At 49.2% G+C, this 142,896-nt stretch overlaps 2 protein-coding genes across 2 annotated transcripts in view; both read right to left on the bottom strand.

The window, feature by feature from the left end:
* EIF3D (eukaryotic translation initiation factor 3 subunit D) overlaps positions 1–1,641 on the bottom strand; it is a 14,204-nt gene extending 12,563 nt beyond the window's left edge. Inside the window, exon 1 of the mRNA XM_055329118.1 lies at positions 1,488–1,641. The gene's annotated coding sequence lies outside the window, so the exon portion shown is untranslated. The remainder of the gene's footprint in view (positions 1–1,487) is intronic.
* Positions 1,642–30,106: 28,465 nt separating this feature from the next.
* On the bottom strand, positions 30,107–140,139 carry CACNG2 (calcium voltage-gated channel auxiliary subunit gamma 2). The gene is made up of 4 exons (XM_055328878.1): positions 139,929–140,139; positions 43,847–43,930; positions 31,811–31,951; positions 30,107–30,743 (listed from the first exon to the last, which is right to left on the bottom strand). Exons 1-4 carry the CDS (start codon positions 140,137–140,139, stop codon positions 30,208–30,210), a joined length of 972 nt encoding a protein of 323 aa, XP_055184853.1. The 3' UTR covers positions 30,107–30,207.
* Positions 140,140–142,896: the final 2,757 nt, after the last annotated feature.

Raw genomic sequence — 142,896 nt, 5'->3', positions numbered from 1 at the left:
GAGGGAGCGGCTAGTGTCATCCCCACTTTTCAGATAAGAAAACTGAGGCACACACAGAAGCTAAGAAATTGTTCAAATTTGCAATGCTAGCTGATGAAAAAATTGAAAAAAAGCAGTCTGGCTGGAACCCACACTCTGCATAATGCTATAGCTCCTCCCAAGTGAGTAAAAGCCAGGGGCTACAGAACAGATCTTTGCCTGACAGTTCCGATCAAAGACCTGTGCACTTATCATCCATCTGTCGTAATCCTCAGGTTGAGTTCCCAGAGGAAAATTCATTTCGGGAGCCTGGAGAGTAACCACAGGGAACAGGTACAGCGACTGTAGTAAGTTCTCCTCCGTGTCCCATACTGGGGAGGGTCAGGCTTCCTACAGAAGCGACACCGGGAATCAGAGCAACAGGGAACGTTCCTGAGAGCTCCCTCCTCCGATTCTCAGCTTAAGCTATACTAGGGGAAGAGGACTGAGAAGAGGGGTGGCAGTTTCACGACGATTCATGTTAAAATGAGTATTTACTGAGCTCCTACCATGTGTCAGACACTATGCTAAAGAAGTTAACAGCACTAACCACGCCCACACGCCCGTTTTGGAGATTAAGATTTTGCAGCTCGGCCAATTAGGTTGTCCATCTGCCCACTGCTTCAAAATACGGTTGATTTCCAGGGTTGTCTGTCTTAAGCCCAGCATTCTTCCCCTTGTTATAGCTGGGGAGCAGCCGGAGAAGAAACGGGGCTTTAGGCCGTACCTAGTAACACACCAATGATATTTTAAAAATCTGGTTGTTCTGCCACAGTTGACGAAGGAAACAGACCCAAGGCTTGGCATGCATCTTCCAGAGGGTGGGAGGAAGTCCCTTGGCTTCAACGCATGTAAAGTAAAAGTGAGCAGGATGGAACCAGAAGCAGAAACAGCCGGTCAGGTGCGCCGGTGACAGCTGTAGCGGCTACAGGGGAGGGGGAGGCCCCTCCGGGCCTCGGCGGGGGCGCTCGGCGGGCGGGCCACTACAGATCAGAAGCCACCGGCCCCGGGGGGGGGGGGGGCGCCTCAGATCAGACCAGACCTGCGCCGCCACCGCCGTCCATTTCACGGCAAAGGGAAGAACCTTTGGGCTGGGAACCCCTGGGAGCAGGTCGAGCCCTGCTCAGCCTGGAGCCCCCCCATAACCTTCACACAAACTCAGCGAGCCGCAGGCCCCTCTGAAGGCCCGGAGACCCAACGGCGCTAAGAGATACTGTCAAAGTCGCTCAGGCCGTGGCCGCAAAGCGGCGCCTAAGACCGGGGGACCCCACCCTCAAGGCCGTGCCCCGCATCCCCAAGTGTGTCGGGCCCCGGGGTCCCCGAAGGCGGAGTCCTGCCCCGCCCAGCGGAGGAGCAGCGGCGGCCACAGGCGTACGGGGGTCTCTTCCGGGAGGCCTCCCCTCCGAAGGCCGGGCCCAGCGCAAGCCGGCCCCAGAGACCCGCGGAGCCCTACGGAACACTCCTCTCACCTGTAAAGGCCTCTGCCGGCCCCGATGGCGAGAGATGGTCCGGGCCGGAGACCGCGCAGCCGGGTGCCCTCCGAGGAACACGGTAAAGAAGGGAGGAAAGATGCGCGCGCACCGGCCGGCGCCGTAAACACCATCGGCGCTGTCGTAAACTGCCCTTTAGCTTCCTCCGGAGTCGACCGCGGAACGCACGGGTCGTAAAGCGACGGTCCCCGTCGCACGCCCGGAAGTTCGTCACTGTTCTCTGCGAGGTGGCCTTACGGTCTCGGAGGAGCCCAGCCGCGGGAGGTGTGTTTACAGTTACGTCACGGGCGCGTCCGGCGGCGCCCCGAGAGGGCGTCCCGAGTTTTTGAAACGTGGCGGCCGTGCCCTGGAGGCAGGAGGCGGGGAGCGCGAGGGCCGCTCCGCGTCGCTGTGCTTCCCCGACGCTGCGGCGCCCGCCTCGGTGTCCACGGGGACCGGGGCTCCGGCCTTTTCTAGCCGTTCGTGGGGCTCGGACCCGAGGCCCAGAGGGCGGAGGTGCCCCAGGGAGCCCGGGCCGCGAGCGCAGGCGGGCTGCCCGCCGGGGTCAGACTCCGCGCACGACGACGTCCGCCGCCGACGTGTAGGATGCGGCCCCCGGGGCTCGCGTCCGCGGATTGTTGCTCCGCTTCGTCCAGCTGGAGGCCGGGAACCTTGCGTGTTCGGTAGCGGTGGGGACTCTCAGGTGCGCAGTGATGTGCTTGCTGTCCCTTTGCGACTACCGGCCCCTGGAATTTGTCCTGGAATCCTAGTCGGCGATGTCAAAAACACCGAAAGAGAATCCGAGGATGTGATTTTATTCAAGCCGCAGGTCCTTTGCTCTCCGGCCGGCTAGGATTCCTTATCAGTCTTCCAGCCTGACCCCTTTATTGGAAAATAAGTCCCTTAGATCCGATTTCCTGCTCGGCTCTGCCACTCACTAGCTGTGCGGGCTTCACCTCTCCGGGCCTCAGTTTTCTTATCTGCAGACTGGAGATAATAAATAATATTGGGGCCCTATGAGGGTAAAAATAAGTTCGTGTGAAAATGGTAAATGGCACCCACAGGTTATTCCATCTCTCTCAAGCTGTTTACTCATCTGCAAAATGAAAACGTTACTGGGTACACTTGTTTCCATAGATTGTCTCCCAACCTGCTCAGGTTCCGATTTTCCTGATTTTTGCTGATGGCACCCACTTAATGGTGCTCGGTGCAAAGCCTTGTAGTTATCGTTGGTAGTTCCTTTTCCCTTTCCGCCGTATTCCCACATTCGGTCCTTTACCCAGGGCTGCTCTTTGTTCTGCTTTCAAAATACATCTCGAAGGCTGGCACCTCCCCCACCAGCACCAGCGTCCTGCTTGGACTCCCCGTGCCCACTCTTGCTCCTCTAGGTTCCTCCTCCAGTGGTACCCAAAGCGATCTGTTGACAGTCCCCTAGCAGCTTCCTGTTATGCGCTCAGAGTGAAACCTGAGTGTCTTCCTGTGGCCTGTCTGGTCCCTGGCTACCTTTCAACTTTATATCCTCTTTTTTTTTCTTTAAGATTTACTTATTTGATAGAGAGCAAGTGAAGCAGGGGTGAGAGTAGGGAAAGAGGGAGAGAGAATCTCAGGCCGACTCCACACTGAGGGCAGAGCTCCACAGGGGCTCCGTCTCACGACTTGAAATCACAACCTGAGCTGAAACCAAGAGTCAGGTACTTAACCAACTGTACAACCCTGGTGCCCCTATGCCTGCCTTCCTATGTGCTGTAGCCACCATGCTCTTTTTTTCTGTGCCTCAAGTACATCAACTTCATATCTAGCTCAGCAGGGCCTCTGCAGTGGCTGTGCCGTCTGCATGGAACACTCTTTCCCAGATTTAACTGTAGCTGGCTTGTCCCATCATTTACATCTCTGTTCCAAGAGTTATCTCCTCCGTGAACGAGATCCTCTCTGACCACCATTTCTAAGGAGGCTGTTCCTCCCTGCGTCCCTCCTCACCCTCTTACTCTGCTCCATTTCCTTCATAGTTCTCATCATGCTCTGAAATATTTTCTTAAAAGATTTTATTTATTTGAGACAGAGCATGAGCGGGGGAGGGGGGAGGTAGGGGGTGCAGAGGGAGAGAGAGAAGCAGACTCCCCGCTGAGCAGGGAGCCTGATGTGGGGCTCCATCTCAGGACTCTGGGATCATGACCTGAGCTGGAGGCAGATGCTTCACTGACTGAGCCACCCAGGTGCCCCTGAAATATTTTTTGTTTTCTTGTTTAGGTTTTGTCTCTGCCTCTAGAGTATAAACTCCATAAGAATAGAGCCTTTGTCTGTCTTACCTAGAGTAGGGCCAGTAATGCGTATTTATCGAATTGTTGAGTGAATGCATGGGGGTTTTATGAGAATTGAATGAGAAATTTATCACATTAGCCTGGGCACATAAATAAGCACTCAACATTAGTGAAATTAAGATCAATATTAATTGTGTTTTAAAATGTAAGGGGAGATGTATTTTTGCTCAATTGCTTAGAACATGTCTTTCTTCTTCTTCTTCTTCTGCTTTTTTTTTTTTTCCTGTGGGTTCACAGGCCATCTGCTGCAGTCTCTCCCTTGTGTCAGAGTTTAATCATCTTTCCCATATTTTGGCCCAGACGTCTCCCCAGATGGAGAAGGATTTGGAGTGTCCTGTCTCATTCTCAGTAGTGGGCCTATGGCTTTGGGTGGGAGATCTTGCCTTCATTCCTCTTCTCAGCCCATACATACCTCTGCTGCTTCTCTGTCTTTCCCACTGTCCACATGTAGCTGGGATGACCCTCCTTTGCATTAAATCAGAGTGTGCCCGACCTGCCATCTTCCTCCTTCAAAACGGTTTAGTAGCTTACCTCTAGCCTGGGATAAAATCCTGCACTCTGTTCTGTGGCCTGCAAATTTCGAAATGGCAGCTTCTCATTGGCAGTGTTCTCTTTCTGGGTCATACCCAGGTTCATTACTGCCCAGAGACCTTTTTACCTGTGGTCTTCTGGTGCCCAGAATGCATCTCCCCTAGATCTTCATGCACTCATGTCTTCATCAGAGATTTCCTGACCACTCCTCCCAGTAGCCTCATGCTGTGCTCATTTACTTTCTCACTATCACATGTCTGGCACTATTCCAGGGATTTACATTAACTTATTTAATTCTCACCACAGCTGTGTGAGGTCAAGCCTACTATTCCCGTTTTGCAGATGAAGATAGGGAGGAGTTCTCTAGGCCGAACAGTATATTGTGAAACTGGGGTTTTGAACTGAGGAGGCCACGTGGCTCCTGCTTCTTTTTGCTTCTGTGTTGGTGTTTTGCTGGATGACTAACATTTGTCTTGTAAAAAATTATCTTGTTTGTTTTTTTTTCCTCCTTATTAGAAATGGAAGCCTCATAAAAGGTGGGCTCTTACATGCTTTGTTCACTGTTGTATCCTCAGCATCTAGAATTACCACACCATTGGTGCTTGAAGACGTTTGCTGGATATACAAGTGACCTCTGTGGACAGGTCCTTTCCTCTGTGTGTCCACAGCACTTGGTGGAGACCTCCATTGCTGTGCTTACAACATGTCTGGTTCTGGTACCTGTGTCCCCCACCTCTGATAATCCAGACTCTGGATTTGCATTGTTTCATGAGCACAGTGCCTGGTACGCAGAGCATGCCCAGGAAATGCTTAATGAATCCAGGGCCTCTGGATATTGCCTTTAGAGGCTGTAAAATTAAAAACCTTAACATTCTTGCCAGAAAAATGTAGGTTTGAGGGCAGATCCCCATTTCCCAAAAGATTTCACAGTGTCTTCCCATTTTGGAGAGGCACAAACACTGCCTTTGGGCAATTGAGTGACTGATTTTTCATTATTATCAACAATGGCTAACAGCAGTCTTTCAATTTGTGACAAGGTCCTTAACCTCATGACTACAATATCTTTTTCTTTTTTTTTTTTAAAGATTTTATTTATTCACTCATGAGAGACAGAGACAGACAGAGAGAGAGAGAGAGAGAGAGAGAGAGAGAGAGAGAGGCAGAGACACAGGCAGAGGGAGAAGCAGGTTCCATGCGAGGAGTCCAACACAGGACTTGATCCTGGGACTCCAGGATCACACCCTGGGCCGAAGGCAGGTGCCAAACCGCCGAGCTACCCAGGGATCCCCAGGACTACAATATCTTAATAATAATTTTACAATTGGTCCAGTGAGGCTCAGAGAGGTAACATCACTAACACAAGGTCACATAGCTAGTGAAAGGCAAAGCTGGGATTTTATTTACTCATTCAACAGACATTTGTGGAGCACCTTCCATGTGCCCAGGATAGGCTAGGTGTGGGACACAGCAGGGAGCAAAGTGCACGAGGGTCTTGCTCTGAAGGAGGAGAAGGTAGACATTGGACAGATGTACAGAGATGTGAGAAGTAGGTAAAGATGCTGCACCAGATCTCTGTGTTAGAGAATGGTCTGGGGTGTGGCACTTATAAGGGGGGAGTTCAGGGAGGCCCCTCTGGGGAGGTGACTTTTGAGCAGACACTGGAGAGTATGAGGGAGTGAGTTGGGAGATCCTGGAGACCAGCATTCTGGAAGAGGGAACAGGCCCCTTCAATTTCCTTATGTGGCCTTCTGAGGAGGGAAGGACAAATTTTTGTGTGCCAGGGACTTCAAGAGATTTTCTTAGTCATCCATCCAGTCCAGCCTTCACTTTAGACAGGCATCTCCTTGTCACACCTGTCTAGCTGGTTGTGTTACGTCTGCTTGGATGTGCCCAGTGCTGGGGAGCTCATTCTCTGATGACACTTTACCCTCTATGGACTTTTTGGTAAACATTTCCAATTCCTTGTCTATTTCTTGGTGTCACCTCAAGTGCCACTTGGTCCTCATTTCCCCACATTGGGGAATTTTGTCAGAATTCTAACAAAATGGCCACTTCTGGAATCACTCCTCCCCTCTTCTGGGTTCTCTGATTCCTGCTTGGTTTCTTTCTTCTCTCTTTTTATTTTTAAAAGATTTTATTCATTTATGAGAGAGAGAGCATAATCAGGGTGAGGGGCAAAGGAAGAAGTGGGCTCCCTACTGAGCAGGGAGCCCGATGGAGGGCTCAATTCCAGGTTCTGAGATCATGACCTGAGCTGAAGGTAGATGCCTAACTGACCAAGCCAGGTGTCCCTCCTGCTTGGTTTCTACCTACCCTCCTTTTTGGAGACTTAACTTCCCTCTCTACACCCCCCTTCAGATGAACACATTCTCCCTCTTCTGACCTCTCTGTCCAGGCACCCCTCATCTTCTTGGAGCTTGCTGTCTGCCAGGGTGGATGAGCTACTTCTCAGCTGCTGGCTTGGGCATCTTCATTGAGTTTACTGGCCCACATTCTTTCCAGTGCCTGGGTTCTATGACTCTTTCTTCCTCAAGACTTCCCCCAAAGCTATCATCTCTGCATGGAAGTCATCTCTGTTCTTTGACTAGTTTTTAGCTCTTGGTTAAAAGGCACTTCCTGGGGGACACCTTCCCTTCCACTCCCTGTGCTTCCTCCTCTGAACACTTCTAGCAATGGTAATTAAATGATTATGTGCATACATATTTGATCCACATGTCTCTTCCATCACATGGAGCACCCCGAGGGAGTGGCGATAGGGCTTGCATTCCCATTTGTTAGAACAGTGCTTGACATAGAGTAGGTCCCTAATTAGTATTGGTTGACTAAGTTAGTGGATAAGAGGATCAAAAATTGGTCTGTGATCATTCATTCAATGGGTATCATTGAGAGCCCCCCTCTGCAGCAGGGCCCTATATGTGTAATGACTGATAGTAAGATTCTTGTCTTCAAATAGCTGCAGGTCTAGCTGAGTCAGTGACTATAAAGCAATTTCTAAATTGAAAAAAGAGCCACAGGTGACTGCCAGGCCCTTCATAAACATCCTCTCGCTTCATGTCTCTTAAGGTGAGGCATCATTATTTCCGTTTTCTGACCAGACTTTTGTACCATTCTGGAGTGTCCCTTCCAGATAAGGCAAAGGCATTTTCTAACAGGAACCTCTACTACCTTCAAAAGAGAAGTAGCATTTTTGAGTGCTTTATATCATTAATCATCTCTTTGATTCTTTCTGAGAGTTCTCTGAAACAGGCATCAACCCTCCCATTTATGCGGGGCGGGGTGGGGGAGGAGAAGTAGGCTCAGGCCAGTTGGGCCCATGGCCCAGTGAATAAGACTGAGACAGGATTTGAGAGCAATTTTGTGGATTCAAACGCTCCCATCCCTTACAGTGTGGGGTGCGGAGGGGAAGGCCTTTCCTGAGGTTTAGAAGGCTCTTTTTCTCCCTCTCCTCCTCTGTCTCTTGCCTCTGCTATCTCTAATTTACTCAGACCCTTACTATCCTGAATATCAGTGGCAGCTCCAGAATTTCCCCATGGGAGGGGCTCAGTGACAGGAATCTGGTGAAAAGGGGGAACTCTGGGCTTGTCTGGAAGCTGTATTTGTGTAGCAGGTGCCCTGTTTTCACTGAGGCACGTATATTAGAGGAAGGCACTCTGGATCTTGCGAGGGGGCTGCGCCTGACGACATCCTTGGCAAAACTGCTGAGCATTCAGACAGAACAAAAAGGGAGAAGGGGAAGGGACAAAAAAGCAAGCATCAATCTCTTTGAATGCTGCCTACATGTGAGGCATCTCATGTATTTTGATTATTCTAGACTGTGAGGCAAAGAGTTGTTAGGATCTAGGGTATGCTCAAGAACTTGAACATATACTTTACCATCCAAATTGGGGCCCTTTGGGGAGACAAAGGGGTCACTATCAAGAATTATACCAGACAAAAGGTATAAATTGGGACAGCTCCATGCCAACTGGGAGTTTGGTCTCCCTAGGCAGGAGGGAAATAAAATTGCCCTCTGTTCTGGTTATCTATTCCTGTTCAACATATCCTTCCAAAATCTGGCAGCTTAAAACAACAATAATCCTTTCATTATCTCTGTTGGTTTCTATGATTTCAGAATTTGGGAAAGAGTTGGCTGGTAGCCTGGGGTCTTCCAGGCCGTATTAGTTGGATGCGGGTGGAGTTGGAGTAGCTGGAGGCTGGCCAGAACCTTCTCTTTCTCTCTCCATCTAGTCTCAGGGTCTCCTTATGGGGCGAGTCCATGCGGAGAGATGGGGTTTCTCACAGTGTGGTGGCCTCAGGGCAGCCAGACTACTTCCATGGGGGCTGAAGATTTCCAGAGCAAGATTCTGGCTGACAAGCTACAACCTAGTCTCAGAATCAGGCAGCATCAATTCCATCCCTTCTCTTGGTGACCAGTGAGTAACGGACCTGCCCAGAGTCAAGGCACAAGGTTCTAGAAGAGCACGTGGAGAGAGAGATTGTTGTGACCATTTTAGGTGCCTAAAATCTGCCACAGATGTAAGCTGGTCTGGTCTTGCCTTGCCTTGCCCTTTCTCCCCCCCCCCTTTTGGGTAAGATTTATGTATTTATTTTGAGAGAGAAGAGAGATTGTTTGCTCAGTGGGGAGGGGCAGAGGGAGAGAGAGAGTCCCAAGCGGATTCCACACTGAGCCCACCATGGGGCTCGATCTTATGACCCTGAGATTACAACCCAAGCTGAAACCAAGAGTCTGACACCCTGGTGCCTCAAACTGGCCTTTCCTAAGAGTCACCAGTTGGTTGTCAGCAAATGTGTGACCAGAGAGTTTGGGACACATCAAATACCCGAGTTTCTGAGGAGGTCAGGCTGGGAGGAGGGCTGGCTGTGATCATGGTTTACTAAGGGAAACCTGCTCACGGGGAATGGAGGAGTGAATGGAAACACGGGAAGGGGAGAGTCACAGAGCCTGAGGCTGGCCTTGTCTGGGGAGTGGGTTCTTGGCTGCACTGGCTGGCACAGCATCCTCACTTCCTGGGCGAGGCTGTCCTCTCAAGCTGCCTCTGCTGAGAAATGCTTCTTCAGAATAATGCTGTCCCTTGTTCTGACTCCCTCCCGCCCAGCAGCCCTGTGAGACCGTGAATCCTCACAGAGCTTTCATCGCAGGGCAGTATATGCTGGTCAGGCCAACAAAAGCTCCCTGTCCAGCTGATGGTTGTATTTCTCGTGCTCTCTGTTAATAGATGGATCATCTGTTTATATGGCAGCCTTAGGAGATTGGTTACAGGGAGTCTGCCCCTGCCTTGTGTGCAGATAGACCCCAAACTGTTCTGATGGATTCACCAAGGTCTCCTGGTGGTAACCTGTCAGCCTGGTTAGCAAACTGCACCTGCTTGTGTGGCTTCCATGAACCTCCACAGGGATCATTGCCCCATTTTCTAGGTGAGAAAACTGAGATACAGTGAGGCGGTTTGTCTTGCCCAAGGTCAGCCAGCTGGTACAAGTGCAATTAATGGTAATCCAGGTGCACCTGAAACCAAAGCTGTCATTCAGATACAATCCCTAAATCCAAAACTCTGAAAACCAAAAGTTTCCTCATGAGATTGGCACAAGCACTTGGTGACAAACCTGATATGAATTGGACATGATGTTACTTATAACCTTTATCCTATCCCCCCTACTATGACTATTTATACATTTTGTTGCATAAAAATTGAAGGGTTTATGGAGTACCCTTAATACATCCCAGAGCTCTCTGGGCACATTCCATAATATATGATAGACTCTCTATAAAACTTTCATGAAAAATGCAAAGAGCTCTAGGTTAATCAAACACATCGAGTCCCAAGGGTTTCAGATGAAGAATTGGGAATGCATGCCAAACTTTGCTGACTCAGCGACAATGCGAGACCACTGTCCCATTTTACAGATGAGAAAGACTGAGAGTGGGGACCATAGTGGCCCAGGCTGACTCCCATAGAACCACAGCATTTTATCATCTTTTGGAGGGAGTTCTGGGAGGAAGGGAAGCCTTTGAGTCACCAGCTCACTCCATCCTCCGAAGAGCCTTGTTGCCCCAGCAAATTTTTAAAAATAGAAAACCTGGAGGGATTAAAGCCCTAAAGGATGCTTCAAGTCCCCGGAAGAAAGGGAGGCTTGCTGTATGTTCTGATGGTCTGCATTCAAATTTATTTTTTATCTCAGCTGGATGTACACTCACCCATCACAGGATCAGCTCTCAGAATAGAGAGCTACCTGTTGAATCATCCACCCCACTTCCTGCCTCGTGCGGGCATCTCTCCAAGTGCTGAGCCATCCGCTTCTCTGCCGGGGCCTGAGATATATCAGGATTTGCAGCCCTGGTGACAGGAGACAAAATAGACTCCCATTTCCTTCGGAACCATTTAGCTGGTTTAGAGACTGCTTGATTATTTCAGTGGGATGAACAATAACCAGGCCTCTCCTTGGCTCCTTCACTCCACCTTAAACTTGCTCTTCTATTGGAAGTTGGGATGTGGTGTCTCCTGGGGACAAAGGCAAACACTGATTTTGGCTCAGTTTGGCTGTGGAGCTAATGGGTACCCCTCTCTGAACCTCAGGCCCACTTTCTGTGGCACAGACTTTGCTCTTTTTCTCTGTTCGAGCTACCTGCGCTGGCTCCCAGTGGCCTTAGGACTAGAAACTGTGCCTGGCGGGTGCCTGTTGGGGCCAAGTGTCTGCAGGGGATCTCGAAGGAGGTCTCATAGGGTAATACGGTATCATGGCATTGAGAACAGACATCCGTGGAGATAAACTGCCTGAATTTGAATCCAGGTTGTCACTAGCTGCATGGCCATGGGCAGGTCGTGCAACTTTCTGAGTCTCAGCTTCCTTATCAGTAAAATGGGTGGCATCATAGTAGGCAGTAAGAATTAAGTCAGATAATATGTGAAGTACTTAAAGCAGTGCCTGATGTGCAAGAAACTCTTAATCCGTGACAGTTGGATTAGCATGGGCACTGGAAGCCTGTGGGGGTTTTCTTTCTGGGGCAAAATCTTGCAGCATTTCAAAAGCAATCGTTGGTCACTTGTGGGGATCCGGGCCCCGAGTTGGCCACTCAGAGTTCAGAGACAGAACCAGGTATGCTCTCAAGTAGCTCAAAGTCTAGTGGGAAAGCAGGTGTGGCTGATTCAGGGGCTGCAATACCTATAAAGTGCTTAATGAAAGATATTTTGAGTCTATGTTTAGAAAGCAGATTTCACATAAAGATTCAGATTTTTGGCTTCTCTTATGATCTAGCAACACCAGATTGGTTTTTGTGCATGGTGGTAAGAAGCTAGAGCTAACTAGGTACTGCTGTCTGGGCCGGGGTCTCTCTACTTTGCCCCACTCCCCACTCTTCCCTATTGCACCCCACCTGCTCATCTTCATGTTCATGTGTGCCTGCTGCCTGGCCTTTCGGGAATTTGCAGGTAATTTACAATGTGATGCTATGAATGCAGTGGGAGCATAATGAGGGATAATAACTCAGCCGTGGGCAGGGAGGAAAAGCTTCCCAAGGGAGGCAATGTCCCAGCTGCTTCTCTATAATACCTTCAAGTGCTGCTGAGCACCCTTGTCTTTATGGCTCAAGGATGTGAACAGAGGACATGAAGTCCTCTGAGCTGGCAGGGATCCCTGCCATAGAGCATCCAAGGCTCAGCTCAGTGGCTTGTGTGGTCACACAGCCAACTGATGGCATACCCCAGCTGGAACCAGGACTGTCAACCAGAAGCAACTGTGGGCTTTGGGATTCCAAAATTGGTCTTCTGGACTCTTAATCCTGTTTCTGCCACTGACCTGCAGTGTGACCATGGGTAACTCATTTGATCTCCTTAAACCTCGGTTTCCTTGTCTGTAGAATAGGGGTAAGGATTCTGACCTCAAGGGAGCGTTCTGGGACAAGATAATGAGAAAATGGGTAGGGGAGCACTCCTAAGTTCAAAGGGACTCTAGACCTATGATGGGCATCTCAACTGTTGATAAATAGCCACCTTCTTCCAAAAGCTTTGGCACATCTGTTCAACAGACACCTTGAGGCAGACCTGTCCCCTGCCCCCTGCCTTTCCCACTCCCACATGTGGGAGCACACATGGCCCTTTTCCAGACATGGGCCCAGGAAGGGAATGTTTTGGCATTCCCTGACCTTGCCTGTGAACAGGACAGGACTCTGGGTGCAGAGCTCAGGGGCTCCCCTCTCTCAGGAGGCTCCAAGGTCAAAGGAGATGTTGAGATATAAGAATGAAGCTGACTTCCCTGGGAAAAAGAGGAGAAATGTCAATAATTACTTGGTTTTCTCCAAGATATCTACCACTGCATATCAGGGGATACCTTTAATTAATCAATCAATTAATTAATTAGTACGATACATTTATTTATTTATTTGAGAGAGTGAGAGGGAGAGAGAGGGAAAGAGCATGAGCAGGGTGGGCAGGGAAGAGGGAGAGGAAGGGAATCTCAAGCAGACTCCCTGATGAGCATGGATCCCCATGCAGACCCTGAGATCACAACCTGAGCCAAAATCAAGAGTCAGACGCTTAACTGACTGAGCCACCCAGGCACCCCTATTTATTTTTTATCTTTTCTTTTTTTAAGTAGGCTCCATGCCCAATGTGGGGCTTGAACTCATGACCCTAGATAGAGAGTCGTGTGTTCTTCCAACTGAACCAGCAAGATGCTCTCAGGGGCTACCTTTAATGTTTGGTGACTTAAACTATTAAGACAATGTAGCATTGTGGCTGACTACCTCGATTTGGGGATTCCACTGTCCAGAGCTCAGATACTGACTTTCCTCCTTATTAGTTGAGTGTGTCTTTGGACAAGGTTTTAAACTTCTCTCAATCTCAATGTCTTCATCTGCAAAATGGGCCTCTTAAAAGTACCTATTTGGTAGGGCTTTGTGGGAATTAAATGAAAGTATATGGTGAGGGGTGTAGCATAGTGAGAAACTAAAAAAAATGCCAGATATTACTATTATCGGAAATAGTAATAAAACTGTACATCAGGTTTGTACAGTATTTTACCATTTATGGTAACTGGTCGGGCTTTTCTTATCCCCTTTAACCTTCACAACTCTTTGAGGTGGCCAGTGCAGGGGTTATGAGCTCACTGCAACAGATAAAACTGGAGCCTAGAGAGGGCAGCAGTCTACTCGAGGTCACATAGCTTGTGAGTGGTAGAGCCAGTTCAAGTCTTCTTGGATGAAGGATGCACGGTGTCGTTCACAGGGCCAGGCTAGACCACCTGCACATGCAGGTGGGCTGCTCCTTGGGTGCTCTGGTTCTTTACAAAGACCCTTTTAAAGGGAACTAATCCAGAGTGTTGCTTCAAACCCTTGTTGTACCTACTTATACTCTGAGCCTATACCACCTCCAGGTGTGAAGAAACTTCTTGTGCTGGCGCTTCAGGCTGACTTTTCCTTGCCTCTGTCCTGTAGAATGACCTCTGGGGGGGTTCCCAGCAGCCCCCTCCCAGCCTGATCCGTGTACCAGAAGGTCCCTGTGTTCTGAGTTCTGGCCACAGGGTGGTGCTGCTCTCCAAGCCATAAAAAGTCCAGCACCTCACCAGGACTGCTTTTCAATGGCTTAAATGTGGATTAGACACCTACTGTGTGCAAGTCACCATGGTCACTAAGGAGAGGGCTTCAGTTATTCACTATTGTTAAGATACATGAACAACAACAACAACGAAACCAATACCACTGGAACACAGACTCCTTGGTTCCATTTGCTAAATAATCCTGACGTATCTGATGAGGAGAGTCTTTCCACCCACATCTGAGGAGGAAATTGAAGCTCAGAGAGGTCTTGAGGCTTGCATAAATGTACAGAGTAGAGTAACACATGGTGGGCACTCAGTGAATCACAGGTGGTAGGTTGAATGGGGGAGACCAGGCATGTCTCCTCCTCCATACCAGGATCTGTCTGCTAGGACAGGGGCTGTCCTGTTTGCCTTTCTGTCCCCACCTCTCCCTGTCCCACTCACCAAGGGCTTCAGCAGACATCTGTGGCAGGGAGAGGAGAAGCGGGGGGCTCTCTCCATGCTGCAGTGCCCAACAGCATGCCAGCTGCGTCTTCCAGGCCAGGTCTGGAAGTCTCTCCGGTGCACTCAGGCTGAGAGGTGCAGCATCTGGGTTGGAGCCTGTGAAGAGACCGCAAAGAGAGGTAACCACTTTCACCACGAGGCATGGGCAGGGTGTGAGTGACTCACCGTAATTTGGCCCCTCAGTGATGGCTGAATGGTCAGGAATGATTCATTCATTTGTTCACTCATTTCTTCATTCAACAAATGTGTCCTAAGTGCCTGCTATATGCTCAATACGAGGGATACAGAGACGGAAAACACAGCCCCTGTCCTCCTGGGACTTTCAGAGCAGTGGGGAAGACAGAGGCCAAATAGTGAACAATACGGTTTGGTAGTGTTGCCTGGAGATCTCTTCTAAGTTCATGGATGTGAGTGAGTCTACCCAGGGCAAGGGAGCAGGCTACACAGGGGATGGAGCCTCTTGCAGGATCCTGAAGGATGACACAAGTTTGCATGTGAATCAGGCACTTGACAGGATGAGCACTGGGTGTTATGCTATATGTTGGCAAATCAAACTCCAATAAAACGAATACAAAAAAAAAAAAAACCATGCAAAAGGAGCCTGCAGGTGGATGGAGGGGGAAGAGAAGAGTTGGGGATAATGATGTCTGTACAGAGGCAAGAGCTGTCAAAGGTCACCGTGTGTTTGGGGATGGGCGGAGGTGCAACTGGAAAGAGAGCAGGAGCAGGACAGCTGCAGAGGGGCCTTGGAAGTCATTCCAAGGACAGTGGATTGTGTCTTACAGGTGAAAGAAAACATTTCAGAACTTTTAATTATCATGCTAGGAGCCACGCTGAGCTTGAGATCCAGAGTTGAACACTATGGTTCTTGGCCATCAAAGAGCTCAGAAATTCACGGAGAACACGGATAAAGAGAAGACCCTCACTCACACTGAGCGCTATTTGCACTCATGGTGCCAACTGCTTCCTGAGCGTTGACTTGTTACCTACCTTACAAGGTGGGTACTGTTATCATCACCATTTTTGGGATGAGTAACCTGAGGCTTGATGTGCTTAAGCAAGTTGTTGGAGGTCATAGCACTAGGAACAGTGGAGTCAGGACTTGCCTTTTTTTTTGCTTTTTAAGGGCCACCTTCACTAAAGCTCATTCATTAATTTTGTATAGATTTTTTTATGCGTATAGTATGAAATTCAGAAGGTGCCCAGTAAAAGTACTTTTGCTTACAATCCAGCTTCCAGCCCTCCCTCCCCAGAGGTGACCATTCCTAGTAGTTTCTGGTGTTTTCTTTTAGAGATGTTCTGTCCAGACTTAAGTCCCCAAAGTAAGAAAAGACAAGTGCATGTTAATCACACACCTGGGCTTTGGGAGCAGCCTGCTGGGGACTGAATCCAGACTTTTTTGGGTGATCTTGTAGAGTGTTACAACTCAATTATGGTTTGACCAAGGGGCAAGACTTGGAGGGAGGGGAGAACATGGCAAAGGGATGTGTATGAGGGCAGAGAGCTGGACTTGGTGGGAAGGGTGTGGTGACAGGATGGAGGGAAAGGAATGAGGACCAGTGGGGCCCAGAGAGGGACTGGGTGAGGGCCAGGCTGCAGGCTGGGGTGGGGGCAGGGAGGGGGTTGCCACGACAGGCGGCTGTTTAGCAGGGCAGGAGGTGTGCTGAGAGGGAGACAGGTGGCCCGTGGGCTGGGACAGTCCCTGTGTGAGGCCGCATGCTGACTCCTGGAGCAGTTTTGCTCTTCTGGTGCACACCAGAGCTGAGCGGTGGGCTGACTGCAAGGCCATGGACTCAGGAGTTCGGGAGATCCAGCCTGAGTGGCCAGTGGGGAACTCTGGGCGAGCCACTTCCCTCCCCAAGCTTCAGTGCCAGTTAGCACTTCACTGAGGTTCATCCACCCTGTCGTTCCTCGCTGTGGAGGTAAAGGCTGGGTGGGGGTGCTGGAATGGACTCGGGGCCCGGGATCCTTCTCTGGACATTTCCAGGCTGCATCTGAACAAGCATTCACAGCTGCAGAGCTCTCCTAGGCAAGGTGGGAGCCTGTATGTAGATACACTGTTGCACATTAGATCTCATACGTGTATAATCCATGTAATGATATGTAATATATACATTATTTTGTTTGTCACCTTCTGTTTTGAAACCAGTTTTCAAAATAACAAGCCGGTTGTGTGGTGTCCTCCCCTTCTCCATGCTGAGATGGTCTAATCTCTAGCCCATGGGAGCCCCTTCAAGTTGGACACTGAGACTTGAGACCCAGAGACCCAGCCTGCGTCATCTCGGAGAACTTCCTGGCTTTCTGGAAGAACAAAATGTTCTGGACTCATCTTTTACTTTCCCTTCCCAAGTCCTGGAATCTGCCATTTCTCTGAGGAGCCCTGGTTCCCTTGCATGAGAAGTGCTGTTTGGAGGCCACAGTCTGGGTTGGGAAGATGGAGGAAAAGCAGCAAGCTCTGGGCCAGGAGCCCATAGTCAGAGGGGAGCCCTCTCCCCAGGGGTGGGGGATTAGAGGTCCATTTAAGTTCTTTCCAGACTCCTCTGAGGCTGAGAACAAAGACGTGAGAAATATTCACACTGTGTACCCTTGGGCTGTGATGGCACACTGGAAGCCTGTGGACCTGGATTCAAGCCCCAGCTCTGGTGCTGTGTGTCTGAGTGACTCTGGGCACATGATTTACCCTCTCTGAGCCTCTCAGGAGCCTCATCTATGAGATGGGGATAATGCACTCACCGCACGTGAGAGGAAGGTGGCACAAGACAGCACGCTTAGATTTCGTACTTATCTCACTTACAGCAGGTGCTCAGTGAATGTGAATTCCCTTCTTATCCATCCTTGACCATGTGACTTCAGCATCCCAGGAGGCCAGGACTGGATTACTGGATGCTTTGGGACAGGCAAAGGGAGTTGGCTAGGGAGGAGGAAGAAAGTGGGAAATAGAAGTTTGTGGACAAATAAATGGGAGGGGAGGTCAATTCAAAATGGGGAAGTTGGACAGTCAGATCTGTCCAACAAAGGAAGGTTCAGTTTGCTTGGGAAAGGTGGAGAGCCTCCTGCTGCTACAAGTGTGTAAGTCGAGGCTGAGGGACCACTGCCACAGATCTGTTTTTGTGAAGACTCCTGCATTGGCTGGGAGGTTGATTCAGTCACTCAGCAAACTTCTGGAGTCCTCCTCATCCTTGCCCAGCCCTAGGATGGGACAGGGGATGCCAAGGTGAATGGGATATGGTTCCTGGCCCAGGGAGCCCCCAGTCCAGGAGATGAACTGACCTTCTAGGTCCATGGGCTTCTACTCTGCGGTTCTGTGCTTTAAAGTGTCCAAGCCTTGGAGGGAATTGGCTGAGGATTTTCAGTGTGTGCCTTTTGGTATTGATCCACCGGAGCTGGAGCTGGCTGGGGAGCGGCAGGAGGACACCGCAGTGTTATTAGTGCGGAGGACACGCTGTAATCTGTCAGTGTCACCCTGGTCGCAGCTGGTGGGGGAGCCATCCTGCTGTTAACTCCTCCCCTCCCAGCAGCCACCGAGCACACAACTTGTATAGCACCCTCCCCAGCACCTCCATTTGTCCCTATAGGAGAGAGAATTTTTTTCTATTTCTCCCTGGCATGAGCCCTCTGCCCCTGTCATACTGATTTAGTCAGTGTTTCCCACATTTGTACCTTCAGTTATCAGATTTCTCTACCAGCTACAGTCACTAAATCCACATCCATCCATCCATCCATCCATCCATCCATCCATCATCTTAGCATCTACAAAATCTATCCATTTTTTCCATTTATGCACCAATGATTCATCTAAATATCCATTCGATCATCCATCTCTCCACCCATCCATCCAGCTAACAACCATCCACCTATCTATCCATCTATCTACTCACCTTCCATCCATTCAGCCTTACAGTTTAGTTCATTCCAATTCAGTTCAGCCCAACTAAGTTCACTTCAATTCAGTTCACCTTTATTCACTTCATGAGATTATGAGGCCTTGCCACGTGCCAAGTTGTGATAAGTGAGTCATGTCTCTGTTGTCAAGGAGCCTATGAGAAGAAGAATCCTCGTCTTTCATGGCCAGCTTTGCAACTTACCTCTGTTAGCCCTTTACTGCTCTGCTAGGCAGAAGCAATTGACTAAAGGACTATATATGGAAAAAAGTTTAGCCTGGTTTTCAAAAGCTCCACTGGGCAGAGCTAAGGCAAGGAGGGAGGGAAGTGAGTGTGAGGTGAGTTAATGGGACAGGGATTGGGGTTCTGTAGAGGGAGGCACATCTGTTCAGGTGTGAGCTCTCTAGCAGACTGAGTGGGTAGGTACTGGGGATAAAGAGAAAATGAAGGGGAACAAGAGACCACCGTTAGAGAAGTGGGTTAGAATGGAAGTTAGAATGGGAGATCCAATAAACTGCCTGGCTTACTGTCCCAGCTCCACCATATTCCTGCTGTGTGACTTTGGGCCTATATCTTAATCTCTCTGATCTTCATTTCCTCATTTGTAAAATGGGGCTACTAAATAGGATCTATGTCACGAGGCTGCTATTAGCATTAAAATGAATGGGTGACGGGCACTGAAGGAGACACTTGACGGGATGAGCACTGGGTATTATTCTGTATGTTGGTAAATCGAACACCAATAAAAATTAATTTATTAAAAAAATAAAATTAAATTAAAAAAATGTCAAGTGTTTAAATTAATGGTTGGCACAAAGGAAAGGCTGACTAGATTCTAACCATGATTAGTATGACTCTTCACTGAGCACTACCCACATCCAGGCTCTGTGCTAGCAGCTTTCATGTTCAAGGTCTCTTTGGGGTGTCCTGGCTGCTAATCCTATGTAGGGATTATCAAACCCATTTTGCAGATGGGGAGATGAAGGCCCTGGGAGGCTGTCTCTTACTTGCACCACCATCACAGCTGGCAAAGTTAACTGGGCTGCAAATATAGAGGTCTTTGTAACTCTGTTGCCTGGGCTCTCCCACCTCCCCTTTGCTGCTTTCAGAGGATGGCTGCCCTGAGACATGAGGATGCTGGGACTTCCATCTTGAGTTGTTAATTATCATTTCATGTGTGTTTTCTTTCTTCTTCAGAGAGCACAAGATTGAGAAACAAATTTTTCTTCTCTGTAGCAACTGAAGTGTTGACTTTGACAATGAAAGCTACAGAACTTGTGGTGTTTCCCTTCTTGCCTCGCCTGCCAGGAAGCTTTTGCTTTTTGTCATATTGCTTCTTTTTCCTTTACAAGGTTTGGTTTTCTACCTTTAATATTGTCTTTATTTGTGGATCTTTTCTATAAGCTCTTCTGCTCATAGAAAGAGCTGCTGCATAAATAGAGCTTAATTGAATGGAAAAGGGCAGTTTGCAAATCCCAAGTCTGTAATTCAAGTAAAATTATGAGCTTCAGGAAGGGGATGTACCTTACTTATATCTATCCCCCTGGAGTGTTTAGCCCTGGCTCTGGCTTAGTGAAGTTTGTGCAGAAAGCTCAGTGGTGATTTTCCTTGTCATGTGTGGTCAGGGGCACTCCTTTACTTTAGAATAAGATCCAAAGTCCTATTCCATGAGGACTGACCCCTGCCCACATCTCCCTTCTCATCCCATGTCACTTGTCCCTTGTTCATCAGGAATAACCATCTGGGTCATCTTTTCTGTCTACAAACGGGCCAAATTCTTTGCCTCAGGAAAAGGAGCTTTGCACATTTTGTTCCCTCTGCCTGGAACTGTCCCTCCTTTCTCATCTCCTGTTTTTGCCCGCTCACTCTCCTTACCCAGCAAATTTTAGCTGAAAGTATCAGCAAGAATCTCCATGGACTGCTCTAACTGAAGGGGTTGCAGTATCTAACCTTCAAAGGTGGTGCCTGATGGCTCTTCCCCTCTCAGCTGCACACTGTTAATTCCATCAGGGGGTGGACCCGGTTTCTGCTCTCTGTGGAAATGGCCTTGGGATTTGCTGTGACCAACAGAATGTAGGGGAGCCGATTGCTGAGATTTCTGAGGCTGGGCTCTGGGATGACGAGCAGCCTCCCATTTCTGCCGCTTGGAACCCAGCTGCCAGGCTGTGAGAGGCCCAAGACACATAGAGGAGCCACAGGGTGCAAAAATGAGGGGTTTCAGGTTGACAGCTTTTCTGAGCCCCCAGCCAACAATCAGCATCGATTACAGCACATGTGAGAGTCCGTTTGGTTGTTCTAGCCACGTCAAGCCCTTGGATGACTTCACCCCCAGGCATCTCCCTGTGGTGCAGAACTGTGGAAATTTGAGGGATAAGAAAACAGTGATAGTGGTTTTAAGCCATTAAATTTCAGATGACCGAAGGCGGGGTCAACCCCCGTGATGTTTTTAAGCCATTGCCCCAAAGCATTTACTTTGTAACACTCATGAAAATTTGTGATTAGATGATTATTGGATTCTGAACTTGCTCATTTTCCTGCTTCTCCTCTGGAACAGGACTTACAGGAGGCTGGAACCGGGTCTGTCTTGATTATGACCCCTACTCCCACCACCAGGCATTGAGGACAGAACAGCATGTAATGGGAGCTGAATGAATGGGTGGATGGAGGAATGAATGAATGTATCAATTAATCAATCAATCAGAGTGGTCCTGTCATATCCCTGAGAATCAGGCAGGGCCAGCACCAGGAAGGACGTGAGTATGGCTCAAGCCTTAGCTCTCAAGGTCTTTCGCAACTCAGAACTGTGAAGCTTCTTCTGGTACCACCCTTGTACCCTGGACCTCGAGGCCCCTGCCAGGGAGAATTGCCCCCTCCCTTGTCTTTCCCCCTGTGTACAGCCCTTAATTAAGGCACTCTATGTGCGTTTTGTGTGTAGGTGATGCAGGCAGGACCGAGGAGTGGGCCTTTGGACTCTGGACCCAGAGACCCTGATGTCTGAACCTCTGCTCTGCCACATTCTGGTATGTCTTGTACCATGGCTACATTTTTTGAGCGTTAACTCATAGAGGTGCTGTATAAATGGTATTATGTATCAGGCACTGTTTTAATGCCTTTAGTTCATTTAGTCCACATGATGATCTTACCACATAGGTGCTATTAATATTATTTCTCTTTTACAGATGAGGAAACTGAGTCAGAAACTGCAGATTACCTCTGACTCAAGGTTAGGCTGCTAGTAAGTGGCTAGAACCAGGACTGAATCTGGGCAGTGAGACTCCAGAGCCCACCCTCTTAACCCTCATATCTTTCTTTCTTTTTTTTTTTTAAAGATTTTATTTATTTATTCATAATAGACAGGGAGAGAGAGAGGCAGAGACACAGCCAGAGGGAGAAGCAGGCTCCATGCAGGTAGCCTGATGCAGGACTCGATCCTGGGTCTCCAGGATCACACCCTGGGCCAAAGGCAGGTGCTAAACCTCTGAGCCACCCAGGGATCCCCCCCTCATACCTTTCGGCCTCTCTGCACTTCAGTTTCCATATCTGTAAAGAAGGTAGTAATACCTGCTTAACAGGGCTGTGATGATGTATGATTTGATAGTACCAGGTACATTGTAGGCTCTCAGTAAATCCCAGTTTGCTAACCAAGAAGGACATTAAAGGCTTTACTGTGAGGGCACTGGGGAGCCATTGAAGGTTTTTGAGTGAGGGAGTGATACAAACAGTGTTTTAGCTCAAGTGCTCTCCTTTCCCTCTCACTGCACTCAGGACCCACCTCTGGCCATTAACTACATCATGCCTGAGTTTCACCCCCTATGTCTTATCTCCCCTGTAAGAAGAGGTAGAACTATTTAAAGGCCATGAGAGGTCATTCTAGACTTCCTGAACTGAGTAGGGTAGGAAGGGATACTCTCTTCCTCCTCATGACAGGTGTTCTTGCTCAACTCAGAGCCTCAGAGCCTGTCTGTGGTCCTCTTCCTTCTCTGCTTCCAGCACTAGCCACTGAGCCAGGTGCCTGAGCTGTTCTCACCATTTACTTCCTATTCCCTGGGAATCCTTTGCACAGCAGTGTGGGTGGGCTGAAATAAGACTGGTAACTTGGTGGGAGAGGGAGAAAATAAGGGAGAGATCAGGAGAGCCCGTGCAGGAGTGGGAGCCTCAAGGAGAGAGGGGTTGACAGGGACATGGATAGATACTGAGAGGTTGGGGTTAGGGAGGAGGGAGGGAGGCTGGGTTCACTGCTTCAGGGCTGGGTGGGCCTGGTGACGAAAATGGGCCATCTCCCCCTGGACCAGTGTTCCTTCTTTCTAGGCCATGCTTTGAGCATGTATGGGTGCACAACATAAGCACACCCGTGCACACATGCTAGTGGCTGATAGACACACCTCATTCTCACCTGGTGCAGGAGATGCACAAGTAAGTCTATGAGTGCACAGACTAAGTGCAGAGAAATAGGTGCAGAGGGTAGGCATATCTTTGCTGAAGCACCACCTGTTCTGGGCCCCCACCCTGCGTCCTGGAGGAGGTGGAGGTCCCACTCCTCTCCATGCCGTTTGTACAGCTTTATCCTATTTCTTGGCAATCCTCTGTGTCTCTTCTGGCAGGAAAGCTCATATCCTTGTCATGTCAATACACTTGGGACCAAGATCAAGGACTAGGAGAGAGGACGTGGTCAATAAAAGCTGACAGACTGAATGAATATGTTTATGTGAGTGGGTCTAACTCCAGAAGTGTGTGTGCGTGTATGTGCATAAAAATATGTACATGAACACACACACATGCACACACACTGTGAGGGGGGTATGGATGTATCTCGAAGATAGGCAGGAGTGAGCCTATGTGCACACGCCATATCTACTGATTTATTGCAATGGTATGCCAGTAAATGTTTGATAGTCAGCTCTTCATTAAAAAAAAAATCCCTGGTTTATAGCATTTACCCCCTTCTGTGGTGTAAGCACTCCCTCCATGCCCATTTTCAAGGTGGCATTCTGGACACAGGGTTGAAGGGATGCACATGGCTGGCTCATGTAAGCCTGTAGGAGGCAGCCCCAGCACATTGCTGGATTTACACCTGTGCCAGCCCAGGGCAGGGGGAAGGCAGTCGGTCAAGCTCCTCCCGCCTGGAAGAAGTCTTCCCCAAGCTGGCCCGGAGACACTTCTTTCCAGAACCTGTGTACCTGGGGAGCGGATGGATGTTGGCTACCAGCCAGCTTTCTCAGTGGCCTGCTTGGAAGCCAGTCCAAATGGACGCTCCTTGTTAGGCAGGTCTAGACACTCACTGAGACATCAGCCTTCCCTCCCTGTGTCTGCACCCCTCCTGCAGACACTCCCAAAGCCTTTGGAGTTTGGGGAGGACCACACTACTGTGGCCAGGAGGCAACTCTTAAGCTTGGAGTATGAATGGAGGAGGAAGGAGAAAGAATTCTTCAAACCTCCATCAGAAGGGGTGGCTGAGGACTGTGGAGGTTGGAGGTCAGAGGTCAGGAGACTGGGGCCTGGAGCCTGCTTGAAGCAGTTCACTGTGCAGATGTGCACACATTGCTTGCCCTCTCTGGACTCCAGCAGTACCTTTTTACATGAATGGATGGGTCTTTTGCACGAAGGAATCAAAAGAATCCCACACTCAGACAAGAGGGACCCCTGCTTTGGGCATTGGGCTTTCTGGAACCTTACTCCAGCCCTCCTTGGGTCATGCCCCCCTCCATGGCGGGAAGAAGAGACCATAGTCCAAGGGAACATGCTTGCCCTGAGCCTATGCCCCTCTCTCAGACTTCTGTCTGGTGCCTGCTACTCTAGAACTTCTGCCCAAAGGATGCTAAGCCAGCCTCCAGAGTTGGTTACCATCCATCTTGAGGGTGGAGTGACCCAAGGTGTGGCCAAGTGGAGCTGGAGGTGGGTAGGGAAGGGGGCTGGGCTGGGGGCCAGGAGCCAGGGTGGGTTTGCCCCACACCACTTTTTGGGTACAGAATTCAGACAAGGTTGAGATTTCCAAATTCAAACCTAGTATTTTAGGTCAGCATAAAGAAATGTTTGTCAGGAGAGAAGGATGGAACATATTTTAAAGTTTGTTCATTTGATTCGTAGGTGTTAAATATTCAGATTTATGCTATGTGAGCTCCATTTGTACTCCTACCCTGGGGCCTGTGAATATTAGGGGTGAGCACGGAGGAAGAGATGCTTGAGACTGTATGGAAGGGCTTAGTGGTGTGGCCAGAGGGGACTTGGGCAGAGCAGAGACTTCTAAATGTTGGCCAATTCCAGGTAGAGTTTTCTGAGACCTCATGGGTGGGGATGGTCTTCTGTTAGATCTGTGTCACTTGGGTCTCCTCCACATACCATCTCCTTTCTCTTGGGCCCCAGGGAGATATGTACAATGACTAAGCCTCCTCTCCACATATTACATAGTGTCTCCCCTCCCAGAGATCCCATCTTCCAGAGCTTATGAAGAAACCTAGATCCATCCATGTCAGGACTGGGGTCATGACATCTGGGACCCTCCCTAGTCGCTGTCACTGTATGTTACCATGGCTGTTTCTAAGATCACACCCAAGTCACCTTTCTGGCTTTCCAAATGGAAACATGAAAATAATCAGGTCAGTAAAGCCCAGCCATTGTAATAAATGAGAATCTCTGTGCTTTTATTTTTTTGGTCTGTGATCATGGATGTCAGTAGGACAGAATGAAGCTCTTTTCTCTTTTCAGAACTATGTAATTTCATCTTAAACAAACTTTGGTCAGCTTTCCATTTTCCTGTTTGTCATGTGTTCGGTTGTGGGTCTGTACCTGACCTTGCTAGTTAAGGATAATAAATTCAGTAAGGTGGTGATGGGGAAGGTGGTCCCAGGGAAGCAATAGAAGAAGGAGGAAGGAAGGATTTTACAATTTGCCAACAGATGATTTCTTTTTTGTTTGCTTTTTAAATCTTGATTTGATTTGAAATACCTTCTTTCCTCCCCTCCTGCCTGTTCAGTATGACAATTTTTTTGAAAGTTAAAAGGAACTAAATTAAATGTATTTAATGGATTTTTGAGAGGTGTTTACTGCCCTCTTTCAAGTAGCTGATGCTGGCATTTTGACCAGACCAGGGCCAGACATGGGCGGGGTGGTTCTTTAGCTGCCTGCAAATAGGGCCTTTTGCCAATGTCAAGGGTCCAGTTCTCCTGTTGGCATCCTGTTATGGGCTGAATGTTTGTGGCCCCCTGAAATACATATATTGAAGCCCTGACCTCCAGTGTGAGGATATTTGGAAGTGGGGGTCTTTGGGTAATAATGGGTTAGAAGAGGCCGGGAGGGTGGGGCTTCCATGATGGGATTAGTGACCTTACAGGAAAAGCAAGAGAGACCAGAGCTTGGTGCCATGTGAGTCCACAAGAGAAGGTGACCATCTGCAAGCCAGGAGGAGAGTTCTTACCAGGCGCCGAATCTGCCAGCACCTTGACCTTGGACCTCTTAGCCTCCAGAACTGTGAGAAGTAAATGTCTGTTGTGTAAGCCCCCCAGTCTAGGGGGTGTCCTTAGAGCAGGCTGAGCAGGCTAGGACACATCCCATTTTGCCTTTCCTAGTTGTTCAAATTGGGAGAGTTCTGGGGTCCCTGCTAGCCCTTCTCCATTTGTCTCCCAATCCACAGTCCTCACCATCCCCTCCCTCAAGGCCTAGGAAGTCATCACAGTGGGTTAAGGACCATTAAGGATTGGGAGCTTGAGGGCAGCCCTGTGCATGGAGCCCTCTGAGTACACCAGCTGGGTCACATTCATTCCAGGCTGCACACTTTCATGGGGAAAACTGAAACCTGGAGTGTCACTGGGATGTTGAGTGGGGCTGGTTTTTTCTAAAACAGGAAATTCGACGACATCATGCTCATGCTTGAAATCTTCAAGTATCTAGAGACAATTGTGTTAGAAAGGGAAGGCATTCATTCAGTGTTGCTGGATTCAAAGGAAGATGTGGATTGAAATTCGTTTTGTAGAGGAGACTTTGACCAATAAATGCTGCCTAGCCCGGGCTGGGCTGCCTCTAGAGGGGATGAGCTTCCTGTCACTGGAGGTGTGCAAGTATCCTTCAGGGATATTTCAGAGGACACTTACGACCTGGAGAGTGGGGTCACTACTGCAATTGGCTTCTAGGCCTCCCATCCCCCACCTCTGAGGACCTGTGGCTTTAGCATTGTTTTAATTTTTTTTTAAATTTATTTATGATAGTCACAGAGAGAGAAAGAGAGAGAGGCAGAGACACAGACAGAGGGAGAAGCAGGCCCGTGCACCGGGAGCCCGAAGTGGGATTGGATCTCCAGGATTGCGCCCTGGGCCAAAGGCAGGCGCCAAACCGCTGCGCCACCCAGGGATCCCTTTAGCATTGTTTTAAATGGGATGCCAGGATCGGGAAAGCAATTAAAGAAATCCAGTGACGTGAGGACCAAGCTATAAAAAAAAAAATCTTTATTTCATGTACCAGGATTTTTTCTTTTTTTTTCTTTTTTTAAGTTTTCTGCTTTTTAAAATTTTTTTTTTCTGTTAACAGTCTGAAAAAAAAAAAAAAAAGGACCCACCAAGAAAATAAAACGGAGGTTGGTTTCTTGAACTGGTTTGAGCTGGACATGAGCAACCGTCCACCCTGGCAAGCAGTGCCCTCTGCAGTCCTGCTCCCGGCTCCTTCCCCCTAGCCCTTTCTCAGCAGTACTGATTTCACCCCACACCCAGAGGGCCTTCTTCCAGCAGGCCCAGGACCCAAGGCTCGGCCTGGAAAGAAGCGCCCGTTGCCATCCCAAACACCCTGCTGGAACTGGGACCGATTTTCCTCTTGGAACAGCACCTGCTTGCTTGCTCTGTTCTTGGGGCCTCTCCTTCTCTCTGGTCCTTCATCTTTTTGGGTTTGGGTTTGGAAGCTGGTGGGCGAGGGAGAGAGAGATTGTGATTTCTGCCCAGACTGAAGAAGTGCTAGGTCACCCACCACACTAGCCTTGGCCGCCAGTGCTCTGTCCAGAGCCTGTGACCTGCTGGGCCGGCAGATGCTCTGCCTCGTGGCTCAGGCTGAGTTTAGGGTTCCAGCTGCAGCTGACTTGGAAACAGAGCGTGGGCAGCTGGGAATGTGCAAGCCCCCCAAGGCCTTGATAGCCACTCCCCACAACTCCCCAGGGCTCAACTTGAGGAACTTAGGCCAGGCCAGTGTCGAGGAGGCAGAGCAAGACCCACTGATGGGTCTAGCAGGTGCCCTTCCCCTTCAGCAGAGTGGCTGGCAGGCTGGGCTGAAATGCACTCTCGAGAAAGCTGTTGGGTTTCTCTCAGTCTCAACTGACCCTTGTTGCTCTCAGGAGGAGGAGGAGCAACACGGGATGCCCCAGACTTCCGTGGTGTGGTGTCAGCTTTATTTTGGGGGTTGGTCCTCAACCTGTGACCAAACTTTGTCAAGCCATCCCCTCCATCCCTTTGACCTTGACCCCTCCCAGCAAACCTCCGAGGATCCTCTTTTTCTCTGACCCCCAGAGATAGCAGGAAAGGCCTGGTGGCTGATCTCTTCCCTCAGAGAAGCCCTCTTCACTCTCTGTGACTGGGTTCTGGCACTAAGGAAAGGGGATACGAAGTGAAGAGTGACTCTGGGGACCTTTGTGCCTTTTCCCCTCTGTTTGAATGGCAGGATACGTTTGCTCATACATGCGTATATTTGCTCTGACATTGGATGTGGGGGTTAGGGGTTTGGGAGCACAGTGAGGAGGCATATGGGGTGTGTGTGTGTGTGTGTGTGTGTGTGTGTGTGTCTGAGAGGCTGATGATTTAGGAATGTTCTCAATGTCTGGGGGCTGGATGGCTGCTATTTTGGTCATCCCTGGCATCTTCCTCTGGGCAGGTGGCAGATCTTAAAAGTCATTGACACTAAGATTAAGAATAGGCCTTTGGAGCTCATCTAGGTCAATCCACATGCTTGCATAGAAGGAAACTGAGGCCCAGAGAGACCATTGCAGCAAGGGATTCCAGAATCCAGAGCTGGATTTTAGACAGGGGCCCTTTCCATGCATGCAAGTGGTGTGTGTGTGTGGTGTGTGTGTGTGTGTGTGTGTGTGTGTGAGTATGTATGGTGGTTGTTCTTGTCAATGGCTTTGGAGGACGGGAGTCAGCGTTCTCTGAGCCCTGCCTCTGGCTTTGTATGGAGAGGGAAGTGTTTAAACTCAGTGTGTATCCTGGTATTGGAGCTTGGGGCCTGGAGGGCTGTGTCTGTGTGTGTGTGAGTATGTGGAAGTGTGTGTACGATCTCCTTCGTGTAGACCAGGTTCTCCATTGTGATTCTCTCTCTCTCTCTCTTCCATATTAGCAGCACCTTCCTGGTATAAGGAAGAGATCATAGAACCTCCCTGCCGCTCCCCAGGGCCTTCCTCTTCTCCCTCCATCTTGAGCTCAGCCCTGATCTCTCCCAGCAGGTTTTGTTTTATTTATTTTTTTAATGGATTTGTATATTTGTTTTCTGTTTTCTCTTTACAAGTTCCCTGCTAAATTTTAAGTCCCCCACCCCACCCCATTGTTTTGTTTTCACAGTTTAAAGCTGGAAAAGAATTAAAAGAAAAATACTATCTGATTTTCTTGCAAGTAAATCCACTTATATATTTACATTTATTTATAGTCTGTGGTTTTTTTATTAAAAAAATCACCACTTGTTTTTCCTTTTTTTCTTTTGTAAAAAGAAACCTTTTTGCAGTGTCATTGTTGGACCTGCTGAGCCCCAGGGGGGCGTCAGTGAGTCCAAGGACCCCCAAAGGGTCAATGAGCCCCCTTCCCAGGGGGCGGTGGGGGGCTTCTGAGTTTGGGGGTCCACCATCGCCCCAGGGTCATCAGGTGGCCCTGAGGTGAGAGGTGAGGAGGGAGAGCTGCTTTATATCCCCCCGGGGGGGTGAGCATCTCCTGCTCCCAGGGGCAGGAGCTTGGGGTGGTGACCCCAAAAAGCTCACCCTGAGGATTCCAGGGTTTCCGGGCATCTTGCAAGCCAACGGGCAGCCATCCCCTCTCCGTCCCCTCCCTCAAGGCCTAGGAAGTCATCACAGTGGGTTAAGGACCATTAAGGACTGGGAACTTGAGGGCTGGGCAAGCCCCAAGTGCACCCCCCTCCAGGCACCTTTCGGACAGGAGGGACCAAGGACTTGAGTCACCTGGAGGCCTACAATTGCCCCATAAATGCCGGGTGGAGCCGGCTCACAAGCCTTGGAGCTTGCCCAGCGTTCCTGGGGCACCCATCCAGAGGCTCCAGGGACCTGGCAGTGACCGAGGGGCTTACCTGGCCCCGAGGCCCCTGAGTCTCCACCCCCCACTTGCCCAGGGAGGCAGAGCCCGCTTGGGGTTAAAGAGAACAGAAACTCTCCCGCATTAAAACAAAAAGTAACAGAAACTCCTGATAAATGAAGAGAACATTCCGCTTCCTTTCTGCTCTTCGTTTTTTTTTTTTTTTGCTTTAATGTTAGTTAGCTTGGTTCCCTTTTATTTTTTCATTTAAATTGGTTTTTATTAAATGTTAAAATAATGGTACATGGGAAATCATGCATTTTCTTTTAGATTTATTTTCTATTTTTAATTTTTTAACCTCTCTCGCTGTTTTTTTTTAAGTTTATTTTGCGTTCCCTCGGTTAGTGTTTTTTTTTTCCACATCTCCTGTCCTTTTGCTTCTATGTTCCTCTTATATTTTGTTCTTCTTTTTTTTTTTTTAAATTTACTTGTTATGTTTTTCTCTTTTTTTGTTTTTTTGTTTTTGTTTTTTTTTTAATGTTTTTTTTTTTGTTTTTTTTTTGTTTTTGCTTTTGGAAGGTCTCCCCCCCTCCCGCCCCGCCCCTGGATGGTTGGGATCCCGCCCTGTGCCCCGCTTCCCCTGCACCTCTGGGCCCACTGCGCGGGCGGGCGAGGGGGGCACCCCACACGCCCCTCCTGCGGCGCTGCCAGGCTCCGTCCCCATCCATCCCCCATCCCCACCCCGCGGTGGGCTTCATACGGGGGTGGTCCGGCGGTTGGCTGTGTTGGAGTGGAGAGAGTCTTTGTTCTCCTTCTGGATACAGTTGTGGACTTGGAGGAAGCTGTTGTCTCTGTCCGAGTTGTAGGTGGCGGTGGGCGTGGTGGCGGCCTTCAGGGGGTCCCTGCTGAGGGTGTACATGGAGATCTCCGTGGACGGCAGGGTGTTGAAGCCCTTGATGCCCACGGGAGAGGCGTCCCTGGAGTGTGAGGGCTCGGTGGAGCGGGAGCTGGAGCGGCTGCGGCGCTGGTAGCGGTAGCGGTAGCTGGGGATGCGGGTGATGGCCGAGGCCTGGAGGTAGTCCGTGGCACGGGCCGTGGCCCGCAGCTGTTTGTGCCGGTCGATAAACATGTGTACCGCCAGCACCCCGACCATCTCGGCGATGATGAAGGACAGGGCCCCGAAGTAGAAGGACCAGCCGTACGAGTAACTATTCTTTTTGGAGTCGCTCTTGGAGGGGTCTCCGGCATTGGCAGATATGTACACTATGATGCCAATGATGTTACTCAGACCTGCGGGCCCGGCGGGGGAGATCAGAGAGGGGTGGTTAGTGTCCCAGGCAGTGTCGGCCCCGAGCTGGACTTACAGGGGAGGGGACAGCTGGAGTGGGGCCTTCCCCTCTCCAGGGCTGCCAGCGCCAGTGCTGTAAGGGGCTGGTGGCCAGCATCAACTTGATAGTTATTTGATGAGCCACAAGGGGAGGGCTAATGGAAACAAAGGTATGGGGGGGGGGAAGAGAGAGGCCTTGTACCCCCCACTGAATAATAGTAACAATAAATATTGTTTATGGAGCATGTGCTACCTGCCTTCACCGGAGTGCTTTCCAGGGAGTTTGCCAATGAAGCAATGGAGCGCAGAGAGGTTAGGTAACTTGCTCAAGGCAGCACAGAGGTTTGGAGCCAGTATGACAGGGGGTTGAGACTGGCTCCTGGAGCCAGACTGCCTGGAATCCAAAGCCTTTGTCAGGGTAACCTGAGTCAGAGTTTCCAGGTCCGTAAAGTGGGGAGGATGATAGGGCTCGCTTTTGCAGGGCTATAGAGAGGATTACATGATTTAGGACTACCTGTGTGGGGCTGTTGGGGGCCGGGGTGTGGTATGTGCTACTTAAACATTCATCATTCTTATTAAATGGCTCATGCTACAGCCGTGTGCTTTTTCTGGCATCTGAAGTGATACAACTTGTCCCATAAGGGGCTGAGGTATGTGGTTTTAGGTCCCTGCCTGCTCCCACCGGGGTGGGACAGTGAGGGGACAGGGCAGGGAGTCTAGGCCGGTATCCTGAGAGGGACCTGGGATTTGGGCCCTTTTCTAAAAGGTGGGAAGAAGGTGGTCCACTGGGCTGAGAGACGGGGTCCGGCAATGTTTCTAGAGGACGCAGTGGGGGCTTGGCTGTTGCTATGGGGCAGGAGCCCCAGCACAACCTGCCTTCTCTGTGATGTGACCTGTTGCAAGTCCTGGAGGTTCCTCTTCTCCCTCCCTCCTCTCTCTGCCAGTTCTTCCCAGCGGCCCAGCTCCCTAACCTCAGCTTCCTCCTCGCGGTGAGCCTGGGCTCTAGCCTGCCCAGCTCAGAGCCCATTACCTGCAGACACGAAGAAGATGCCGGCACTCAGGATGATGTTGTGTCGAGTCTTGTAGAACTCGCTGGCTGCGATGCAGAGTCCACCCATGAAAAGCAGAATCACACTCAGGATCGGGAAGATGCTTGAGGCCCTCACGGCCCCTGCGGGACACCGAGAGTCAGAGAGAGAGAGAATTGCACAGCTGTGAGGCAGAGGGACGCACAGAGGAGGAGGCAGTGGCCCACGGAGCCAGGGTTTCATGGACACAGGGCCAGAGCTAAGTTCGCTTAGGGAGGGAGGGAGCCAGTGCCCAGCTCGTAGCCCTTTAGGGGCTCCTCTTTGCCTACAGGCCAAACTCCAGTGCCTCATGAAGTCTTTAGGGTCTCTGTGTGACTTGGCCTCTGCTACCTCCAGCCCCACGGCTCCTGGTCCCCTCCCTGTGTTCCCTCATGTCTAGCCGCAGCATATGTCACATGTCATGTCATTAATGCTTCTGGCTTTTGACATACCTACCCTTCTTGCTAGAATGCTTTTCCTATTCTTTCTGACTCAGCAAACTTCTCTTCAACCATCAAGACTCAACTCAAACTCGCCTCTTCTGTCAAGCCTTCCCTGACTTCCCTGGGCAAAGTTATCTGTCCCTTCCTGTGTGGTTTGGGACACCTGGGGCACACGGAGAGGCAGTGTGTCATCATGGTAAAGGAGCCACATGGCTCTGAATCTGGCTTTTGCATGTATTAGCTGTGTAGGGTTGGGCAAGGTGTCTCTCTGTAACTCAGTTTCCTCATCTATAAAATGGGAATGGTAATAGCACCTGCCTCCTACGATGGCTGTGAGGATTAAATGAGTCGATTCTGATAATGCACTTGGATAAGTCTCTGAGGACATGTAGCGAACGCTGGGTAAGGGATAGTATAGGAAAAACTTGTTCTGTGTATGCTTCCACAAGCCATGGGGCCCCATGAAGGCGGAAACTGTGGCTTTTTTTAGGGGGAGGGTCTCTCTTTTTATTCTGTCCCCACCACCTCGGTCAGGTCAGTGCTGGAGACACAGTAGGCCCCCAATGCAAGGTCATTGAGTGAATAAACAAGGTGAGGAGGTCCAGAAAGAGGAAGAAGCAGACATGCCCAGAAAAGAAAAAGTGAAAAACAAAACTCCCTAAAAACGCCTTCAGGGTAAGGTGAGAAGAAAGGACCGACAAACAGGCACAAGAAAAGAACACCCTAAGGAACATTTTACTCCCACATATGGGAGGACAGGAGGACAGAGGGATGCAGATGGCTGAGGGCGGGGGGAGCAGCCAGGCTGGCAGGAGGCATCTGTGGGGGACAGTGTCCAGATGGGGACCCAGAGGTGTGGGGTCTCCATGAAGTGTCTCTGGAGGGTAAAACAGTCTTTCTCTCCAGATTCAAATAGGCGGTGAGTGACCTCAGGGCTCTGAGTCCTGGGAGCTGTGGGCCAGGCTGGAGGCAGAGCATCTGGAGGCTCACGGGAGGGAAAGGAGGTTTCCTTTACATGTTTGGGTTGTTTAAGTGGCTTCTGAGGAAGTTGGGTCCTGGTTAGAGGGCGGGTTGGCAGGATGGGGCAGGGTAGGGGTGCGTCTTGGAGAGGAAGGTGCCAGGAGTAGAGCCTCCCTGGCTCCCTGCCCCTTTTGGTGGCAGTGTGGCCACGAAAATCTGTGGAGAAAAGAGGTTTTTTTTCAATACAGAATTGGAGGACTTTTTCCAAGAGGATTTTAGGCAGTTTGCTGTGATGTGTGATATAAAACTCCTCCTCTCTCTTCCCCGTGGATCTTCAGGAGATCCACACAGCTTACTGATGCTGTTGGGTGAATGGGTTATTTTAGGGGGACTTGAAGAAGAATGAACCAGCACTAGGGGCCAAAGGATGAGGCCCATGGGGAGTGGGGGGTGGGTAGCAGCTGGGTTACTGGGCAGTTGGACTTCCTCTCCCGCGGGTGGGGTTGGGCCGTCTCCCTCCCAGGTCTGAGTGGATACTCTCCCCCAACAAGCCATTTTAAGGTAACAGTTGTGTCGCCAGCCCGATCCCCCAGCCCCCACACCCCTACACACGCATACATAATGCCTGGACATGCACACCTGAGTGCTGCCTGAATCCTTATCTTCATAAGCACAGGGGGATGGGGGAGCTTATTAGAAGACTCACGAGAAAGTAAAGAATCTTTGATAAGCACCTACTCTGTATCAAATCTTGAATGAGTACCTAATATACATTCTCTAATTTAATCCTCCTAAGAGCCCCATGGGCTGTTTTTTAGCCCCAGTTTATAGACAAGAGACCTGAAGTTTAGAGAGGCAAAGTAACTTGCCCAAGGCAGCCCAGCTAATGAGTCAGGATTCAAGTTCAGATCAGCCCAACTTTTGGACCACCCTATACTCTCCCTACAGGGCTCCTAAGGAGCCTGGGAAGGGTGCTGCAGAGTCCAGGGATCTGGGTTTGGGGTCCCAGCTGTGCCGCTCACTTGGGCAGAGACCTCAGCTTCTCTGGCTTTCCCGTGTGTAAAGCGGGTGTGGACCTTTAGATGATTTCTTATGCTTCTGCCCTCTCCATGTGGATATGATTTCTGACCAGCTGGAACTGGAGGGTGACAGCAAAATGGAGGCAAGAGAGGTTGGTGTGACCTCTGAGGGGCAGCAGCGGTGGTTCAGTTGAGCAGAGGGGAGGAGGAAGGTCTCCAGTCTTTTCCCTCTCAGAAAGCAGGTGCTTCCTGCCCACTGTATACCTGTATTTGGCAAACCCAGCCTGCACCCTCTGAACAAATGCCTCACAGGCAGCCAGGGCTTGATGGTGTCAGCTCCGTCTGCTGCAAGAGCCCCGGATGTCCCAACTCAGCCTTCCAGCCAGCAGAGAGAGGGAGCTGGGATGCTGTGTGTGTGTGTGTGTGTGTGTATGTGTGTGCGCCTGCCCATGTGTGCAAAGACAAGATGGAAGGGGGCAGGAGAGAGAGGTCTGTTATGTTGCAGCCAACAGAGAGTAATGTGGAGGAAATGGGACCACTTCGGAAGGTCCTGAAGCAGCTAATGATAAGCTCTAGAGCATGGCAGCCAGCAGGCAGTACAAAACAGAGGCCTCTCCGGCAGAGCCAACCCAAACACCAGCCTCTTGGAAGAGGTTTGCCCAGTACGAAGGAGACAGGGGACAGACAGCCAGTAGACAGCACCATGCCTAGGAAGGCTAATGTTTTTAGGACCCAGATTCAGGCTGGGCAGGAATTGGCTTCAGAGCAAGCAGGGACACCTACGTTGGAGAAGTTTCTTGAAGGAGGTCTTTCTGGCTGGGGGTGGGGGTGGGTGGGTGGAGAATTTGGGAATTTACTGCACCTGAGTACTTATCCTGGCTTTGTCACTCACTCACAACGTGGCTGTGGGCAAGGGTCTCTACCTCTCTGGGTCTGTTTTTGCGTCCTGTAGAATGGGAAAAGTAACCCTAATAGCCAGCTCATGGGAATGTAAGGCTCTGCGGCTCGAAGGGCAGTCGGTGAGCCATCCAGGGAAGCGTCACGGGAAGCTTGTTAGAACTGCAGATTCTCAGGCCTCCCTCTGCAGCTGCTGAGTTAGAATCTACATTCTCCTGAAAGTGCTTAGCACCAGCAAATGCATGGGAAAGTTTGAGAAGCCCTGTTGTCAAGATTGAATTGTATAATTTCTTTACTGATTCTACCCTGGAAAGTGATAAAAGGTACGATTTTTATTACTTCTATTGTCCACCCCCTCCCCTTTATCCAGATGCTGCTTCCCCACGAATCGTCTTGTTGATTCCCACTGAAGCTGGTATGGTTTTAGCACTAAAATCTGTCATGAGGAGCAGAAGGTATCTGATTTATTCAATGAACAAATATTTATTGATCTCCTATGAGTGAGCATATGGGACTACGCAGTACCTACCAACATTTATGGAGCTCTTCCTATGTGCCAGGCCCCATCCTGGCACACGGATAAACCCATTTAGACTTCATACGAACCCCATGAAGCCATTGCTTTGGCTTCAAGGAGATTACAAATACCTAAAGCAGGTATTGGCAGACTTTTTCTGTAGAGGGACAGCTAGTAAATATTTCTGGCTTTGCTGGCCATATGTTCTCTATTTCAACTACCCAGCTTAGCTGTTGGAGCATGAAAACAGCCTTAGGCAATATGTAAACAAGTGAGTGTGGTTCTTTTCCAATAAAACTTTATTTACAAAAACAGTTGCCGGGCCAGATTTGGCCTACTGGCTGCAGTTTGGCCATTCCTGGTTGAGAATGTAATATGCTGGACTGGGGAAAGGCTGCATGGTTAGAGTTGGGAAATGCTTTGTTTTTGACTAGCTGTGAGTCTAGTGAATTAATAGAGACCAAGTGCCTGCCGCTGTGCCAGGTTCCATGCTGGGCATGGGTTCACCCAGTGAGGAAGTGGAGAAATTGGGCCGTGAACCCAGGCCGTCTGCCTCGAGGGTCCGTGTGTCTAACCACTGTATTCCCCTGCTTTCAGTCCTGCCTGCACTTCCCACCCCTCAGACCATCCTCTGAGCTCATGTGGGGGGCGAAGAGGGCTGCCCTGAGGGAGTGATGTTGGAGCTGGCATCTGATGCATAAGGAGAAGCTAATGGGGCCGAAGAGAGGCAGGGTGTGGAGTGTTCCAGGGAGAGGCAGCAGCATGAGTAGGCTGGAGGAAGAATCCTTGCTCACAGTACTGGAAGACCCTCAGTCACTAAGAGCCACTGGAGAGCCTGGGGGGGCTCTAAAGGAAATGAGGCAGGCCAAGGCCAGGCCGGAGTTGGGGGGCTCACAGGGTAGATGTGCAGGCTTGGGGCCCAGAGGTAGGGTCTGGGCTAGTTGTAAATGGGGTTTGTAGACACAGAGGTGAGCACAGGAGAGCCTGCCTGTGGAAGAGTAAGAGGACTAGCTAGCTGTAGGGTTGGGGGAGCCCCAGTGTTTAGTGATGGCTCAGGAGGAGCTTGTGCAAATCATGCAGCAGTGTGCCTGGTTTCTATTTCCTTGTCTGGATTAGATGATCTGTAGGGTCCTGTCTGCCTTTGATGGTCCTGTGCACCCCAGAACCTCCCATCAGGGTCCCCTCGGCCAGGCCAGTACACCGTCTTAACCTATTCCTGTACCATTTGTGCTTTTGATCAAAATGTTTGTCATTACCGAGTATATGGAGGGTGGGCTCCCTATTTCCTGGGCATGGTGCTCAACTATTTTTTTTAAGGTTTTATTTATTTATTTATGAGAGACACAGAGAGAGGCAGAGACACAGGCAGAGAGAGAAGAAGGCTCCCTGCGGGGAGCCTGATGCAGGACTCAATCCCAGGACCTCGGGAATCATGCCCTGAGCTAAAGGCAGATGCTCAACCACTGAGCCACCCAGGTGCCCTGGCGCTCAACTCTTTATGTCTATTATCCCACTTGGGATTTGGTCCCTTCTCACAGGATGGGATCACCCAGGAGTGGCTCAGGAGTTGCTTCTAGGGTCTTCCTTGCTCCCATCCACACTGTGCTGGATGGGGTGGCCAGGACCACAAATGTAGGTGTGAGCATGAGTGTATGAATGTGAGGGGAGGGGGGAGAGACAGTGGAGGAAGGAGAGAGAGGAGGTGTTCCTGGAGGGGAACAGACTTGGGGAAAGAGGAAGAGGGGAGAGAGATGAGTTGAGAGTGGTGGTTAAGAGTCTGGGCTCCACAGGTGGCCTCCCTGGGGTCCCATCCCAGCCATGCCCCATTGGCAGTATAGCCTATGTGCCTCCCCTTTCTCATCTGTGTAATGGGGACACCAACAGTACCTGCCTCACAGGATGTTGTGAAGGGCAACGCAGATAATGTATAAAGTAGTCAAGTGTACAGTATATAGTGATGTAGGAAAAGAATTCCGGAAGCTCTGTGAGCTTCCTTGGGGATTGCCATCTGCACAGGTGCCAGATGTTGTCCCAGTCTCCATTGTCTCCAAGACTGGTGATCAGTGGCACCAACTCAGGGAGAGGCAGCCTACGTGCTTCTCTTGGCTGTGCTGCCTGCCCTCCTGAGTCTCGGTTGTCCCCCTGCCATAGGGAGATCATGAGCACAACCAGCTCATAGCCTGCGATGAGGAGTAATGAATCAACACATATTAAGCAATTACAACAGCACCTGGGACATGCCTGGGATGTGCCAAGTACCAGGAAATGTTAGTTCTTGTGGCAGAAGGAACTGTTGCAGTTTCTCATGGGCCCGGGGTTACCTAGACTGTGTTTATCACAGTGCAGGTTGTGAGTCAGGATGAGGTGATGAAGTCAGCGTGCTGGGTGCAACCAGCACTTAAAGAAATGAACCAGGACAGAATTGAAAGTGTCAACGTGTGCGGCGTGTGCGAGGTCAGCACCGTTTTGAGAAATGTTTGCTCTGGTTGCATGATTGTGAGTGAGTGTGTGTGGCAGCTTAGGATGTGTCCAAATCACACCATGACCACTGGGGAATACCAACTCCTATTTCCTGGACACACAGACACACACCCTGCAGGGACCCGCAGACACGAGGCAACACACAGCCACTTTCATATTCAGACAGACATTCCAACGTATGGACACACAGGCACCAAAAGACACAGAACACAGCATAGACTCACAAAGGCAGACACACGGACACATGCTGACAGTCAAAGGAAGTCACATCCAGGTCACCACTGTCTCTGTTCTTCACCTGCTCTCAAGCTTTGCTAAGGAGGGATAAGGATGAGGAAGCACCTGAGCGGACACACAGGTGGCCCCTCAGAGCTCGCTGGGAAAAGTTCTGGTCATCTTTTGTTTCTGGGTAAGCTAGCGATGGGTGGGTGAGGGCCACACTGGCCACACCTTCCTGGGGCCCAGATGTCAGGAGGCCCAGGGTGGTGACCAGGGCTTGTCACTAGAAAGCCCCTGGACTCTATGGTTCAGAAGAAGCTATGGAACTCCTCAAATATGCATGGGGTTTGCGGGGTAAGAGCATTCATCCACTCATTCTTTCATTCATTCACTCATCCCATCAGATATTGATTGGGTGCCTTCATCTGCCAGGGCCCCCAAGAGGCGCTGGACAATGCCCAAAGCTTGGCCTGATGGCCTGAGAGCAAGTGATCCCCACTTTCTTTGCCACCCCAGGAGATGAGCTCTGTACTCCCACCCAGCCATGCCCTGCTGGTCTTCTCTCTCCTCCCTCTCTGCTCTAGATCCTCAGTCGAGCTGGTGGAATGAGGATGGTAGGGGTGACCCAGGGTCACCTACTAGCCACCCTCCTCAGCCTCCTTCCCCGGGGCCTTCTCATCTTCCTGGTTTCTAAGCCTTGGCATCCTGGGGCTCAGACCCTACACCTCTTCTCTGCACCACTGCCTTGGTCCATTCATCAGGTCTTGTGGCTTTAGACACCATCCACCTGCGGACAACTGGCACACTCCTGTCTTGGGGCAGGACTCGATCTGGGAGTCCCAGACTGCAGGGCATCTCCCCAGGGAGTCCCATAGGCTTCTCTGACTTAATGGAGCTGACACTGAGCTTCCCATTCTCCCCAATCCCAGCCTTGGACTCAAACCTTGACTCCTTCTTTCCCTGGGAAATCCACATGCAGCCTTTCAGGAAATCCAATGTGCAGTTCCTCAGGAATATTTTCTGGCTCTGACCCCTTCCCACCTCCTTCAACTGCTTCTATCTTGGTTCAGGACGCCACCTCTTGTCTAGATTATCGCCAGCAAGTTCCTAACTGTTCTGCCTGTTTCTGTCCTTGCTCTATTTCAGTCTCTTGTGAATGTGGCAATCAGAGGGTCCTGTAGGATGTGAGATGGCATCACTCCTGTGCTCAGACCTTCCCATGGCTTCCTGCAAAACCTAAGCCCTTTCTATGACCCACAGGGGCCCTGAACCTCTCTACACTGACTCTTCCTTGGCTCCCCCTTGCTCACTCTACTCTTGTCTTTCTGGCCTCAGTCCTATTCCTCAAATATTCCAGACCTGCTTCTGTCTCAGGGCCTTTGCACTTACTGTTCCCTCTTCCTGGAACATTCTCCTCTTGGCTTTCCACATGGCTCCCTCTGACCTCCTTCAGTCTTTGCTCAAACTTCACAAGGAGGATTTTTATTGTTTATTGACCTCTCCCCCGACCCTGGAACTTCCTATCCCTGTTTTCCTGATGGATTTTTCTCCATGTTACTCCTCACAGTTTAGCAGACTATATAATTAACTTGTTAATTTCATTTATCATAAATTGCAAATGCCACGAGGGCCGGTCTTTATTTTGTCTGCAGCCAAAAAGGACCCATGGCCCCTGGGGAGCTCAGATCTCTTCTGGCCTCTTGAGTACCAGGATGCTCAGCCCCACAGAGCCGAGAAGAAGACCTCAGAGGGTTTTTCGGGAATTATGGCTCTGCCAGGCAAGGCCCACAGTCCCATATGGTCAGGCCTTGGTTCATTCCACAAGTGTGCTGGCCCTGTGTCAGGCCCTGAACAGATCCTGACCCTCGGTTGAACAGAGTCCGGTAGATTGTGTCCCCGACCTGGGGAAGAGCAGGTGCTCCAGCCACCTTTCTGGAGCCCACCCTGCCTGCCCCGGTGCCCCTCTGAGTCTGAGGCAGGCTGGTGTCAATGGTCAAAGCCAGAGTGTCTCTCTTTGCTGAGCGCCTTTCCACTCCCTAGGTCGCCTGCCCCCATCCTGTTCCTCCTCATGGTCCTCTGCTGTCCTTTGGAAATCCAGCAAGGGCCTGTCCCTGGGCCCCCACCCCCATTGCCTGGCCACCCCACTCCTCTCAGCCCTGGCTCCCAAACAGCCCCTCACTTCTTGCCATCCCCACAGCTAATGCTCTGGTCGAATGGCCAAAGCCTGTCACCAGGATGTCCGGGATGTCTGTGAGGGCTGCAACAGCCTCCACTGGTCTCCCTGCCTCCCTGGCCAGCAGCCAGAATTGACCTTCCAAATCTATCTCCTGCCCATGGTTCCCATCATACTTAGAATGAGATCTGATTTCTTCCCAACATGATTAGGCTCCTCTACTCCCTCTCTGACCTCCTGCTGTGGGATGCCCTCCATTTGTGCATTGTGCTCAGCCAGTCTGGCCTTCCCCCCACCCCCAAACACTCCCTTCTCCGCCCTGCCTTAATAAGGCCTTTGCTCTTGCCATTCCCTCCTCAGGCATGCACTTCCGCTAGATCCTCTTAGCTCTTTTCTTCATTTAGAGAAGTGACACCCCCCCCTGCTCTCCACCTGCCCCCTCACTCTCTGTGCCCTGAAAGCTCTGAGACTATCTCGGGGTTATCTGTGCTCCTGCTTACTGCTTGTTTCCTCCTTCCTGCTTGAAGAACATCCCCTTCGCAGAGGTGCCAGCTTTGTTTTGTTCATGCTTGGCTCCCCTGTACCAACAACAATGCCCTGCACGGAGAGTGCTTAGTCAATGTCTCATGAAGTAAATGAGTTGAATGCCTCTAGAGGCCAAGTCTCTTTCCTTCTGGAATGACCTCTGGTTTGGGTTAGGGACCAGGCTCCCTCTAGCACCACACTCTTGCTTCTATCCCTGCCTGTGTGAGGGCCTGGGCCCCTTTACTGGCCTCCCATGCCACAGACTTGCGACTGAGGATGGGTGTAACAGACCTGAACTGGGAGAGGCTTGGGCTCGGCCCACCCACCTTCAGCCCCGCCCACTTCCAGACGCAGCCCCGCCCACCTCAAGTGCTCCCACCTCTTGAAGAAGCTCCGTGGGCCTCTCTGGGCCTTAGCTCCACCCACTTCAGGGGGACTGGGGATCCTTCTAGAAGAATGATCCCTTCCTTCTAGATTCTTTAATCAACCAGGTTAGAGCTTATTAAGTATGAGAGAATCTGGGGCACCTGGTTAGCTCAGGTCATGATCCCAGGGTCCTGGGATGGAACGTTGGGCTCTCTGCTCAGCAGGGAACCTGCTTCTCCCTCTCCCTCCACCTGCCACTCTGCCTACTTGTGCTCTCTCTCTGTCAAATAAATAAATAAATAAATAAATAAATAAATAAATAAATAAATAAATAAATAAAATCTTAAAAAAACAAGAAAGCAAATCTAATTAGAATCTATTAGGATTAGAATCTGTTAGAGAATGATAGGAACTCACATCTTCCAACTTTCAAAAATTACTTTTGTCGCTTAGCCCGAGATTAGCACATTATAGATCAGGGGTCAGCAAACCATGCCAAAGGCAGCCTGCATATGTCTACAATACTCCAAGGCTGTATGGCCCACAAAGCCTAATATATTTACTGTCTGGCCCTTTATGTAGAAAAAGTTTGCTGACTCTCATTACAAATACTTAAAAAATACTGTTGGATTAAGTAGGCTTAAATCAGAGCCTTGGAATCCTGCCCTGTTAACACCACCACTTCAAGTCTTTTGTCTGGGGACACCAAAATGAACCAAACACTCTAAGCTCTTCTCTCTTTAATAAGAAGGATATGGAGGTATGGAATAGGTAGTAATAGCCACTGAAGAATTCTGCATCTGTCCTTTAGTTAACAGACAGGCATTTATGGAGCACCTCCTTTATTCCAGAGGCTGTTCTAGGCATAAGCAATGAAGTGACAAAGTTCCTACATAGAGCCCCCGGTGTCTGGCTGATTATATATCACATCCTTGCTGTGCTCAACCAGTGTGGTTCCCGGCGTGAGGCTCAGCTTTCGCCTCCCACTTGCACCTCCAGCAGCAGGTGGCATCTGTGCCATTGCCCCCGTCGCCCAGGGTCCTCCCTGCCAGCTGGGCCTCCTCCTGGGGCCACGGATCACACACCGTTCTTTGACATCGATGTCCCCAGGGCTGAGCACAGGCCCCAGCACACAGCCTCAGCCTGCCTTTCTGCCACCACCAGGCTCCTTCAAGAGCCTCGACATGGTAACGGGGGATGACAACCAACCGGTCTTTTAGGAATTCCACTTAAGAGCAGTGTCTTTTGGGAATTCATCAAAGGAAATGATGAGCATTGTAAGATATTTTCCTCTCTTTAAACAGAAATCTATAAATTACATCGTGTTCCCTTCCTTTCTCTGCCTCGCTGCCTGGCTGACTTTGTGTTCCACGGGCTTTTCAATGAAACCAGGTTGATTCCAGGCTGACCCGAGAGTTGGCTTTGATGTGAGGAGTAGTTATTGAAAGAGACAGGGTGATCCGTGTAATGAAATGCCTCCTACACTTTCCATAAAAGTGATCGGAGTGTGATGCTGGCCGTTCTGCTGTGGGGGATGGGAGGGAGGCTCTAGCAGCCTCTGAGCAGCTGGGAAAGGCACCGGGGGGCTGAAGGTGGGCACGCTCCCGGGAAGAGAGCAAACCTCTCCTGGAATAAGCCTCCTGAGAGCAGAGCTTTCAACCACTTCTGCTCAGGTGGCTCTACTGTCCCAGGCGTCAAGGACCCTCAGCCCCTCTTCTGGAAATCCCTTTCTCAGGGAGCATTTTACCTTGTTAGTTTTTGCTGATTCTTGAGAAATTTTCTTTGGGACTCAAAATGCTTTTTCTGATAATATGCCTCTGGTGGATTTAAGGTCACAGCTAATACTTCAGGATTTAACCCGGATTCAATTGTGGGGAAAGAAGAAAAATCTAATGTTTTGTCTCAGTAGACAATCTGACAATGCCTGATGAGTTTCTTCATTTGGTTATTCAATAAATTTTACTGGGTGCTTATCATTGCTGGGAATAGGAGCAAGTAAACAAGATAGGGAGGATCCTTGGCCTCACAGAATTGGCAGGACTGCCAGGGAGATGTTTACTCGAATAGACAAGGAAGGACCCTACAGCATGATAAATGTGCTGTGCTCTGGGAACCCATTCAGGGGCATGGAGGACTTCCTGGAGGAGGTGATGTTTCAGCCTGAGACCTGGAAGATGAGTAGTAGTTTATCAGACAAAGAGAAGGGAAGAGTGTTGTAGGCAGAGGGAACAGCATGCTTGAAGGTTTTGGCCTCCGGGCAGGAGGAGGGGAGGGAGGCTCAGCTTTTTCCTGCCCTCTGCCGATACAGGGATCTCTAGACAGTCCTGGCCTTCGACTCTCTGGAAGTTGCAAGGACAGGACCGACCACTAGAAGGGAGAAATAAATTGCATGCACTCACGGAGGAAATATTCTGCTGTGTCAGCTTCGTAATCTGCATCCTCTGGGAAGTGATCGATTTGCTTGCAGAGACCTTTGAAGTTCCCTGGAAAACAAGAGGAGAAAGGACACTTGAAACATCAGAGTCTCTGGGGGGCTCAGCGCCCACAGGCCTCTTGCTGACTTCTCTCCCTCTTCTGAAACTGGCTCAGCCCTCTCCCTGGCCCCTGAAGGAAGGTATCACTTGGTCTGTTTGGACATCTGCCCGGTGAATCAAAACACTCACCCCCGCCGTGCTGCGGAGAGGATCTAAGGCCCAGGACTTCAAAACCCAGCCTTCCATCCCTGCGCGGAGGCTTCTGAGGATTAGCTGAAGCTTGGCGGGCAGCAGAGGTTTGGCTCGGGGCTGGGGACTGCCACCGAGCAGGCTGTCGGAGCCGGTCAGTCCTCAGCCTCCCCGCCCTGGCTGGGCTAGGAGTCACCTCGCATTTTGCATGCCAGAGAGCAGATCTCTCCCTCTGCGGAGAAGGCGGACCCGCGTGGATGCTGACAAACATTCCCACAGCCTGTAAACGAGCTTGCAGAGCGCCTTCCCATCTGCAAAGCCTGGAATTCACTGTGCCCAGGCCCCAGCTGTGCTAAAAATGCTCCGGGGTGGGGGTGGGAAGGAGGTTGAGCCCCACCCTGGGGGCTGGACCCTCTGCCAGGCTCTTGAACCTGGGCTCATCGTGGCTCTACCACAGGCCTCTCAGAGGGGTATTGTCTCCTCCACTATACAGATGAAGAAACTGAGGCTCCTCCGGGAGGCTGCATGATCTGAATAAGTACTCGGGGGCCAGGAAATGATGGAAGTGGGGCTCAAAAGAAGGCCTGTTGACTCCAAATCTTTCCTGGGGCGATGGCTGAGAAGGTGAACAGGGGCACAGGTGAAAACCCAATGTCACAGTGGCCCCCCCCCTCCCCACCGCCAACAACCACTGTGATGAGTGAATGAGCGACCTATTGAATGCGATCTTCCTTAAGGACCTGCTCGGGGTAGAGCTTGTGAGTAGGTCTGCTTGGTGACAGCAGAAGCTTTGGTCTGTTGCACACACCATGGTACCCCCGGCAGCAGCCCAACTACAGCCAGTGTCGTAGAACTTTCTCTGAATGCATGAATAACCCACCCTGTGCTGGGAGAGGGGGCAGCTCCTATAGCTGGGCTGCCTGGAGGAGGTGCCTGCTTCCTCGTCTGAAAAGTGGAGACCAGAGCTCTCCCTTTGTGCATCGTTGGGGCGATTGGATGTGCTGACGCATATAAAGTGCTCAGAGCGGTGGCTGGCTCGTTGGGAAGAGTGCTTGGAGGCATCGCTGTGAGGGAGAATTGGACACTGACTATATTCAGCCACTGACATTTGGGATTTTTCTGTGACAGTAGCTAATATAACCTAATTAATACCATCCTCAGTACGAGTTAGCAATTTATTTTCCTATAGAGTGCTGAACCTTCAGTTCCCGCAAAGTAGGTTTTCTTGTGTCCTATAGATATTTTTTTTTGTCCTATAGATATTATTTAGGAATTTTAAGGCATTCTTACGTAGACCTGTATATATCATATACACCTGCTTGTATAGGATACACAGGTGTACTTACATAAAGATAAGCGTTTTAGGCATTTCTAGCTATTATATGTTGTAGAAAAGATGGTTGACCCCCCCATTTGCTGTCTCTGCACCAAATTCACCCCCTTTCCTGCCTTCTGCAAGAAAATCAGTTCCCCAGAGCGCATTGGGGACTTAGGGTTAATGTCACTGAAGCTTTGTGGCGTCTATAGAGCACCTTGGTTCACTCAAAACACTCCCCTGGGGCAGGCTTCCCCTCTAAGTATTCTGGGCGGTCCTTCTTCTTGCTCACCCCTGCTCCCCATGTCTCAAGAATTCACCGGAGGCCTCAGTTCCCTCTAGGACTTCTCCCTTCCTCGGACCACACATCCTTCTCTCCCGAGATGTCTTTGTATCAGCTGCTAAGAGAATAAAATATCCTCCCTATTGTTCAAATGACAAATCAGTATATTCGCAGAGCACTTTGCAAAGCACTTTCATTTTCTCTCAATTCAATCTGACAAATATTTTGTCAGTGCCAACCCAGATCTTTATAAGGGGCCTGTGCAGGAGGTGAGGTGCAGATCTCACTACTGTTGTGCCCCGAGGCTCCTCACAAGTCAAGGACGGTGCTCCACCCTAGACCAGGGCTCCTGAGTGGTGCCTCTAGTCTCTCCTCTAAGGGCCCCGTGCTTCGCACTGGCAGCCCAAACCCTTGCCTGCTCCCTTTGCAGTCTGGCTGCTCCTCTGCAGGAGCTGTGCCCAGCCCTTCTTAGACCATGGGCTCCTAGTGTGGTGCCCGGCACAGAGGAAGGGCTCAAGAGATGCTACGGAGAGGCTGTGTGAAGTCACCAGCGGCCCAGACTCTCCAGGGTGAGCCAGACCTGGTATCCACCTGCCTACCTGATGTGTCCTGGCACAGGTTTCAAAGGCACTGTCCATTCAGTACAGCCAACTCTGAACTTCTAATCCTTCTCTCAAGCCTGGTCTTCTGGAGGCACCGACCAGCTCAGGGAATGCCTCTCCATCGCTGCCTGTGCCAGCCCGAGCCCACTTGTCACTGCCTACACCTCTTCCTCCTCACTGCAGGCTCCATCGCTCAGGATGCTCTCAGTATCTCTCAAAACTGTCAGTTTCTCTCCATTGGCAGCAACACCCACGGCCAGGCCACCCTCCTGGCTTCCCTGCATGGACTATAGGGGCCTCCCCACCCATCATTTTGTACCCACTCTTATCCCTCCCTACAGAGGAATCATAGTGATCCTCTGAAAATGTAAATCTGATCAAGCCACTTCTAGCTTGAAACACTCAACGCCTTCCCAGTGCTCTAGGGAAAACTCAGCATCTTCAAGAGGCCTGACCCTGATCTCTGTCTGGCCTTATTTCCTGCCCACCTCCCTTTCTGTGCACATGTCATCTCAGCTGTTCTTCATGCATGCTCCCTCCTACCACAGGACCTTTGCACATGCTGGTCTGGCTGCCTGAACCCCCACCACATCCTTTGTTATCTCCTTCCCTCAAACCTCCCTCTGCCTCCCTGCACTGTGTAGTGGGGTGTCTGCTGCCCTGCTGTCCATTCTGTGTTGGGGGGAGATGTTAAAGCATGAGCAATGCTGGTGGGAATGTTCTAGTAGAGCGGGAAGACGTGATGACCAGAGAGAGGAGGGAGCAATGCAGGAGCAATATGAGAGGGGATGAGGTCCAGGACAGAGGTGCAAGGGTGGCTTCCTATGGAGTGGATGGTGGTGTGTCTACTGTGGCAGAGGGGAGGATGCCACTTATGGGTGCAGGTGCAGGGGAGGAACAGACATAGTGGGAGCTGTGACACTTCTGGTTGTTTCTATTTTCTTGAAGAAATGGGAAGCAGGATCATTACTGGAGCATGAGGAAGGGGAGGCAGCATTGGAGATTTGAGAATGGAGGAAAGGAGTGGTATTTTTCTCCAGGAGACGAGGGGAGAGAGAATGGACCAGGCCTGAAACACGAAGCATGTGTGTCTGGGCCTTGAAGATCCCTTTGAGATTCTGTGGTTTTCTCTAGTGACATTTAGGGTGTGGCTGAGTCTGGCTGGAGGGTTGCCTGTGGAGTGGGGGTCTGTGAGATGAGGACAAGAGCAGGGGTAGGGGAGGCAGTGATTATGAAGATGGGTCAGACTCTAAGCTGAGGGAGGGGGCGAGGTGGTGGGGTCAGTGCACTGGGAGCCTAGGTTAGGGGTCAAAAGACTGTCAGGGGAGAGGGCTGATGAGGGTGAGCTGGAAGGCTGGGGCATGGTAGTCAGAAAGTGGGTGCCAAAGATTGAGATTGTTGAGGAGTGTGGTGATCAGACATGTCAGGGTCAAGACAAGACCATGAACTGGGTGGTTCAGGTTGGGTGGAGGTAGGGATGACATTCAAAGTATTTAGCGACCGGAAAGGTCATACCAATTAACATAGACGACAAAACCAAACGTTCACCTTGACTCTGCATATGTGATCAAGTACGTGTTTGGAAACTCCTTACCAAGTTATGGTTGATATGCAAAGGATTCATCACATTATTCTGCTAAGCCCTAAGTCCTCAGTTGGTTTTTAGAAACTATTGGTGTGAGGCTCTTTCAAGCTGAATGATGACCCTGTCTGGACCATGATTTGACACAGGGAACTGTTCCCGGTGCTTCCAATGCTCCTCTGTTAGAATAAGACTTGTTTCATCTCAGTGAGTACAGAATTCTCTCCTGCCTTGTCCCATGCCATTCCATGGGGGACTTCTTCCAGAAGGTAGCTCTCCATCCTGGGCCACCCAGGAGGTGGGGAGGGATGCTCCTGGGGATGGTGGGGGAGTGGGGGGTGGGGAGGAGAAGAGCAGGAGCTCTTATGGAGAAGTAGTGCTCTCGTGGGTGGTGGGCCCAGCCACTCTGGCCGAATGAAGGTTCTGTTCTTCTGAGGCCCTTGCCCATCCCCGCAGAGGCAGATGTCTGGGCTGGGCCCACGGCTTGGAGAACTGCAGGGCCTGGAGCACAGAGCTCAACCCTCCACCCATTCTTGGGGAGAGGGGAGAGGAGATGGAGCCTCAGTTCCAGCCCCTCCTGCCCTGTCTGTCCCAGTCAGGAGCCACCCCTACCCAGCCCAGACCTCTTCCTGTGCTTCATGGGGCTGATTGGTGAGCAAGATTTCAGCACTTAACAACCAGGGAGGCAGGACCAGTATGGGCTGGCTGAGCAAAGGTGGGCCAGGCCAGGTACCGGGGAGGCCTGTCTGCCTGATTTTGAAATCCATGAGGGCTGCAGGGTGGCCTCAGAGAACGAGGTAGGCCAATGCTTGACTCCTCAAAGAATGAGGGGGAGGCCCATGTTGGGAATGGGAGGAATGAGTCGGGGAAGAGAAGGCTGGGTGAGTTTCAGAGAGGCAGGGCTTTAGGGAGGAGGCAGTGAGGAGCAGGGAGGGTCTTAGCACCTAGGGGGTGTGGGCCATACAACATCCCCTGTGAAGGATCGCAAGGGGGTGGTGTCCTCAAGGGACAGCGCAGTTTCTATAAAAGTGAGCTGAAAAGAGGTTAGGAATATGGGGAGTTTGCTGACATCCAGAGAAAATGCAGGCAAGCCCAGGGCAAGGATTTGGAAAGCTGGGAGAGTTGGAGATTGCGTCAGATTGGGAGGTGAACAGAGCCCCGAGGGACACATGACTGGTAGTGGGGGGACCCAAGCCATGATGGGATCCGTCCCAGTGAGGCTAATGGTGGTGGTGAGGCGGTGAGGGTGGGCTGGAGGTGTAAGGGGTCTCCAGGAGCCCTTGGAGCTCTGTGGCCATGGACTCAATCCTAATAAAGTGGTGCCGAGGTTCATGAAGGGGAGTTGGTACCAGCGGTACTCAGTCACCTTTGCTGGAGTTTAAATTGGGTAGAACACCTGTGGGACATCACAACAGTCAGAGAAGAGGATGTAATCTTGCTTTCCTGATGCCAGCCTGGATGGAGTTCTGCTGTATTTCTTTCTGGTTGGTGGTCATCAAACCCAGAGGATGTAAGGCTTCAGGCACAGATGGATCTAGGTGCTCAAAAAGCAGGAACATCCCTCCCCACCTCCTGGGTGGCCCAGGATGGAGAGCTACCTTCTGGCGTCTCTCTCCATCTCTGGTTTTCCTCTCAGTTGGCTTCATCCTTAGGCAGGGCTTCTCCCCAAGGTAGGGACTAAGAGTTGCCCCAGTGCCTGGCACTGGGGTGGTGGAGGGAAATCTAACCTGATCCCTGTAGTTTGGGGGCTCACAGTCTGGGGGGAAAGACTGCACAGAATTTACTAGAATGTAATGTCTTACATATTCTATTAGAGAAATGTACAAGGCCTTCTGGGAGCAGAGTTGTTCTGCTAACATTTGTGTGGCACTGACTAGAGGCCATTGTCTGAGCAAACTGCTGAGGACACAAGAAAAAATATGCCTTCTGTCCCCAAGGAACTTGCAGTGTGTGGTGGGAGGTGGACGATAGATGCCGTGGTGTACTGGGATATATGCTGCGTCAAAGCAGAGGGTGTCTGTCTGGGAGCACACAGGAGGGGTGCACGTCCAGGTGTGTGAGTGAGTGTGTATGTGCCTGTGTGTGCATGTGTGTGTCTCAGGGCATGATGTGGAAGTGGTAGGGGTGAGAAGAGATTTCTAGGAAAGGGATCAGCAGAAGAAAAGGCAGGGAAGACAAGACAAGAAGGGACAAACTATCTCAGGGGGTCAGGAAGGTTCCCCAAAGCAGAGTTGGGGGTACAAGGAAGCCTGAAGGCAGAGGTGTGCTGGAGCAGACTTGCACCAGCTCCCAGGGGCTGCTTGGTAGCGTCTCTTCCTAACTCACATGAGCAGCTGGAAACCAGCCACAGTGGGAGGATTTGCACCGCGGGAATTGGCACACACTACAAATCGAGGTCCCCTTTCCCTGCCCAGAGTCAGTTGTTAAACATTTACAGGTGCACCGCTGCATGAAGGGCAACTTGTTTGAGGGGTCAGCGGGTGCGGATACACGATCTCCTAGTGGTATTGGAGATATAAGAAGATGGGGCCCTTGTAGAGGCTCGCTGGGTGAGGGGGGCAATGGCTGGAGAGGAGGCACGGGCCAGGCAGGTCCCCAGGGGCTTGTGGCCCAGACTGAACCATCTTACCAGCCTCTCAACCTCCCCCAAAGGCTTTGAGCTTTTAGCTTTGAGCTTTTAGAGGATGAAGATGTAAGGGGGACTCTCCTACCAGGATCTATAAAGGATTATTTGGCCAAGGGGCCCAACAATCATGAAATCTCTCCTGAACACCCCCCCCCCCAAGGGCAGCTGTGCCCCGCAGACCTCACAATGACTGCAGGGCAAGCGGAGACAGAAAGACAGAAAGGCTGAGGGCTGTGCCTCAGGCTGCCGCAGCTCTGCCTCTAGGAATTTGCCCTCAGACTGGAAATTTCAGCTTGCAGGTATTAAGTAGTTTAAAGAAGGTTTCATCAGCTTTGTAAAAAGCACATTAATATCTCACAACACCAACTGCTGTCTCATTTCTTTGAGATACAATAAGCTCTTCATAAACCTGGTCATTAGGGGCTGAACAGACGCTGTTTTATTTCCCACATATTCATGAGAAGCTGAAGGAGCAGCGCGGAGCTGGGCTGGTGCACGGAGGGAGGGGGCGAGGCAGCGGCAGGAGGCTGGCTAAGTAATTTTTTAAGTGAAGCAAATGAAGGGTTTGGTGGGAGCTGCTTTCTCTGTGTTTTAAACCTTTTCTGCTCCTGGCTGTTTGCTTTGCTGGCAGGGCCCTCCCTGCCCGTGGGGATTCAGGAGACCTCGGGGCGGGTGGGCAGTGCCGGGCTCTTCCCTGGCTGGAACCCCAGCCACCCACCCCCCCGCCCCGGCACAGTGCGGGCAGCAGCTGGTGCTGGAGGGTGTGAAGCATCCTGGATGGGGTCTGTGAGTTTGCCCCTGTGTTCATGCATTCATTGGACTGTTTGGAACACCCACTATGTGCTAGGTCCCTACCAGGCACCTGGGCAGGGTGAGAATGCGGTAAGGTGTCTGGCTGCCTGCCTTCCTTCCTTGACTCTGCCCTTTCTGTTTGGTCGAAGTGCTTACCTCCCAGAGGTCCTGAGCACAGCAGGGAGTATTGTATCCTGTGCTGCTTCTGGTCTCTACAGCTACTTTGTAAGTTAAGTTCTTTCCAGGTGATGCAGAAGAAGAGGCTGGACTCTAGACTCCGAAAGCTCTGCCTTCTAAGCCTGGCTCTGCTACTATTAGCTGTGTGGCCTGGAGCTAATTATGTGACCTCTCTGTGCCTCGGGTTCCTTAGCTGTAAAATAGATAGTAATCCCTGCCCCGTGGGGGTGATTCCAAAATCTTTTTTTTTTTAATTTATGATAGTCAGAGAGAGAGAGAGAGAGAGAGAGAGAGAGAGAGAGGCAGAGACACAGGCAGAGGGAGAGGCAGGCTCCACGCACCGGGAGCCCGACGTGGGATTCGATCCCAGGTCTCCAGGATCGCGCCCTGGGCCAAAGACAGGCGCCAAACCGCTGCGCCACCCAGGGATCCCCAAAATCTTAATGAAATAGCAGAAGTGAAGCTTCCTAACCCAGAGCAGGCACTCAAGGAATATAGTTTTTCCTCTTCAAATGATGCCTCTTTCAGGAAGCCTTTCTTAATTGGTCCTCTACTGGAAAGACTCTTTCCCTTCCCTATGTGCCTCCGCCTGCTTCTTAGACTTTAGTCGGTATGGGAATCACTTGGGGTTCATGTTAAGCCAGATTCTAACTCTGGTTTTGGGATGGGGCCTGAGACTCCATTGCTCACAAACTTCTGGGTGATACTAATGTCACAACATCCCTTGTGGACCACACTTGGGGTTGGGTAGCGAGGCTTTTAAACACTCTGTATCTGCTTTGATCATAGTCTGTGTTTTGGTATCATTGGGAACTAGTAGCTGCAAGTCTGTAAGCTCCTAAGGGCAAAATTTCTTCTCGAGAACTCCCCAAATATACTATATTTCCCTTGATTCTAAGATGCTCATGTACACATTCCAGTGTTTCTGAAATTGGAATGTGTCTTATAATTGATGGGTTCATTTACTGCACTCTGTTTCTTTTCTTCCTGAAGAATCATTATTATATGGATGGTGTGTCTTAGAATTAACGATAAAGGCTGCATGACAAATGTTTATTGAACAAATGGACAAATAAATGAGTTTGTGTGTGTGTGTTTTATGTGTACACACACATGTGGGTGGGCACGGAGTGTTCTACACATTTCCATCCTCCTAAATGGATGAACACTATCCCAACTATTAAACCCCTGGGAGCACTGGCATCTTCTGCACCTGTCTTCTTAAAAGCCTATTTGGCAATATGAAAATACGGGTATATCTCACAACCCATCAATTTCTCTTAGAAATTTGCCTTGGAGAAACCCTAGCATGTAGGCACGGGGAGAGATATATGAGAATCTGTTCCTAACAGCCCTGCCTATAACAGCAAGACTCCCACAGCAACCCACATTTCTACTGTTGGAAGAAGGATGGCACCTTGAGCTACATTAATCAGATGGAATATTATACAGCAATGAACATGAGTGGATCACAGCTATTCATGTCAACACCATGATTCCCACTCACATAACACGGAACACAAAATCAAGTTGCAATACACACACACACACACACACACACACATATATGGTATGATTGCATTTTCACGAAGGTAAAAACTTGTACAACTAGGCCGTAGATCACTTAGAAATACACATTTGTGGTGAAATGGTAAAGCCAGGCTAGGCAACGAGGGACCCTGAATTCAAGAGGGTGTGGACCTGATGGGCTGTGGGTGGCAGCAGGGAGGGCCCAGGATGGCTTCAATGCCCTGGGTGCTCTAGCTCCTAACCTGGTGCCGAGGGCACAGGGGCTCATTTTATAGTGATTCTCTACACCGGGCAGTGGCCCAGTTCCCTAGCACCATGTTTTCTACCTCTGGCCATGTTTTGCCCACACAGAGGGCTCCCGAGGACCTGCACTGCTCCCACAGCATCCTGGACATCTCCCCTCCAGAGCTGAGTGATGAGGGAGAAGTAAATCATCCTTTATAGTTTTTAGTTAAAAAATAAAAGCCCTGGGAGCCAAGCCTACTGCTAATGAACATAATTGTACATGTTAAAATAGTCTTTCATATGGATTTGTTACTAGTCAGTTTTAGAAGGCAGCTTATTGAACCCTTGGTGCTTGCATATAGCAAGTGTGCCCTGAGTATCTAGAGACGATTGGATGAACGAACGAATGAATGAGGAGGGGTCTCAATGTCCCTCACCCTGTCCTTGTTCCGGATGAACTTCGCTACTGATGGGCCCAACCGTGGTGGTGGAGGAAAGGCAGGGCATTGCCAGGTAGTCCGCCTTGGGCAAACCTCAGGCAGGAAGAATGTGACAGACCCTGGTGAAGACCAGGAGGCCTCGAGCTTAGAGACTGGGTCAGCGGGGTCAGAGCTGGAGGTGGTGGTGATGCGGGCCCCATGCTGTCTGACTTCACTAAGACTGAGGACATGGGAAGATCTGGGTCCTGAACTTCCAGCGCCCTCATCCCAACTTTGTGCCCTCCCCCCTTCCCCCAAGTGTTGACACAGGCCCTGGAGACAGGAGAACCTCTGGCATACTTTACTCCACAATGTGATGGAAAGCCTGCTCCACATCAGGCTCAGGACCCTCACACAGGTAACAAATCGACCTAAAACGTACTCTGTGGAGTAGACCTGTAGGCTTGGGTCTTGTCATAAGCCATAAGGAATCTTCCCAAAATATAGTTTGATGAGTTCATTTTCTACTAGTAGGGAGGCAGTGAAGGTCAGTGGTCAGCCTCAGAATCTCGAGGTGGGTTGAGTCTGTATCCTAGTCTATTCCACTGGACTTCTCTGAACCTCTGTCTTCTCATCTGTAAAATGGGGAGGCTGTGGGGCCTGTCCGATAGCATCATGAGAATTGCCTAAAGCACTGTATTGAGAGGGCTTAGTGCAGCGCCTGGTACTTGGTAAATGCTAGGTAAGTGAGTGGTAGGTGCTATTGCCTTTGCTGGGTTCCATGCTGGGGGGCGCAGTTGGATCACACAATAGTCCCTGCTCGCAAGAACTCAGAGACTAGTCGAAGAGAGTGGTGATTACACTCCCAAAATGTCAAGAGAGGTCCCTGGTGGAGGCATGCCCGGAAGTGTGGGAACCTGATACGCATGGATCCTAGGAAACAAGATTGTTCAAATGACTCTGTCAACCCTGGAGTCCTAGGAACTGGTGGATATTGAATAAATACTGTCATGTGTCAACAGCTCTATGTTCATCTTGAGAGGACTTGTGGTGTAGTGGAAAGGTGGGCTTGCCACTTAGAGCATTCATGTTTGAGCCCCCTTTCTGTCATTTGTTAGCCATGTGAGCGTGGGCAAGTTGTACATTTTTTGACTCATTCAGTATTTTGGCTGGTCCTCAGCTTTTACTGCGTGCCTGTGAGCTATGGGCTGGGTACCACGACAGAGAGGAGATTGATACAGCAGGATTTCCTGTTCCCAGGGGCTGAGTCCAGGAGGCACCAGCACTAACTTGTATGACTTGGGGGTGGTGATGGCTGGCCCCTTGGAGAAGCTCCCATGATCCAGCTCAGTGCTTTACATTGATTCAATCCTCAAAAAATTCTTTCATTCTCCAATTTAAAGGTATGGGAATGGTGGCGCAGAGGTGAAGGAATGCATCTGAGGACTCACTGCCAGTGTGAGTGAAGGAGCTAAGCAGTGGGCAGTGGGTTTCGAGATGATCCCTGTGTGATATTGCTATAGCAGAGCATGGGACACTGGAGCATGGGCAGAAGGGTGGGTGGCTCAGGCTGGGTGATGGTGGGTTGTCAGGAGGGCTTCCTGGAAGTAGCTCCATCTCAGATGAGCCATGAAGGGTAAGTTGAAATTGGCAGATGAAAGGCAAAGCAGGCAGATGCTAGAGGGAGGAGGAAGGGTTAATAACCAGAGACAAAGGACAGGATCCTGAAGGACAGATGGTTGTGCTGGATATAATCGTGTGTGTGTGTGTGTGTGTGTGTGTGTGTGTGTGTGTGTGTGTGCAACCAGTTGGGAGAGATAGTGGCTGCAGTCAGATTATTCAGGGTCTAATAAGCCATTCAAAGTATGGATTTAGGAACAATGGGGAGCCACCAGAGGGTTTCAGGCAGGGGGTTAATGTGACCAGACTTGTGCATTAGGATGTTGGTACCGGTGGCCAAGTGGGGAACGGGCAGGAGGGGCAAGACGGGAAGCCACCAGCCCTAAGGGAGTCACCAGGGCCTGTTGCCTGGATCACTGTGGCAGGTGTCCAGGGGAGACATGGAGGCAGCCCCGGGAGGGCGGGGGCAGTGGGGATGGAGAGAATGGATGGACGTATAGCCGGCAGAGATTTGTGTATCCTGTCAAATGGGGACATGGCCCGGTCCTGCTTCCCTGATGGTGTAAGGGAACAGATGAAGGGAGAACTAATCAGCCCACTTGGTAAATTGCAAACCCTGTGCAGATGATCAGCACGGCCATCCCTTAGTGAACAAGACTGGGCTTGACACATGTCTCTCCCTCCTTACAGACACTCCTACTTGCAGGACAAATTGCTACTCTGAAGGTCACTAGTTGTGTGACCTTGGGCAAACCACTTCCCCCAACCAAAGTTTTTCCTGTGAAACATGGGGTCAGGTTGTAAACACGAACAAGATAATTTCCAAAAGTGCCGGACACCATGCCTACCACATAATTAATACTAGAGAAATAAAAATCCCTAAAAGGGATTTTTAGGGACAGTGTCTTTTTCTGCTACCCCTTGCACAAAGATCATGGGGCCCAGCTGCCTGGACCCCATGGACATTTAGATAGCATTTCATGAAGATCTCCAATATGTTGCTCAGATTCCTCCATGGAGTGAGAAAATGCCAGAGTCCTTTCCTGCTCTGCATAATCCACCTTAATTTTCTGACAACTGTTTTCCCCAAACCCCCTTTGGTTCATTTTCATTGCTTCGGCACATTTCAATTTCATGGCAGAGATCCAGGCCAAAGTGGTCAAATGCCATCTAAACCACTGACCCATGAGGACTGAAATGTTTTATGCGATGAGGATCCGTGGGATCTGGGGATGCCCACCCAAGCAAACTCTTGTTCCCAAGCCAAACATACTCCCCCACTTGGAAATCTGCAAGACCCTGAGAGCCTGTTGCACAAAGGGTGACATCTGGTGAACCAGACATTCCCAGCTATGTTCAGTGGGACCCAAATCTTTTTACCTTATCTGCTCTGACTCTCCTCTCCCAGCTATCCCTGTCTCAGGAAAGCATTTGCCCTTGTCCCATTGCTAACCTTTGCTTACACCTTCGCTCCCAGGAGAATCAAGCTCTTTCTTCTTCACCTAAAACAATACCAGCTTTACTGCAGAGGGACAGGTAGGAGACATCATGGACAGGTAGGCGCCCCAGGTAGGGTCCGAATCTAAGAGGTGCTCACTTTTGGGGCTGTGGGGAGGTGTAGCAAGCACCTCCTTTAGTTTTGCACCTCCACCTTGCCTGGTCCTGTGTAGGGCAGGAGATAACAGGTCAGTACTGGGCCAGTGTGGTGGTTTTCAGAACCGCCTCCCAAGGTAGTGAGCTACCTGTCCCTGGAGGCATTCGAGCCGAAGGTGGTCAGCTGCCTCTTAGAGATGTTGAAGAGGGCATTTCTTTAATAGCTGGAAGCTGGAGTAGATGATTCTGAGTGGGGTCTTCTACACCCTGGAAGCTAGGATTGAAGGAGCCTCCCCTGATGGCACATCTCAGAGCTGCCTCTTTCCTTCCAAATCTGCTTTTACCTCCAACACTTACCACTCATCCAGCCGTCAACCACAGGCTGCCTCATGACAGCTCTTGTTCCGCTGGCCTGTCTTGTTATTTTGAATTTCACGAGTTTATGTGTCATTTTCCTAATAGTGTTCTGCATGCATCAAGGAGAGGAACTGAACTACACCCTTTCATTCTCCCAGTGGGTGTGGGAGACTCTCTCCTATTCACTGAATATCCTCTCTGTGCCAATACTTCACGTCTCACCTGATTCAATGATCATATCAACCGGTTGACTAGGTTCTGTTAATGAGCCCATTCTACAGATGAGGAACTGGAGGCTCGCAAAGCTTGATAGGTACTAGCTACTGGATAAATATTACCTGAGTTTCATAGAAACTCAGGACGGATGCTGTCAGAAGGCCTTGGTGTGTAGCCTTGGGCAAGTTGTTTAACCACTTTGGTCCTCGGTTTCCTTTCTGTAAAATGGAATAATAAACATGACCTATTCCAGAATTTGTTGTGTGGGTTAAATAAGTTTAATGCACAGTTAAAGCTCTTAGAACAGTGCATGTTGTGAGCTGCAAATACACGTGACCTGTTAACATTGCTGTCAGAGGAGTGGTGGGTCCTATCATGTCCAGAAAAAAAAAACGATCAGAAGTTGAGCCTTAGTACTGCAAGGTGTTTAAGGAGACCTGGACCGGTCACCCAAGCGGGAGCTTCTGATTCCTCTGAACTGTCTGCCACCAGGAGAGAGAATTCTGCTCAGGGGGCATTTGTAGGAAGGGAAAGGTGGGTCTCCCAGGAGTCCCCTAGAACTTGATCGCCTTTGGGAAAAGTGCAAAGAGAGTTCTCAAAACTATAAAGCTGAGGACAAGACCTGGTCTTTAATTATTGAGCCATTCATCGATTGAAACACGTCGGCAGCCTTTTTTGTGCCTGGCACTCTGCTAGGGAAGCAGGTAGGGATGGAAACACTAGAATCTGCTCCGAAGCCTTCAGCATCTGGGCGTGGGGGTGGGGTGGTGGGCAGGGTGTGGCCCCGTGAGCCCCGGCCCCCCCAGAGCCAGCCTGTGCTCAGAGCGGGGCAGCCCAGAGTAGTTGCAGCTGATCCAGACAGCTCCATGAGGCCTGGGGAGATGGGAGGAAGGCAGTGTGTCCAACAGCCTGGGGCAAGCTGGGGCGGGGGGCTCACCGAGGCTTCCCCACCAAGTGGAGGAAGAGCATGCTCTGGAAAGACCTGGCCTGTCTCTGGTTTGCTGCTAAGAGCAGGACTTTGGCTGCTGTGGGGAAGGCGCAAGCTGTTTGCATTTCTGTCACTTAAAACAATGTGGTGTTGTGACACTCTGGAATCTGAAGATAAATGTTTAATAGAAGGATTCAATTTGAGATGATGTCAGAACTTAATTAGATCCACAGCGCATGGAGGGCTTTGTGGGCCTTTAGACAGGAGCTGCTTCAGGGACTGGCATGTGTGGATCTGGGGCACCTCGAGGGGCTGTGTGGGCTGGGTGGGATGGCACCTCCCAACCTCGAGGCCTGCCGGCTGCAGGTCCCAGTTACAAGGCACTGCTTTTGGCATCTGTGTGAGAGATGCTGCAGGGTCCTGGCCAATCTGTGCAGTTGCAGGATTGGGGCTACAGCATGTGACTATAGAGAGGGCCCTGAACTTGACCTACCTCAGGCTTGGGGCCGGGACCCTGGGTCAGGGCAGGACTCCTCAGAGGAGGCCAAACTTGCATGGGAAAACTGTCTTGGAGCCTACCTGGCCCTGATTCCTGGGGCACTGAAGGTCAAAGCTGCTGGAAACTGGTAAACAATTACGTTTTTGGTCCCAGGCAGGGCTCACAGGCCGCAGGTATGTACTGATACAGCCACACTGGCTGTCAAATACTGGTCAGGAAAATGACTGCTCTCCAAGCACCCCCAGCTCCCTTTCTCCCTCTGCCCTGGCCATGCTGGCCCCTCTTTGAAGACCGTACCCCTAACCCCACCCCAGCAAATAAAGGGTAGGAGCCTGTGCCACGCGAGTCTCTGGGATGCTGTCCTACTATAGGCGGTGTCCATGCTGCCTGTCAGGCCACCGGGCCTCCGCAGAGGTGAAATATGCTGACTATCACCTCAATTCCAGCCTGTAAAAATGACCGCAGTCTGGACAGCAAGACATTATAGGCCTAGGAGTGTCAGCTTTGGAGTCAGACCCTCCTGAATTCAAGGGCCTCTGCGCTGCCCGCCATGAGCTGTGTTAATACTCCGAGCCTCCTCTGTAAATGGAGTTTATAACACGTACGTCAAAATATTGAGAAGATGAAGGAACATAAACAATGTGGGTGGCTCCGGGGTATAACGGTTGGCACTTTAGATTCAGACTCCGGCAATCCAAGTTCAAGTATCAGTGGGATGTCTTAAAAGGGTATAGAATGCAGAATTGAGAGAGTAAAATATCTGGAGCAGACTGTCTAGGTTCAAATCTCTGCTCTGACACTGCTAGCCGTGGCCTTGGGCGAGAAGTGTCACCTCTGATTGTCTCTCTTGCTTTATCTAGTAAATGAGATAATAAATATCTACTGGGTTGTTGGAAGGATAAAAAAGCCGATAGACTTAGGAGAATATCTGGCGCAGAGTAGGGATTCAATAAATGTTAGCCATGATTATGTCCTTATTATGTAGCATGCCCAGCACATGGTAGGTGCTTAATAAATGGTAGCAGGTGCAACCACTGTGAGACTAGTCATTATCAGTATACTTCCCGGCCTTTATCACAATATTTTCCATGCTGTTTTTAGTTCCCCAAACCTCACAACTTCTTGGAGGAGAGAAGGCCACCTCATGGAGGCATTTCTTCCCTCATCCTGCGACACTGGCCATCATCCGCCTGGTTATTTGGCTGGCCGTATCCTCTACCCGGAACATGCATGTCCAAAGAACGCCCTCCTTGTCCCTCCTCAATTTCCATCTCCCCAAATGTGCCACGTTTGCCACCCTCCAGGCTATGCCATCACCTAGTAGGCACCCAGTGCATTTTAAATCAGTGAATGAATGGGGGACTAGTATACCCCCCACAAGCTTGGGAGAGGATGCTTTTCACCAGTGATTTACCAGCTGCAGAAATTTCATCAGTTAGACATGCCTTTTTCCATTAACACTGCTTTTTCCAAAGCTCGTTTTGCTGATGCCAGCCCAAGAGATGCTAGTGGGGGATACACCAAATGGGATTCCATTGCCAGATAAGTTTGGGAAATGCTGGATGAAAGGAGGTTAAACAGGTTTCTTTACCACTGGGCTTTTTCAGAGGCTTCGCTGTGCTAATTGCATCGTCAAACCCTGATGTGAGAATATAGAGCGCGACCCTTCTAAACGTGCGATCGCTACAGACTGCGTGTGCACATGTACGCATGTGCGGCTTTCATCTCTCGGGGCTGGATTCCTCAGATCATCCTTTGGGAAACACTGCACGAAATGAATCTTGGGTTTTCTACCTGTACTTTCATGGAGAGCAGAGGGTCATGAAAAAGTAGGGTACAAACATTTCCAACACCTTTTTTTCCTTTGCGCGCTAGCATGGGAGGCTTTTTACACATCTTCATGCCTCTGCTGTGCCCTGTTGGCATCATTTGACCCAGCCTAGCACTGTAGCCTCCTGACATGCCTTTTTCCCTGGGCGCCTGGGACAGCCCTGTTGCTGGTTTTTTTTTTTCCTGTTCATTTTCAGACTCTCTTTCTCTGATTATCTAGTAAATTTGATGTTCTTGGGACTCTGCCCTTGGCCTCTTCACGGTTCACTCTGTGAAAGTTCCTCATGTTGTGACTTCAGTTTTCCTCTGTGCAGTGAGGACCCGAGAATCTTTATCTCTACCCCAGACCTGTCTCTGAGCCCCGACTCGTGCACTGGTGTCCCCCCACAAATATCCCACAGTTACGTGAACTTACTGTGTGCTTTCCCCGCAGACCCTCTTCCCAGAGGCTCCCCCTCCACACACCAGCCTTCATCCAGCTGGTTTCCCAAGCTGCAGATCTGGGAGTTGTCCTTGATTCTGACCTCTCCATCCCCACTCTGGTCTAATTGCCAGTTCCTTAACAGGTCCCGAATCACCCACGCCTCAGTCCAGCCCACTGCTGACTTTCCCTGCATTATTAGAACACCTCCAAGCCCCAGCTGACTTCCCTGCCTCCATCTTGCCCACTTCCAATCTACTTTCCACTCTGTAGCCAATGTGATTTGCAAAAGGCAAGGGCTGGGCTTCCTCTTCTTTGCCCAAGGACCCTGTCTGCCACCCTGTTCCTCCAGGATAGGATGCGGACTCCTTAGCCAGGCTGGTGGGATCCACTGCAATTTGCTGCTGCTTGGCTCATTGCTCTTCAGAATCTGCTCTCCAGGGATGCCTTGGTGGCTCAGTGGTTGAGCGTCTGCCCTCAGCTCAGGGAGTGATCCCGGGGTCCCGGGATCGCGTCCAGCATTGGGCTCCCTGCATGGAGCCTGCTTCTCCCTCTGCCTGTGTCTCTGCCTCTCTCTCTCTCTCTCTGGATGTCTCTCATGAATGAATAAATAAACTCTTAAAAAAAAATCTACTCGTCGGCCATCCTGAGCTGCCATGACTCCCACCCCCCACTGCGCACACTCCTATCTCAGGCTTTCTCACTGGCCTTTTGCCTGGACTCCCTTCCCTACTTCCCTACCTCTCCTGCCTCCCCGCCCACCCTCTGGATGCCTCCTATTCATACTCCAGCTCTCCGTTGACACATAGGACTCTTTCCCTCATGTCCCCAAAGAGCAACTGGCCCCTCTTCTGTTTCACCCAGCCCAGCCCTCCAGGGCTCCATTCTGTAGAAGTCACATCACACTGAGGTGGCACGTTGGCCTGTGTCCTTGCCCATCCACCCCACCCCCTACCCTCACAAGAGTGCCGCCTCTTAAAGAGCTGCTGTGTTTACCATCACGTCCGTAGGCAAAAGGTAGCCAGTCCGCCTTCTGTGTCTCCAGACAAGCACACACACCATCTCACCCTTGCCAGAGAGTGGACAGAGTAGGGAGCAACAGGTAGCGGGGACTGTGGTGCCACAGTCAGTTTTGCTGGGCTAGAGTAGCTGGTGAAAGCTTCGGAGGGAAGAGATTGCAACTATTGACTCGGTGAGGTTTGGGGATTTCTGTGGTTTGCAGGGATCCATTTGCCCGTCACCAGCTGTGCTGTGGAATTGGCAGCACTGACATATGGGCCCGACCTACTGCACAGGAGGGGAGGGAGCTTCAGAGCCTGGAGGCACAACCTGGTTCTCCTTCTCTAGCTTTCCTTGTGCCTTCCCTAATGTCCTGAGCGGTGCCAGACGGGTGGCAAGGGCCTTTGTCACCAGGCACCATGACTCAGTTTGCTTCCTGTCTCCCTCACTAGGGGATGCCCGTCGTTGGAGCAGGGACTGTAGATGTTTTATTCACGGTGTATCCCTGCCGCCTAGCAAGGGCGTTGGCTTGAATGCCAGGTGCTCAGCGAGTGTCTGGGGAATGAATGAACGGAACGATGCGCTCACAGCCATATGCCCACTACAGCATGGAAGTCCCCATCTGACTGTTGAAGAGGGAAAGTGTGTGCACAAGATTGGCAGCGATTAGCTTGGGGTCTCACACAGAGAAGACCCGGTCAGCAAACTGTATGGATTGCTGCCCACTGTATACGTTTTGTGTATCTCGCCAGTGCCATGCCCACAGAGCCCCAGCTGGTTTAGTGGGGATTGACAGCTGCCCTCTGCTGCTTCTCTGCCCCATTCACTCGGCTCCAACCACACTTTGGCTCCAGCCAAACTCCAGCCAGTTTGTCCTTAACCACACAGAGCAGGCTTCTCCCTCAGGGCTTTTGCTCTTGGGACTCCCTGCCTGCCATGCCCTTGCCCTGCATCCACTTGGTGGCCTCTCTTGCTGCATTCTGGTCTCTGAGCAAAAAAGTCATCCTCTACTCCCTTAGCTGGATTTACTTTGCTTCTTATTTAATCACTAGCTGATATCTGATTGCATTTTGATTGTTTACATGTTTACTCTTTGTCTCCCTCATTAGAATGGAAGATCCATGAGGACAGGGCTTTACTTTGTTCATTTTGTAAAAGCTCCGGTGTTTATTTTATTTTATTTTATTTTATTTATTTATTTTATTGGAGTTCAATTTGCCAACAAATAGCATAATACCCAGTGCCCCCCTCAGTGCCCGTCACCCAGTCACCCCCACCTCCCACCCACCTCCCTTTCCACCACCCCTTGTTCTTTTCCCAGAGTTAGGAGTCTCTCATGTTCTGTCTCCCTTTCTGATATTTCCCACTCTTTTTTTTTCTCCTTTCCCCTTTATTCCCTTTCACTATATGTTTCTCATTCATTTAGAGAATATAAAAAATAGCTCCAGTGTTTAAAATAGTGCCTGGCACTTAGTAGGTACTCAATAAATACTTGTGGATTATGTGAATAAATCTTTTGCTTACTCTGATTTAGCCTTCTACTTTATGAAGAAATAATGTCACAGGGGACACCTGGGTGGCTCCGTGGTTGAGCGTCTGCCTGCAGCCCAGGGTGTGATCCCGGGGTCCTGGGATCGAGTCCCACGTCAGACTCCCTGCAGGGAGCCTGCTTCTCCCTCTGCCTGTGCCTCTGCCTCTCTCTCTCTGTGTCTCTTATGAATAAATAAATAAGATCTTAAAAAAAAGAAAGAATGCCACAGTAGAAATCAGTTAAAAAAAAAAAAAGACTTTACTGGCATACTGCATTTAAAAATAAGAAAATGTGCTTATGTTCATCCCCCCATTTATTCCTCACCACTATCTAGTGGCTAGTAGAATTTTCATGTCCCATCGTCCTAACCCAGGGCTCAGAAAAATAGCCATCTACCCAAAGACTCCAAATCTGCTATCTCTTGAATAACAATATCCTTAAATCATTTAAATTCTTGTTACCTTGGTTTCCCCATCTCTGCTATGGAAATAAGAAAAGTACGTGCCTCATAGGTTGCCATGAAGGAGTTAATTTGGTCAAGTGCTCAGAGATGAACCTGACACATACTAAGAACTCTTTAAATGCAGTTATTTTTGTTGGGTTATTCTCCTATTGAATTTGTATTGAAATTCCACTGTATTAGAATTCCATCTTGAATTTCTGATGTATTTTTCATGCAGTTGCATTGGAGATTTACATTAAAAAGTTGTCTTTTATTATTGAGCTTTATCCTGGTGAGAGTGTGTCATATAAAGTAGGGCCTTACAATTCACTAGATATTATTGTCTCCAGTTCATGTCACTTTGTCTTTCCAGTGAGTAAGTCCCCAAAGGTGAGAGGGTGTGTCACTACTAGAGGTTTAGATGAAGCATTATTGCCTTTCCTTTCTCATTTAGATCTGCAATCCATCAGAGATTGACTTTTTCCTGTATGGTGTGAGGTAGGGGTTGGCTTCCATGTTGTCCCCATGTGGCTATCCAGTTGGCACAGCACCATGTGTCCTGCTAGTTTGGCTCATAAGGTGCTCCCTTGGGGCACCTGGGTGACTCAGTGGTTGAGCATCTGCCTTTGGCTCAGGGCGTGATCCTGCAGGGAGCCTGCTTCTCTGCCTATGCCTCTGCCCCTCTCTTTGTGTCTCTCATGAATAAATAAATAAAATCTTAAGAAAAAAATAAGATGCCCTTTCCCTGGATTATCAACTCCCCTCTTGTGATCCATTTCTCTCCCATATTCTTCAAGGCATGATTAAAAGCCCTCCTTCACGAAGTCTTTCCTGACTAATTCTTATTCAACTATTGTGCCATGATTTATTTGTCTTCTACTCTTCTTTATATGTTTATTGGTACTCTTCAGGCATTGTGCCATGCATTGGGAATGCCAAGCACTGGGGAGAGAGTGAATAAATCAGGGGCTATCCCTGCACTCAGGACAAACATAGGGTGGTGGGAGACACAGACATTGGGCAAGTTTTGGTGCATGTGGAGGGTACCAGGAAGGAGAAGTTCTGAGAATCCTGGGAATGGGTAACTAACTCCTGAACTGAGTTGGGCTTTCAGTGACTTCCTCCCTGAGGAAGTTCCATCGAGGCAGGGATCTGAAGAATGACTAGGACCTAGCTAGGCAGAGGACAGGGAAGTGGGGAGACTGATGTTTCCCCATTGTCTAGTCTTTTAGAACACTGAGATATTTACTATTCTCTCTTCACGTTTCATGTTTTATCTCCCTGTCTGGATAGGTGTTCCTCAGGGGCTAATTTTTTAAAAACATTATTACAGATCTAGCATAGGGCCGGAAGCAACATAGGTACTCAACGTAAGTTCCTTGATGGTAGGTAGAGTTATCCTAACAATCTAGTCTTGTTGAGAGTGCTGTAATCTGGACAGTTGCTCAGAGGAGGGACTGGAGAGAGGGAAGTGCGGGGGCTTTGGAAAACAGACAGACCTCATGGGAACCTTGGCTTTGTCACTTACCAGCTAGTTTATGTTAAGCTGCTTACCCCATCCATTTGAGTCTTAGTTTCCTCCTCCAGAAAGGATGTATAATCATATCTACCTTATAGGTTTATTATGGAGATAAAAGGAAAAAAAATCTATGTAAAATCCCAACTTCTGGCACTGAGTAGGTGTTCAATAAAACATTAATCTCTTTTCCCCTCTTAAATGTGGTGGGAGGCATACAGGCTTGGGAATTGGACGGTCCAAGGACTGAGCTGTGCCTTCATCACCCTTCTGCTCAACCTCTCTGAACCTATTTGTTCATCTATAGATGGGATAATAGCTCCTGCTTTTGAGGATTTCTAAGATGATTAGCTGAGATAATTTATGTTGAACACCCACCACATTCTAGCGTCTGATAGCTCTGTTAGCCATCAGTCTAAAACTTAGAAGCCTATATGTTTCAGCTGCTTGCCAAAAATATAAGCATAAGAGCCTTGCAATGTCTCTCTGGCCACAGCAACTGACCAGTACACATGCGCTGAATGACTGTCTCTGATTTTAGGTGGCTAGAAGCCATCCTCCATGGAAGTGGAGCACAGAGGGGAGGGACAGGTAGTGAATTCTGAGTTGTATGCCCATGATACCTGGTGGCCTTTGGACGGGTTCCAGGACTCCGGGCCTGGGGCCACTGCCGGCTTCTCCTCTGTGACTTTGTTCCCTTGGGTTTTGGAAGGGCCGACCTCCTCTTTCTTCCCGAAGAAAAGCCTGCTGCCATATGGCTGTGTCTTCAGCTGGGCTGGAACCTGGGTAGAACCCAGAGGAGAGCAGCCAAGTGTGCCTGCAGGGGCCCCTCGGAGGCAGCTGCTCCTCTGTCACATCCCAGGCTGCAGAGGCTGCCCCGATTTGCTGCCAGGTCTGCTCCCTGCCCTCTCACCAGTGACCGGCTTTCCCCTTCCTGGGGAGACAGGTGGCAGCTATATGTGCTCCGTCTCCCTCCACCTCTCTGCCTTCCTGATGGCCACCAAGGCTTGCCTGCTCTGGTCTGGACCAACATGAAACAAGAGTTGTCACGGACAGTGGATGTGGTTGCTATCCCTGGCCTAGCCCCCCACTTTCAAAAGAAGGGGAGAAACAATAGAATGGCATGCAGATGGGGTTCTACAACTTAGATCTAGAAAAGGACAGGAAATTCACTCTTAGTATCTACTGCACGCCTGGCACGTCCCACAAAAGATCTTTTAAAATTGTAATGGTCAGCTTGGGAGGCCAATGCTATTATTCCCATTCAGATGGGGAAACTGAGTCCCAGAAAGGTTAATCAGGGATCGGCCAAGATCATGCTGGGGCTATGTGGCGTGGCCAGGGTTTAGACTCCATTCAGTCAGGCCCCCTGTTCTATGCTCATTCTACTGCCTTTAGGGGTTCTCAAACTCAACCAGTGTAGGGGTGTGTTAAATGCACAGAATTCTCACGGCTCTGCAGGATGACAGATTTTTTAAAATTCTGATGTGTAAAAAGTAAAAGCATATTGCCACTTTGCAAATTTCTTATGCTCACAGCCTAAGAGTTTACAGGTCTTATACTATTGTAAAATATATAAACCAAATATACCAGGGAAAATACAGAGTTGCAGTATTCATCGAATTCAAATCAACAGCACTGATTTAAAGTGATGGATGACGTTGTTTTGCTGGAGCCTCTTTTGAGTTCATTATGCATTGGCCAGGATGTGCCGAGTCATTACTCTGGTTGTCGACCAGTGTTTTCACAGTGAATTATCTCAAGACCCTCATACATAAAGGCCACCAGTTCACAGGAGCTCGTCATCCATGTTTGCTTCTCGTCCTTTCTCATTAGTCTATGATGATTAAGGTGGTACATTTCCTGCCCAAAGATACTACTTTTGTGACGGAAGAGCAAAGTCTCAATTTATCAAATAATTAAGTGAAAACAATATTCTGCAAACAGAATATTTCCATTGAGCAGATGGCAAGAGAGAAGTTGATAATGGAAAAGATTTCAAGCTGAGAGGCGATCGTTGTCGCTTGAAAGTTGGACATACCTGTCACTATAGGCGGGATATGTCTATCAGCCTGTTACGGGTTAAATGGTATCACTTGGGGTCATTGCTCTATACAAAGACAAGCTCCAGCACTACAACGGTGTTCAGAGGGGCCTCTGCAAATCCGCATAAGCCAGTTATGCATAAGTGGATTTTAAAAGATTATCATCAACTAGAGAACACATATGTACGTGTGTGTGTGTGTGTGTGTACACATGCACAGTGCCTGGACCATGAGTCTAGGAAGGCCGGCACTCTGGGAAATCCTCCCCTGTCTTCTCCCCTGCTCAGATTATAGCAGCAAAGACAAGTAATTGGACACTCAGCTTTCAGCACAAACCTTCCAAATCTGTTTGCAGAGGGCAAGCAGCTCAGAGAAGCATTCCCTTACTGGCTTGATAACTTAAGGCAGGTGGTCGGTCCTCTGGGAGGCAATTGAATGACTCTCTACCAAGTGATAGCAAACCCTTGGTCCAGAGCAAGGCTGACAGTGTGGGGAGAAATATGTTCACATGGATACACTTGAAGAAAAAGGATTCTATGTTTTTCCCCTTTTCCTTTAGTAATCCCACCTAGAAAACCTCTCTGGTCCCTTCTGCCAATTCATTTGTTCTACAGAGTGTTTAAGAGCACAGATTTATGAGTGAGGCTCCCAGGATTTGAGCGCCAGCCACACCACTTGCTGACTGTGTGACCTTGGGCAGGTTACTTAACCTCTCTGATATTGTGATTGATAAAAAATATCTATTCGGTCACTCAAATGACCAAAATATAGTTCTTGATAACTGATTTTGTCCAGGGCTCCTGGCTTACTCCTAAAACCCTTGAAATTGTCAGTGATGAGGGCCATGAAAGCATCTTGTGTTATATTAATGAGGTGACCTTTGGAAAGCCCTTAGGTAACCTGAGGGTGGGGGGTGGCCTGGAGAACCAACAGTGTAATTAGAGGTCAGAACTTCCAGTCCCAAGCCCCTTACCCTCAGGAGAGGTGAGAAGGCCAGGAGAATGAATCAGCCAATGGTCAGGGATTTAGTCTTGACTATTCAACGAAGCCTCCAAAAACCCAAAAGACTAGTGACAGGGGCTCCCTGGTTGGTGAACATGTGAAAGAGCTGGGACGCTGGTGCCCCTGGAGAGGGCAAGGAAGCTCTGCACCCTTTCCTCAGACCTCACCCTACGCATCTCTTCATCTGGCTGTTACTCGTATCCTTTATCATGACCTTTAATAAACTAGTAAACCTAAGGGAGTGTTTCCCTGAGTGCTCTGAGCTGCCCTAGCAAATTAAAAGAACTCAAGGAGGAGGTGGTTAGAACCCCCAATCTGTAGTGGGCAGGTCAGAAGCACAGGTGCCAGCGAGGGGCTTGCGACCCACATCTGAAGTGGGGGGGTGGGTCTTCAAACTTGGACCTTGGGCTGCCTCTGGGTAGATAGTGTCAGAATTGACTTGAAATCTTCAACACCCTGTTGGTGTCAGAATTGCTGGGTGTTGTGGGTGTGGCACCCACACCACATTGGAATTGGGTCTGGGAACCTAAAAGAACTCTGCCTTTTGTTTTTTGTTTTTTTTTTTTTTTGCAAATCTGTAAAATGGTGCTGGTGGTTACGTGTGGCCACCAACTGGGTTGGTTGTGGAGGAGCTCACAAGAGGTGTGCATATTAAATGCTCTGCATGGGTCTTGCATCATTGAGTCCTCAGAGCCAGTGCAAGATCACATTCGCATTATTCACCAACTTCTCTCTAGCATCTGGCCAGAGGCCAGTAGGAGCTCCAAAAGAAAGGGATATTTATTTATTTATTTATTTTTTTTTTTTAAAGATTTTATTTATTTATTCATAGAGACAGAGAGAGGCAGAGACACAGGCAGAGGGAGAAGCAGGCATCATACAGAGAGCCTGATGTGGGACTCGATCCAGCGTCTCCAGGATCACGCCCTGGGCTACAGGCGGCGCTAAACCGCTGCGCCACTGGGGCTGCCCAAGAAAGGGATATTTAATAATTCAAGTCCTTATCTTTCAAGAAAGCCCACTTGGGTTGCACCTTCTCTGGGAAGCCTTCCCACTTCCAGGAGCTCAGAGTGAGAGCTATCTTCACCAAGCCTACGCCTGGCTGCTGTGTTTGCCTCGCAGTCCAAGCCTGTCTGTTCTGGTCACATATTTTTTCTTTAAGAATTTTATATATAATGAGATGGGAATAAATTGAGAACAAAGATGACTTTTGCTTTTGGATTACAGTTGGGGCCTGGATGAATGACTAATAATGATATTGCATAGGTATTGAGCTCATCCCTGAAACTGATAAAGGGGAATTCAGGAGAACAGAATGAATTCCATCCCTAGTGCCCATATGTGCTTCATATTAAAAAGAAAATTTGGGCACTTGGGTGGCTCAGTGGTTGAGCATCTGCCTTAGGCTCAGGGCGTGATCCCTGGGTCCTGGGATCAAGTCCTGCCTCAGGCTCTCCGCAGGGAGCCTGCTTCTCTCTCTGCCCACATCGCTGCCTCTCTCTCTGGGTCTCTCATGAATAAATAAAATCTTAAAAAAAAAATCAGTGATTAAGTAGAGTCTGCGCACGTGCACACTCCCCCCCCCCCCCATTCTCTCTAGGAGCCTTTCCTTTCTACTGTGCGGCCACGAGTACTGTGACACATGCCTGTCCCCTGCCCCCTCCCCAAGTGTGGTTGCACTTGTCTCCTAGGACAGAGTCTTACTCCTCGTGGCATCACAGACTTGACATGGCACTGGCAAGTAATAAACGCTCAGTGATTATTTCTTGAATAGCTGAATTAAAAAGACAACAGGGGCTTCATCCATTTTGCAAGGCAAGCCACCCTGTTTGCCACCGTGTTAAGTATGTTAAGTTGGCTCATGTACTTGCCTATGACAACAACAATTAAACAGCAGGTGACATTTACTGGGTACTCGCTTTCTGCTGCTCACTCTGCTCAGTGCTCTACATCTGTGATCTCATTTAACCCTCCAGACATGATTACAAACAGGCACTATTGTCATTCTGCTTAGAAACCAGGAAACTGAATCACAGAGAAGTTAAGTGACTTGCCCAAGATTGCTTAGCTAGTCAGTGGAAGGGCAAGACTCAGACCTGGCCAGTTGGCTCAACCTACTTTTCCTCAGTCCCTACCACACACTGGGCACAGACTAGGTGCAGCACAAATCACCTCATCTATACTCCTCACTATACTATGCTCCTCAGCATACCCCAGAGCGTCTTGGAGGGCTTGTTGAAACACAGACTGTTGGACCGCGGCCCCAGTTTCTGATTAAGAGTGTCGAGTGGAGCCAGACAATCTGCCTTTCTGATGAGTTCCTAGGTGCTGATGGGCTGGGGATGCATTCTGGGAGCCACTGGTCTAAATCTTACCTTCCTTACCCCTTAGGATAGGAAAAGCAAGTTCAGCGAGGTATATAGACACAAGCCATCTGTGAGTGGGGCTGGGTGCCCAGCAGATGCTCAGTGAAAGCAGAAAATCAGCTCTGAAACTCCAGAGGAAAGAGTGAACAAGTTCTAGGCCCCCACTATATGCCAGCCCTGCCCCACTAAATCACTTAAAAGGCAAGGCAAGACATCTCACTGGGTCTTTGGAATTTGGAGAAGTAACAAAGGCACACGCTGGAGAGGCTTTCAAAGTGTTAAGAGTAGAGCCTTTGGCATTCACACACTGGGGCCAGACTGTCCTGTCAGTAAAGATCATAGCCCTGCCCCTTCCTGGGGGTGTAATCTCAGGCATGTGACTTCCTTGTCGGTACTTTAGTTTCCCAATTTTGGGAATCGGAATAGCAGGAGTACCTACCTGATAATGCTCACTGTGAGCATCAAATGAGTTAGAATAGTAGCGCCTGGCCTTGAGTTTGTCAATGACTTTGTTAACAGTTAACACAAAAAGGAGTCTGAAAGAGTATGGTTCACGCCACTGAAAGGGAGCTGGGCTGAGAGTCTAAGGGAAATGCTTACAAACTAATGTTAATAATAATATTAATGACGATGATCATCATCATAATAACTGTTATTAGTATTATTCATCGAGACATTTGTGGGCTAGTCATTGTGCAAAATTCTCCCAAGTTCTCTTACTAATGCTATTACTTCTCCTGTCAGGATGAAGAGATTGGGAGTTCAAGAGGTTAATCCTTATAACACTGTGTGACCTTGGGCAAGTTGCCTAACCTCTCTGGGCTTCCAAGATGGGATTGACCTTGGTGTTCTCTAAGGGTTGTGCTGCTCCTGTGACTGCTCACCCCAATCATTAGGACATTAGTTCTGAAAGCCTTGGCCATCCCCAGAGTGGGGAGCTCTTCTCCCTTGAGCTTTAGGTGTCAAAGGACCAGATTCCCTGGAATTTGTGATTTGGAATTCTAGATACCTCACGAATCCTATCTGCCATACAACACCTTCCAACCCCAGGCGTCTGTGTGGGAGGTGGCGGGGTGGCCTGAACTGAAGCTGTGGACTGGGAGGAGGCTTCCTGGCACTCTCTTGGTCACCCTGATGGTGGGGGCAACTGCTGTCCTTTACGTAGCACTGACTGCCTGATGGGCACCACATGTCATCCCCTTGAGCTCCCCAAGCCCTGTAGCAAGCCATCCCTTTCACAGATGAGAAAACAGGCCCAAAGAGGTCAGGCTGCTTGCCCAGAATCACCTTGCTCAAGGGTCAGAGGCGGGATTGGAATCCGGGCCTATCTGCTTCCCAAACCCATGTCAGTGACCACTGCTCCAAACTGTCTCTCTGGTCTCGTTCTTCCTCTTTCCCTTATTCCTAGTCATCTCTTCATCCTGCAGGTCTCACCTCTGAACCTGCTTCCCGTGTCCTGGGAAAGGTCTGATAAGCTCCTTCAAAGCACTAAGAAGCAGTAAAGACACCAACACCCAGACCCTATTTGGTAGCTCTGGGGTGATGTGCCCTCTTGATTATAAAGCACTGGCCCAGATGATCCGTGGGATCCCTTCTGGATCCAAGATTCTTTGAGACTAGGATCCTGAATGTGTTCAGAAGGGACCTCTGTAGCTCCCCTAGCTTGGAGAAATCCTAGCAGCACATTTCAAACTTTCAACTCAAATCTGTTCTTTATATAGAAGAAAGAGCATTGGATATGGAATCTGAAAAAACTCATTCTGGCTCTCCCCAAAACTCGCTGTGTGACCTTGGGCAAGACCCTTCCTCTTTCTGGACCTCATCGGTGAGAGGATCCTACTGGGCTCTATAATTTAGAGGTCACATTCTGACTTCACATTGCCTGGAGGGCAGGGTCCTTCAAGGCAGGGCACTGACCCCCCCTCATTTTCCTGGGTCAATGTCCCCAAGGTCCAGACAGCACTTCTCACAAACTCTGTGTTTAGTAAATACTGTAGAGTGAATGAATGGGTTGCTCCAGTCTGCAAACTATAAATATTAGATCCAGATAATCACCAATGATAGTAGCTAATCTGGTTTCCGACAAGAAACCATATTATGTTTTGTCTGATTTGATAGAATAGCTCAGCTTTGGAGAAATCTTGTTTATCTTTAACTACAGTTAAAAAAATTTTTTTTTGTAGCAAAACCTTCTGAAAATGATTTGACTAGATGGGTTTTTCTACCTCTAGTCATTTTCTTGGAGAAAAGCAAAAAGTGAAAACAAGTGTTAGTAATAGGCAATGCTGTTTGGGAATTTAAAGGCACAGACATGAAAAATTTAGCAGAGTGAGCTAGCTGCCTCTGGAAACCTGCACTGACATCTTTACAATCAGTGTCAATTGCAGACCAGCTAAGGGCTCCAAATTCTAATCCTATTTCTTTTTTTTAAATTTTTTTAATTTATTTATCATAGTCACAGAGAGAGAGAGAGAGAGAGAGAGAGAGAGAGAGAGAGGCACAGAGACATAGGCAGAGGGAGAAGCAGGCTCCATGCACCGGGAGCCCGATGTGGGATTCGATCCTGGGTCTCCAGGATCGCGCCCTGGGCCAAAGGCAGGCGCCAAACCGCTGCGCCACCCAGGGATCCCTCTAATCCTATTTCTGACCCTGACTTGTGTTAGTCTCTGAAACGAGTCACTTAAATGCCAGACCCAAGCTTGCTCCTCCAGCAAAGGATGACAGCGCCGACCTACTTCATTCTTGCCTCTTGTTTGTTTCTTTTTTCTTTGTCTTTTAAAAGAATCATCTAATCCATATCACTCTTGCCCATTTTTATCCTCTTGTTCCTTCCTCCTCCTGCATCTTTACCTCCTATTCTTCTTTCTTCTTATTTTTTTTTAAAGATTTTATTTATTCATGAGAGACACACAGAGAGAGGCAGAGACATAGGTAGAGGGAGAAGCAGGCTCACCTGATGCAAGACTTGATCCCAGGACCCCGGGATCATGCCCTGAGCCAAAGGCAGACACTCAACCACTGAGCCACTCAGGTGCCCTTTTCTTCTTATTTTTTCATAGATGAAAGGTGGGATTAGAAGTTAGAAACTACCAGGCTTTTGTTGGTCTGTTTTCCTCTTTATCAATGAGGACAATGTTTACAGAAGATCTTGTGGATCTCACTGCAAAGGCAAGTTAAGAATCATAACCAATTGGGAGGGGGCTTTTTCAAGAGTCCAGTAATATTTCAGTTTTCGTCTACTTGCTGTTTTGCTTTTGAAACCAGATTCCCAGACCTTTGCGAGAGTTCCCGGCTTCAATGATAAAAGGCACCTCTTTGTGCAAGCAGAAAAGTCCCAGCTGATTAAGAGTCTGCAGCTACAGCCAAGACATCTCAGCCTCGGGCTCGGCCAGAGGGGAGGACTGGCAGTTCTGGGGAAGACTAAGGCCCCAAAGATGCTCAGTGAGCACATGGGGAAGGCATTTATTTGGTGCAAGCTTTCGTCAGAGATGACTTCATTTAATCATGGTATAATTGTGCAGGCTGGTATCCTTATCCTCCTTTTACAGATGAGGATTCACCTTTTACTGAGGTTCACACAGGTGACCTGGCCAGGGCCACACAGACAGGAAGTGACCTAGCCCTTCTGACGTCATAAGCCTATTTCCATCAGAGTTTGTCTCCTTTCTGCTAAACAGTGCTGCCTCCTGGCATCAGGCTTGAGATGAGTGGATTGTAGCCTGCCAGGAAGGGCCTGGGGATCAGGCAAAAAAGTCCCTTACTCCCACAGCTGCCTCCCCAGGACTGGGGAGACATGAGTGGGGGTGGAGGCTGTGTACCTGGAAAAGTGAGAGGGGCAATGGGCAACGGGCTGGGGGGGCCTCTTGTGGGGGGATGTATAGACAGATAGAGGGAAAGAGAGAGATAGAAAGAGAGAGAGAATGATAGAACCAAGGTAAATATGTAATTAGGTTAGGTGTTGCTTCCAAAATGAAAATAGCATTATGATTTATTTCTAATTTTAAAAGCAAGGCATGCTCGTGGTAACAAATTTAGTCTGTACAGAAAGAAATAATAAAGGAAGTGAAAACAGCCCATAATTCCACAAACTAGAAAGAACTGTGACCCATAGCTGGACTTCAAGTTCTGGATTCTTGGCCTTAACTACCTTGAAATTCACCCCAATCTTGCCTGTTGTCGAGTTGCCATAGAGACCACCAAAAAGCAGTTAACATGAATAACTGATTTTTGAATTCTGGACTCACTTTGGGGTAGCTGGGTTGTTGTCACCTGATGACTTCTTTAGGATTTACTTTCTCTAAGATGGATTTTAAAGCTAGCAACATATGATTAGCCCATTAAAAGTCATGCTTTCCAAAACCTAGCAATATGAGAAAAATTTTGATATGATGTTGAGACAAAAGAGAACATAAAACTGTGTATCCAATGTGATCCGAGCCTGGATTCAGATATATATTTATATTCACACACAAAAAAAAGACAAAGAATTTGCAGTAATTTTTCTCAAATGTTATCAATGAGTATTTCTGGGTGAATTATTTTAATTGACTTCTTTATATTTTTCTGTATTACTGAAGTTTTTATGACGTGCGTGTTTTGCTATACAGTCAAAGAATAATGTGCTATTTTTTAAAAAAGGATAGATGTTTGGGGACGAGATGTTTTTGAAATACACAGTGACTAGTATGTGCAGAGACAAAATAAAGCAGGGTATTAAGCAATTTCCTGTTGACCTTAATCAACATTCTACCCTGGATGGTTGTTGGAGAGAGAGGCGGGAGTAACTGGTTGAGGGAATGTTCATTTGAGTTTCTGAAATATTCATTTCCGGCACATCCTCTACTCTGCTCCATCTCCTATGGAAACGCCAGTTAAAATGAGCAAGAGAAAGATTCTCTTTGTGGGAGCCTCAAAAGTCCTCATTTATAGTTAGGTTTCTGCTTTCCCAGCAGAGACTGGTGATTTTACCCATGGACATCTGCCAGAAATCAAACAAAAGGGACAGGTAGGAGAAAATGGTCTGTAATTTCGGTTCTATGGATGTATGTCATATAGTAAATTTCCTCAGCTTGGTGTGTGTTTCTGGTATGAAACTGTCAAGCCCTCGTGTGAAAGCTCCCACTGCTTGGGGCCACTGGCAGGGACAGTATGAGCCCAAAAATCCCTCCTGGGTGGACCTAACAAGCTTCTCCAGCCTCCCATTGCTCTGTCCTTTCCAAATGAGTGGTAAAGACAGCAATAAAAACCAAGAATCCTTAAATCTCAGGGGAGAATGGAGAGGTGAAGGAAGGTCTGTTTTATGGCACACCTTCAATAAAAAAGATTTACAGGTAAGTCATTTTCTCTTCTTTCTAGGTGTTAGATTGAGAGGATCCAGTAAACTAAACCCCAGAGAGAGCTTGGTATAAATAAAAAAACCCGACAACTGTCAAAACAAATAGCAACCAATCAGAAATACAACGTTGAGGGAAGCTCTAGTTCCCAAATAATTTAGAGAAGTGTTAGCCTGTTACAGCAAGAGTAAAGACTTAAAGGAACCTTGGGAGGCAATTTAGGATGCCCCCCGCCCCCCGCCAAATCTCAAACTTGGAGATTTGATTGAGAGAAATGGGTAATACAGGTCTAGTTTTATCTCTAAGGAATAATCAGAGCCTTAACTATCAGTGAAGGATACATTCTTTCATTCATTCACCAGGCAGTTACCGAGTGCCTTCTCTGGGCAGGCTATGAGCTGGGTGATGGAGATGCAGAGTGGAAGGACACAGACTTGTCCCCACAGAGCCCAGAACATGGGAGGAGGAGCCATAGCTACAGTGCAGGATGTTTTATACACTGATAGAGGTAAATACTGGGTGTTTTTGTGGAAGATAAAGGAGAGGCAACTCTGGGGTGTGTGTGTGTGTGTGCGGTGGCTGATGATTGGCAGAGCTGAATTTGAAGGACAGGAAAAGTTAGGCAGGTAAAGGGGGACAAGTGATAAGAAGCATATAAGCCAGAAGGGTAGAATGGTCATTTTTTTCATTAATTGATTTGACACATATATTGAGCTCCTACTGTGTTCCAGGCACTGTTCCAAGAACTGAGTGAACAAGATAGACAATGTCCTTGCCTTCAGAGAGCTTATATTTTAAGGGATCAGGCAATGAACAAGTAAGCAAACAAGTCCACAAAGGAGAGGCTTTCAAATCATGACATGTTGTGAAAAATACAAGAAAGTATAATGTGATCTGAGGATGTGGTGGGCCCGAAGGTAGACAGGGACCATCTCAGAGAGATGACCTTCCACACTGTGCCCTGAGTCAGCAGTCCAAAACCCCAGGGAAGAACATTTAAGGAGGTGGGAATAGCAATATAAGGGCTTTCAGGGGGAACGAGCTTGGTGTCTTCAAGGATCCGAAGAGAAGGCAGAGCGTGAGAGAGACTGTGGAAGGGGGTGATGTGGTCAGAAAAATAAGCAGGGGTCAGATCTTGTAGTGCTTGTGGGCCCCAGTGAGGACTTTAAGAGTTGTTTGTAAGGGGCACAAGTGGGTAGGTAGACCAGTTGGTCAGCTATTGTGATAGCCCTGCTGGGAAGCCAGGGTGACCCTGGTGGACGGGGTAGTTATGAATATGGTCAGAAGATGACAGTTTGGGATTATGTTCTGGAGGTAGAAGCAGCAATATCCATGGAAAGATTAGAAGTGATGGGAGAAGGAAAGAGGAGTAAAGGACACCTTCTGAGATGCTTTTACCTGAGCAGCAGGTAGATGATGGTCATTTACAGAGGTGGGAGCAGGGGGTTTTGTTTTGTTTGAAGTGGGGCATAGCAAGCATGGCATGAACCCAAGTTTATAGACAGGGATAAGAGGTGGCAGGAGGGGCAGTCAGAGGTCAGGGAGGACTGGTTGGCCCCATGAGAGTGCCAGACACCATACTGAAGCCTCATGTAGCCAATGAGGACTTTTACAAAGGGCAGTAACACTGTCAGGCTTCATCTTTTGGGGCAATGCGCTTCCGGGGTTGGTGTTTGCTTGCAAGGATGTAGCAGAAGCAGATTAGTCAGGATGCTGTTGTGTAATAACCCAGGTGGAGTTGGCGGTAGCTGAGGTAAGGGTGCACGGAGAGAAGTGGGCAGGTTCTCGAGCTGTTCAGATAGAAGATGCAGGACACAGTGGCTCACTAGCAAGATGTGACATGCGAGATGAGGTAGATCATGAACTTTCTGGGTTCCTTGAAGTTCGGGGGTGATGTTTGCATTCGGTGCAGTGCAGAGCGTGTAGAGCATGCAGAGGGTTGAGGGGTGAAGAGTTCAGTTACAGGCTCCAGTGTGGCAGATACAACGTGTCTCTTCCCTAGTAGCCAGGGAGTAGGGCATCAGGTGGAGATTTCCAGCAGGCATGTGGGCTTTTTATGGGGGCCTGGAGCTCCAGTTAGAATCTGAGGTGGAAAGAGAATTCTAGCCCACACTCCTCTGAGGGTTGGGATTCATAGGATTATTTTCCTATTCAAATAAGACTTAAAAGAATTTTTTTTAAAGAAGAGAGACGTAGAGTAGTAGGAAGGAACAACTTCCTTGAAGAGCACTCTGTCGTACAGTAGTGTAGGGGTGGATTGTGGAACCTCTTTAATTAAAAATCTAAGGGAGAGATGCTAATCATTGGAATGATTCACACTCTGTTCAAAGAGAAGCTGAATGACCTATTTTCTGAGATTTTTTAAAGTGGGAATTCATTTTGTGTTGGTTGCCCCAGACGACCTCTAAGAGATGAAGACTAGCCCAGAGGAAATTCGGGAGCTTGGGGGTCTGGCACCTAACGAAGGCCAAGTCCAGCTTTCATGCTTTAGGAGCTACATTATCTCCCTGAGCCTCCTGTGAAGTGCCCCCCACTCCCCACCCCCTAAGGTGATCCTGTGAATTAGATTGGGAAACTCCTGTAAAGAGCCTGTACTGTGCCTGGAAAATATTGTGGGGGGCGGTGGTGGAGGGAGAGAGGGAGGGAGGAGGAGGGGGGCAGGAAGAGGGGGAGGAGGCGAGATCCCCCTTTTCTCCCATTCTCTCTCCATCCTCTCCCATGAGGCTTTCATCTCCAGCATCCTCCTCTGACAGACTCGGTTACCAGTGAGCTCTCCTTGTCAGATCTGACAGGTCCCTGTCCTCATCTTGTTGGCCCAATAAGAGTGGCATTTGCACTGGCCCATCACTACTTGTATTTCCTCACTTGCCTTTGGCATCCCCCAACCCAAGCTTGGTCTCTTCCTGCCCCGCTGGTTACTCTTTTCTGTCTCTGCTGGCTCCTCCTCATCGTCTAGACCCCAAGAGGTGGAGTGCCCTGGGACTCGATCCTCAAGCCCCCTCCTCTAGCTATGCTCACCCCTCAAGTGCTCCTCCTCTCCTTAAGCAGAAAGCCCAATGCCCTTACCCTAGGCCGTCAAGCTCTGCCCAATCTGCCCCTCCCAGTCTCTTACCACCATCCCTGGGTTCACCCGCTCTCCTTGCTGTTTCTGGAAAATGCCATACATACTCTCCCCTTTAAGCCTGTTCACTTGCTCTCCCCCCTTCCTAGCATCTCACTACCTTTCTTCTCTTAGGTCTTTGTTCCAATGTCACCGCTTCAGAGAAACCCTCCCCAGAACTCTGGATAACCTACCATCAGGCTGCATCCTCTCCTGCACCACTCAATGCATTATATATTTATTCGTGCATTTCTCCCATTAGAATGTCACCTCCATGAGGTCAGGGATCTTGTTTTATGCACAGAATCTCCTCCAGCTTCTGTAACGGTGGCACAACATGGGCTCTCAACAAATTTTTGTTGAATGAACACATTCTTTGAAGGTTGTTGCTATTGTTATTACTAGCATCATTATTTTTTTCTCAGCTTGAAGATTCTATGGTATATGCATGCAAAGAGGGAGCGCCAATGACTTCCTGAGGTCCCTCTTGGTTTTCCAAGTCCAGTAGACGCTCTGTAAATTGCTTACATGGGAACAGATCCAAACAGAATTACTGATGCTCAGGGGCCTCAGATCTACGCACTGCTGGGCATCCTGCACTTCCTAAAAAGCCATCCTGAGCGATATGGTTAGACAGCCATTTAGACATGTCTGTTTTGGAGGCAGTTTGACCTATGGTGAGAATGTCAAATGAGACAGAAACATTCTGACATTTTAAGAGCTTTAATTTACTCACGATAAAAGCCATAGCATCTGAATATGTCAAGTTTATAAGGCATAGACTTTAGAACAGGAATATGCCTACCTAATGTGAGGACATGTCAGCAAATTGATTGACTTGTTGAAGGAGGACACTGGAAGCATATTTGGAAGAAACAGAAGCTGCATCTGCAAAATACATCTGAAACTTGGTTTTAGGGTGAATCTGCCACTCTCAACACAGTTTGAAGTTAGGTTGTAAGCGCAATTAAACAATTACCAAGGTGACCCAAGTAGGTGCATCTCAGAGGCCCCAGAAGGACAGCACCCTGACGACTGCTGTCCATCAGTAGGGCATCGTGGAGAAAGCACAGACTTGGGAGTTATACAGTCTAGAGTGTGAATCCTAGCTTTGCTATATAACATCAGGAAAGTTACTTAACATCTCTGGGCTTTGGTTTCTCCTGTCACAAGGCAAAGACTACTGTGAACCACCCAGTCTGTTTTCCCTGCAGCCCAGTACTCAGCTGGACTGCCTTTCTTAGCCTTCTTCGCACTTAGGTATGACCACATGACTGAGTTCTGGCCTGAGGAATGTGATGAACATAATGTGAGTCATGCGCAAGCAAAGCCCATGAGAACCTCTCATGGGCTATCCATCCTGCTCTTTCCCCTTCTGGTTCGAGGCAGAGGAGCCTAGTACCTTCAGAAGCCATGTGCCAGGGATGGTGGAGCCACAGGATCAGAAGGCATGGGTCCCTGAATCAGTGCATCCAGAGGAGCTGCCTGTTTTGGATTTTGAGCGAGTGAGAAACAAATGAGTGAGAGAGAAAGTGAGTGAGAAAGAAAGTTCTAGGGATGCCTGGGTGGCTCAGCGGTTGAGCATCTGCCTTTGACTCAGAGAGTGATTCTGGAGTCCCGGGATTGAGTCCCACATTGGGCTTCCTGCATGGAGCCTGCTTCTCCCTCTGCCTGTGTCTCTGCCTCTCTCTCTTTGTGTGTCTCTCATGAATAAATAAATAAAATCTTTTTTTAAAAAGAGAAAGTTCTGTGTATTAAGCCCCTGGGATTTGGGGGTTCCAGTTGTGATATCAGATACCACTACACTAACACCTTTGTAAAATGAAGATCAACCTCTTTTGGAGAGTTGAATACATTTTGTGTTTGAAGCCCCCAGAACAGGTCTCGGTGTGCAGCAAGGGATTAATAGGTACCTGTTCTTATGATCCTCTTGCCTTGCTAGTTAATCTACAAGAGGCATTACATGTCGACCCTGTGAGGGTTTTGTAGGGCCTGTGGGGCTATCATGAAGTATAAAACATAGTCCCAGCTCTCTAGTTCTAGTATGGACAGTGGGGAAAACAATTATCCTTCACATATGTCTACAGTAGTCTCCCTTTATGCACAGTTTTGCTTTCTGTGGTTTCAGTGATGCTCTGGCAGCCTTGGGCTGGAAGCACATGGTCCTCCTGACATATCACCAGGAGGTCATGGATAGATGTCATCACCTATGTCCTCCACTGCACTTCATCTCATTATGTAGGCTTTTTTTTTTTTAAAGGTAGAGAGCATGTGAGCAAGCTGGGGGAGGAGAGGCAGTGGGAGAGGGAGAGGGAGAGAATCTCAAGCAGACTCCATGCTGAGCACAGAGCCTGACACAGGGCTCAATGTCATGACCCTGAGATCATGACCTAAGCCAAAAACAAGAGTCAGACGCTCAGCCGACTGAGCCACCCAGGCACTGCATCATCACGTAGGCTTTTTTTCATCTCACATCACACAAAAAGAAGAAAGGTAAGTACAGGACAGTCAGATATTTTAAGAGATCACATTCACATAACCTATTACTTGTTATATATATTGTAGATTGTTATAATTGTTATATTTTATTATCAGTTATTATTGTTAATCTGTGCCTAATTTATTTAGTTTTTTAAAAAAGTTTTTTAAAACAGATTTTATTTATTTACTTATTTGATAGAGAGAAAGAGAGAGAGAGAGAGCAATCGGGGGAGTGACAGAGAGAGAGGGAAAAGTAGGCTCCCTGCTGAGCAGGAGACTGATGTGGGGCTGGATCCCAGGACCCCGAGATCATGACCTGAGCTGAGGGCAGATGCTTAACCTACTACGTCACCTCCAAAAAGGTTTGTATGTATGTATGTATGTATGTATTTATTTATTTATTTACTTACTTATTTTAAGCAATCTCCTTGCCCACTATGGGGCTTGAACTCACAAACCCACGATTGAGAGTTGCACGCTCTTCTGACAGAGCCAGCCGGGTGCCCCTTACTGTGCTAATTTATAAGCTAAACTTTATCATAGGTATGGAGGTCTAGGGAAAAAATAGTTTACAGAGGGTTCAGTACTGTCTGCAGTTTCAGTCATCCACTGTGGTCTTGGGATATGTACCCCAAGATGAGGGGGACTTCCGTAGATCCTAAAATAATTAGACGTCTGAAGGATACCAGTGGAGTGTCTCTGGGATTAGCCATTAGAATTCAGAGGAAGAAGTTCCCTTTGGTTGAGCCAGTTAGGGAAGACTTAATAAACCAGCAGGTATCAGAAGAGATTATTATAATGTTACCTGGGTCACCACAGATGGTGTTCAACTAAAAAATTCCTGTTTCATTTTGGACACATGATATATTTATTCTCTTAGCAGTTATGCATTGCCAACCATGTTAGCAGGGTAGGCTATTAGAAAAGTAACCTAGAATATGGAGAAGCTGTAAATAAGGACAAGGATGCTCATTACTGGGACACTTAAAATGTCAAGTGATCGGAAACGACCCAAATGTCCAATAGTGGGAGAAGGCTTACGTAGAATAGGGGCATCTTTTTGATGTACTCTGTCCTGCGAAGCTCCATCTAAGTGCACCGTGCACGTTACCGCCTGAGCGATGGCTCCTCCATCTGGGACTTCGGCCCTGACTGCTCCAGACTCCACTCCCGAATCAGCTGCCTACCAGGTGTCTCCAAGACATCTCAGTGTCCCCAACCAGAGCTTCTGAGTCACACCCTGTCCGCACCCCTCTGCCAGGTCCGTCCTCTGGCCTCTCCTGGTTTGCCATCTCCAATTGTGAGAGTCACTGTGCTAGAAACCTCTTTTAAAGCCCACCGCGTTCTCTGTCTCTGCTGCTGCCTCCATGGGCTAAGCTGTCCTCTCCTTGTGGACTGTGGCTCAGTGTCCCACTTTGCCCCGCTGCAGGCAGCCTCGGTTCCTCTCCAGTCTGCTCCATGTCAGGTCTGAGCGTCTTGCCCCTGCTGTTCCTCACCCTGAAACTCCTCAACGACTTCCCACCGCTTTTAGAACAAAGACCCAAACCCTTCAGCTGGCCTGCTGGTACCTCCTTGTCTGAGCCTTGCCTGTCCCTCCACCCTCTTGCTAGTCCTCTCCACCTCCTGCCCCACAATCCAGCCACAGGTCATTGCTCGGCTGTTCTCTGTTCTGAACGCACTTTCCAAACCCACTCTCCTGCCTCCACACACACCACTGCCAGGCTCACTTCTGCATATCCTCCAGATCCCCTGACTCAGTCACCTCCAGCAAGCCCTCCATGGTTCTGCATCTAGGTTCATTTGGCACCTGCTCTACAGCTTACACACACACTGGACAAAGGTGGAGATGGCTCAGGTGCCTTCTGGACAGTGAGGAGCCAGGTGTTAAAAAACATTTGTCACTGCTATTGTAGAGTGGATACTCTACCTTTATCCAACCAAGTATGAAACCTGAGGCATAATCTGATACTGAATTTGAATCTGGGCTAGTCATTTGTGCCAAAAATATTTACTATGTGCCAGACACTGTGCTCTTTCCCTGCTCTCCGGGAGCTTACCATTATTTAACACCTTTCAGAAATCTGGGTATCAGGAGAGCAAATCTGTATTCAGGGAACTCCTGTGAACGTGTTTTATTTCCTTGAGTAAGACTTTTAATTTTCTGGATCTCAGTTGCATTAACAGCCCTCACTGACTGCCCTGTGGTGACTGGAGCTGGCATTCCCACTGCTAAAATACTCAGACATCTTCAGGCCTTGGATGTGATGCAGAGGAGAAGTCAGGCTTTGAATCTGAGCAGTTGAAAGTGTGACTTTCCCAAGACCCCTCCTTGATCCCCCCAGAGGACTTGTGCTATTATGCCGGAAAGCAGAGCTGGTCCTGGCTGGCAAGGACCCAGGGATTAATGTCCAGGGCGTTAACATCATAATTGGCCCAGCTTTGAAGGCGGCAACATCTGCTGTGTGAGGCCCCGATGCCAGAGCCCAGGTTGAACCTCCCAGCTGGCCAGGACCCCTGTCTTGGGAGGCAGCCTGCGTGGCCCTACAGCTGCACTTAGCACATGCTCAATGGCTACTGTCAGGTGAAAAGCTTTCATTAGGGCCAAGGAATTGACTTGTGTCCTGGCGTCTCAGGAAAACAATGGGGACCCATAGGAGCGGCTTTGTGCCGGAAGGTGCCCAGGGACTGGTAATTGAGTTACTGCTAAAGTGATGAGCTGCTGTGGCCGTGACAAGTATTAGTGGCACGAGGTTGGCGGGCTGTTGCAAGGCCATTCTGCACCTTCCCTTTGGCATGGAGTATATGGGGATTAATTCCGTCTTTAAAAATGTTTGCTAGGGCCATAGAGCCCAGTGTTCAAGAGGGCAGCTGGGTAGTCAGACCACCAGGATCTGGAAGTGGCAAAGGGGGAAGTCTCTGTGCTCCACACAGTCACATGCATTATCTCAGTGACAAGTTTCCTGGGGGCCTGGAGGCTCCGACAGGCTTCGTGGCCTGCCTGAAACCACACAGGCACCAGAGATAGAGCATGGGTTAGGATCTTGTCTTTTTGCAAGCAGCCTCTGCCCTTACTACTTCGTGGGTGCATTTGTGGACACAGCCAAGTTAGGTCAACCTTGTTTTCGGCTTCTGAATGAGATCTCATATGCATCCACTTCCCTACTGCACCTGGCCCTAGAGGCTCTTCTCTGCACAACTACGGCCTCCTAACCAGCCTCTCTGCCCCTTCTCTGCTCCCCCTTGCCCACAGAGCAGGAACAGATTTCAGGATGGCACTTCTGTGCTTCGCACTCCTCAGAGGATTACCATTGCCATGAGGCTGGAATCCAAAATACTTAACGAGGCCTGCAAGGGCCTCCTGTGTCTTCTGCTCCTTCTCCTTCCATTTCCCGACTCTTGGCTCTACTCATGTAGTCTTCCTGCACTTTCTGGAAGGCTTTACGCTTAGTCCTGCCTCGGGGCCCTCACGTATGCCATTCCTTCTGCCTGAAACGCTTCCCTGACTTTTTCCTGGGTGACTTCTACTCAACCTTGAACGTTTCTTCCTCAGAGAATCCATCCTACCAAAGCCCTCTCCTTAGAGTCACCACCCTTCCATCACTTCTTGTTAATTATTTGCAAATATTTTTTTTCTGTGACACTGCTGGCTGCTTGCTTTGGTCTTGGTCTTTCTCGCCCTCTATTTTATGAGCTTCTTGAGGTTAGGGACCGGGATCATTCTCCACAGTCCCCCCGAATCAAACACCTTGCCTGACAGTGCATTTCCAATCAGAATGTGTTTCCTTTGTCAAATGAATAAATGGTTCTCACCTCACATCTCATCAGGGCTCCCTGCTCAGTGGGGAGCCTACTTCTCCCTCTCCCTCTCCCTCTTCTGCTCCCTCTGCTTGTGCTCTCTCACTCTTGTTCTCTCTCAAATAAATAATCAAATCTTTAAAAAAAATAAAGAGTTCTCAAAAACTGTTGGCATTGTTTCTGACAATGTAAGTGCACACGAGCATATTTATAGAAGCTGATTGGTTCATTCTAAGGCATTTCCCATCCGTTTATTCATCCATGTGCCCTTCCCATCAATATTTACTAAGTACCAACTGGATGCTGAAGATGCAAAAATGAATGAGAAAAGTTGCCAGTAACTCCGTAACTTGGGGGTGGGGTAGGGTGAAGTAGAGACAAAGCCTGAGCTTCTGAGTAATGTTGGGGTCACTGATCTTCCAGCTACTGGGTGTGTGACTTTGGGCAAGTCACTTCACTTCTCTGAGTGGCTCATCTGTAAAATGGAGATAAGCAGACTCCTCTTGCAGGGCTATTCTGATGCTAAAATGAATGAGATGAAGTATATAAAAGCAGAGCTCAACAAAAAGAAGATGTTATTTTCATTTTTATTAGCTGGGTGGGGCAGAAAGGGGGAGCTTGGTCCTCTACCTGAGTGTGGGGGGGAAGTAGAGAGGCTCAAATACAGGATTAAGGGCCTTTGAGGCAGGGTGGGAAAGGGGGGGCTTTTCGTGTGGTAGCAGAGAAGTACTTCTTGGGGGATCTGGATTATGGTGTTTTGAGAATCAGCATTTCCTCATTTCTCTCTCCTTGTGTGTGTGGGGGGCACACATCTTTTCTCAGAATAGTTCAGTTTGTCTTTGGAAACCCTGCATACACCCCACCTCCTCCACTCTCATGACTGTTCCCATACTGTGCCCCTGCCCTAAGCCTGTACCTCTATTTCCCCTTTCTTCTCAAAACTGGGAAGAATGGGGGATTGGAAGCATCTCTGTCATCCATCAAATGAAATTAGAAGCTGACAGCTATGGTTCTATTGATCACTACTCTCCTCTGCTGACATCTGGGAGACTTGAACCCAGGATGGACAAGCCAGGGATATAAGACTTAGCGACTTAGCGACAACTTGGAGGTGGGTGGGGACTCCAAAGCTCCCTTATCTGGTTCCCATCCCAGGCGGGGGCCCCTGGCAACACCTTGAGGGGCCCTGCTGGGCACTCTCCACTGTGCCCTGAGGTCACATCTGGCGGTCAGTTTCTGCATGTTATCAGTCCTGCAAACTTGAGTCTCCGAGCCCAAAATTCAGTAGAAAACTACTGAAAAGTAAACATCTCTTCAAGGAAGAAATGGCATGATATTGAAAGGTTGGGGCTCTGACAACCTCACTGCCAGGATCCAGATCTCAGCTTTGTCACCTCGAACTGGTTAACACAGCAGAGCCTAAGTTTCCTGATCTGTAAAATGGGAACTGTAATGATAGTCCCTTCAGTGGGAGCTGTTGTGGGGAGGAGTTGCACTAACAAGTGGGAAGCCCTTAAAACACCGCCATGTCCACAGTAACGACTTGATGTGTGTTGACCATTATCATGAGATCTTGGTGGGACCCTGCCAAAGCAAGGGCCCAGAAAAATCCCCAGCCTCCCCAGATTCCTCTTTCTGCTCTTGGAGGACTAAAATTCCTTCATGCTGCTTTCATTGTGGCAACAGAGAAGCTTGTGGCAGAGTCAAGAGTGCCAGGCCTCTGCAGCAGGACTTGGTTTGGCTGTTCACTAATCACCTGGCCACAGGGGTTACCTACCCCTTCTGTGCTTCTCTTTCCTCACTTGCCGGGTGGGGACCATCCCCTCCATGTGAGAAGGTATGGTCTGACCTTTCAGCATTACCTCCCCTGGTTCCCTCCTGTCTAGGCTACCTCGGTTACTGGTTATGGCAGCTGTCTCCTGATGGGCCTCTGTTTCCACATGGGTTCCCATGTAGGCTGCACTCTACCCACCACCCAGAGCAAGCTTGAAAACCCAAGTCAATGAATGTGGACTGTTGCTCCATTTCTTAGACCCTCCAATGGCTTCTAATGTCCCTGAGTCAGTAAATTGTCCTAGCCTATAAGTACTTCCTGTTTCCTCCATGTCTCCCCACCACCCTTCACCCCACGCCTTCCCATGTGCCTCTTTCTTGGAACACACAGGGCCTTTGCTCTTGCTGTTCCCCCATCCTTCAGCCTGGAGTGCGACCCCCGGATAGCCACGTGGCTCCCTCCTTCTGCTCACCTGTCACCTGCTCTGAAGAGAGTCCCTTGCACAGCCACCCTGTCTCTCTCAGCATTCCCTTTGGGGCACTCTCTCTCCCCCTTACCCTGCTGGATCTTTCTGCACAGCACTTATTAGGGCCTGACCAATGTTTATCTATTGGTTAGTTTACTGCTTCTTTCCTCTCATTAGGCTGCAGAGCCCAGAGAGAGGAGAATCCGACTCTGATCTCTGCTGGATCTCTGGCACCTGGCACAGGGCCTGGCTCAATGTAGATAGTCATTTTTGAGTGAACAAGGGCAAAGTGTGCCCAAGGATTAACATTGTTTGTGAAAATGGGCCTGGTCCATTGTAGGTGCTTGATAAATGTGAATTTTTAATCCCTTCATTATCAAACTAGAAAGGACATTTAAAAAGCAAAAACCCTTGGGAGGGGCAACACGTTGATTTCAATTCACAGGGGGTTTCTGCAAAGGGGAGGATGGGAGCTGGGGGCCGGGGGGAGGGAGGCAAGCCTAGGGCCCTGTAGTCACACTCCACTTGCTAAGCAGTTTTGCCTCTGGCCAGCTCTGTTTATGCCTGTGTTTCCACGATTCTCCAGGCAATTGAATTGAATTACCCTTTTCATTCTAATAATATGAACAGAATTCAGATGTGGTATTTGATGATGTCTTGTCTATTGAACGACTTCAGGACTGCCTGGCACGTTGCAGCAAATTACTGTCAACTTGAGGGCTGCCGTGCCTCCACCGAAGTGCCAATATTTCCGTGGAAAATCCCGGTCATTTACAGTTTATGTCTCAAAAATGAATTTTTATTTCATTGGCTTAATCTTTAGAGTTATCAGAAACGTGTGTTTATTCCCAGGGAGACTTCAAATGCGTGATTCTTATAACAAGACCAGAGCTGGAAGATTTCCTGAAGTGGGAGAAAGAAAAGCGCTCCCTGCCTGGTTGGAATTGCTGTGTGCACGGTGCCCCGCAGAGAGAGAGAGAGAAGAGAGTGGGCTGGATGCCTTCCAAAAAATCAGAAGGGAAGCTGATTCCTACTTGGGAGCGTGTTAAAATCTGAAGAGCAAGGCCGACAGACCGAGAGGGGAGAAAGTGGAGGAGAGGGAGACGTGTGAGCATCGTTTCCAATTTTTACTGTTTTCTTACAGCCAAATGCCTGGAAGTGTGCAGCATCCAGCAATTCCCAACCATGGCACATAGTAAGCACTCAGGAAATGTACGTTGAATTGGAGTTGAATTTGGCTGATGAGGATTTGGATGTTGTGTTAGCTGCTGTGATCTGATTCGACCAAGTCTCCCCCGCCCCCACTCCCACCACCCCCATGGTATATTCATATCGCCTAATAATCTGTCACAAATAGCAGCACCGAAGCCTTTGGCTGTGTCACAGGGAAGGATCCACCCCTTCCCGGGGGATCTCCCTGGCACAGGAGACTGCCCTACTCCACCCACACACTGGGTCTCTGAGTCAGAAGGGCATTTTTTTGGAACTAATTTTACTACTCTTGTTTCTATCCCATTGGTCAAAACTTGCTAGCTTTTTAGGGAAGGGGTCTGTACCAGCTGAGATCCCAAGATTAGTTGATCCTGATAAAGAGGAATTTCCCTGACCAGCCTCCCGTCCTGTTTCTTCATTTTCTGTCCTTAGACAACGTGGGAAAGACAGACTGTGCTGTAAACAGCATCGTCACTGAAACAACTCCTGCAGCTCGTCTGCCTGGCAAGGACTCTTGGAATTATAGATAATTAGTGAAGTTGTAGCAGCCAGCTAACTCAGCACCAGTGCAAAGCTACTGGGTTAGTGATTGTAGTATATCCAAGGAAAGGGATTATTCCAAGTGTCAGTTATGGGCAGATGCAATTGCCTTGTACTGTCCCAGGCTTTTGTGGGTATAGCAACAAACAAACCAGACAAAACTCTTTGCTCACTTGGGGCTTATATTCTAATGATCCATCTGTCTATCCATCTTATGCATTGACCTGAAATAACATAGACAAAATTACACACACACACACACATCAGGAGCAAAGAATATGTCAATGAGAAGAGAAGGTCAACATCAGAGGAGAAGAAAAGAAATACCACTAGGCAAGCCATAGGGTCCTATAGAGCTGCCAATGCTAAGTGGGAACTTTGGCCCAGGGCTCCCTGATGGCCAAGGTAGAAAGGGAAAGTGTATCTGTCACATGAGTCTCATTGTTCAGAAAGGGATATCATTACTTTCCCTATTTCTTGTCATAATAAAATCTGTTATCTACTCATATGACCTTATTTAATAAGCCTTAAAATAATCTTATGACTCAGTGGCCACTCTTAACTCCATTTTATAGACGGAAAAACTGAGTCTTAAAAAAGTTGTGTGCCTTTTCCAGGGTCACCTCTGGAAAGTGGCAGAGCTGAAGTGAATTTTCAGGCAGTCTAGATTCAGAGCCAGTGCTCTTAACTATTAACCAGATACCACTGACCCTTGAACCGCCCAGTCAAAAATCTGAATATAACCTTTGACTCCCCAGGATGCTTGGGTAGTTCAGTTGTTGAGCATCTGCCTTTGGCTTAGGTCATAATCCCGGGGTCCTGGGATGGAGTCCCACATTGAGCCCCCCGTGGGGATCCTGCTTCTTCCTCTGCCTGTGTCTCTGCCTCTCTCTGTGTGTCTCATGGACAAATAAATAAAATCTTAAAAAAAAATAACTTTTGAATTCCCCTCAAACTCAATTACTAAGAGTCTGCTGTTTACTAGAAGCCTTACTGATAACATAAACAGTCGATTAACACAGTTTGTAGGTTATATGGAATCTATACTGTATTTTTAAAATAATGTAAGCTAGAGAAAAAAATGTTAAGAAAATCCTAAGGAAGAGAAAATACATTTACTGTACTGTGCTGTGTTTATATAAATAAATTCTACACATAAATGGACCCACATGTTATTCAAGGGTCAGCTACTCCAGTATCTCTCCCCCAGGGTAAACTGAAAAAAGTACAGGTCCTTGGGCCAAAGCCTAATTGCCCTCGGAGATAGTCTCTTGCCAGGGATCTGGGAGGGGAAAAAAAAACGGGAGAGGCACATCCACATGAAGTGGGAACATGATATTAAGTACTTAGTTCATCAGCCTCTAGGTCCAAGACATCCCAAGAATGGGAAAATCAGAGGTGTTAGGTCCCAGGCTTGAGATGGCTCAGGCTAAACTAGCCTGATAATCTTGTACCCATTACTTGTTGTCATAAAGGCAGAAATAAATAAAAAAACAACCCCCTTCCCTCCCTTAGCTTGGCTGTGCCTCTGCTCAGGCTCCTGCCTTACCCTGGAGCCCGGCAGGGCAGGGGAAGGCGGGTGGGAGGTGCTCTCCTTGGTGCTGAAGCAAGCGGCTCTTTTCCTTTTCAGGTGGGCTGCTTGCCTCAGTCACTACTCCTGGTCACCATGTGAGTGAAACAAAACCACTCCTCAAAATAGGAGACAAACCCCATGACCAAGTTGAGAAAATGTATCAATTTGTACCCGTTCAAGTTTATTTACAGGTGATGCCAACCCTGAGAGGTAGTATAAGGTAAATAATACAGGTAGTAGCATGGGCTCTGAAGCTGGACTGCGTTGGCTCAGCAACTCGCTAGCTGAGGGACCTTGGCAAACTCCTTAATGCCTCCTATGCCTCATTTCCTCACCTGCAAAATGGTGGTAGTAGTAAGATAATAATCATAATCATACTGATCCCAAAAAAGAGTTGCTGTGAGGGCCAAATGCATTACAAGTTACTAAGCATTTTCAAAGTGCCTGGCATATAACAAGTCCTGTACGTGTATTTGTTAAGAAAGTCCGTTACATCTCTTAGAGCAAAATGGTTTGGTAATGGGGTCATTTCTGGGATGATGAACCTAGCAGTGTAACTGCGTGCTGTGGGGTAAATCCAGCCCCAGGGGATGCAGTGATGGGCGGTGACATAGAAAATAGCGTCTCACTCTTATCTCTGTCACATTTACATGACAAGACAAAAAGCCTGCATTAGACGCAATTTTCTCTTGCATCTTGGACTTCTGAGTCCCACAATTTTCTGAAATGTTGAATTCTGTTTGCTCTACAGTTTTTAAACAACAGCTGTTCATCCACCCCAGAGGTGGCAGCGAGTCTGTGTTGGGGGATGTTCAGCACATACCCACATCCCTCGGCTCCTCAAGGGAATGTTAGGGGGTCTAATTAATTACTGTTAGCAAAGCATTGAGAAATTCTCTAGTGGAAGTTGCTATAGAAATGCAAGTTACTGTATTATTATTACATGTGCTTGTAATTGTTTTCAAAGTTTACTTATTGGGCTGGGAGAGAGGGAGAATGTAGTTTTCTTTTCCTTGATGGCAGTGGAAAATGCTTTGTAAATTGGCATTTATAGATGTCAAATCACTTTATGGAGACATCTCTAGAGCTACAGGAATCTCATAATGGGAAATGTACATGGAGCATTTCTTCTTTTGCTTTTGTACTTCCTCCTCATTCAATTCCTATTTCCACAGTGAAACTAATGTGAAAAGAGACATTGTAAGAAGCAACCATGTGTATCCAAACTCAAAAAACCCCAATACATATTTCTACATAAAATTTCCCACATAGAGTCAGTTTTTTCCATATAGAACACTCTTCCCATTAATTTATGCTAAAGGTTGAACAACATTAGGTTGAAATAAAATTTTGAAGAAGAAACAAAGAAAGTTTAGGGATTGATGTAAACTCCAATAATTAAAATTTTATATCAACTCCTCCAAGTCTTGGCTTGGTTTGATTTTGTAAAAAAAAAAAAAAAAAAAGAAGAAGAAGGAGAAGAAGAAGAAGAAGAAGAAGAAGAAGAAGAAGAAGAAGAATAGTGAAATGATTAATAGCAAGCTCCCATCTGAGAAATATCTTTCCATGGTTATGTATGCATTTGTTTTTTCTTCACTATCTACTTCCCCTATTTTTTAAAAAAGATTTTGTTTATTATGAGAGACACACAGAGAGAGGCAGAGACACAGGCAGAGGGGGAGAAGCAGGCTCCCTGCAGGGAGCCCGATGTGGGACTCGATCCCAGGACTCTGGGATCACGACCTGAGCCAAAGGCAAATGCTCAGCCACTGAGCCACCGAGGTGCCCCTACATTCCCCTATTTTATAGAGAAATACCTTTTTTTATGGGAATGGTTGATCACTCAATAAAGCCACCCGTCTTCCTCTACTGTATCAGTTTCCTAACTCAAGTTTGAGATGGAGATACCAATCTTGGCATACTAAAAAAAGAAAAAGTTGACTGGAATGAGAATTTAATACTACACAGAAGCAGTGCATAAGACCTTGTTTGCGAGCCGTTTAAATGGTGATGAAGGCTGAATCAGATAAGAATGCTATCATTGCTGCCATTAGCTGCTCCTCTGCCAAGTTTTATCTATAGCCTCACAAAAATTGATTTGCAATCAGTTATATTTGTTTTTAAAAATCCCATAAAATCTAAGAAGCCTATTTTAGTCCATAAAATGGAGCAAATAATTTCCTCTTTTATGTGAATAAAGTGTAAAACCCATACCTGGACTAATGGCCATTTTCTTATTCCTCCTCCTAGGCACTTTGAGCTCCAGCCACACCACACACCTCCTTGATGTTCTACTTTTATGCTCTTTTATGCAGTTTGGGATTTTCCATCAGCCTGTCACTTCCTTCCCCTGCCCTGATGCTTACCAGCTACAGACGTTGATGCTCTCTGCTCTGCGATCCCCTACTATCTTATATGTTATGAGATTTCTCACACACTAATCAATAAAGAATGAATCCATGTGCTGGGGCTTACTTCATGAGGGTGGGGACCCTTATTTTATATTTGCTCATAGCCCTTGGTATGGCGGTCTGATGGCAGAGGGCAGGTAATGATACTGTTTATTCCAACCATCCAGTGCCTGTCAGCTCACAACAGCTCTGGATGGCTTTTGTTCCTAGTGGATTAGCCATATTGCAAATGATCAATAAGTCAAATAATCCTGGCAGATCTTCACTTAAAATTCTCAGGGATGCTGTCACTTACTTAACTACATGCAGTCCTATTGATTTACCTCTCACATCCTTCCACTTTTCTCCCTTGCTACTGACCATCCTAGTCCCGGCCACCACCATCACTCACCTGGACAGCTGCAGTGGCCTCCTCAGGAGTCTGCCCTCAATCATTCAGGCTCCTTCTTATCTCTTCATCTGCATTGTAGCCAGAGGGCTCATTTAAGTGCAAATCTTATCACCTTGATTATGGGTTTCTTAAGACCTGTCAGTGGCTCTCAATGCTTTAAGGATAAAAGTAAACATTTGCCTTTTTTTCCTCCATCCTCAAGTCTTGCTTCACTGTCTTTGCTGCATCCACTCTACCTTTCTTCCTGGTTATTAATGATCTCAGTTTGCTTCCCTGCCTCAGGACCTTTGAACATGCTGTTTCTGCTGCCTGGAAAACCCTTCTTCTTCACCTTTTGCCTAATTACCATGTCATTCCTAAAAGCCCAGCTTCCCCAGGCAGGCTAAACCTTGGCTTGCACACTCTTCTACCTCCCAGTGCTTTTTCCTACACAATACTTAGCATAGTTTTAGGTATGTGTCTAAGCTCCATGGGAGCAGGAACTGGCTCTGCTGTTTGCTTCTCACTCTATTCTGAGAGTTTGGAATTCCCTGTGACAAAATAAGGATTTAGAAAAAAAAAGTTGTTGAATGAATGAGTAAACTCAACTCAGGATAAATTTAAGATCTTTGTCTAATAAAACAGGAGCCAGAGAAGAAATTTATATGCTTAAACGTCTGTTTTCCAACTGCTGAGAATGTGTGCCATCATCCAGGTAATAGTATCACCTGCTCTATCATCAGCAAGTCCTTGGTATCAACCTGAGAAATGATGTGATTTTCCCCCCAATATAAGTTCAGCCCTTTATAAAAGAATTCCAGCACATCGTGGCAAGTGTCTAAGAGGCCCATAATCAAATACAAGCAAAAAAAATTAAAAAGAGTATATGATTTCCAAATCAAGCAACAGAAAAAAAAATACCATACAATTGTACAATGATGATTCCTTATCAGTGAAATAAATAGCCCAGAAGCCATTGATGTGGAAATGCCCCGAGACCCAGCACTGTTGGTAAGGTGAAATAAGCGGCCCTCCTTCACTAAGTTCCCACTGGCACATATAGCTGGTGTTGCCCTCCGCCATTCACACCTGCTCCAGCACAACCTTACTCAGAGCACCCCAAACAAGTCCATGTGGGGAAGGGGGTTCTTCTTCCTCAAACGGCCTACCTTTCCCATCACCTTCTTTGCCCTTCCATTTCCACACCTCTGGGGCAAACGTCCATCCCTGCCCAAGTAATACCGTATCCAACAACATTTGAATTTTGGATTCAGTTGAAATTTCAATATCGGGCAAAAGGCCCTTCCACACCCTCCATCGGCTCACGATAGAACCTGGGGGATCATCCTTGCTTCTTTCTTCTCCCTCCAATCCCGGGAGCTTCACATCCATCAGCAAGTCCTGCCCCAAGTCTGGTCCTTTCCTGCAACTCCATCCTCTTTATCTTAACCACCATCCTCCCTGCAAAGGTTTTCCGATGGGCCCTCCCAGTCCCCCCTTCCCCCAGCGGTCAGCACAGTGTTCAGAACGTAAAGTAGTAAATTAGCTCGTACTCAAGACTCTTCTTTTGCCTTTTGCCGAGGAAAACATTCCAATGCCTCCGTGACCTACAAAGCCCCACTTGAATGGGTTCTTGCCTTTTCCATTCTTGCCGTCCTCACCTGGTGGTCTTCTGATGCAATATCTCCCCCTCTGGTGTCTCAAACTTGCCCCTTCCTAGTGGAGCTCCCGACCCCCTGTGGCCCCCAGTCTGTCTGTCCACAGCAAACTACCTCACAGGTGCTCAGGCCAGAAAGCTCAGAGTCCCCCTTGCCTCTTCTGTGTAATAGATGTCCTGTTTGCAATCAGCCAGCAAGCCTTGTCAGCTCTGCTTTCAGAATGTGCCCCAGAAATGGCCGCCCCTCATGGCTTCTGTGACCACCCCGGTCCAGGCCACCACCAACATAGTGACATGGACCATGTTGCCAGGACCATGGTGACAGCCTCCTGGCTTGTCTTTCAGCTTCTGTAGTCCTGCCCTATCACCACCTGTCTCCTTTCATTAAACCCTCATTCCAGCATCTGGAGTCCTGGTGCTAAAACAGGTCAGGTTAGGTCACTCCTCTGCTCAAAACCCTCAATGGCTCTCACCTCACTCAGAGTCAAAGCTGACATCCTCACAGTGGCTTCTAAGGCCTGATGTGGTCTGCCCCCCATTCACCTCAATACCTATTTAGTCTTGTCTACCTGCTTCTGCTTGCTTGCTTCATTTCAGCCACACTGGCCTCCTTGCTGTTCCCCAAACACAGCAGGCCCACTCCTGCCCCAGGACCTTTGCACTAGCTATTTCTTCTACCAAAGACACCTTTCCCTAGATAGTTATTATTTATTTATTATTCCCTAGATATTATTTGGTCCCTTTCAGGTAGTCTTCCAAACATTACCTTTCCACTAAGGCCTTTCCTGTCCAGGCTCTAAAAAATTGCAACTTCCTTGCCCCAGAAGCACACTAGTCTACTTCTCTAGTGTATTTTTCTGCTTAGAACTTGTCTATCTGCAGTATGCAGGGCTGGCTTCATGGGTGTCCATGATCCTGTGTGATCACACAGCCCCTGTGCCTATAGGGGTTCTGCACTTGGCTTAGTGCAGCCTGTGTTGCTGAGTCTAAATTCATAAGATACCTTGTTTAAACCAGGGACACTGCAAACTCATTTTTGCCTTGATCCCACAAGTTGTGTGGCTGGTCCTAGCGACGTGCTATATATTTCACTTATTTTGTTGCTTACATCTCTCCCCACCAGAGAGTGAGCCACAAGGGCCGGGGTCCTCACCTCTTTTACCATCACTATAACCCTAGACCTAGAACAGAGCCACATATGGGGTATGCTCAAGAAAGATCTGTGAATAAGAAACAACAGGTGTTGGCAAAGTTGCAGAAAAAGGGGACCCTCTTGCACTGTTGGTGGGAATGCACACTGGTGCAGCCACTCAGGAGAACAGTATGGAAATTCCTTAAAAAGCTAAAAGTAGAGCTACCTTGTGACCCAGCAATTGCACTACTGGGTATTTGCACAAAGGATACAAAAATACAGATTCAAGGTGTACCTGCACCGTAATGTTTACAGCAGTATTATCAACAATAGCCTAATTATGGAAAGAGCCCAAATGTCCATCAACTGATGAATAAAGAAGACATGGTGTACACACACACACACACACACACACACACACACACACACACTGGAATATTCCTCAGTCATCCAAAAAATGAAATCTTGCCATTTGCAATGATGTGGATGGAGCCAGAGAGTATAATGCTAAGTGAAATAAATCAGAGAAAGACAAATACCATATGATTTCACTCATGTGAAATTTAAGAAACAAAATAGATGAACATATGGGAGGGGGAAGAAAAGAGAAGGAAACAAAGCATAAAAGACTCTTAACAATAGAGAACAAATTGAGGGTTGATGGAAGGAGGGGGAGGGGATGGGCTAGATGTGTGATTGGGTATTATGGAGGGCACTTGTGAGCACGGGGTGTTGTATGTTAGTGATGAATCACTGAATTCTTCTTCTGAAACCAATATTGTATATTAACTAACTAGAATTTAAATAAAAAGAAATATTTGTGAATAAATGAGTCCTCCCAGTTTAACCATCCAGGAATCTGGGAGTTATCCATGTGCTCTCTTGATTGGTGCCTCTTTTGCCCACAAGACCATAGGGTCAGAAGGGCAGGGACCACACCTCTGAGACCTTTGCCTAGCAGGCAGTCAGCAGGCACACAACAGGTGCTCAGTGATGCTGCTCAAGTGAGTGAACCTGGGCAGGATGCCTTGCTGAGCAATTAATTTAGGTTGGGTCTTCACTGGCTAGTTAGCTTTCAAGCTTGGGGGCATGCTATAGGGCCAGGATGCTGGAAGGCTTGGGCTATATGCAGAAATGTTTTGTTTGGCCAGCACAGAGTTGGTCCACACAGTATTTCTTTTCTTTTTTTTCAATTTGGTTGAGTTGCTAACATAAGAATTTGAATATTTGGCTTCTTTTGAAAAGTTGAAAAGATCCACCAACCTTGGTGCCTGCAGTGCGGCAGTTGGCAGGAGCTGACCAGGGCTGCCCTGGCTGGAACCAGTGTGGGGTACTTGCCCACAGTCCTCACCTGGTGGGGTGGGGGAGGGTTCCTCCATTAGGGCTACCTCCCTGGCCTCTCTGTGGTGTCAGCCTTGGCTCAAGGAAACAACAGAGCTGGGCTATCTGAAATTAGAAGGGCTCCAGGGGTTGCCAGAGGTCAAGGAGAGCCAACCTGGAGAGGCCAGAGGTGTTTGCTGACCCTAAAGGCTCTGGGCTCTGTGGGGGACCAAGGCACTAGGTTCCCAGCCTGGGCCAGTCTCGTGTCCACGCTTGTGGAAGTAATGGAGCCCCCCACCTTGAGGATGAGATGGGTTTGGACAAAGAGATGACCTGGAAACTACAGGCTCTTTCTTATAGGTTCTTGATGATGTCAGGCCTAAAGGATTCTTGAAAGAAAATAGGGAGAGAAAGAGGCATCTCAAGAACACAACTGATGTCAGATTTGTGTGTGTGTGTGGGGGGGGCGGATACTTTCAGGGTCAGATTTAAGTAGTTTTATAATTTTTTATTATTATTTTAGATCTTTTTAAAAAGATTATATTTATTTATTCATAAGAGACACACACACAGAGGCAGAGACACAGGCAGAGGGAGAAGCAGGCTCCCTGTGGGGAGCCCGATGCGGGACCTGATCTCAGGTGGGATCATGCCCTGAGCCATGGGCAGATGCTCAACCACTCAGCCACCCAGATGCCCGTATTATTTTAGATTTAAGTAGTTTTAGAACAAATAAAATAATGCAACTTTCTCACATACAAGAGCTGTGGTCTAAACTCATACATGCTTCATCTAAGTGATATTTCCTAATTTCTCAAAGGAGAGTCACCCTTTCTCTTAGAGGAACATTTTTCATTCCCTCCTCAATTTGTTTGTACTAATAAATGAATTTGGGCTTTATCCCACCCATTTCCCTTTCTTCTTGTAGTTTTAAAAACTGTACTTAGAAGAAGTCCATGATAACCCTGCTTACAACATGTATTTTGGAGAGCCTGTGGAAAAAGCCACGCCTTTCAAAAGCTCCAAGCCCAAACCAGATATAAGAGTTCATTAAGAAGGGCTGTCTTAATGTCAACCTTATAAAAATGTTCCAACTTAATTCAGGCTTGTTATGGTGTCAGAGTGATCTTCATCTACAAGAATTTCAAAAGGTTATCTTAGAACCTGAGGTGATCGAGTTTCTCCTCCTTGTGAGGCCGTCCAGTTGTCAAGGACAGGATTTCAGATTTTTTACACAAACGTGGTGGGACGCATTCCTGCTCTTCTCCGTCCCAACTTAGCTTTTGCCAAACAGGTGTCTGGATCTTTGTTGTGCAGGATAAGGAAAAGTTGAAAGCAGCAGGGAGGCAGGAAGAAAGGGGACATGAGCAACATAGTGTAGCTGGAATTCATCCCCACCAAAGGGAGCTGTGGTGCAGGAGGGGAGAGAATGAATGCTGGGGCCTGGGCTGGGGAATTTTGGGGTTTGGTGTAGGAGGCCCTAGACATGAGAGCTATTTCTGTGGGTTGGAAATTGGATCCTCTTTCATGGTCTTTAGGGATCAGGAGTAGACATTGGATTAGAATTCTTTTAATTACTCTTTGACTAATATGTGACTTTTTTTTTGCAGAGCTGAGCCACTTGGAGCTCTACTATTTTCTAGGATTCTACAAGTTTAGTCTCTACTAGATTTACGACAGAACCGTTCCTGTAAGGAGAATATCAACCTTTCTGCCCAAGGTCTTAGTTAAGCAATTTGAGTCTGGATCCAGGGAAGCCTTCCTCCATCCTTCAGCAATTAGCAAGCTCCTCGACATCCCAGCACCAGTTTGGTTATGGTTCTGTTTTAGAGTTCATCCTCATCCCACCCTCCTCGATATGGTCCTTTGTCAGTTTATGTGTTTGTCTCCCTTCCTTGGACTGAAAGCTCTGGAGAATAGGAACCAACTATGTTTTATAGCTCTTTACAGATTCAGCCCATAGCTGAGACCATACATACTTGCTGGTACGCACCAGGTAATTAGTAAATGTTTTTTGAGCAAATGTATGAGGTTACCAATGGCTGAGATTTGCTTGAGACGTCTAAATCTCTCTTTAATTAAATCCAACAGCTACTAGAAACATTCAGGCAGTATAGGATGGAATAGTCTAATAAATAGACTCTAACTTGTTACCTCTGGGAACTGATCTAACTTAGGAAATGCATGTACCTGAGAAATGGTGTTGGGCTCCTGTAGTCGACTTTCTTATAAATGATTTGGGGACTGGAAAGATGGTGCCTTGGTGAGTTTGCAGCCGATTCTAAGCTGGCCCCCAAATTTAGACTCATCCTCCACTTCTGTTGTTCTCTTGGAACCCACAATCAATCCACACCACATCCTGTTGGCTTTATCTTCAACACATAGCCCAAATCCTACCACTTTTCACTACCTGCCCTGTCCCTAGTCCACCAATCCCAGTCAGGTTCTCGCTCACCAGGACTATTGTAATGACCTGCTGACTGGTCCTACTTCCACTCTGGCCCCTGTGATCTGTTCCCCACCCACCAACCAGATCATGACCCTCCTCCACTCAAAGCCCTCCGATGGCTTCCATTGTGCTCAGAGCAAAAGTCAAAGAAAGTTCTTTCAGTCTGGCCCCTGTAGCCTCCCTAGCCTCCCATAGCTCCAGGAACACTGGCTTCCTTGCACTTCCTCAAATGCGCCGAGCACATTCCTATTTCTCCTGCCACACAAGGCTCTGCCCCAGATATCTATGTGGCTTTCCCCCCTCACTTCCTTTATGTTCTTCCCATTGAGGCCTCCCTTCTCCAGCCTCCCCACGGCAGATTGCAGCTCCTCCGCCTGGCCTGCCTCCTTCCCTATTGAATTCTCCAGAGCACTTACCTCCATCTGACCTATATTTTGCTTTGTTATTTGTTTCTTGTCTATCTCCTGGAGCATGAGGGTACGACATGAGGGGGAGGACTTTTGTTTGCTCTGCCCACCATTGCATCCCAGTGCCTGGCACAGCACCTGGCACAGAGAAGTGCCCAAAAGCAATCGGAGAATAAATATCGAGAGCTCTCACGAGTGATAGGCAATGGGTGGGCCGCTCTACATGGCACAAGCCTCGGTTTCTGATCATGATAATCGTGACAAGATGATCGTGTATCCATGTGGAATGTCTGTGGCTTAACTGTTGAGGATTAATATGTAATTCTTGCCTTGTTGCCTTCTTTAAGGGAGGTCAAGTAGCTTTGGGCATGGAAGGCTAGCTGAGTAAAAGAGAACCTAGGTGTCCATTGTCTGGAGTTCCAACAGTGGATGGAAACCAAAGCAGGTTATGTTTTGTGGTTAGACCTCTGGATACACAGAACCTCAGAGGAAAGGCCCTGGTCCCGGAGGACACATTTGGCTCAAGGGTAAAGGACAGAGGAGCTTGGCCCCGAGGAAGCTTTGCCTGGGAGGAGAGGGGTGTGGAGGCTGCTCTAAGAGGCAGGCTGGGGCTGGAATTGCCTGCACTTGGATCAAGTTTCCTGGATTGAAGAGCTTATTTGTTTCCTAAATTGGATGGGACTGGACACTGGATTTATACCCTGTGCCCATAATTTTTTTTCAACTTGTACAGAGTTTTCATTTTAATAAGTCTTAAACTTTTTTTTTTAACTGGACAATAAGATTGGCCTGGGGCTGGGCAGTGCTGCAACAAGGAAGAATGTCCTGAGGTTGGGGTGTTTCTTCTACAATGACCCAGGGAGTAGAAGTTTTTGGTTCCAGTGGTCTCTGGGACCCTAGTGGACCAGGCAGATGGCAAAACCCTGGTATGGCTCTGGTGCCCGGGGGTGCAAAGCAGTTCTCAAATTCTCGTCCTCTTCCAGCTGCTCTGAGTGCCCAAGGCCCTACAGAGGTTCAGTGAGACCAAGGATGGGCATGGACTTTGTGTTTGGGGGGGATCAGCCTATAGGCTTGTCATTTCTTGGGGGCCACCCCGATCTCCCTCTTGGATTGTCATAGGTACGCATATTATGTTGGAGTATTATAGCATGTCCTGGTTTGCAGTAGGTACCAACATGGTCCCTGGGAATCCTAACAAAACAAACACAACAAATAAGAACAAAGGCTTCACAAAGCCACAGGAGTGAACGAAATAATGGCAGGTGTAAAGGGAAAATACTCTGACCTTTATTGGGAGGAAGATGGGCCCTGGACTGCAAATTTCAAACCAGGACAAGAACCAACGTCAGGGCAAATTCCTCCCTTACCATTAGGGGACCTGCTGCCCCTGCCGGAAGAGCAGGGAAGGGATGGTCACCACTGGACAGACTGTTGGAGATTATTGTGGGACTGGGCAGAGGGAGGCCAAGCAGAAAGGAGCACTCAACATGTGCTGGGCATTTCATGTTCCCATTTTACGGATGAAGACAACGAAGCTCAGAAGTAGATCATTTACTGCCTATCTCGCAGTTTCCGAGTGTTGGAATGGAGTTCAGACTGAAGGCTGTCCTCCTCATCCATCTCTTATCCAGTCCCTTCCTTCTTTTAGGACATTTGTAACCAGGGCCCCATCATCTGCCAGGCTGGGTACCCGGCCGTGGCCAAAGCAGGAATGTTCCTGTCCTCATGAGGCTTCTGATCTCCCAGGAATATTGACAGTGAGCAAGGCAGACGTGATCATCACAGCTGTGATAGCGCCACAGAGGGGGCCACTGGGTTGCAGTGATGGGGAGAGAATGGGATGGGCTGTCCTTAGGCTGGAGGAGTCGGGGACAGAGAGAAGACAGAGCCCCGCGTGGGGAGGGCCAGGTGGGTGAGCAGCAGTGATGCCAGGGAGGGACAGGGTCTACATGTCACAGGAGCGAGCAGAGGGGAGCGTGAGTCAGAAGGTGTGTCTCCAAAGTGTGTGCCCGCTTTGCAAGAAGGGAACTCCAGTCAGAAGAGGAAATGCCACGCTGCCCAATGGGTAGGGAACTTCCCGCCTTTGGAAGTCAAAGAGATGATTGGGGCCAGAAAATACCAACAGCTTCCCGCGAGATGTGGATCCAGTCCCACTGAGAGATCATCAATGAACGCGACATTAAGGCAAATAGGAAGGCAGGGCTCCATCCCCTCCATGGGAATATCCTGGCCAACAACCTGTCTTCCCTCGGCACCAGCTCTGATCCCAGATCAGAAAAGAGGCTGGGGTGAGGCCCCATGGGAGTGGGAGTGGGAGTGCGTGGGGGTCCAGCGTGGGAGGAAGCCCATCTACCATGGAGATCCCGAAGGCATTTCTCACCGAGGAGAAAAGGAGAAGAGGAAGGGAGGTAAACCTGGTCAGATGCCTTCTCTGCTGAGAACTGGGTGTTAACCACTCCCCATGCCTCACTTCCTAGAGGCCTCCCAGGTCTCCATCTTATAAGAGGGAAACTGAGGCTCAGAGAGGTTAAAGTAACTTGCCCAAGGTCACTCCGCTGGTGAGGGTGTGCTGACTTCCTGACTCCCAAATCCAGGTCCTTTCCTGTGAACTGGGCTGAGTGGCAGCAGATCAACCGGGAGGGAGTGAGACCAAAGGAGCAGCACCTAGGGGTCATTCTGGGGGAGGAGACCGAAGGCAAGAAGGGGGATGGTGAGAGGACCAGGTGGCACAGTTGGAACTCTGGGGTACTAGGCTGGGCTTTGCTTTCTGGATCAGAGTGACTTGGGTTTGAATCCCCTGGTGCCAGTTGCTGAAATCCAACAGGGAGAGGGGACATCTTGAGCACCCTGGTTTTCCATGCTGCCCTCCCCCAGCCTGCCACCCCCAGAGGAGGCCCCCACAGCTCCTCTTGCCTCTGGCTGCCTGAGTAAGCAGTCCCCCAGAAGAGCCTGACTCATTCGCCTTGGCTCCCTGCCACCTGAGCCGCAGGGAGGACAGTGGCCCAGTGGCCCCATACCTTCTAGCTTGGTCCAACTGCCCAGCCCCCTCCGGGGGACAGAATGGGACAATCCCATCAGGACTCTGCCGCTGCTACCTGCAGAGGCCTCGGCCGTCCAGGTGGTCCCTCACCACCCAGCACACGCCTGTGCTGCCTTCCTGTACATGGCTGCATGTCAATGTGTCACTGTCCCTCACTAGACTGTGAGCTCTTACAGGGCAGGGATGAGCCTGAGTCATCTCCTGTCCCCGGTGCCCACGACAGGATCTGGCACGACATAGGGGCTGCTCAGCAAATAATTGTTGAATTCCCTTCCTAATCAAACGGGAAATTTCCCCACCCCTGCCCGGGGACGATTGCTGGTGGAGACAGAGCCCTGTGGCCGCAGCTTGTATTCAGGAGGCTCACCCTGCTGCAGCGGCCCCGGGGTGCAAGGCGCGCAAGGCACCTGCCACATTTCGGCATTGTCTCCTCCTGAGGCTTTCGTTCCGGCCCATTCTCACTTTCTGTCTTGGAAAATCACAAGGAAACTCCACGCTGCTCCTGGAATTCTTGCCAACGTGATTCAAGCAGAATGGAGCACATGGCACTGGGTTCCCACACAAACAAAGACGTTGCCACTTTCAGCTCGGTGGCTTCCTTCCTTCTGCCAGCCTGGGCCCCCCACCTTGCCCAGGCAAGAGGGGGCAGCCTGCGTGCCTGGCTGGCCACGTTCTCACCCACAGGGCGCCCCAAGGTGGGGGCACCTGGGGTCGGGTAGTGGGTAGTGAAGTAAAGAGAGGCCAGTTGCCTAGGAACAGCCCGGACACTCGCCGCACCCCGTCCCTACTCCCTGGCCACTCACCCAGGGTTTCTCAATCAGGCCTCTTTCTCGATTCTCGCTTAGCTGTGCCACCTGGAGCAAATGACCTACTATCTCCGTGCCTCGATGTCCTCCTCTGGGGCTCGGAGATGGTCATGGCGCCTGATGGCTCTGGGGATTCAATGTGATACAATGAAAGTGCCGCGCCGTGCTTGGTATACAGTGAGTGCTAACTGTTGGATGCTGAGGTCGTGGGGGTCGGTATTAGCACTCGTTCTGGGAGCTCGTGCCTGCCCAGGCCAGTGCGTTCCTGGGCCATACATCCCTGGCCTGTGAGGTCAACCGTGTTCCTGGGCGTGCCGTGTGCAAGCGGGTTTGGATTGAGGCTCCCCTCCAAATCCAGAGTCAAGAAATGGAAGAGGAGTGGGGTGGACCAGTCGGTAGACACATCACTGGCCTACCCGTGGTTCACTCCACTCCCTCCCTGCAGGTTGGCGAGCGAAATTCAAACGCGGGGCTCCTGAGAACACATTTTAAGCTGAAACACATCTACTACTTTGTTCCCTTTCTCCGGCGCCCATGCCCTGGACTGTGAATGGAGTTGGTGACTGTACCTCACAGGGGGTGTTAGGGACTCGGGGCCATCTGGGGTGTCATAGGCTTGGCAGGGGTCTGTTCCTAAGAGCTGGCAGCTTGACCAGTGATGCTATTGTCCTGAAGCCTCTGGGGTTTAACCGGAGCCCCTTTGCGAAGGGTTGTTATCCCCGCTGGGAGGCGGAGCCCCACTGCATGTCACCAAATGGAAGGGACACCAAAACTGATGGTCCCCAAGGTGGGGGGACCCGGCCCAGAACATGTCACAGGACAGAACTTCTGGGATTAGGGGTAAAGTGGCCTCATGGGCTGTGGCGTCGGAGTGACTGGATTTGAACGGTGTTTCCACACTCACCCCAAGGGGGACCCCAGAAGTTCCCTAATATTTCTGAGCCTCAGTGTCTTCACCTGAAAAATGGGTGTGATAATATCCTTCTTTGTGAGACTAGAGAATGTATAACAGCTTATTAATTGTATTCTAAGGCACTCTTCTAAGCCATCCCAAGAGGCACTTCACAGTTGGGGAAACTGAGGCACAGAGCAGTCAGTAACTTGCTCAGGGTCACTTGTTCATGCCATTTCCTGACCTGGTCCCTGCTCCCTCCTCTGCTCTCATATCCTGCTCACCTGTATGTGGGGATCATGACTGAATTGTTCACATTTCCCCAAACTCGCCAGGCTAATCCACGCTTCTCCATCTTTGCCTTCCTTCTGCCTTCTACGACTGTCTCCTCATCTCTACCTGACTCGGTCTTGTGAGTCCTTCAAGCTCACCCCAGGTGTCGCCTCCCCCAGGAAGCCCTCCTGCCTAGTCACTAGAAGTAGGTGCTCCCGTAGCCTGGCCTCCCCTATACGCAGGCTCGCACCACCTGCACAGGACTAATGGATTCAGTTTCCTTCTTTCTCCCGGGCATGTGCCAGGCCGTTTGTGCCTGTCTCCAGTGGGGTTGCCCTTTTCTCCGTTTCATGGTTGAGGAGACAGGATTCGAACTCAGGTTAGTTCCCAGAGGCAGCTAAGTATGCACTCCTTTTAACTTGTCTCTTCTGCTGGACCCTGGCTTATTTACTCTGTGTCCCCACCGCCCTACACCACATAGGGATTCAAACAATAGTTGTTGAATGAATCCTGAGCGCTCATGGTTTCTAGAATAATAATAGTTAAAAAAAAAAACAAACAAACAAAAAACAAAACAGACAGATCTCAATCAAGTGCCCCAGGTTCCCATCCCATCCCATCCTCCTAGCTGGTTGAAGACAAGGCCTGATGGGGGCAGAAGAGCCCAGACCGCGAGCGCAGACCCCTGCCTGCATCCATCCACCCGTGCCCATCCCGGGGCCTGGCCGGAGGAAGTGCTCAGAATACACGGAGGGCGCGTGGGTGTGTTTCCTGGTCGTGGGGGCATCGCAGACAGCTCTGCTCTCTGGGAACCCCGTCAGCTTGGGGCCCTCCCAATCTGAAGGTCTCTGCTTTGGGCCAAGGGGTGCTTAGAAGAATGAGTGATTCCCTGCCTCGCCCCCACCCCCAAACCAGAGAAACTGGAGGTCCGATGAGCGCCGCACGCACCGGTGAGAAATGACAAAGCGATGCAGAAGTGAAAGCCCGCAGAACACCATCTCCTCCAGCATCCTGGGTTTTTTTCCTTTTTAGAGCAAAGCCCTGTAATATTAATAAACGGCAGCGAGAAGGATAGAAAGTGACTCTTTCCCTTTGACATGGCGAAGATCACAGGGACTGGAGGGACCTTTAATCTTTATTAATGTGTCTCAGGGGGGCCTCTCCCACAAGCTGTGGGAAGCAGACATGCAAAGAGTATGCTTGCTCGCGGTCCTCAGCATCCCCGGGCGCCTCAGATGACTGCCTGATACTGTTCAGAGTCCAGCAAAGCCACGTCACGGGGACCCGCTGTGTCCCGGGCAAGAACAAGGCAGCCCTAACCCAGCTCCCATCTGTGGGGGGCAGGATGACAAGGGAAATTCAGGACACGGGCCTCAGTCACATGGGCCCCGCTTCTAACCAAGGGCACCCGATGCCCTGAAGAGGCTCGCGGGGAACGAGGCTGTTAGTGGCTGTCGGTGGCAGGGACGGGCACAAAGCATGCCTGGGAGGGGCCGCACCTGAGTTCACCAAGGAGCACAGCCAATAATCAGCACCCTCATTTCCAAGGGCTCCCCGCCCTACTGCCTGGCTAATGGTACTTCTTCCCACCCCTCCTTCCCTCCGGCTGGGCCTTGGCGCGTGAGGTGGCCAAAGAGGTCTGTAACTTGATATCATGCAGACCTAATTCCACAGACTGGAGTGAGTCAGGAATCGCAAGAGAGGTTCAGGCGTGGGCCACAGAATTGAAAAGTTTTATAGTAAGGATGTAAGAGCCGAGAAAGTTGCAGGGTCTCTCTCTCTCTCTCTCTCTCTCTCTCTCTCTCTCTCCCTCTCTCTCTCTCTCTCTCTCTCACACACACACACACACACACACACACACACACGCATGCCTGTGCATGTGCACGCTGAGAAACAGAAAGGCACATTTTGACATTTATTCTTTCAAAACCGCCTGGGTGCTAAGCACCGTTCCAGGCACCAGGGAATCCAACGGTGGACAGGGCCGCCGAGTTCCTGTTCCCCTGCACCCCCCCGCCCCCCCTCCCGGGTTTATGTTCATCCCAGGGTCCTCGGGGGAGTTTCTCCGGGAGCCAGGATGGCCCAGGGTTAATCTCACTAAAGCCACATTAATAATACAAAGTAGGCGGCCACCCCCGTCACCCCTACTTTCTGGACAAGGGACCCAAGCTCAGGGAGACCCGCCTGTCCCAGGTCGCCCACTAGCTTGGGGACCGGGGATCAGAGCCTGGTTTCCATGTCTCTTCCCTTTCTACTCGCTGCTCAGAGGCGACAAAAGAAACCCAGGCTGGGAGGGCTGGTGCAATCCGGGAGGAAGAACCCGGGTGAAGTGTGCTCAAATAAAGCATCACCTAATTCGATTATGTTTGCTAGACTGCAGTGTAATAAAGCGGAGTTCCTCATAAGCATCATCTTCTGATGTTTACAGAACAAGAAAGCAGAATTAAGATAGGAATTTCCAGGGAGAAAAGCGTGTGTTTTGCGCTGAAATGTAAAGAGAATAGACCCAGAAGAAATTGATTCCTGATTTTACAAGTCAGCTCTGATGAGGGGGTGCTGGGCGCACGGGGCGGCTGGTTCCTCTGGGAGGACTGCGCGGGTGCCCGGGGGGTGCTGCTGGGTCGGGGGGTGAAAGGTCCCCCTGGAAGGATCTCCGGATGGGGCAGAGGGGCCAGTGGGAGGAGACTCGTTAGAGGCAAGAAGTGCTGCCAAAGCAAAGGCTTGGGGGACCTGCTGGATTTATTCCAAACATCTCCTTGCTCCCCTCCAGCCTCTGGCTGGTCCTCCCAGCGTCCTCCCTCACATGCAGACCGAGTGATTTTTCTAGCCAAGAGTAGAGTCTACTGACTAGCGTGTGGATCCTGGGGACACGCTGCCTGGGTTTGAAGCCTGCCGTGCCACTTCCCGAGCTGTGTGGCCCTGGGCAGATTATTTGCCCATTCTGGAAATCCATCTCCTCATCTCGAAGTGAAGGTTAAAGTGGTGCCAGACTGGCAGTTGCCTTGAAGATAGAATGAGCCAGTGTGCCTGAAGCACTTAGAGCAGGGCCTGGCACACAGTAGGTGTTCAATTAGCTCGTGCTGCTCTCATTATTTTAAATCTGTATATACCACTCCCCTTTCTAAAACCCAGGAATAGAGGCTGTTGATTGCCCTCAGAGGAAAGCCACACTTCCCAGCCTGGCATTCAAGGCTTTTGGCGATCTGGGCTCTGAGGGCCCTTCCAGAAGGTTTTTTTTTTTTTTTTTTTTTTTTAAGATTTTATTTACTTATTCATGGGAGACACAGAGAGAGAGACAGAGACACAGGCAGAGGGAGTCCCCCGATGTGGGACTCGATTCCAGGACACCCTGAACCAAAGGCAGATGCTCAACCACGAAGCCACACAGGTGCCGTGGCTCCCTCCCTGCCTTCCCACTGTCCCCCATGACCAGCAGCCCCTGCCAGCACTTTGCTCTTTCCCTCCTCTGGGCCTTGCTTGTACTTTGGCCTCTGCAAGGATCCCTGAGCCCCTGACCATATGCAACATGGAATTAGCTTTCAGACTCAGCTTCTGCCCTGGAAAGAACTATCAAGACCCTTGTGTCCACCCTGGAACTCACCATTCCCTCTTCTGTGCCTCTTCTGAGCCCCCTGTAGAGTCTGGTCCCTGGTCCCCTCATGATTTCATTGTTCCACCCTGTTCACACAGCCCCCAATCACCAGTTAGGGGTTGGCCCTTTCTGAGCTCCTGGGCTTGTCTGGTACGAAGCCCTGGGCCTCAGCCACTGGCTACTGGATGAATCTGTCCATTTAACAAGGAGAAAGTGTAGGTCAGAAGGGGCACTTGCAAACCAGTTATTATGATAAAGTAAGCACGTGCCTAGTGATGGGGAACACTAAGTCCTCGCAGAACATGAAGGGGCTGTTCAGATGATTCCCTGGTTAAAAACCCTTTGAGACAAAGAGTCAGAGGGGAGGAAATGCTGCATTTTGCCATCACATCGCCTCTGGATCAGGGAGGAATAAAGCGAGGGTTCATGTTTCTCCTTCGAGAAATTAGGTCACTGGGTGTTGTTAAGTGTGCCTTACAGAGCTATGCTAATCAGTTCTCTTCTGGCCTAAATATCTGGTAATTATCTTGGTTTTTTTGCTTTGCCAGACTTGGCTTCCTAAAGCAGTTCATCCATGCTGTTACTTCTCAAGATCTTCAAGGGTAATGTTAACCATCACCACCACCACTGCCACGACCAAACGGCAAGCACATCCGGCTCCTGCCTGGTGCTGGGCGCTGTTCTCAGCGGTTCAGGCACCCAGACGGCTCAGATCTCTGCACAATCAGAAGGCAGGTGATACTATCACTCCTTGTTTCTGGGGCCTTTGCCATCTTTGCTCAGCTCCCAGCCCTCTCTTTCTGCTCCCCCTGTTTTCTACTCCCTGCTCCACTCCTCATCCTGGCCACACAGGGCATCCCAGGCCAGAGCTGGAGCTCCAGCTCACAGGGTGATCTGGGCTCCCTGCCTCCTGGTTGCCCCTGCCCACCACCCCGGGATGTCTGCCTGCCTCTGGTCTGTACCCTGCATGCACCCTCTGGGGTTGCCTTGAGTCTAGACTTTGCCAGAAAGTTCCGTCTGAACTCTCATTGCACTCAGAGTCCAAACACCTGCTTTAATGTTTAGCGGTTCACTGGTTGTGTGTGCATGTGTGTGCACGCACGAACTTATGTGTGTATGAGTGTGCATGTATGAGCATGTGTGTGCATATCAGCATGTGTGAACATATGCGTATGCATGTGCATGTATGAACACATGCATGAGTGTGCGTGTGCATATATGGGCATGTGCGCATCAGCATATGTGCATGTATGAACACATATGTGCCTGAGTGTGCATGCATGTACACGTTCCTGTGATCACTCTCTTTCCATATATGGATTTTATACTGTTTGAATACAGGGATCAAGTCTCCTTCTGTCTCTCAGCTTCCATAGAACACTGATCCAACTATAAGATTCTCCTTATAGACTTTGTTCATTCGAAAAAAAAAATCAATAACAAGATGTATTAAACATCCATTGTGTACCAGATACTGTGACCAGCTCTGGGGCGTCAGGCTAGACCATGACTGGCTGCTGATGGGAGGGCAAACATGATGAAAGGGTTAAGGAAAAACCCAATAGGTTTGGGGCAGTTCATCTTTTGAAGCTCAAGATTCCACAACCCAACTTTTGACCTAACGTATCAAATTATGTCAGTTACAAATAACATTCAACATGAAATGTAAACGCAGATTCCATAGCTTAGCATCTTCTGACAAGTTGGCTTGTTCGGAGGGATCTGTTTTAAAGTTTGTATCTTCATAACCCGATGATCTTGCTGGGCCATTACAGAACGAATGATTATCATAATAGCCAAATAATTGAGCTCTAAAATAGGCTCTACCTTCAAGGAGTTCAGTGTCCAGAATACTCTCAGGGCAGGCCTCCTCAGACCTGTTTTTCTTTCTTTCTTTCTTTCTTTCTTTCTTTCTTTCTTTCTTTCTTTCTTTCTTTCTTTCTTTCTTTCTTTCCTTCCTTCCTTCCTTCCTTCCTTCCTTCCTTCCTTCCTTCTTTCCTTCCTTCTTTCTTTCTTTCTTTCTTTCTTTCTTTCTTTCTTTCTTTCTTTCTTTCTTTCTTTCTTTCTTTTTTTAGACCTGTTTCTCTGAAGGAGAAACTGAGGCTCAGAGTTTAAGTCATTTGCCCAAAGGGCAGGCAGGGCTGCTGGGATCGCCACCGAGTCCAAAGTGTCTGTTCCTTACTGTACTGGGTTTCTATGCCTACGCTTTAAAGTTCTAAAATTATAGAGAAAGAAAGAAATGTTTTGACCTTGTGCTAATACATTTTCTATAAGGTCAGAAATAAATAAGTGAAAATTAATCTGACAATCTGCAAGCAGGCTGAAAAATACCACTCTACTTTCCCCTTGGATTCGACCCCCATAATTGTGCCACTCATTGACAGCTGATTGGTTTAAATAATTCATACCCTTTCGTGAGGCCTATTGCTTGGAATTGGCATTTGCTTGATGAGGTCTGTGACTGACGGGCGATTATAGGCTGACATGTTCTAGAGACGGGCTCAGAGCTGCCACCCACCCCCCCGCAACCCCCCCACCCCCCAGCGTTGTAAGGCAGATCTCTGTGTGAGGACCTCACTGCTCTGTAAAGCACAGACTGTGGTCAACCGACAACTTTTTGGATTTTCTGACCAAATGTGCATTCCCAGGCTTCCTGTTGACTGAAGGGAGAGGGCTGGCCGTGTTTCCTGGGACACTGGAGACACTTGGGCTCTAAGTTACAGATGGGACTGGACCTCTGTGCTCCAAGGGGCCCTTGCCTCCACCTCCTGCAGGACAAAGCTCCCATCTCCTTTCTGGACCATCAGGAACCCAGAGCTTCTGCTAGCAGGGTGGGACTCCAGTTTCTCCCAGCCCTTCACCCAGGAAAGAAGCTTCCACTAGTGGGAAAAATGACTAGCCTTCTTGAAGAGCAGAGAGGTATATCCAGAGAGAAGAGGGTAGGGATGGGGAGGGGCTCAGAGGGGCAGGTCAGTGGTAACCCCAACAAAAGGCAAGAAAGACGGGCATTGAGGAGTGATGGGGAGCACGACCCAGATGAAATTTACAGAAAGGCTCAAACCCTTTCCTTGGATCCAAGGTAGGAGAGGAAGGGAACACAGCTGCTGGGAGTGTGTGGAGGGGAGGCCAGAGAGGGGCGGCCTTTCGAACAGATAGGAAAGGGAAGGGGTGCGGGGAGAGGCTGGGAAACCATAAGCACAGGCGTCCTCCGCCAGGCTGGCTTCAGTGAGGCTCTGTGCAAATAGATAGTGGCGACTCTCATTAGCTGGGTCTTAGGATGTTAGATACCCCCAGCTTGTTGGGGTGACCGTGAACCTGGGAGCAGTTTTCTTTCCCTCCCAGCTCTCCATTCACGTGGTCAGTCCTCCGTCCCCATGCTCCTGCTGACATGCTACCTCCCACATCATCGCCACCATCCGACTCCACCAGACCCCCTTTTACACATGGTTTCCCCACAGCAGTGGCCCACCCAGACCCCCTGAGTCTGAACCTGTGTTTGAACCAGACCTCTGAGGGGCTTGGTACCACTGGGCCAGGCTGCCGTCTTGGCTCTACCACCCCTGAGCAAGGGGAGGGGCGACCACGGGGAAAGCTACTTCTCCTCTTCCTCAGCGTGAACCCAGGATAAGCTCATTTCAGCCTCGTTTAATGCTTAAACCACACCCATGACAAGTACCCTCTTAATCCCCATTTTACAGATGAAGAAGCCAAGGCCTAGGCCAGGCCGCTGAAGAGCTGAGTTGAACGCAGGCCGTTGGAGTCCCTAGACCATGCTCCAACCCACGGTGCCTGTACTGCAAGGGCTCAAGGCAGGCACCCTGGGGGCCGACTTGTAACCTGCTTTCTGGCTGTGTGAATTCCCCCAGCCTCTTTCCTCATCTGTGCAACTTCAATGATAGGACCATCTTAGAGGGTTGTTGTGAATCAGAATTCAAATAAAATCACGCAAGCCAGTCATTTCGAACAGCACCTGGCACATAGTTAAGTGCCCAGCGAGTTCTGGCTCTGGGTATTCGTAGGCTTGGGGAGGATGGAATGTGGCAACTTAACAAGATGAGTGATAGAAACAGTATCCATCCTTTCCCCTGTTCTTCTTTTCACACCCAACAGGTAAGCTCCGGCGAGTTTCTGAAGCCAGATGGAAGTGAATTCCATCCTGTGACACCGGTGCTTTTGGATGTTGACTTTTTTCAGAGAGCTGGCAAGTCTCATGTGTATGGATAACGGTCCTAGGAATTATGTCCCATCAAACAACCACGGGCCTGCTGGGCTACATTAAGTCTCTGGGGTCACCCTGCCAGCTGAAGACACGGCTGTCATTGCGGTGTCAGGGGCTCTGCAGTGCCTAGCTCACTGCTCCCTCCCTCTCCGTAGGGAGATATTTGAGAAAGAGAGAGAGAGAGAAAGAGGGAGGGAGAGAAAGGCCGATCTGAATATTCTGTGACTGCCACTGAGCACAGAGGCTATCAACAGGCATAACAAGAGGGTAGTGGCCTCCATCCTGTGCTACAGGGCTGGACCCTCACGGCGACCCTAGGAGGCAGACATGCCCACGCACCCCTCATTTTAGGAGGCACAGAGAGGGAAGCAGATCTGTGTCCACGTGCCTGGGAGGTGGTGGGGGCTTCCCAGTCAGTCACACCTGACCAGTGGGGTGCAAAGGCTCCCTTGCGGCCCCTCCCCAGCCCTCGTGGAGTGGGCTTGCCCCATGCTTGGAGGCCAGACATGGGATGTGGGCTGCCACACGTGAGTTTTCATAGACGCAGTTGATCGACCCTCCCTGTAGCCATAACCACACACCAGCAGTCTGCCCTTGGACCATACCTTAATTACTATGGTCTTGGAAGTGCCTCTTAACCTGACTCTTGGGTGGCAGCAGCAGATCCTTCTCCGGTTGGGACCACGGCCGCCTTTTTAGGGGAAGGCTATCTGCCACCTGTAACTAAGGCGTGTTTCTACCACTCATGGTGTACCTGCCATGTGTCAGGCACCTGTCGCAGGTCAGGAGCTCACTGGCATTGCAATCATTCATCTTGCAAATGAGAACAGCAAGGCTCAGAAAGGCTAAGCCACTGGCCTCAGGTCACCAGCTGACTTTTATTTTAAGTCACTGGAGTCTCAGATCCACCGTGCGAAGCCCGGGCCTTGCCAACACCCCCTTTCCTGGGAGATGGCTCGGGGGAGGCGCTCTGCCTCTGCAGGAAGGTCCTCTGTGGACTGTGGCTCACTCCGGAGGTGTTAGGGATCATCTGCCCTCTCTGGTTTACAGAGGGACAAAGGGCCTCGGAGGGTGAAGAAAGGGCCTCCATCAAGGTCACCCGGCCCTGAAGTGCAAGAGCAGCCCGCCTCTAGCCCAGATTTTCTGCCTCCACACCTGGTGCCCTTTCCCCTACCCCGCTGCCTGGGAACATCTGCCCGCCAGCCTCGGGGAGTGCCCTGGGAAAAGGGCAGGGACCTCATTTCCCTCAGCTGCCGATCGGAAGACCTGTCTGTGTCTCTTTCTGCCTCTTGTAATATGAAGTGTGTGCGCGTGCACGCGTGTGTATTTTAAAAATCTTTTGTCAGCACCGAATTCATCTGAAATTGCAGCAGGAATAATACTTCAGTGTCCTCTTTACGCTCTTTGGTTCTAACAATCTCGCAGTATCAAACGGCCTCCGCTTCAGAGAAAAATAATAATGAATGACTTAAAATAACTCTGCGGAGGAAAATGAAGGTTTGATTTGAATTGCAGAGGGAATGGCTCTCTTTCAGTCCCTCTGTCTTCACTTCCTGGGAGAAGGCTTTCAGACTCTGCAAGATCCTTCTGCATTCAAAGATTCCAAGAGCCCAGGAAAACCAGAGTCAAATTATTCCATCTAAAAGTGTCTTTGCTGGGCGTCTATCCCCGTGATTCCAAAATACCCCCAGTATCACCTTAAGAATCCTATTCCTAAGCGTTGGTGCTTTGGTCTGTCCTTTCTTAAACACTGTACGGGCTACAGAGGATGATCCGGTTTCCCCATCACTGTACTGTCTACACGAGCATCTTCCTCTGGGATGCGTCCGAGCGGTCCACACACCGCAGAAGCCTATCTCATTAATCACTGTGATCTGTATCAATCGAAGGGAATTCTCAGAAGAAGCTGAGAGGCAGATTTAACCAATGAGGTCCTATCCGCGCAGATTCATCGAAACTCCTTACATAGGTCCCAAGAGGACATGGCAGGTCAGGAGTGTACCGCCCGCTTTAATAGAAACCCTACTTAACCCACATGGGCATAAATGAAGCTGAAATTACTGGAGAAGTTTATCCTGGCATGTGCTGACCCTGTGGCTCTGTTCAATCGTAATAAAGTTCTGCAGATTTAATACATTTTCTCCGTAGAGTGTCACAGCGGACAGAGTTGTGAACAGCACATTCTGTTTTTGCCTTGAGAATAGTTCTATTCAACCAAGTGGCCAATAAGAACTCGGTTAATTAATAAAATACCTTCCTTTTAAGTACGGCTTGAGTACTGTTGTGGCTTGGCGGTCTCCCGATTGCATGGACTTGAACAAAGCCAGTTTGGAGGTCGCTAATATGAATTTATTACTCAGCTGTTATTTACAAAATGTGCTTTGAGGCTCCGAGTCATGAGGTCAGGCAACGATGCCAGCGGGTGGAAAGAAGAGAGAATTGGTGTTGAATTTGTTGATACCCTGGAGCCGAAAGGGAGGGTGGCCGCTCACCAGGCTTACATTCCTGGGTAAAACGAGGCCACACCAAGCGATGGAATTGTTACCTTCCCCAACGCCAGTTGGGGCTGGCTTGCAAAGCGCTGAAGAATGAATCACACCCTGTCCTGGCCGAGGCTTATGACACACAATTTGGGGTAGGAGGAGGAAGAAAGCCTGACTTTGTCCAATGTTACATGAGGGAAGCCAGCAAGTCACCAGAACTGGGAGAAAATGCCCATCGGTCAGAAGCTCAGTTTTTAACCCTTGTGTGAATCAAAGGTGCTTCCTCATCCCCTTCCCCTCTGATCTTAGCGAATCAGCCCACTCTATCACCTTCTACTACCCTCTTTCCACACACATTCACATTTGACCCAATTCCCCCTTCTATCCAAAGACGCGACCCAATTCTCGAGCGTTCTCCCCTACAGTTCTGACCCAATTCTCTCATCATTTCCACAAAGACGTGACCCAATTTGGCTCCATCCTTCCCCATGCACATGCGATAACATTCCCCCTACGCCTCCCCACACTACAGATCTGACCTAATTTCCACCTCCATGCTAGTCATTCACACCTGTTCCCCCCTCCCCCGGCCCAGTGGACCAGAGCCAGATGGTTACCTTCCCTTTCTACAGGTGGCACCAGCCCCTTCTTTTAATGCTGAAGACACAGCTTACCCCTGGCAGCAACCTTTTCCCTCCCCAGGTACGTTCACTCCTCAAACCCTATCAGGCCATCGATGCCATCCGAACCCCCTCTTCCCAAAGACATGTGGTTTGTGTCGTTGCTGGAACGTCCAGCCCTCTGACACAGCCAACATTCCCAAAGTTTTCAGCACAACCTGGAGCAGGACATTACTTTGGCACCTGGTATGGCCAGAGGAAACCACAGAGCTGCCCATGCCTTAACCTGATGTTCGGTTATTAGGTTATTTTTGAAGAAATCTTTTGTTGGCAGCATATCCATCAGCATTTTGAGTCTTTCTTTCTTTCTTTCTTTCTTTTTCTTTTTTAATATGATATGTGAACAGTTCTGGTGAAGTGTTGCAGATAGTTAGGGGCTAAAGACCTTTACAAGAAAGGGTGGAAAAAAGCACAGGCACCAGCCACCGAATGCCCCCCTTGCTATGTCAGTAGGACTCCTAAGAGGTTATAGGAGATTGCTTTCCATGGACTCCTCATTCTTGGCTGCTACCTAATTAAAAAGTGAATATGTTTCAATTATCACAAATGATTTTTATTTAGCCACTAGGAACCAGATCACAATCATTTTTGTGTTTTATAAAAGCTCCTAAACAGCTATCAGGTGACAAGGGCATTATGTACTATCAATTTTGGGGACTGATTTGGGTGAATGACCTTGGGCCGGGAGCAGCTGGTTGAGGGAGGGCAGGAGAGCACTTTCGCAGCCTCGTCCTCACTTCCATAACTGTTTACTTGTCCCTGTCCAGTGGTGCACTTGTGTTTGATGCAGGAAGAGCCTGCTGCTCTCCTCACTTTTCTCTGAACTTGGCTGAGCTGGGGTGACACTCAGGGTGGAACCAGAATTGGAAATAGTTGTTGTTTGACAAATCCAGCATATTTCTGTGAACAGTTTCTCTACTAAAATGAAGGCTTTGGATACTGTGAAGAGTGTTCCAAATGATCTTATTATAACGACAATCCTTGTGATCATCACTGCCATCACCATCTCAATCATCACCACTTTCATTACTACCTCTTCATCACCATCACCACCACCACCATCACTACCATCATCACCACTACCACCATCATCACCACCACCATCACCACCATTACTATCACCACCACCACGTCACCATCATTACTGCCACCATTACCACCATCACCCCAACCACCATCACCACAACCACCTTCATCGCCATTACACATCACCATCACCACCATCACCACCACTACTACCATCATCACCATCATTACCACCACCATTACCACCATCACCACCACTATCACCACCATCACCACCACCATTACCACCACCATCACCATCACTACCATTACCACCACCACCACCATCACCATTGCTGCCACCACCACCACCACCACCACCATCACCATCATTACCACCACCATCACCACCATCACCATCATCACTATCACCACCATCACTACCATCACCACCACCACCATCACCTCCTTCATCACTACCTCCATTGTTACCAGAATACTGCATCTAACAACTTTGATTCTGTCCTGCACTCTTCCATTCTTTTTATCCTGTCAACTTTAAAAAAAATATTTTATTTATTTATTTATTTATTTATTCATGAGAGATACAGAGAGAGAGAGAGAGGCAGAGACACAGGTAGAGGGAGAAGCAGGCTCCATGCAAGGAGCCTGATGTGGGACTCGATCCTGGGTCCCCAGGATCAGGCCCTGGACTGAAGGCAGGCGCTCAACTGCTGAGCCACCCAGGCGTCCCTCCTGCCAACTTTTTTTTTAAAATTTTTATTTATTTATGATAGTCACACACAGAGAGAGAGAGGCAGAGACACAGGCAGAGGGAGAAGCAGGCTCCATGCACCGGGAGCCCGACGTGGGATTCGATCCCGGGTCTCCAGGATCGCGCCCTGGGCCAAAGGCAGGCGCTAAACCGCTGCGCCACCCAGGGATCCCTCCTGTCAACTTTTTAAAATTTTATTTTTTATTTAAAAAAGATTTAAAGTTTTATTTTATTTATTTGATAGAGAGAGAGTGAATGAGCAGGGGGAGGGGCAGAGGAAGAGGACGGTAAGCAGACTCCTCACTAAGCCTGGTGCCCAATGTGAAACTGTCTCACAATCCCATGATCACAACTTGAACTGAAACAAAAAGTTGGATGTGCAGCTGACTGAGCCACCCAGGTGTCCCATACATTTATTTTTTATAAAGAATAGGAATGAAAAATAGAAAAATCATTCCCTATGCTTTATTCTATGTAAAAATTTTTATCTGCCTTCTTCATGAGTAAGTTAGAAGTTCAAGATCTGCCTATCTATATCTATCGATTGATCTATCTATCATCTGTCATCTACCTATCATCTTTTTCTTTCTCTTTATGGTTATATTTCTGTGACTTTTTTTTCTTTTTCTTCAGACCTCCACCCTCACTTACAGTGGTTTAGAGCTCAAAGCCTAAAGCTAACGGTGCAGCAACTTAGCACATAGAGAATGATTCCAAATGCCCTTGTACAGAGACCAGAATTATTTATTTGGAAACAGCACAGTGAAGATCAACTAAGTTATTTTATCTTTCTGTGGGGAAAAGAGTACATCTCTTTATTCAGCATCAAAAGTTCTAAAATGGAAGAAGGAAGTAAATCCAAACCTTTGGTGGCACCTGGTGCTTTAGGGCCATGATGTACACATTGTTGACAAGCAGTGAGTGCCTGCTGAATTGGATTTGACTGTCAGCTTTTGGACAGGAAAGGACTTAAATCCAAAGTCCCTTGGGCAGCTACGTTTATTCTGAGTCTCTTCTCGGCTCACAACCTTAATCTCCCTTAATTTCCCCCACTCCTTTCTCTTGTCCTTTATCAAAATTCATGACCCTGATACTGAAGTAAAATTGATTACTAATGTTTGGAATCCAGTATCCAGAGTTAAATCCCAACTCTACCAACAACTAACCTGAAAAGATAATTTCTCTTTTGGCCTCAGTTCTTTCACTTGTGCAATGGGAATCACTGCCATGCAGGAAACACTGTAGGAATTGAGTGAAAAAAGGTCTATACAGTTGTAGTTCCCAAAGCATCCAGCCCATGGTAGGCGTGTGCCTGGTACATGTACACTTCCTGCAGAATGTCACTTCCTCCTCTCTCTGTGGTGTCCATTTCTGGTACAGCTAAAGGACGCCTCGGCTGCATGCTCTTGGGGATCAGCTCTCCTTCTACCATCAGCTTATCTTTACAATGCTCAGCCATTAGGAGAATCTGATCATTGAATTAGGGAAGTGTAACATCGGCAGACCAGGGAGGCAGGATGCCCCTGTGAATTTGCTGCCTTTTTACTCACTGCAGGAAGGCTCTGAGACAACCCATCTCCACGGACAGGGATGGTTCTCACAGCATGGTGATGCCTGGAGAAGGAGCTACAGGGCGGGAAGCCCCCTGCTGGAGGCTGAAGAGGGAGCCCTGAACCTGACTCCCACCTCTGCACCTGTTAGCTATGCTTCTTTGGACGAATTAACCTCTCAGCTCCTTAGTCTCCTCCCTGCTACACAGGGACCCTAACACAGATGCTGCGTGTTGTTCTGAGGATACAATAAAAGCACTTAACACGGGATCCCTGGGTGGTGCAGCGGTTTAGCGCCTGCCTTTGGCCCAGGGCGCGATCCTGGAGAACCAGGATCGAATCCCACGTCGGGCTCCCAGTGCATGGAGCCTGCTTCTCCCTCTGCCTGTGTCTCTGACTCTCTCTCTCTCTTTCTCTGCGTGTGTGACTATCATAAATAAATAAAAATTAAAAAAAAAGCCCTTAACACCTGGTGGTGGGGGGGGGCTTGCTCAGTAGATGTTTTCTTCTCTTCCTTCCCTCTCTAGCCTCGCTTTCTTTTTGAAGACCTCCTTTTCTTTGCATTTCCTCCTCTTCCTAGACTTTGTGACACAAGACCTTGAGAAACGCTGGCTGCTCACTGGTGGCTTGTGCAGAAACTGTAGTTGCTAGAAGGATGGCCACTAAAAAAATCCAATAAGCAATAAATGTTTGATTGTATAAATAAGGAGAGCAACAACACAATTATTTGGGATCATTATTAAATTGTGAAATCAAATGAAGCCAAAGTGATAATAATTGCATTGAAAGTCAGTGGACAGCTACACCCTCTAATTTGTTGGAAAATACTACCCTACTTTATTATTGATGCTTAATCATGCAATTATTAAAAAGAAGACCTCCAAACTGACAATACTAATAATGGTGATAAATCTTCCCGACACGGAGGGCTCTCACTTTGTTTTAATTGAAGGGAAGCTATGGAAGTGTTTTCCCTCATTTGAAAAAAAAATCTTCCTTTTTTTCTCAGGCCATCTGTCTGGCTATTAAAATCCCATCAGCTTCATTGCGAGAACGCTTACTTCCCCCACGCCTGCCATCCCAAAGGGGGCTCTTAGAGCCAACTAGTTCACGACAGCTCAGACCCCTCCAAAGTGAAAGCACGCTGCTCTCGATTCTTTCTTTGATACATCCTGTCTTTCCCAGCCTCTCTGTTTGTGGCCACATAGATGGTGATTTATAACCAGGCCCCCACATTAATACCCAGCAATTAGTTTATACCTTTAATAACGTGTTGATTTGTTCAACTGTTTAAGAAATAACTGTCTCTTCTCAGCAGTCTAGGCTGTAACAAGACAGTGCTGGATCTTCAGGATAAACACGCTTGGGGTGAAGTTCAACACTACGATTTCAAGAGCACGCTCTACAGATGAGCCTGTGAAACTAAGTGGTTGAGTCAGGACCAAAGGTAGGGAAAGACATAACCTGTGTTCCTCTGCTCTGACCCAACACCTGGAGTCCTAACCCACATTATTCCAAACCTGTCCTATATCCCTCCAAATCCTTTCCGCTGTTACTGTCATGCAAGACAGTCATTACTATTACTACAAGGCTGGCCTCACCCTGGAAGGACAATCGTTCCTGAAAAATCTCTTAGCACCTCTTCACACTGGGGGCAAATCCCTCAATGTCTGAGAGCCTCTAGGGTGGAGAAAGAAATCCCTTCACTTCCAGTAGATGCAGAGGAAAGAGCTAATTCCTCTCACTCAGGTGGTCTTGGTAGGGGGCATCTCCTGAAGACCCTACAGGAAAACAGAGGGAAAGTCCTCTGTCAGCAAGGGCGATAGGCTCTGGGCTCTAGTCCACATCATTGGATATAAGAATGGGTCCAATTTTAACGAGGAGCTGAGTGTTCCCAATGCCATAGAAAGGCTCTTGGGGTCCGAGCAATTTTTGTGGATTGGCCTCTGACCTTCTCTTTGCTCTCCATCCCAGTGTCCCTCTATCACGAAAGAAAAAAGCCGATGAGGAATGGGGATGAAGGGACACCAGTCTCTCCAACTTTTTCAAACCCGATGGATGGTTTATAAGCCAGAATGGTGCTTTTGCAAAGTGAATGATGGGCTGTTGTGGTATCTGAGATGAATTTAGTTGGTATAGGGATGAACACTTCAACAGATTTAAGTGCAGTATTTTTAGTGTGTTAAAATTTTAACTGGCGAATTAAGCCAATGATTCCTTGGCTATTATCACTTAGGATGAGGCTAAAACAGGACCAGTTAAAGATAAGTGTTCAATTAATAACAATGTAGGTGGTACCTGGATATGGCAAACATAATGAAGGTGGTACCCAAGTGGCTGAAGAGTGGGAAATCTTGATTTACAATATCAATGATCTTTTGAGCCGCTGCTCTCTGTAGGAATCGAGTTTTATCGAGTTTTTTTTTTTAGGATTTTATTTATTTATTCATGAGAGACACACAGAGAGAGGCAGAGGGAGAAACAGGCTCTCTGTGGGGATCCCGATGTGGGACTCGATTCCAGGACCCCAGGATCATGCCCTGAGCCAAAGGCAGATGCTCAGCCACTGAGCCACCCAGGCGTCTCTATAGCGATTATTTTAAGTTTGCTAGCCCGCTGCAGGGTAGGCATAGTTATTCCTGTGTTCTGTGGCAGACAAGAGACGGCAAAGAATAACTCCCCTCCCCGAGGTTGCTGGGCTGGTCGGGACTCAAACCCACGCCCGGCTGATGCCCGAGCAGCGAGCGCTCTTTCTGCTGGACCACGCTGCTTCATCAACCAGGGAAGAAACTAGGGCAGGATGTGGTTGGGTTCTAGGGAAAATCTATGGTCCCAGGCTGCTCTGGGGTGCGGTCCTGTTGCCTGGCCTGTAATTTTAGCTCAAATCCTGGCCACAGGCTTTGCGGCTTTATCCCTCATCCACGAACATTCTACCCCTGCCTGGTTGGTCTCTGCACTCTTTGGGTCCCAGTGAGTTCTTCCACAGGGATTTCGGGGCTCGAAGGGTGTGTGTGTGTCCCCGGGCCTCTCTCCTCATTCTGCTGCTGCTTCTCTTCCCTCCGACCAACTGTCATGGACCCTCTGGCTCCCCTGTTCCATCTGCTCCTAGCGGGGATGGCCCCCATGCCCGGCGTCTTCCTTCCATCCGAGCAGCGGCCTGTGCCCATCCTTTGCACGCGCTCCCCCCAACACCAACCTCATTTCTCAGAGCTTCTGCTTCCCATTTGTTCCTCAGTCCCGCTCTCCCAGGCTCTCCCTTTTTAAGTCTTAGATGCGGGGGTGCGGGGGGCGGCTTCCCTTCCCCGGAGCTACTCTTCCCTGGCATGCTTCGCCACCCCACCTGTTCTGCCTCTGGCCATGTCCTTGTCACCCCGGTGTCAGGTACCGTGGCCACGGGCCCCTGGGAAGCCCGAGAGGCACCGTGTTCTCAGCTGGAGGGGAGGCCCTTTGAAACAGACTCTGGGCCAGGTTATTCTGTCCTCCTGGGAGCTTGGTCCCGGGGGAGGGCGTCTGCTATTGCAGGGCTGAGGCAGGAGAGCAGCCTGTTCCTGAGCCGCTGCTTCCATGGCAGGCCGAGACTCAGACCAGCTGATGCCTCCCTTCCTGCATCTGTCTTTCCATCCTTCTGTTCCTTCCCTCCTTATCTCCCTTTTTTCCTTCAAATGATTTGCTGAAGAGCCAACTATGTGCCTGACGCTGGCTTGGCTATTTTGTTCTGATGGATGGGTCAGGCCCCCACTTATTGACCAGGTGCGTGTCATGTGCCAGGCAACCCCCTCCGGGGGCAATGGGGCACAGAGGCACCTCGGACAGCCCCCCGTCTTCCCGCCTGCTTGAAGAGACGGAGGCTTGAAGACAGAGAAGCCTGGCAAAGCATGAAGCATCCTTGCGCACACCTGACGCGGTCAGAGCAGCAAACACCTCACCTCTGGCATTCGCGGTCTGGCCTGTGGGAAGCCGGAGAGGGTTGCTGCCTGGCTCCGGGCTTTACTCAGCCTTCGGCCCTGTGCTCCACCTGTGTCCACCTGTGTCGGTGTAAACACGGCCACTGCGGGACGCCAGGCAGCTTCCTGCCACTACCCCGCCTGGACCTAAAGCCCCGTCTCCGAGCAGATGCCCCGTCCCTCTGTTCCTCAGCGCTCCCTGAGGCTCTGTCTTGCCAGATCCTACTGCCCTCACCCCACCCCGTGTGACTTTGTAGGACTGGCCAAGAAGCCCGGAGCTCACCCAAGGGTGCGCAGAGGCTTAAGCGGGAGCAATCGGATAGAGGTCCAGGAGCACAGGCGGCCCTGCCCAGAGAGGCAGAGCGTATGGTCCCGGGGGAATTGCTTGGTGTTGTGGGATGGCAAGATCCCTTTGGCCCCACAAGCATTATTGAGCTCCTACTATGTGCTAGGTGTGGGGCCTGCACTAAATGCTGGGATGGAGCAGGAATGTACAGGTCCTAGTCCCAGCTCTGTCGCTGGTGGGCTCCATGGCAGGGGTGGAGTCCCTTCCCTCTCTGGGCCTCAAGTTCTTTGATCACAAGGTGAGGGTCTGGACCCAGTGGGCTCCCTGGATACACTTCTAGATACTTTCCCTCAACCTGGAATAAAGATTACATTTTTCAGACTTCCTTATAGTAAATGTATGGTCAGGTGACACACTTTTAGCCAGTGACACACTTTTAGCCAATGAGACCAAAGCAAAAAGGTTGTGTGATATCTTTTAGGAAACTTCCTTAAGAACCATGTGACAGGTGCCCTCTGCCTGGGTCTCTTTGTACTATTCTATGCCTTGATGCCTGGAATGAGAAGTGGCTGGAGCGCTGGCAGCCATTATGGACTGTGAGGTTGGAGGCCACACCACAGGGATGGTGGAGCAGGGAGCTGGTGGGCACCTGCATTGCTAACCTGTCTGTGGTGCCTCTAGACCACACTTGTACTACCTGTCTCCAGACTGGTTTCCTTACGAGAGGCTAAACTTTTGTCTTATTTCAGCTTCTGCTAATTTTATGTTTCTGTTACTTGTCAAATCGAATCCTTCCTGATACAAGCTCTAAAATCCCTTCCACGAGTACCATTCTGAGGTTGTAACATTAGGGGATCTTTAAACACTCACTTCTTATACTGGGCAGGATAATGGCCTCCTGAAGATGCCCACATCTCGGCTCCTGTAACCCGTGAATATGTTACATTGCGTGGCAAGGGGGAATCAAGGTTGCTAATCGGTTGATCTTAAGAGAGGGGGGATTATCCTGGATTATCCAGGCAGACCCAATGTAATCACGAGGGTCCTTAAATGTGGAAGAGGGAGACAGGAGCATCAGAGTCAGAGGGATGCAACAGAGAAGGACTCTGCCTGGAACCTGCTGGCTTCGAAGATGGAGGAAGCCTTTCTGCCCCAATAGAACGTGGACAGCCTCTAGCAGCAGGAAAAGGCCAGGGGACAGAGTCACCCCTAGAGCCTCCAGAAGGAACACAGCCCCGTTGACACCTTGACTTTAACCCAGTGAGACCAATTTCAGACTCCTGACCTCCAGAACTGCAAGGTGGTAAGTTGGTGTTATTTTAAGCCATTAAGCTTGTGCTGATTTGTTACAGCAGCCGTAGGAAACTAATACACTCCCTCTGGTTCCCCCTGGGAAGCTGAGAATCATAACCCCCACACTATAGAGCACTGTTGTGGCCTAAGCAAGGTGACATGCATGTGGTCCTGAGGACACGGCCCAACACACAGGAGATCTTCAAACACCATCAGCTCTTAGGGAAAACCATCCATTCCTGTCACACCTGTGGGCACCACCTTTAACCATAAATAACAACATTAGCTGAAGCATCCTGATTGGAAGTGCCCATGGGATGCCTGGGTAGCACAGTGGTTGAGTGTCTGCCTTTTGCTCAGGTCCTGGGATTGAGTCCCACATGGGCTCCCCGTGGGGAGCCTGCTTCTCTCTCTGCCTGTGTCTCTGCCTCTCTCTGTGTGTCTCTCATGAATAAATAAATAAAATCTTAAAAAAAAAAAAAAAAGGAAGTGCCCGGGACTGAGCTAATGGCTTTACCAAATTCAGGCGCTCTGAATTTAGGCAGTGCTTCGGAGGAAGATCGTTATCTTCATTTTAGAGGTGAGAAAACAGGCCCAGTTGGCTGGTGGCAGAGGTAGGATTTGGATCCACGTATTCTGGCCATGCTCCAAAACCTTGCTTCTCAAAGTGTGGCCTGCAGACCTGTGACATCAGCCTCGCCTGGGAGCTAGAAACAGCACCTCAGCCCCTACTTGGACCTTTGCATCAGTACCCCCCCCGCCCCCCCCGCAAGGTGGTTAGTATTTACATCACAGTTTGAAAATGCTGCTCTAGAACAAGCGCTCTCCTCTCTCCTTGGCTCCCCTCCCATCATAGGGGCAGCTTCAGGTGGTGTCCTGTCCATCTTTGGGCCTTTTTCTTCCGATCTACTTGGCAAACTCTTATTCATGCTTCAAAACCCACTGTGGAGGCATTTCCTGAAAACCCCTTTCCTGACCTCCCCAAATAGGGTTGCTGCCTTGTCCCGCCCCTTCCCCACACCTTTATCAGTGCCTGACCTCATTGGTGATGCTCTCGTATGTGTCTGTCTCTTCTTCTAGGCCCCGAACTCTTTCAGAGCAGGGGCATGTCTTCTATCATCTGGCAAACATTTACTAAGTACCTAATATGTGCTAGATGCTGATCTTAGTACTGGGGTTATGGCAGTAAACAGGACAGACAAGGGCCCTGGTCTCCCAGAGTTTTTATTCTGGTTAGAAGAGAAATAATACACACTCTAGACAAATTCAGAGAGTAGGAAGCATGATGCAGAAAATGAAATAGGCAGGAGAGGCTGGAGGATGTCAGCAGGGGTGATTGGGGCAGGCCCCCTTCCCCGGGAGCTGACTGGTTTCTGAGCCCCACGAATTAGCACAGAGCCTGGTGTACCAGACATCCAACACATGTCCAACGGGATCACAGTTGACCAGTCTCCCAGATCAAACTGCACGTCTTTACGTTCCATCCTACCAATTCTGAGCAATTGCCAGGTGCCTCCCGCCCCCCACTGAAGACTCTGGAAATGTCCCTCTCCTCTCTGAAGCTTTCTGAGGCAACAAGAGAAAGTAAGAGAATCCCCTGTGCCCCGGGTGCTCCAGCAACACACCCCCTCCTCAGCCAGGCTGACAATGTGGGCTGTCTCCCTGGCGCCTGCCATTTAGTTATTGAATAAAGCACACCACGTGGTCTGCACAACAGGGTGCACTTCCCGAACCGGGGTCAAGGTCAGAAAATGTCAACCTCTGAAAGAGAAGCTATGGGGGTGGCACAAAATGGGTGAGACCTCTCTTTAAAAGCATCAAGTTACCGCAGAGATGCTTTGTAGAAGGGGGCCGTGAGGCCTGCCTTCCACCCGAATCTCTCGAATCTCGAATCGAATCTCATCGGCAGGCACTGCCGGGAACGTTGGCTCTTCATGTATTTATTTACGGAGGCTCGGCTTGGTTCACTCCCTTGGCTCTACCCTGCCTGGGCTGCTCTCTTGTTTTGCTTACATTTTCAGCATTTTGGGCCATCAGAAGACAAAGGCTCCGCCTATAATTTGCCATTGGCATTAGAGGAGCTTGGCATTCGAGGCGGAGCAGCCAGGGAAGACACTTGGGAGCCCAGGGGGTTTGGGGGGAACTGCAGAGCCCCTGCCACACCTGAAGGGACACCTGCTGCCCACCCAGTCCCTGCCAATGGTGGCCAAACAGAAAAGGGGCCTGGGGTTATGAAAGCCTGATTGTTTTTTCCAAGAGAAGCCCCAAATAGGGATTTTTGTAGGAAAGTTCTTCATTTGTGGGAGATTTGAGGGATAAACACAACTCACTTGCCAGTCACCATTTGCAAGTGCTAGGTCAGAAAGCGTAATCCATAATAACCACTTGATGGATACGTACGGCAGCTGGCCTTTAGAGAGCACTTACTATGTACTAGCATGTTGCCGAGCACTTTACATGGAGCATCTTACTAAAATTTCAGAACCAACTCATGAGTGAGATACAACTTTTCCCATTTATACATGAGAAAATTGAGTCAGAGAGGTAACATTCCTTGTCCAAGGTCACCTAGCTGGTAAGTGATAGGATTGGGATTTGAACCCAGGCTGTCAAATGCCAGAGCTGACATGGGCTCTAGGCCTGGCTGGAATACCCTTTGATTATGATGGTGCCGGAGAAAATCTGAGGTTAAATAGCCTAATCTCTAGATGCAAAGCTATGTTCTTTGTCTTTTTCTATATTCCTTCCTTCCTTCCTTCCTTCCTTCCTTCCTTCCTTCCTTCTTTCCTTCCTTCCTTCCTTCCTTCCTTCAGCAAACACTGACTGAGCTCCTTCTACATGCCCAGCACTGAGCAAGGCCCAGGGGACACAGGTATGGAATCACTCTACCCAAGATGAAAGGTCCCCATCTTCTTCTTTCTTTTTAAAGATTTTATTTATTTATTCATGACACACACACACACACACACACACACACAGGCAGAGACACAGGCAGAGGGAGAAGCAGGCTCCATGTAGGGAGCCTGACGTGCGACTTGATCCTGGGTCTCCAGGATCAGGCCCTTGGCTGAAGGTGGTGCTAAACCATGAAGCCACCTGGGCTGCCCCTGGTCCACATCTTCTTTCTGCAAATTTCTCCTGTTTGCCCCCCGACTCAGGCGAGGTCACTCACTGTCACACCTTATTCAACACAACAACAGTCTCCAGGTCCAATGGATCGTCCAGGGTCAGTCCCCTGCCCTGGGTCCCGAACCATGCTCCCAAAGTGGGAGTTTGACCATGTCATTCCCTTCCTGACATTCTCCTCTCTGGTCTCTTTGCACAGCAGAGCGGTCCCTCCACGATATGGGACTGATCTTGTCCCTCGGTACTAATACCTTCGCCTCCCTCCCCTCCGAGCAATACCAGAAACTTTGTGAGGCCCTCTCACACCTCTTCCTGGGGCAAGGTCCCCACCCTGACTGAGTGTGCTTGCTGGGGTCCCTACGTCCCCCACTAGAGCACAGGCTCCTGGAGGGCAGGGGCTGCGTCTTCTCATCTTTTTTAAACCTGGAGCCTAGCATGGCATTTGGCACATAGCAACTGAGTGCATTTGGTTGATGAAGTGGGTGAGGGAACTCGTGGTCTAGAAGTGGAAATAGAACTGGAAACAAGCAACGGGAGGATGGAAGATGAGTTAGACGCATGCGTAGATGCTGTAGAAGGAAAGAGGGATGTCGGTGAGGTGGGAGGCAGCTGGGATGCTGGGGAAGCAGCCATTTAGCCTAATCCTGGAGACAAGCAGAATGTGGTTGAGAACAGGCCATCTTGGCAGAGGGTGCGGGTGAGGGACCCTTTCCCCCTCCAAAGTGAGAGGGACATCCATGTGTTTTGAGGTGTTCTTCTGTTCTCAAAGCAATGAGAGAAACTGGTGGTGCCCTACTTTTCCCCACTGTGCCCTGCGTAAGGAGCATATGTGAATTTAAGCTTCAAAGTTTTGAAAGACTTTCACGCGTGAGGTACAGACAGCAATTTCTGCTCAGGCTTGCCTTTACCCTTTCCAAGAAACGTATTTATAAATTGGGGGGCTAGGGGAAAAGTGTAAATATAATTAGTGTTGTAGAAGGCTGCGCACAGGTTTTGGGGATGGACAGACTCGGCCTGGAATCCCAGCTCTGCAGCTCTGCTGTGTGACCTCAGCTGAGTTACCTAACTTCTCTGAGCCTCTCAAGATGGAGATAATGGGCATCACCGCATGCATCTTCAGAACTGTCAAGGCTAACTAAGAGCTAACCTCCGAAAATCATCTAAATAGTGCTTAGCATGAAGAAGCACTCAATGAGTGATTGGCTATTATTATTATTATCATAGTTATTATTGGTTTTGAAGTGATACCCGGGTTACCTTCTTTGCAAAATATGTTGGATGAAACCTGGAGAGAAGAGTTTCCCAACCTTAGGGAAAATTCCAGGATGAAGGATTGGACGTGTGCAGACCAAGGTAGAGGAGTGGGGAGTGACAGAAAGGAATGAATGATCCTTTATGCAGAAACAGGAGAGTCATGGGGTAAGACTGGAATAAAGAGAGGTCTCCCGGCCAGGCCAGGGAGAGGCTGGCGCCCGGGGATTTAAATGGCCTGGTGGATGGAGTAGCCGAGCAAGGTGCCAAGTCTCTGTACGACGAGGCTGTGGCGACCGTGCACCTGGGATCTCATACTTAATCCCCGGCATTTTTGTTAGCGGCTGGAAGACACCCCAAGGTCAGGGAAGTTCAGGGAAGAGTGAGTGAAGCATCATCGAGGGGAAGGAGTGGCGGCTCCTCAGAGCAGGCCCGGGGCTGCTAAGTCAGGGCCTCTGGGCCAGGTGATAACGAACAAGGACTCAGATGGAGAGAGAAGGGGACTGCTGCCCGGGAGGGAGCAGCTCGCAGCGGCAGCTCAGCAGCTTCCTGATGCTTTATGGCAAAGCTGTGGCCCAGAGGCACCCCAGAGAGCCTCCCAGAGTGCAGGGCACAAGGGGAACACCTGCCAATTCTCACATCTCGCACAGCGTGGTTTCAGCCAAGCCCAGAAGAAGAGACTGGTGGGGAGGATGCTGGGAGTTTTGGTTTAGAAGCCCGCCCCCTCCCTCAGTGGGAGCTCCTTGAGGGCAGGAGCTGTTTCTTTGGTCATTCATCCAACGTGTGGCTCCTCAGCACGCTCTCGGTGCCAAGGCAGACACGGCGCCCGCCTTCCAGGAGCACACCGTTACAGGGGACACAGATCACGGACAAGGAAATGCTAGAAAGGGAAAAGTCAATGTTAAAGGCTGAAGAGGGCAAAGGAAAGAAGGTGACAGGACCGGGGGCTTCTTTAGAGAGGGTGGTCAAGAAGGTTCCTTGAGAACACAACACTTGAGCAGAGACTTCCTGCATCTTTGTAACCCCGGGGGGTTATGCCGGGGAAGTCAGAAGAGAAGCGAGGACCTCGGTGCACCTGTTCTGTGCATTCCTTACAGTCTTCTCGCTCCTCTCTGTTTACTACAACCAAGTCCGTGAGGTCACCTGCTTATGGCGACAACCTCCACGTGGCGCCTCGCCCCTTCCCAGGATCGTGCACCAGCTGCAGCCGACCCCTGATGCCCCCCGCGGGAACCTCAACATCCAGTGAGCTCACTGATGGCCAAGCCACTGGCTGCCCTTGCGTGCGCCTCTCCGGGCCTCGTGTTCTCCCGTGCTGAAACCCGCACGGCCCCGTGAGCCATTTCCAGCCCTTCGGGAGCACATCTCCACGGCCTCCCAGGCTCTCCCTCCCAGCTGGGCGGGGGACCCTCGGCGTGGCGGCCTGGGCATCTGTTTCTGCACCTGGCCCTTCCTTCGCTCTGAGACGCTTCCTCTCCCTACTTGCTCACCCCTATGCATCCTTCAGAACCCGGTCTCCCGCAGCATCCGCTCCTCCCCAGTCTCTGTGCTCCCAGAATCCCCTGTGCCTCTGTTTCCTGCTGTGCTGTCATCACAGTCTGTTCACTGGTGTGTCTCCTCTGCTAGACGGGAGGTCCCCTCCTCTCCAAGGGCAGGGACTAGGGCTTTACCTCTGTCCTAGACTCTCACACGCTACCTGCTAGTGCGCAGAGAACAGCTGTCGGACAGAGATCCAGTATCATCCTCTTGCTTGGCAAGAGAGGTGCTGGGAGGACCACAATCTTCTTCCCTCTGCTGCTCCCTGAGTCACGGGATAGGCACCAGCTGTGGGCCGGCGACATCCCTTGGGCTCTCTCAGCACCCTGCCTGCATTTCCCTCTGCCAGCAAGATAGCTTCCCATCTTCTTTAGGTTCTAAGACACATATTTTAGGTTCCCAGGTTTCTGAACCTAGAGTGTGATTCATAATCGATGAGTCTGTTAAATTCCTTCTCCCCTCTCCCAAAAGCTGTTTCAGTACATAATTCACTTTATAACTGATGGCACCTTGGAACCGAGGGAAGACAGGACTGGGAGAAGAAAGCCCTTTGGAGCCAGGAGAGGGGACCAAGATGCCGCGAGGCCCGCGCAGCTCAGCAACAATCCCACAATGGCTGACATGCATTTCTTGGCATCGGGGAGCACAGTGAACATCTCTCCTCTTTCATCCCTATTTTCAAAAAGTCTGCTGGATCTAACTGAGCCACATTCAAATTCCAGCTTAAATCCTCGATGCTCCTAACTGATTGTAAGAGACGCCAGGAATCTCTGAATCTGTGGGAGGGGGAGGCGTGGCGGCAACAGGCTATGTCAAATGTCTTGTATGGATGGAGTAGAGCTGCTTTGCAAGATGCCTGTTCTTGGGGATCCCCTGAGGGGACTCACCTGGATGGTCCTCAGGCAGGTGGGGGTCTGCTCACCACTGCCTTCCTGTGTTAGCACAGGCTGGCACCTGCCATTAACACCTCCACTGAGCAGGTTTTGAATTTTGCTGATTGGACTTGGGTCGATCTGTTCCCTCCCTTGTTTGCGCTGTCAGGGGAAGCTCGGAGGCCAAAGAGACCAGCACCATCAGATTGGGATGGAAACGGGAGGAGCACAACTAGAAGAGGAGGGAGTGGGGTTCGAATCCTCACGATGACCCTGGGGACAGGCACTGTCATCTCCACTAAAAGGATGGCACAAAAGAAGCACAGAGATGGAATTAACTAGTCCAAGATCACACAGCTTATAAGCAAGAAGCCAGAAGTCAAAGAGCAAAAGTTTTTAACAAGACTCATAAGGCCCCACACCTTTGGGACTTAACTACTTCTGCACCCCCGTCCCCACACCATCCAGCACTGTCCCCCCACTACATACTCCAGCTCTTTACTCCAGCACCCTAGTCTTCACCCAGGTCTTGTCTTGCTCTTCCTCACTGATCTCTGCACTCGCTGCCTTCTGACCTGGAATGGTCTTTCTTCCTCTCTTCACCCAATTAACTCCTACTCCTCCTTCAGATATTCATTCTTGTGTCCCCTCCTCAGGGAAGCCTTCCCTGATTAGATACCACCTTAATATTCTGAACTCACAGCCCCGTGCGGTCTCCCTTGAGAGTGCTTATCATAGTTTACATAGATGTGTGCGTATATATTCTTTGAATTGGGGCCTATCTCTCCCAGTAGGCTCTCAGGACTGACGGTGGTGACCCTGAAAGGAGTCCCTTCCCAGCATGACTTCAACCTGGTGCTCTGCGGAACTTCACCAAAGATTTAACAAATAAATGAGTTGAGGGAATTGCCTAATCTGTACCTACAAACGAACCCAGAAACTTAAAATACGTCTATCATTTGAATACGGGTATTTTGGCCAAAATATTTATATTTGAGACTAAAGCGGAACCAGTGAATTTTGAACAGGTTAAAAATCTCTTGCACTATTCATATGGTATCTTCTCCTCCCCCCTGACCCGAAAGCGAACACTCACACGGGAAGCTCTCCCTGAGGATCTCTGTGACAGCCGCTCTGGATGATGTAGAGGCAGGAAAGCATGGCCAGGATCTATTTAGAGGACGCTCACCCTCCAGCACTTCCTTCTCAGGCATTTATTTTTTCTCCAAACACTTTCCTTTTTGTTATCTTTCTTTATTCTTGTCCCTTGTGTGTTGAACGCCACCCTCCCTTCTCTCTCTCTCCCCCCACCTCTCTCCTCTTTCACTACCTCCCCACCGACCCGCCCCCACTGCCACCATATCAAGTTCACTATTTTCTGGAATGCCAAAAAAAAAAAAAAAAAAAAAAAAAAAGGATCTTTTGCCACCACTGATCACTGTGTATCACTGAAAGAACAATCCTTTGAAGGTGTGAAGGGACCGCTACTTCCGAATCCCCACCCCCCAGCAGGCAGGGCGAGTTTGTTCATTCCCCAGCAAAGGTAGGGTAGGCATCTTGCAACATCCTAGTTGCCGTGGCTACAGCAAAGAACAAAACAGACAGCAGTCCCTGCCCTCATGGAGCTCACAGTCCAGGGGTGGAGACAGACAACAAATATCACGAGTAGACTACATGTGCTACAAGGTGGTAAGTACTCTGTAAAGAAAAAAGAAGACAGAGTAAGAAGAGTAAGACTGCAAGAGGGGTATGGGGGTGGGGGTGGTGTTGTTGATTGCAACCACAAATAAGCCGGTCAGAGAAGCCACCCCGTGAGAAAGCTATTTTGCTTTCTTTTCACAGAGAGGGAACCAGGCTTGGAGAGGTTAAATAACTTGCCCCGGATCTCACAGGCTGCAGTGCTTGGAATGAACCCAGGCCCATGTGGCTGCAAAATTCTTTTCCCCACACCACATGCCCCAAAGCTTCATCCGAAAACTTCCATGACTTACAGAGGCCATCCATTTGCTATTTTCTGAGAAAATGCTTACAAACATAAAACCAATGGAGAGTTTGGTACATTAAGGACGCTTCCGAAAATGAAAGGGCAAACCCAAAGAGGCACGTGGTTGGGTCTGGCCTGAAGTTCAGTGTCGCATTCCCTTGGCCTCATGGGAGTGGGGGGATCACGGCAGAACTGCAAGGCGCAGGGCAGCGGGAGGGAGAGGCTCGCTGGGGAGTCAGGTGGGTCAAAGCTCAGATTTCCTGACAGGCTCAGGCTGGACCCTTGACAGGGGGTGGTGGTGGGGGGTGGGGGTGGGGTGGGTGGGTTGGGACACTTAATGGGACACAGACAGAATAAAATCCAGTGCTAGCAGTGAATATGAGCACAAGGCCACAGTATGTGCAGAGAGCCCTCTGGAGGCTTGCAGGGTGGAAATGAGGGGTTGGATTCAAGTTCTGGCTCTGCCCATGTGGCCTCGGTATGTGACGTCACTCCTGTGTGCCTGGTTCTGCTCAGCTGTAAAGCGCAGCAGGCAGTGTGAGTGGGCAAGTTTGTTCCTCCATAAAGGGTTCAAGTTTGCCTTCTCAGGTGAGGATGCTTAGGAGTGTGGGGTCTGGCTCTATGGAAAGCTGCTGGTCAGAACCTGAGACCTTGGGGACTGTTCTCGGCATCCTGGGAATTGGGTGGGGAGGTTTGCTAGAGAATAGAAGATTCTGGGGTACGTAAACGGGGACAGTCCAAAAGCCCGCTCTCTACCTAAAGTCTATTCCAGTGACTGTTCCAATTCAACTGGACTTTGGGGTACTTTAAAAGCAGAAAAGAGGAGAAAATCAACTGGTTATTTTTTTCCTTGCTTGCAGAGACGGAGTCTACTGATAATTTTCTGCTAGCCAATTAGGAGCCGCAGAACCCTAATGACGGACTCCTTCTGAATTGAATTAATGAATTCGGTGACTCATTATTATTCTTTTAAAAAAGAAGCCCCAGGAAGAACAAACCAACCATCCTGACTTCCTCACCTCCTTCTTTCTCTCTTGATTACTCGCTTGGCACATATCCTCATGATGTTTCAATTAATTTAAATCATTTTAAGAATTTCGAAATCCATCCACGGATAAATATTTGTATGCACCTATTGTGCGCAAAGCGCCTGTAAAGAGTCAAATTATCTTGGGAATTCTGGAGCGATATGTACATCACGTGACGGCCTGTTAGTAACTCCCGTACTCAGCTCCTGCACACTTAAAGGTAAGCTTATCTGTTGGCGTTCCTAAAATAAAAGATGTATACTCTCCTTCTGGGGAACAAGAGAGCCATGGCTGAACCCAGTGTGGAGCACTCGCCACCTCGCAGGCCAAGCCAAGGGGAGGCAATCATAAACTTGGCAAAGACAGTGCAGGAAAATCGAGACACTTCTTGCTCAAAGAGAGAAGGGATGTAGGACGGGTGGCAGAGCCACCGGGAGCAAGCAGCACGTGGAAACCAAGACGGGAGAAGCTGTGGATGGAAGAGGAGCTCAGAAATTCAGCAGAGAGAATGTACCAGTGGAGCCAGAGAGGAAGATTTCTGCGCTGCTTCACAGCAAGGGAAGGGGCGAGGGGGGAGGGCGGTTTGTGCTACAGACCACGTTGTACCGCTAGGCGTTGGCTCCTCCTCTGCAGGGCTGGAAGTCCTCTGGGGGAGACGAGGAGCCCGAGCCCCGACAGACAGAGGGGAGGAAGGCGCAGGAGAGAACAAACACACAGTGAATTTCTTGCTGCCCCTGGAGGATTCCTTTCGGTGACAGCAGAGGTTAATATCCTGAGCAGCAAGCCACAGCGTGGCCCAGAGACGCGGCGCTCGGAAGGGTTGTTTTCTTGTCCTGTTGTGGATTGTATTGAACTATTCCCTGAAAGGGCCAATTCCTCTCTCTGTTCAGAGGCTATCTCGGCGCAGCTTTCCTGAAAAGTTCAAGGACTTCTCCTATCATGCTCCACCCACCAGGATCCACCTGCAGACTATCCCACCCCTTCCCCTAAGGACCCCAGTCTGCTAGGGAGTTCAAGTTCACACACAGAGACACCGCTGTTTACTCTGCAGAGGGAAAAATAATAAAGGTTGTAGCCTCTTGGTTTCTCTGGTGTCCCACTGTCTGTCAACCCCTAACAGGTGGTCCTGTCCCACCTCATTCCTCAGCAGACTGATTCACTTCAAAAGCAGCTACAGAGGCAGAGAAATATTTTCTGATTTTTATTTTCATCAAGAAGTGAATGGAAATTAAGAAGGGCACTGGATGTGATGAGCACTGGGTGTTATACTATATGTTGGCAAATTGAATTTAAATAAAATATTTTTAAAAAGTGAACAGGAAAAAAAAAAAGCATCTCAGGTGACAAAAAAAAAAAAAAAAGCCCGAGTGAAAACCAGAAAGTGGAAGAGGTCAGAAGCAGACAGGATTGTTTTTTATCTGGAGTTATCGGCAGCATCTTGGGGGAGATTTGAAGTCTGTTTATAACTTTTTTGGGTATGGGCAGGAAACAAAATAAAGAGGTGATGAGGGAATCTTTTCTGAAAGTCTAATTTCTCACACATAAAAACATTAAGATTGGGGGAAACTGAACCACTGACAACCTGATTTCCATAAAGGCTGACCCTATTTTGAATGCTCCAAAAAGCAAGCACAGAAACACCCCACGAGAACCATCTACACCAATCTTCGGAATTAAGTGCTTTTGTGGTCTTGGGGAACCAGTGCAGTCTTTGAAAATAAGTGACTTAAAATCCTTAAACCACTTCCTAAGTGGCCAAGGCCCAACTTCCTAAGGCGGTCTCAGGCCCGCAAAGCCCCATTGGGACAGATGCTTTGGAAATTGAAGGCAAGGGTCAACTGGAGCCCCAAGCACCCACCCTTCCTGCCCGGGGCCTTGGCTAGAAGTGGAAAAAGAATAGCATCCTGAAGGGAGCTTGGCCCAGCCCTCCTCTCCCTCCCCGGAGGCCCCAGGCCAGGGAGAAGGGCCAAACCCACAGCTCCCGTGCACATCACACAACCCTTGGGAAAGTGTTGTAATCCTAACCCTTTGAGGGAGAATTCAGGGGTGGGGGGAGTGGCAGGGGGTACAGCGTGGAGAAAAAGTTAAAGGGGGTGGACAGCACATTTGGGGATGTAGACACCAAACAGATGGAATTTAAACAAAACTACTTCAGCCTTTTTTAATACACAAGTGATCTGAAGCCACCTCTAGCCCTCTTGCCTTCTGGGAATTCAAAAATTGTTTCAAAGATCACAGTACGGAGAATTTGCAAGTAAAACCCTGATAACAAACTATATTTAAACCAACTTACCAATTTCTGAGTATATTTCTCCTAAAATAATGTTCCGTCTTTCCTCTAATTTCTTGGATGCATATCTCCATCCATCTAACTAAAATCCAAGCAAGGCAAATTGCTACTATGATCATTTCCCTAAAGCAACTCTCATTCACTTTGCTTTTCTTCTCTTTTGGAATAGCAGTCTGCCATAAATGTTTAATTAAATGGAAGCCTTTCCACTGTTAATGACAAGCTGCTTGAAAGGCTTTTCATTTTTTAAGGACGGGTGTGTTTAAAACAGTCCCTATTAATTTCCTGATATTGATTCCCTGGCTGGGGAAGAGCATAGAGTATTCAGCATACAGCTCCTCTGCAGACTATGTTCAAGGCAGCGGTTTGGATTGAGAAAGGGCACCAAATGCAGTATGCGTCAAATAGACCATCGCTCAATGAAGTCACTTAGCTATTCAAAACATGTTCAGCCATCACTCAACCGTTTGCACCAAGAATGTTGGGAGGGGGGCAGAAACTGGTGCTCTTTCCCAGACATAACCATTTCCCAAAGAGCGGCTTTTGCTCAGTTTGGGTTAGACCCTGGGGCCACCTCAGTTTCTCCCTCTCCTGTCCGCTTCTCTCTCTTCTCCCCCATCTCCTGGCTTCAAGTCCCTGCATCACTATCCCATGTTGAGCTTAACAAACAATCCTGCAGTCCCGGCTTCCCAGCGCTGCCTCAAACGGCCTCCGGCATTGGTTCATGTCAGAAGCAAAGCACATAAGCCTTTCTCTCCACACAGAAACATGTATCTCTCTGTTCCCCTCTTTCGATGGGTGGCTGTAGCTTGTACATCCACATATGGATATATATAGAGCCACTCAAATGCAGTCCCTCATATTCAAGTCTGTTGCTAAATGCAGGCTGTATGACCTGCAGGAGTTTTTTTTTTCTTCTGTGCTTATTAATGTTTCTCAGAAACACATGCCTTCATCTGTACCCTGATCTCCCAGGCTTGACACCGTGGGGACCCCTTGGCCCACAGCACATGCACAGGCACACATGACTCAGTGACCCTGCAAGATCAAGGCAAACAGCTAATACCCCCAGTCCACTGCCCCCCCCCCCGCAAGCTCCCCAAGCCCTCGCCTCCCTCCCAGCCTCCCTGCACAATGTCTGATGCTCAAGCTGGCTGCAATGCTGACTGTACTCGCTTCTGGATAACAGACATGTCACTCTGCGTGGAAGTGAATTGGTTCTCCGCCTAACCTGCAAGTGAATTGCTGTTTATTAGAACTTGGGCTTGTTTCCTGTGAGAGACGTATGTATTTTTAGACTTTGTAAATGTTAAAATACACACATACACACACGCAGCCAGTCGCCCCAAAAGATATGTGTGGTTCATAGACATTACGAAATGCTCTTGAACTCAGCTTGAGATCCTGGAATAATTAGGATTTACCAAATAAGGATTCTTAGAAACAACAGATTTTTTTTTGTTTGTTTGTTTAAAAGGAGATTTGCAGATGATGATGTGTCTGGGACTTTTGGGGAGTAAGGGGGAGGAGGAGGGGGAAAGGAAGAGCATTTTTGAATTCTTCATTACGAAAAGAGGAGCAATGTTGAGAGAAGCAATTATTTTCCCCCCTCGTAGATGGCAATGCTACACCAAATGGCAAATCCTAATGATTCCAAAGCAGGCAGAGCTCATTCGACTTTTAAAGACAATCTCTTGTTGTTTTCATCATATCATAGATTATTCCAATGAAGAGGTTTAGGGGAAGGAGGGTGGTGGAGGCTTGAGAGTTGAGTATGGTTTTTGCTTATTGATTTTCTTTCCTCTGAAACTAACCCAACCAACCTTGATCTGTGGTGGAAGGAGTGAAGTAAGAAAATGGTGGAATGTAAAGGGGACTTATTTGGAGGAGGGTGGGGAGGGGGAGTGAAAAGGGGAGGGGTGAGGTGGAGAGGGGGAGGAGATGGGAAATCAAATACCTTCTAGGCAGCAGGTTCTCCATAATCCAGAATGGGTCATAACTTCCTCGTTCTTTTTGCTGGTTTCATTCTCACTGACACTTTTGGTCTTGCAAACCCCTCTGGAGTAGAGCCAATAGTCGGTTCCCACAGCTATGGTCATCAGACTGAAGGCAGCGAAAGCACCAACGGTGGTTAAAAGCATTTGAACACCTCGATCAAACAGCCCCATAATTCTTCATTATATAAACACCCAACCGACTTCTGGTTCTCGGGAGAGTGTGTGTGAGGGTGCGAGTACTAAAGCAAAAAAAAAAAAATAAAAAATAAAAATAAAAATAAAAATAATTCCACTACTAATATAATGGATATATGTGTGAATAGAGACTATGGAGAGATATAAAAAGAGGGAGGTAAGAAAGCTCACGGAAAAGAGTGTAAATTATAAAGATCACACGGGAAGAGAGGCTTGCCTTTTGAGATCAGAAACTGTTCCAGTTGCAGTAAAATTTTTTTTTTAAAAAAAAAAGGAAGGAAAAAAATAAAAAGACACCCCCCACCCCCCCAAGTGAGATGCCTTAATCTCTTTTCCTAAAATTCTGGTCTCCAGTTTCCATATGTGACAGCTAATTTGGAGATGGCTTCCACAGTGAACCAGGGAACAGCCGCATTCTCAACACAATCTCTCATGGTCGGGACCTAGACAGTTAGAGACTGTAAAAGCCGGGATGCAACCTTCGGTCTTCGTGCTCGGCTCTGCGGCCTGCGCCATGAAAATCCTTCGCTTCGCCAGTTCTCTTCCTTGTTGGGGGGGGGGGGGGTCTCGGGCGCTTTCGTTTCAGACCAGACTTCCCAGTATTCTGTAAGCCCTTGATCTCAGCTGAACAGGTGCGGGGGTCTCGCCTTCCATGGTGTTGCCCCGGCGGCGGCGGCGGCGGCAGGGCGGGCAGGGCGGGCAGGGCGGGCAGGGCGGGCGGGCACGGCGGCGGCGGCGGCGGCGGCGGCGGCGGCGGCGGCGGCAGGACGAGCAGCGGCGGCGGTTATTGTTGTTGGCGGCGGGGGTAGTGTTGGCGAAGTGGGGGAGGGAGGGGGTTTCTCCCGGAGAATCGAGGCGGGTTTCCCTCCCCCTATCTGCAAAGCTCCTGGAAACGAGGGAGCCGGCGTCTTGCTGCAGGATGGGCCGCCCGCCCGCCCCCCCGCTGCCGGCTCGGCCCCCGGCGGAGGCGCTCCCACCTACTGCATTAGCGGGTGGTGCTGAACTGGACAGCTCCCTGCGCCGCCCGCCCCGGCGCTCCCCGGCTGCTGGGCGGCCCGCCAGGAGGGGGGCGCGGGCCGGTGCTCCTCCTCGCTCCGCCGCGGCCGGGGCCGGAGCGGGGGCTGCCTGCCTCCGGGTACCCCGCTCCCCAGCCCTCCAAGGCGCGCTCGCTGGGCTCCCGGAGCTCAGAGCAAGGCGTAGCTAGAGATAGCTCGCTCCCTCTCCCTCTCCCTCTCCCTCTCCTCTCCCTCGCCCTCTCCCTCGCTCTCCCTCTCCCTCTCTCACTCTCTCCCCTGCCCTCCCCCCCCTTGGTGTTTCTTCCAGCTCAGCCTCCTTCTCATTCCATCTCTACGTGCCCAGAGCTTCAAACACAACCCTCCCATCACAGTCAGATGGCACAAAACTTCAACCCGCCGTTTCTCTGCCTGGAAGCGGTGAAAATATAGCCTGGATGGGTAATTACAAACACGGTCTATACGTGTTTTCACTTTGCTGTTTCGGGGGGTTTGTTTTGTTTTATTTCATTGGCACGTTAGCCGCGTCTCCTTTCGGTGGTTCCTCTCTCTGTCTCTTTGTCTCTCTCTCTCTCTCTCTCTCTCTCCCCCCCATCCCCGGCTCACAGGGGGTGTGCAGGGCACTGTGTGTGTGTGTGTGTGTCTCTCTGTAGTTCTCCGTGAAATTCTGAATCTGCTTCTACAAGCAGACATTTTGGAAGGATTATTCACGGGAAAGGGGGGTGCGAAAGGGTGAGTGGTGGCTGGGGCTCGGGCAATGGTTTTCATCTCGGGGATGAACATGTTTGCAGGGGAAGTGGGTGAAATGTGAATCCTTCTAAGTTTCCGTGTCATTCACAAACTGGATTGGAAGAGATAAAAATCTCCCTGCTGTGAACACTGAAGCACATCAGAAACCAGCCCCCCTCTCTTCCTCAACAGAATGCTATCTTGGGTTAATTACAGCGCTACCTCTTCTTTTTACATGTGCAACTTTTCCTTAATGTGACTCCGGGAGAAAGAAGCCCATCAGATTCCTGCTGTTATTGATTACATTTTTCTCTGATCAGTTTCGTAGTTAAGTGAGTGAGAGCACATGAGGCTGCGTGATGTAGGTGCACTGGTTTTCATTTTTGCGGGGAGGAGCCTAGAGAGAGGTGTGAGTCTGGTGGGTCCGTTGGGGCTTAGAGATGTTTTAATGGCATAGCTCAATTATTCCATACTTCCTTCTCTTTTTTTTTTTGTCTTGAGATCATTTGTTTGACAATCTCTCAGTGATTTGATGATTATCAAAGAGTATATAATAGACGACTGAATTAAAAAACCTTTTTTTTTGATGTTGTCTAACTTTTTTCTCTTAGCTGAGAGTTGGTCTGCAGGTATAACCAGCACATACTTCTTGGTGTAGAAAGATGACCTGTTTCTCCACTCTGCATAAAACTTCCTTTTCGCATGCTCTGTTCCTTTCTCAGTAGGGAAAGACTCCTACGAGGGGCAATTGCTGTGCTCCTGTGCTCCGGGAGGTGGTCCCGGTGTCTGGAGAACAGAGGCACAATTTTAGCAAGTCCTGCTAAGGTGCCTTTAGGATATAGCAAGACACTTGCAGACTGAGGATTTCTCCAGTTTGGTTTCTTGTTCTGTGAGGACGGGGATGGGAATCGGGATGGGAGAGGGGCTGATGTGCTGTTCCACTGAGCAAGGAACTTAGCAAGTTCAGCCAGTGTTCAGGTGGGTGATTTTC

Source organism: Nyctereutes procyonoides, unplaced genomic scaffold (assembly GCF_905146905.1).
Source record: "Nyctereutes procyonoides isolate TBG_1078 unplaced genomic scaffold, NYPRO_anot_genome, whole genome shotgun sequence".
NCBI lineage: Eukaryota > Metazoa > Chordata > Mammalia > Carnivora > Canidae > Nyctereutes > Nyctereutes procyonoides.
Note: the sequence above shows the minus strand (reverse complement) of the source record. Positions and strands in the feature narration are given on the sequence as shown.

What these genes read in the sequence shown, in the direction of transcription:
- CACNG2 (XM_055328878.1), bottom strand. Translation starts at nt 140,139, where the DNA reads ATGGGGCTGTTTGATCGAGGTGTTCAAATGCTTTTAACCACCGTTGGT. An exon ending in CACAGCAGAATATTTCCTCC is followed by an intron (nt 31,952 to 43,846) that starts GTGAGTGCATGC and finishes GGTGTCCCGCAG; the next exon opens with GGGCCGTGAGGGCCTCAAGC. An exon ending in CATCTTCTTCGTGTCTGCAG is followed by an intron (nt 30,744 to 31,810) that starts GTAATGGGCTCT and finishes CCGGGCCCGCAG; the next exon opens with GTCTGAGTAACATCATTGGC.